The 143,111-nt window shown below is 49.3% G+C and overlaps 2 protein-coding genes across 8 annotated transcripts; one reads left to right on the top strand and one right to left on the bottom strand.

Moving 5' to 3' along the window:
• Window positions 1-24,827: 24,827 nt before the first annotated feature.
• On the bottom strand, window positions 24,828-127,511 carry SLC37A1 (solute carrier family 37 member 1). 6 transcript variants are annotated; one of them, XM_070795364.1, is made up of 21 exons: window positions 127,399-127,511; window positions 117,824-117,881; window positions 96,027-96,215; window positions 84,734-84,815; window positions 74,512-74,644; window positions 73,362-73,440; window positions 69,951-70,086; window positions 68,072-68,148; window positions 66,363-66,529; window positions 61,078-61,115; window positions 53,461-53,541; window positions 46,481-46,612; window positions 43,508-43,598; window positions 40,324-40,386; window positions 39,871-39,956; window positions 38,771-38,819; window positions 37,518-37,591; window positions 35,420-35,498; window positions 30,980-31,077; window positions 26,191-26,255; window positions 24,828-25,749 (listed from the first exon to the last, which is right to left on the bottom strand). In XM_070795364.1, the coding sequence occupies exons 3-21, from the start codon at window positions 96,080-96,082 to the stop codon at window positions 25,734-25,736; spliced, it is 1,602 nt and encodes a 533-aa protein (XP_070651465.1). In that variant the 5' UTR covers window positions 96,083-96,215; window positions 117,824-117,881; window positions 127,399-127,511; the 3' UTR covers window positions 24,828-25,733. The 6 variants fall into 6 exon arrangements, with proteins under 6 accessions (XP_070651465.1, XP_070651454.1, XP_070651480.1 ...); XM_070795353.1 differs by lacking the exon at window positions 127,399-127,511 and adding an exon at window positions 121,402-121,443; XM_070795379.1 differs by lacking the exon at window positions 117,824-117,881 and having other exon boundaries at window positions 127,399-127,506.
• On the top strand, window positions 127,388-140,598 carry RSPH1 (radial spoke head component 1). Of its 2 annotated transcripts, XM_019963017.2 has the most exons (9): window positions 127,388-127,501; window positions 129,261-129,374; window positions 129,477-129,582; window positions 130,941-131,031; window positions 131,508-131,643; window positions 135,538-135,609; window positions 138,323-138,482; window positions 139,447-139,587; window positions 140,388-140,598. In XM_019963017.2, exons 1-9 carry the CDS (start codon window positions 127,448-127,450, stop codon window positions 140,438-140,440), a joined length of 927 nt encoding a protein of 308 aa, XP_019818576.2. In that variant the 5' UTR covers window positions 127,388-127,447; the 3' UTR covers window positions 140,441-140,598. The 2 variants fall into 2 exon arrangements, with proteins under 2 accessions (XP_019818576.2, XP_019818586.2); XM_019963027.2 differs by lacking the exon at window positions 129,261-129,374 and having other exon boundaries at window positions 127,394-127,501.
• The last annotated feature ends 2,513 nt before the right edge of the window (window positions 140,599-143,111 follow it).

Below are 143,111 nucleotides of genomic sequence, written 5' to 3'. Positions count from 1 at the left end.
ACAGGAATCAGAATCTCTGAGGGTGGGCTTGGCACATGTATCTCTAAAACAGCACCTGGGTGGGTGCTGAGAAGCCTTATGTAGCTTCCTGATTGCTGCAAAGTCAGAATCCAACTGTTTGGTGCCAGGAGTTTTGTGTGGGGGCTGGGTGGGCATGACTGGTGAGGAAATGTGGGTCAGCCTCCCAGCCAGGCTCAGTGGGAAGCCCCCATCCTTTTTGCCCAGTGACTGGGGTTACCTGGGGGGCTGAGCACCCATGAAAGGTCGTGTGATGAGTGTACAGGGAGTTGTAAAGAGGACGATGCTCCCATCTCAACTGCTCCTCTAACAGACAAGCCTTCCTCAGTTCCTCTTCTGCGTGAGTCATCTGACTGCCCCCAAATTAGTCCACACATCTCCATGTGCACTGCAGGGAGGCAGAGACTGACAGCCTGTCCCAAAGTGGAAATGCAGGTGACAGACACTCTATCAAAATAGAAGAGGCAGCGCTTTTAAGACCCCACACGCTGAGGCACGGCTGGCACCGGGGACGCCGTCGACGTGGCCTTGAGTCAGTGAGCTGAGGCGGGGGCACGTGACTCAGCGGGGCCAAGGGGGTGGCTTGCAGCTTTGGGACTTCTCCCTGCAGTGCGCCTGACTGATCGTGTCCCACCCCCAGTGGACTGCGCACTCCCCCAGGGCCGGGACGATGTCTTATTCACCTCGATCATCTCCATGGCAGCCAGTGTGATGTCAGACACACAATGGGAATACTTTCTCTGTCTTTTTTTTTTTTTTTTTTTAGGAACGAGTGGATAAAAGCAGTGATGTCTGGGAGGTAGATGATGAAACCAGCCTCCACAAGGTGACGGGAGGCCCATCTTACTGGGGACTGAGGCTCCTGCTGCCTCGGGATGGCCAGGGAGACAGACAGATGCCCGCTGGTGTTTCCAGCAGGGTGGTGACCCATCCCGCTCTGAGTCCAGGTGTTGGAGGGTGACAGGAAAGCATATGGAGGGGAGTCAGGTCTTTAAGTTCATCAGGAGCAGGCGCATCCTGATGACTGAATCCTGCGTCTGAGACATCTGTGCAATGCCCTCGTGAAGGGTGATGGCAAACAGGCCAGGGCACCATCTATGCACCCATGCCTTCATCTTCCAGAGTTGTTTTGAGCATCAGGATGTTCTGGGTGCTGGGCTGGACCCCAGTGACCCGGGCTGAGTGGCCACAACTTGCCCTCATAGAGCTACCATCCAGTGCGGAGACAGACCTGCCGCAAGCAACTCTAACTCCACTCGGGGGATAGAGACAGTGCGTGGGGACCACAGGAGCTCTGGGGCCCCTGCAAGAGGCACACCCACATCCTGCTGCATTTTTGATCCCGAGGAGCCGGGACAAAGACGGGAGAGGGCTTTCTGCTCTCTAGCTCTCTGACCACTTAACATTCCCAGCTAATGGTCATGGTTTTATGACAGTGGGAAGCAGGCCTGGGGTGATGTGTGTGTGTGTGTGTGTGAAGCTTTAGAGCATCTATGCAGAACCCTGAATCACAGAATTGTCAAACGAGAGTACTGGACTCTGAGTTTACGATGAAGTAGGATAAATGCGTACCTTTCACAAAACTACTCAGAATGCCCCTAAATCACTCATCTTCGGTGACAAGAACAAATGGGCTTTCCTCGCTCCTGACGGTCAAGTGTAGAGAAAGCTAGGGATGTTTAGTGGGTCTTTCACAACCAGTTTAGTCATCTCTGCTTCCTAACCTATGTCTTGTTTACATGAAGCTCCCAATAAATTGCTGGAGAGCAATGAATACGTGAGCTCAATACCCACCACCTGCCCACCCTGCACAGGGGCTGATGCATCTCCTTTTTAAATGTCTTTGTGTCTTCGTGGTAGATGTCTTCCTATTTTTAGCTTTTAATTGCATTCATCGCGATGCTGATACAAAAGAGTTGGTTTACATTTTTGGACGTGCTTTCGCTCCACCATCTGGAAGATGGTGTGTTTCAGGGCAGATGTTTACATTCATGCCTGAGCTCTGCTGTTTCTACCCGCTCTCTGCTGCCAGAACCGGTGCCTCATAATCTTTCTGAAGTAGGGATGGAGATCTGATTTTTCATTAGTGTTACATAGAACATGAAAGTCCTGGAATGAGAAATGAGGGTTTGGCTCACAGGGCCCAGATGTGCGCTAGGGTGCCATTTCCTGGGAGGCTGTGAATTAACTCTTGTCAACTCAAGTTGGCAGTTACTCCAGTGAGCATGGCGTAGTCCATCCTCACCTTCAGAGGTGGGGGCTTTCTGGAATACCAGCTTTGCATGAATCCCACTCACAGGTATTTCCACCACAGGCGCCCCGGGACAAGTCAAGTCTCAGCAGGGATGCTAAGACAGCAGTGGACGGGGTATCCTGCTGGTGTGGGGACCAGGCAGGGTCACTCCTCATGTACAAGGGCCAGGACTTTCCAGTATCAGACTCTGAGAGAGAAAATGGGCCTATTCAAGATTTCTGCTTCTGTGCCCGTCTGAGCTCTCCACAAGGTCCTGTCTGGGTACGTGGTCTTGCCATTTGAAGGCAACAACTTAAAATAAGCTGAAGTGTTTCTTTTTATGGACTCACCGTGACAAGGAGGGGACTGAACACACGAGGAGGCTGCTGTCAGATGCGCAGGGTGCCCGGGTCCCTGCGGGAGGGGTCGGCAGCTCAGGGACCCTGCAGAGACACTCAAGGGGTGAAAGCCACCGAAATTAGCCACCAAGTCCTTAAGCCTCCTTCGTGAAAGGTTTTCAAGGGGTAATGCCCATGGCGAAGATGCAAGCCTCAGCCCCAGACAATGGGTGGGGAACTGCAGTGGGTCACGAGCGGAGTGATGGTTTCCGGGTAGAAAGCAGTCTGGGAGGCGGTCTGAGCCTCACCTTTTAACAGACAGTGGCAGCTTCCCTTCTTCTGATGAGAAAGATAATCCCCCACAAGAAGGCACCCGTGTGACAAAAATCTTTTTAATAAATGCACTCCAGGATCAAAGGTACTGACCAAGGTCTTCTGGTTGGGCTGCAGCCTGGAAAGAAAGACAGAGCCAGTCACTTCAGGACGTCAGCAAGAGCACTGTGGTTGTAAAGGCTGTGTGCCGTCGGGGGATACGCCTGGGGTTGCGATGGTGGCTACCAGCCTGGATTCTTGCTTTGAAACAGTAGAAACTAACCCTCCCTGAATAACCAACATGCACAGAATCTAGGAGAAGCTAGAAAAATGGTGTGGAAGGGGGCGGGGACCCTGCAGCCTGCAGCGGGGAGCATGGATGGTGTGCTCCCTGGGGAGAGTCTGTTATGACACCGCTGCCTTCAGACATGGGCCATGATGGCACAGCTGGATACCCTTCTCTCCCCGTCAGTGCCCAGGTATAGGTCACTGGCTCCGTGGAGTCAACCAGAGCCATCCTCAAGGTCACTGTACTCTTTCCAGGCTGTCTGCTGTGCGTGTCTATTGACTAAACTGGACACAGGAGGATGTGAGATGCCCCCAAGGGATCAGATGGGGGTCAGACACAGGCTTGCGTGTCAGCAACCCTACAGGCCCTGGTGGTCAGGGTCCGTTATCCCTGACCACATGGTGATGCGTTTCTCTGCCCACTGGTCTGTTGCTACCCGGCCTGTTCTTCCAGGACCCTCTTTCCTATGATCACCAGGGAGCCTGGGGCTGGAAGCCCAACCCACCATCCGCCCCATCCCATAGAGGCCAGTCACCGCTCACCACGAGTATCCCTCGGGTACATTTTTAGGATACCTAGAAAAAAATCCCCAACAACTATGGCAAAAGCTTACCAGTGATTGCAATGGAGTTAATGTCAAAAGCTTTGCAGATCAGCAGACAAGCTGTACAGAGACGGTTAGGGCAGGAAGGAGGAATCCGCCGAGATACGCAGGCTCTGAGGGACCTGTAAAGATACCTTCCGCCTTACCAAGTGTCCCATCCTTTACCTACCAGACACTCGAGGATTAAGGGGAAGTTGGGGGACTTCTCCGATGGTCTAGTGGCTAAAACTCCACTCCTAATGCAGGGAGCCGGGGTGCGATCCCTGGTCAGGGAACTAAATCCCAGATGCTGTAACTAAAGATCCTGCGTGCCCCAACTAGGACCTAATGCAGCCAAATCTTTTTTCTTTTTTTTTAAAAAGATGTTGGCATGCGGCTTGGAAGGCTTCAAATCTATTTCTCCCAGTCACTGTTCTGAGTCGTGCTTGTTTTATCTCGGTCCCTCTGTTACTGTAACATCAGGTGAGCTCTGCTGCTTCTTGTTCACAAACATCTTCCATGTCACCTGTGCACTCATGGAGCGTGGTGACTCAGGATTTCACCTGTTACGCTGCTGACTGAGATGTCATACCTGGGAGGAGCAAGACGATGTTCCCGGTCAGAGGGACACCTGTTGGTGGAGCTAGAGAGACCTTTACTGACCACTGCAAAGCTGGACTTGGCCAAGGACTGAGTGTACACGCACAGGAGTGTGTGTATGCGTGTGTCCGTGAGGGAGATCCGGGCCACCTTGGGACGTCAAGGCGGCCGTGGGGGCTGGAGGGGAGACCGGAATGGGTAGAGGGAAGTGCTTGGGGTCCTGGGCAAATCAGCATCCTTGGGATCCTGGGCAAATCATTTAAGCATCTGTATCTGAAGCCCTTAAAATCCTCTTCGGTTCAGGTCTCAGGTTCTGCGACCCTCAGGGATGGGTCAGTGCTGGGATAAGCTTTGCTATGGAGGGGCTGATACATACGGACCCGGGGTACCTACAGAGCCTGCCCCCTTGTGGGACCCTGTAGCTCATGCTGGCCAGGCAGACCTCAGATGAGGCCCAGTTCTGAGGCCATGCCCATTAGGAAATGCAGGAACAGTCCCTGGGAATATGGCCTCTGTTCACAAGACGTTGTCCTCTCCCCTGGAGTTTGGCAGGTTGTATTCAAAAACCACACCGTCAGGGAGTAAACTGCCCAGACCGGCAGCGGGTCATGAGTGTCAAATGTCCTTTCATCTCTGAGAAGCCCAGAGAGGTCCGTCTGGGGAAAAAAAAATTTCAAAGTTTTGTTGTCCAAAAACAGCCCCTTGGTGAAGTGGTTTTCTACCACAGGCAGTTTGATCAGACCCCCATAGACCGTGAGAACGGGGTTTGCAGAGAAATGCACAGTGTCATACAGCCGTCGGTAGAGGCCTGGGGCGGCCGTGAGCGGCAGGGACGACCTTCAGGTCGCCTCACTCCTTCACCCGTAAATGGGAAAGGCCAAGCTGATGTGTGGGGTGGGACCAAGCTTGGCCAGCAGACCAAGGGCCGTAAAACTCTCAGGTCCTCCAGTGACCTTCCACTGGCTCACAGCGTGGGCTCCTCTTGAGGCTTCAACAAAACTAGGAAGGTTTTCTGTTTCTAGAAAAATTGAGCACAACTGTCCATTAAAGTAAAGCATAGGCAACTGAGACCTGCCAGGAATGGAAGCTTGACTTTGATTTGTTGTTAAACTGGTAATAAAAGCAAAAACCAAACAAAAAAATAGAGCAACAACACTGTAGAATGTAAACCAAATTTGATTCAGTCAAGACACAAACCTAAAAAATGTGACTGTAAATAATCCCAGCCTGATGGATGCCCTGGTTTAGTAGGACAAGAAGGTCTAGAAGCCTCCGGGCCGGCCCTGCCCTCTCCCCTCCCTCGTCTGTCACTCGCCCCCTTGATACAACACAGACACCATTCTGCCTGGGAGGCACTGAAAAAATACCGAGATTTGGAACTTGGAGAGATCCTAGGATTCAGAACAGGAGGGAGAGAAAGAGCTGGAGAAGTAGGACCTAATTAAGGGAATGAAATAGTTACAGTGGGCTTCCCCAGTGGCTCAGCAGTAAAGAATCTGCCTGCAATGCAGGAGATGCAAGTTCAATCCCTGTCTGGAAGATCCTCTGGAGGAGGGCATGGCAACTCACTACAGTACTCTTGCCTGGAGAATCCCATGGACAGAGAACCCTGGTGGGCTACAGTCCAGGAGTCACAAAGAGTAACGAGTGAAGCAACTCTGCACACACACACACACACACACACACACTAGTTACAGCAGAGGCACCTCGGAGATGGTCTCTCCCATTGTACCCTCCCCCCGATTACTTCACCAAATTTCTCTGCAAGTGTTCTGTCCACTCTGTTACCTCTGCTCCCTGAAATGATAAAGCTGCCTGTTCCAACAGGTGCCTCTTTAAAAACATGAAATTAGTCTGAGCAGAGTCCTCCCTCCGTCAACTATGAGCTGACATGGCCCACAGAGGAGGACTGTGAGGGACAACGCTGGGTGAGGTTCTCCAGCAGGCAGGGGACCCCAGGAAGGCACAAGGTGATGGGGACCCAGGAAGGTACTGGGCACTGGGCACCTGGGAAGGCACAGGACACTGGAGGCCAGGGAAGGTACAGGGTACTTGGGACCCGGGGAGACACAGGGCACTGGGGCCCCGGGGACACTCAGGGCACTGGGGCCCCAGGAAGACGCAGGGCACTGGGCACCTGGGAAGACGCAGGGCTCTGGGGACCGGGAAGGCACAGGGTGCTTGGAAGTGGAGTGCTCAGAACGTGGAGAAGCTCTGCCACAGGCAGAGTGAGCCTATTAAACGTGTTCTCCCGGGGCCTCCTCGTGCCCGGCAGAGGGATGGAGTCCTGTCTCTGCCTCCTGTCATTTTCCTCCCACCCCCACCTCTGAGCCTGTGTCACAGAATTCACGTGGTCTCAGTGGCTCATCCCCACGATGGGGCTCTTGTGGGCGGGCTGTCCTTGTGGGAACACACACTCTGACCTCTAGACAACCCACCGGCAGGCAAGCTTTGAAAAGCAACCTATTCAGGGTTCTGGGTCAGCTTGTACTCAGACTTCTGAACTTTGCAGAAAGTTTGACTGTGTTTTTTTCCCATTTGTATTCAGAGTATAGAATGACGAAGTCAGGCTGCCAAAGTGAGCCAGTTTGAAGCTTTGATCTCTTAGTGTCAAAAGAGTGAATTGCTAAATTTACGGTGAGAACAGCATAAATACCGCTTCCAGTAACAGTGACCTAAGCAATTTGAACCAACCCTCCCTCTGAGGACAAGATATATTTTAACAACATATCTGGAAAAAAGTATTCTTGAATACTGATCCACAAGGCCAATAAAGAGAGGTCAAAATTTGGAAAGATGAGCCCAGCATCTGGGGCAACAGTTCCTTGCTGATCACTGAAGAGGCCGCTGAGAGGCCTTTGCCATCTCAGCAGGGAAGTGCCTTTGCCATCCCACAGCAAAAGGGGGCAACGTCTGGAGTTCAAGAGCCTCCACGTTTGGGGGTCTTAGCAAGCCTTCTTCCTTGGGTTAGGACCCCAGAGTGTTGCACCTAAGGAAATGCGATCCTGTGAACTGTAGCCCACCAAGCTCCTCTGCCCATGGAATTCTCTAGACAAAAATATTGGAATGGGTTGCCATGCCCTCCTCCCGGGGCTCTTCCCAACCCAGGTCTCCCACATTGCAGGTGGATTCTTCACCATCTGAGCCACCAGGGAAGCCCCCAAGGGAAAAAGTGAACTGAAAATAAAGAAACCCTCATAAAAATTTCAATCCAGTTTTCAGACATTACGATGTCTCAGAGAATCTCAATTTATACAATTAGATGAAAATGATTCCAGCTTGCTAATATAGCCAGCCAGGTGCCTGGCAGTCACAAAAAATTCTCGGAGAAAAACATTAGCATCAGTTATTTCTACAAAATATTTTCCCCAGGTGCGATGTCTAGCCCACCATCCAGAACAACTGAACTCTCTGAGAGAAAGGACAGTGTTAATAAGAACCAGCAGAAACAAAGGGCAATAAAATCAGAGAGACCCTCAGGAACTCTAGATCCTGGAATGAGCCAGGCAAAATGCTAAAATCAGTGAGAATTGAAAACTATAAAAAATGACATAACACAAATGAAAACATCCACATACAAATTTGAGAACTACAGTATACAATTATTGACATGAAAACTCAGTGGATTAGTTTAACAGAATGTGAGATTTGCTGATGAGAAAAAGTGTGAATGTGAAACAGGTTCAAAGCAAACACCCAGAATAAAAGCATGGACTGAACATACAAAATAGGGCATAAATACACAAAGGTTACTGTGAGAAGATTTCATAAATAATTATAGGAGTCTGAAAAGGAAAAGGAAAAAAAAGACTTGGCAGGAGCAATATTTGAAAAAAAATTGGCTAAGAATTCTTTTCATTGAAGAAAAGCATTTAAGACCCAAGATGTTTCTCTAGACACAGCTTTGTTGCATTCCACGGTATCGGAAAGGTATTTCCCAGCTGGATCAATGGTAAAGAATCTGCCTACCAGTCCTGGAGACCTAGGAACAATCCCTGGGTTGAGAAGATCCTCTGGAGAAGGAAATGGCAACCTGCTTTAGTATCCTTGCCTGGGAAAGCCCATGGACGGAGGAGCCTGGCGGGCTACAGTTGATGTCGTCACAAAAGAGTCAGACATGACTTAGCGACTAAATAACAAAGGATAAAAATGGCTTAAAATAAAATAATGGAAAAAGAAAACATGGCATGCAAATACTCACAAAAAAGAAACCTAGTGTACATATACTAACAAACAAAATTGACTTCAAGCTTAAAATAGATATTTAAAAGCTTAAAAGAGAGATTCTAGAGAGAAGCACATTTATTAATGACAAAGAGGGATACTTTGATTCACCAGGTGTGTTAGTTGCTCAGTCATGTCTGATGCTTTGTGTCCCCACGGACTGTAGCCTGCCAGACTCCTCTGTCCATGGGATTCTCCAGGCAAGAATACTGGAGTGGATTGCCATTTGGTGCCATGATTCACCAGGAAGGTATAACAATTCTAAATTCATATGCACTTAATAACATAATTGTTGTCACTCAGTCACTCAGTCGTGCCTGACTCTTTGTGACCCCATGGATTGCAGCATGTCAGGCTTCCCTGTCTTTCACCATCTCTTGGAGTTTGCTCAAACCTGTGTTCATTGAGTCGATGATGTCATCCAACCATCTCATCCTCTGTCTCCTTCTTCTCCTCCTGCCCTCAATCTTTCCCAGCATCAGGTAACATAATACCAAAACATATTTTAAAAATTGATGGAATGAAAATAAGTAGAAAGGTCTCCAAATACAATGGGATACCTTGGTGGGCGATGTAACATAGCTTGCTGGAATGGATAAACCGTGTAAGCTCCAAACCCACGAGATGGTTCTATTGGATGGGAAGTCCTGCAGGTCTTGCCGTTGACCAAAGGCACATGAAATGCATTGATGAGATGAGCACTTTAGAAAGAAGTCAGTGGTGGCCTCATCAAGACTCACTGTAAGAGGGGCCATGGAAACCAGAATCATCGAGAGCAACAGAGACAAAGACATAAAACCCACAGGGGCGGGTGTGGGTGCAGACCAGTCAGAATGCACGCAGACAGTGTCTCATTGCAGCTGTCCTTTGCAGCATTTCTTTGCAGCATTTCCTTTCTCATTGCGGCGAACAGAAAGGTCAGTGTGGCAACTTGCAGAGCTGCATGGTTAATACAGCGTAGCATCCTCAGGAGCAAAATGTACCTGCATCCAACAAGGATGTAGATCACGAAATGAAAGCAAGGATGGACATCTGAAGGGCGAAAACAGCTGCCCCATTCAAGAGTCACAATGCTTTGTCCTCTTCTGGACCTGAGAAGCCTGGGTCCCCCGGAGAACTGAACGTGCCACATGTGAGCTTGTTATGAATTGAGCCACTCCCTTGGGTGGTTGTACACTGTGGGAGGATCCAAACATTTTAATGATCACTAGACACAAGCAATGCAGAAGAGTCAGGTCCGATCCCTGGGTTGGGAAGAGCCTCTGGAGAAGGGAATGACTGCCCACTCTAGTGTTCTTGCCTGGAGAATCCCATGGACAGAGGAGCCTGGTGGGCTCCAGTCCGTGATGTCACAAAGAGTCAGACATGACCGAGCGACTAACACTTTCATCTTTACTTTCAGACATAAGTTAAGAGTTTATGTTGGCACCTGAGGATCCCAAGCTTCACGGCAGCCCTCTCTTGAGGTGGGTGTATATACAGCCAAGTGGTCTTCCAGATCTTTGTAGCCAAGGACTGTCTTACAGTAGGTACACTGGGACCCTGACCTGCTATGGTCATGTCCCCAGACCCCAGATTATAATTAGGAGAGACAAACGATGCAATGTGGCTTTGGGTCTTCAGTCTGTGGGGTAGGAACAAGAGGGACATGACAGGTGGAAGTCTTTGGAAATGCCCCCAACCCTGGTCAAGACAATACACACAAAAAATCCACTCTTCCATCTCAGGTGGGGGTGGGGCTGGGATTAGTTCTGCATCCAAGGATCTGAGGGACGCAGGGGTGGAGAGCTCCATCACAGCTCCACGTAACTTACATTTGATTGGCCAATCTGGCCCCTGCAGAAGCAGGAGAATCCTGAAGTGACCAGGAAGCAGCCTCAATGGCAGCTTCCCTCCAGGTGTGGCTCTTTGCCAAACAGATGAGCCCAGCCTCAGGTATGTGGTTACCCCCAAAGTTGGCTTTTCTTTGCTGGTGAGGAAACAGTCTGAGGTCTATGGCCTTGTCACCTCATGCACTCTATGTCCCAAGAGATCCAGGTGACCGGACATTCCAAAGGACATCACCCTGCTCTACTACATTGATGACGTCATGCTACCTGGGTGAGAAGCAACAAGAAGAGGTTCACACCCTGGGAGTCTTGGGGAGGTACCTGAGCTCCAGCAGGTGGAAGAGAAACTCTACGAAGACTCAGAACCCCCACAGCAATACAATTCTTGTTACTGTTGGTTAGTTGCTAAGTCTTGTTTGACTCTTTGCAACTCCACGGACTGGAGCCCACCAAGCTCCTATGTCCATGGGATTCTCCAGGCAAGAATATGGGAATGGGTTGCCATTTATTCCTCCTGGGGATCGAACCTGAGTCTCCTGCATTGGCAGATGGATTCTTAACAGCTGAGCCAACAGGGAAGCCCCAGTACAATTCTAATCCTGGTTAGGGGCCCCTAACCAGGAACTGACCTGGACCTCCCACCAGTTCCTGCACCTTGTATCAGCCCCTAGACAATGCCTGGCCAGGCCCCTGTAGACTCTGGAGGTGGCCTGTTCCACCCCTGGGAAGACTGCACCAGCTGTGAGTCAGCCCAGAGCAGAAAAGGGCTCTGCAGCCGGGCTGTGCAGAGAGCGAGCAGCCCTGAGACTCCAGACGTACAATCAGGCTCACCGTGTGCCATCAGTGGAGTCCCCAGTGGGACAATGCTAATGGCCTTTGTGGCCAGCCCTCATGGCAGAGCCACAGCGCCGGTCCCTGAGACTCTGGAGGAAGGATGTGCCATCTGCAGCAAAGGATCCTGTGCCTTTGAGACACAAATGCTGATGTGCTAAGAGGGCCGGCGGAGATGGGATATCTGGTCACTCATCCGGGGTAAGCTGGGCTCTGTCACCCCCACAAATCGTAAGGTTGTGGGGCTCAGAAATCACCCATCACAGATGGAAGCGAGCATCTGAGACCAGCAGACCTGGGCAGAGGGCCTGCCGGCGGCAAGTCACCCAACACCACCTGGCCCAGCTTACACCCTCGGCTGGAGGGAGGTTCCCTCTCAGTGGGCCCGTGCAGGAGGGGAAGGCCTGCCTGGTTCAGGGATGGGTTTACTCCAGCCCAGATGGCACGGCCGCCACCCTACAGCCTCACTCAGGTTGCTTTCAAAGAATGAGGAAGGGGACTTCCCTGGTGGTCCAGTTTTTAAGACACTGCACTTCCATTGCAGGGGTCACAGGTTTGATTCTTGGTCACAGAACTAAGATCTCCCATGCCATACGTGGGCAAAAAACAGAAAAAAGTAAAAATAAAAAATAAAGGGAGTGAAGAGGGAAAATTCTCCGCATGGTAGAGCTCTGAACCCACCTGGTCCTCTGCTCTGTGTGGATGGAGAAGCAGCCTCAGGTGAGGAGTTTATGGGGGATGGGGAAGGATGGGCCAGCTGAGCAGAGCTAAGGCAGGGGGCAGGGGACCTGAGACGCGGGAACAGGGAAAAGTGAGTGGAGGCATCGGTGGGCAGACGGGCATGAGAAGGAGGCTCTCTGGGCAGCAAGGAGCCTGGAGAGGGCAGCTGGCAGCCCAGCCAGGAGGACAAGCCTGGCCCACTGGGACCTTGGGCGATTCTTGCTCAGACCTATGCCCGGGGACCAAGGCTGTGGTCTGGTCTGCATGGCGACTCCTCGCCTCCCTCCCTCTGCCATGTCCTTTTCCAGCCCTCCTTTTCACGGCCGTCCATTCCAGGGGGACTCCTAACAGTTGTCCCGCCTGCTCAGCTCCATCTTAGGGTCTGCTCCCTGGAATCTGCCTGGACACTGACCACGTCAAGACTGGAGAGAAGCAAGGTCCTTTTGAGCAGTATTGATGCTAACGTGTCCGCCTGCTCCCTTGGGTTTGCCCTCTTCACATTTGGAATACCCCTCCTCCCCTCCCCACACCCCTTTCCTGGTCATTCCTAGACCAAGCTCTCTGGCTCTCTGGGTGGTATGTGTGTGTGGGGTTTCTGCATCAGGGGTGATGCCCAGGAGTCCCCATCATGTCAGGAACTGGAGACTGATGAGAAGACACATTATCCCCCCACATTTACTATAAAATGTTGGAACCGGGTAGGATGACAGCAATCCATGTACCCACTAGAAAGGGGCAGGAGGGTGGGCAGGCGGGAGCCATGGATCTGTGCCATCCCGGAGCCCCAGTGGGGAAGGAAGGGCCCTGTCCATCGAGCTCTGGCCACGACCCTGCCTTTCGGGGGTCTTCCCTTTGCTGTCCCTCTCTTCAGCCATATCTGAACAGGACTGGGGAGTGACCCTCCAGCTCTTCTCCCGGCCTGTCTGCTCCACGAGAACATGGCCAATGGATATGTTCAAGTTCTCAAACAGCCCCAACTACTGCTGTGCCTTGTTACTTGTGAATTCTGTGTTTTTAAATTCATCTACACAAGAAAATTTACTTGTAACCTCAAATCATCACCCAAGGAACTTACGACGTCTTTCTCAGACATGCACCGGGGAGGGGGCAGGGAAGGGCAGAGAATCTGAGTGCCTGGACATGCCCCCAGCCGAGGGCAAAAGGATGACTCCGCCTTCTTGTTTCAGCCTGTGTGGCAAACCAGCCTCCTTTCCTGGCCTATTTAGTGCCAGTTTTTCTACATTTTTGTGCTTTTTGCTGGTGATTTTGCTTTCTAAATGGCCCCGAGCACAGTGGGCTTCCCTGGTGGCTCAGGCACTATAGAATCTGCCCACAGTGCAAGAGACCCAGGTTTGATCCCTGAGTTGGGAAGATCCCCTGGAGAAGGGAATGGCTACCCACTCCAGCATTCTTGCCTGGAGAATCCCATGGACAGAGGAGCCTGGTGGGCTACATTCTACGGGGTCACAAAGAGTCAGACATGACTGAGCAACTAACACTTCCACACTTTCACACGGTGGGAGTGCTGTCTCGTGTCCCAGACGCAGGAGGCTGGGCTGTGCCCTCTGGCGAAAGCGCGGGCGTCAGAGGAGCTTGGTTACAGGAGTGAGCTTTGGAGCTGCTGGCGGGAGCTCAGGGTTAGTGAATCAACATGTATGGAATTAGCTGTCTTTGCACAGAAACACACACCAAACAAGCTCAAACAAGCTCTTTGATGAAATCGTTGTGACCAGAGGCTTGCAGCATCCCGTGTTTGCTGGGAGCCATGGCTTGGACTTCACTGATTCAGAGGGACTTCACGCAGTGTAGCCACAGCAGACAGTGGACACTGGTTGTTTTCTTCCCAGTTTGTAGTTTCTTTGGTGGATGGTCCTCTTACCTCCACAATGAGGAGATATGGCTGTGGTCCCCAAGCCTGTGAGCTGACCTGGGAGACACGGCCTCTTCTCTTCCCACATGTCCACCTGCAGTGACTCTCCAAGAGTCGCCTTGATCCACTGACCTCACCCTGATCTCATCCTCGGTTGTGGCTGAAGTTCCTGCGGCTGCTGCTCCAGGCATTTCTCGGTTTCATCACTTTGCTGTTGGAGTTTGAGAATCAGTGGTGATGGTTCAGTCACTAAGTCATGTCTGACTCTTTGTGACCCCAAAGACTGTAGCCCATCAGGCTCCTCTGTCCATGGAGTTTCCCAGGCAAGAATACTGGAGTGGGTTTTCATTTCCTCCTCTAGGGGATCTTCCCCACTCAGGGACTGAACCCACGTCTCCTGCATTGGCAGGTGGGTTCTTTACCACTATGCCACCTGGGAGGCCAGAAGCTTCTTTCTAATCCTGTGAGCTCCTGAGTTTGAGTCTCTGTCTCGTTCATACCCGCTTATAAACCAGAGGATTATTTTCTGAGCTTGTCTTTCCATATAACATCTTTGCACGAATCCAACAATGACCGATCTCCATACACTAAAATAGAGTTTCCAGCTGTGTCCCCAAGAGCAATGGTGTCCTTAGGTGGAAGATCTGCCTCCGTGGGTTACAGGTGGCAGTTTTACTAAATGAGCAACCAAGCCCACCAAGAAGGACCCTCTTCCTTCTTCTGATGATCTTCTCTTGACCCTCCCGCCAGCCCCTCGGTCGTGTAGGTTTCATTGTGGGGACCCCTGGAGCCATCAAGGGCTCTGCTCACATCTAAGCCAGGTTCACAAAGCAGCCACATCTCAACATCATCAGCCACCATGGCAGAGGGAAAAGTGTTCTGGAGGGTCACACCTGGGCAGTTAAATTCTCCAGCCTGAAGGGACACAGGTCACCCCCCTCACAACACGTTGGCTGAACAGGCAGGGAGCTGGTGGTGCAACAGCTGTGTGTGCTTGGAAGTGAGTGCAGCGTGTGCTGTCGCTCAGTCGTGTCCGACACTTTGTGACTCTGTGGACTGTAGCCCACCAGGCTATCTGGCCGTGGGATTCTCCAGGTCAGAATACTAGAGTGGGTTTTTGTCATTTCCTCCTCCAGGGGATCTTCCTGACCCAGAAACTGAACCTAGGTCTCCTGCATTGCAAGCGGATTCTCTGCCGTCTGAGCCACCAGGATTTTCCTGGTGCTTAGAAGGGGCAAGAATATCTGGTAGAAAACTCAAATTACTGCTGCAGGGGACTAAAGAGATAGGATGACTTTTAGGGACTCCAGGGGAGCAGATGGATCACCAAGCCCAGTGATGTAGCCTCAGGGCTGGGAGGGCGAGCCTCCAAGAGTGGGCTTGTTGAGGGCGTTGAGCTGAGCACTCAGTGTTATGGTTCAGCTCTGGCTTGCACCGTCCACACACAGGACAGTGTCTGAGAGGTGGTGACTAAGCTCTTGGGGTTGAGTAACCCCTGGCACAACCCTGGTCACACACCTGAAAGCCCTTTGGGGTCCCTGCTTGAGTGCCGGCTCAGGGAACAGGCCTGGGCTTTTGTTCCCACTTGATTCGAGGGCCCCAGAAGTACCGAGCTCCACGCTGTGTTGGCTTTGGACGAGAGCTGACCTATCCTCGAGAGTGTCATTAATACCATCAATTTGTCACTGAGTCGGAAGCCCTCCAGCGGGTCCCCGTTCTATCAAATCCCGCTCCCGGGCATCTCTGAGTCATGGGCACTTGGACGGTTTCCTTGCATTTCCTGTGATTTGGAGGCATCGTTTATCATTTCCCCTTACTTGGTATTCTGGAGACATTCATTTTTCATTTCATGCTGCAGTTTCTAAAAATGAACTTAGTGGTAACTTGAGTTTCTTACTCATTTCTCTTCCTTTACAACACCAGGCGATCGGATATGTGAAATCCTGCAGCTGAGGAGGTGAGTGGAAGACCAAGTTACTCAAAACTCATGTTGTCAGCCTCCTGTTTTGCTTCAGTTGTGATCACCTGCAGAAGTGAGACCACTTTGGTACGGGGGTGGGGGGTGGCTTGCTCCTTGCCCTCGGGGTCAGGTCTCAAGCAGGACCTGCATCCCCAGGGCTCCCAGCTCTGATCCTTGGGGTGTGTGCTTGTGTGCTCAGTCACTAAATTATGCCTGACTCTTTGCAACCTCATGGACTGTAGCCCGCCAGTCTCCTCCTCTGTCCATGGGATTCTCCAGGCAAGAATACTGGAGTGGGTTTCCCTGCCCTCCCGCAGGGGATCTTTCTGACTCAGGAATCGAACCCAGGTCTCTTGCATCTCCTGCATTGGCTGGTGGGTTCACCACCAGCGCCATATCCTTGTCACTCTGGCTGGTGCCACTCGGGGTGGCAGTGACTTGTCTAGATGGTGGAGACCAGTGTCTGATCTTTGCTCCTATAGAAGAGAGCTGAGCAAGCCGCTGATGGAGGCAGTGAAGGTGTTTGTGTTCAAGGATGTGATTCTAAAATTTGCCTAAAGATACGTAACATTATTAGAGGAAAATAGAAATGCAGTGGCAGAGAGGAAATGCACAGTGATACTTGTTGAGGCCAGGGGATGGGTGCGTGGAACTTACTATGTCAATTTCATGCAAGCATGAAAATTCCCTGGTAAGAAGTATTAAAAAAAGAAAAAACAATAGTTCTTTGTTGGTTATCCATTTTAAATACAGCAGCTTGTGCATGACCTTCCCCAAATCCCTAGCGCATGGAACTCTGCTGAATGTTATGTGCCGCCTGGTTGGGAAGGGAGTGTGGGGAGAACGGATACATGTACGCCTGTGGCTGATTCTCTTTGCTGTTCACCTGAAACTACCACGATACTGTTAATTGGCTATATCCCAGCACAAAATGTTTTTGGTGTTAGAAAATAGAAAAGTAAAAATTAAAACAAAAACAAAATCACAAGGAAGCCTGAGTTTCTCTGGCCTCCCTGGAGAAGAAGAGATGGACAGTGAGTGAGCTTTGGTCAGATACGTGGATGCTAACCCTGGCTCAGGGGCTCAGGGAGCTTGAGCAGGTGACTGTCTGGACGTCAGCCCCTCTGCTACTTCTTTAAATGGAGGGGAAGATAAGGGCTCACAAGTGTTGGGAGCATGGGTGGTGACTGAATGTGATGGAGCGTCACCCCACTGCAAGGTGGAGCTGAGCTTCACAAAGGTCGGGGTCTCCTAGGCCCCCCATCAGCCCGCCTGGCTGCACAGGGTCCACCCTCCTCCCCTCTGCCCCCAGGCCCGCCCATCCCCTTGCCAGTCTGGCCACCTGACACATGGCGCTGGCTCTTTGGTTCCTTGTACCATATTAAGTGTGACATGGAAGCAAAGGGACCTTCTGACAACCCGGCCAGCGAGGGCAGCTCAGGGGGCAGCTCGGGGGTTGGCTGGGGGCCCAGGGAGCCCCTGCAGATGAGCCCCACCCCCCACCCCAGGGCCCTGGCCATCCTTCCGCAGGTCCCTCTGTGACTCAGCGCGGGGACGCCCTCTAGTGGTAGCAAAGATTTCTGGCTTCTGTTAACAGAGAACTGAAGAAAACAAAACAGGTCTTGCCTCTCAGACCTGCAGGCTTTCAGGTCCCATTACCCCCCAACTCCTTAGCTGTGGGGGAGTCCCTGGTTGTCCACCAGTGACCAGAACCCCTGGAACATGGCTGGTCCCCTGGGTGTGGAGGCATGAGGCACGGTGGCCGGAACGATTGCCATAGAGACAAGGGCATGTCCAGGGCACTCAGTGACCGGAGGTCACCTGAATTCAGCATTTACAGGGGACGGTGGGCAGGGACAGTGGCCAGCACACCTGATGGGTGTCCTCTGCGCCTCTCCTTGGCCCTTGGTGTCCTCTGCTGTCAAGTGACCTCTGGCAGCTCTGAGCTTGTGATTTTGTGGCCAAAATCAAGCCTTCACCCAGGTCCACTTTCCTCTGACCCTTCCATCTCTAATTCATCCTCGATGGCTAACCAGTAACTTCCCAACTTCACCCCTCCCCCACCACATCTATCCCTGTTTCCATGGTCAACCTCAGCCTCTTATCAGCACCATCTCCTGAGTCTTTGCGCCAAAGCCCACTGAGCCCCAGACCACCTACCACCGTTCCTCCAGCAGGTCCCCAGTCCCTAGGACCTCCCATGTCATCCCCGCCAACCACCCCTTCACCCACCAAGGGTCCTGTCCCCTCTCCCCACCTTCCCTGCCCCTCCATCCTGCCTCCCTGGCTCGGCCCATCCTGGTTAAAACGGCAGTCCTCTGTGGCCGGTGCCCACTGACCATCCCGCCCTCTCCCCAGGTCCTTGGATGGTTCGCTCCGTCCTCTCACTGAGTCCTCTGTTCAACGATCCCTTCCCCAAAGACGGTCACGTGATGTAAGGTAACCCCTGCTGTCCTGTCCCCTCCCACAGGTTTGGTTTCTTCCTAGAACTGCCCCACCCCCGCCAGGACACTGCTGGTCTGTCTGCTGTCACAGTTCATGGCCCCACGGAATCGGCCCCATGAAGCAGAGGGTGCTCTCACCCCGAGTGTTACTGCCTTTCTCCACACTCGGCAGTGTGCGTGTTGGATGAAAGAAGGACATCAGCCTACCGATAGGTTTGAAGTCACAATGCTTCTCCACGGGTGCGGCTCCCTGGCTGGGGGTTCTGAAGGCCAAGTTCGAGCAGTTGGTGATGCTGAGGTCCCTGAGGGTGTGGCAGGGCCCCGGGCTCCACAGCCCTGCCTCTGCTGCAGCCCCTGGGAAAATGCGCTGAAACATAAGCCTGCAAGAGTGGACTCTCTTTCTAGTGTTACCCCTGCTTTCAAAATTACCACTTGTGCTGACTATAAAAATAAGAAACATCCCCTTCAAACAAACATGTAGACAATAGAGGAAGGTATTGTACAGGTGAGGGTTCTAACAGAAACAGAACCAGTAGGGGATTAGATGTGCATTCCCCACCTCCCACCTCCCCCCACCCCCCGCCAGACACACATATATACCATACACACATGTAACATAGACACACACCGTACACTCATGGACATATAAGCCACACACAGATGCACACAGGCACACAAATACATACTTGCACACAGACACATAAAGACAGCTCGTGGGGAGCTGCTGTAGAGCACAGGGAGCTCAGCTCAGTGCTCTGTGATGGCCTAGAGGGGTGGGATGGGGGGGTGGGAGGGAGGTCCAAGAGGGAGGGGATTCACAAGCTGATTTACTTCATTGTACAGCAGAAACCGGCACATTGTAAAGCAACACTCCAATTAAGAAAAAACATATATACATATGTATGTATGTGTGTGTGTGTGTGCGTGTGTGTATATACATATATATATAGGGCTTCCCAGATGGCACTAGTGGTAAAGAGCCTGCTTGCCAATGCAAGCGACATAGGAGATGTGGGTTTGATCAGGAAGATCCCTTGGAGGAGAGCATGGCAACCCACTCCAGTATTCTTGCCTGGAGAATCCCATGGATAGAGGAGCCCGGCAGGCTACAGTCCATAGAGTTGTAAAGAGCTGGACACAACTGAAGTGACTTAGCATGCACACATGTGTATATATATAAAAGGATGGCATCACGGACTCAACAGACATTTGTTTGAGCAAACTCTGGGAGATGGTGAAGGACAGGGAAGCCTGGCACGCTGCAGCTCGTAAGGTTGCAAAGAGTCGGACATGACTTAACTACTGAACAACAACAACAAACCACGTCCATAAAGGCCCCTGGCAGCACCTGAATCAGTGGCTGATAAACAAGTGGGCGCTGGCAACCAGCCAAGCGCAAAAGCAACCATCAGAGACATGAACCAACTGCAGAAGCCCTCTGCAAATCAGAAAGAAAAGGCCAGCATTCCAACAGGGCAGTAGACAACAGTTCTTAAGAGGCTTGCACAAGAGCCCAGCGGTGCTGACACACGACAGGACGCTCACCCTCGCTCACCGCCGTGCGGGAAACCAGCGAGGTCAGAACAGCGCTGGCTGTTAAGGCAGGGAGGCCCCAGGCTCTTTCCGGGGTCGGGGTGACATTCTACCTTCTGCCCTGGATACCGGCTACACGACTGTGAAGCGATGATCATTGATTGGTTGGACTTGAAGGGGTGAGGGGCTCCCCCGGGGCTGGGCCGGTTCTGGGTACCGGGGTGGAGGCAAGGCAGTGCTGGTCTCGGCCTTTGGGGTCTGGTGCATTTGTGGAGTGACCGCTGTAGCGCTTGCCCTCTGGAGCTAGCTGCCTGCTTCTCCTACAGGTTTCCTGGCCAAACGCAACCCACACGGGAACCCAGTCACATCGACTTCGACGCAAGAGGCATCTTTTGGCCAGAGTTATCTGCTTTAGGTTGTAAGTTTAGATTGACTCAAAGCAGTAAAAATAATCTAAATTGATCTATTTTAAATGCTGGTAGATCTGTGAACACTTTCACACGTGTGCAATGCGTCCTGGCCAGACGTGAGCCATTTGGTGCTACTGGGAAATAAACAGCAGTAAGTAAAGCTGATGGGAAAAGGCAAGGAAACAATGTTTAGGACACAGGTTCTGAGACCTCCGGAAAGGAGAGGGGTCTGACCCGTAAACACTGGCAAGTCCCTCGCAGCCTGCCTGTCTTCCACCTTCCAAGCTGCGGGCGTCGCCCTGCGATGGCTTAGCAGGGACCCAGCACTTTGTTAAGACATCCAGGTCCTCAGATGAGGTCCTCCCAGTGAGTTTGGAGGTGAGGCTCCTGTCCTGTCACGGGAGCATCTTAGTTGGGCCGGCGACTCACCAGTTTCAGGGTCGGGCTTTGTGTGGGTGCAGGGTGCCAGCTCCTGTGCTGCATTTGGGGCGGGGAGTCTGGCTCTTGGTGGGGAACTTGCTCCCCATGAAAGTGTCACTGCCCTGGAGCCCCGCTGCCAGGGCCTCGGTAAAACACCCCCGTCACTCAGCACCCTCGGCCGTGGCAGGGTGGAGACAGGCTGGGGATACAACACTTACCACGCTTCTTTAGAAAAACATCAGAAGGTCTGGGCCTGCAGGGGCAGAGACACCAGGCTGACCCCTGACATGGTAGCTTGAAAGGGACTGCCTGACTGGAGTTGGCGAGCCAGACCTTCCCAGCTCGTGGAGGATGAGCCGAAACCTGCATCCTGGTGGTAGGGGCATTTTGGACACCCTGGAGGAAGACGCCTGAAGGGGCTGCGTGACCGACGTGCAGGGCAGCTCAGGGTTGCAGGGACATGCCAGGTCCCTCGGCCGACTCTGATCCCGGGTCCTTCAGAGCAGCCAGCCTTCCCTCAGGCTTGTGGGCCCTGTCGTAGCCCGGGGTAAGCAGCGGCTTCACGGGCTGTGATCACTGTAGTCGCCGGGCCCTGCCCTTGGGTTGACTGCTCCGCGAGTGCTGTGTGGAGTACTGGAGGGTGTTCTTTTGGGGTCCATGTTTTATAGCAAAGCTGGTTGTGACAGTGATGTGGGGCTGGGGGCTGGACCCTCGGCTGCCCCAAGGACCCTGCCTCCCACTGCCCCTTCCCCGGGAAGAGGGAAAAAGTCTTATATTTTAGTACCTCGAACAGCACTTGTTTCTGACTTTGAACAAGGGCTCTGGTTTGGAGAAATGGAAGCCTGCCGCCGGGCCAGTCCACAGAGGAATTGTCGGCACTTCCCAGTGTGCCGGGGGGCCCTGGAAGCCAGGCTGCTGAGGCTCCGTGGGACACGTCACGTGACGCCCTGTGTGAGCCACTCACAGCAGCTCCAGCACGCCCACGGCCCGCCTGCAAGCCCTCCACCCTGCCACCCCATCCTGGGGCGAAGCCATACCACGCCGCACAACCCTTACTGGCAAGTTTATCTCCTATCCGAGGTGTGGCTGGTGGGCCACCAGTTACAGTTCATGATAAGAGAAGCAGACTTCAAAAACAAACTTATGGCTACCAAAGGGGAAACCTGTGATGAGGAGAGGGATAAATTAGAAGTTTAGGATTAACATACACACGCCGAGTTGTTGCATGGGTGCTCAATTGTGTCCAACTCTTTGCAACCCCATGGACTGTAGCCCGCCAGGCTCCTCTGTCCATGGGATTCTCCAGGCAAGGATACTGGAGTGGGTTGCCGTGCCCTCCTCCAGGAGATCTTTCTGACCCAGGGATCGAACTTGCATCTCCTGCATTGGCAGGTGTATTCTTTACTGCTGAGCCATCGGGGAAGCCCATACACACTGCTGCTGCTGCTGCTGCTGTTGCTAAGTCGCTTCAGTCGTGTCCGACTCTACCAAATTTAAAATAATTGGAAACTTCCCTCGTGGTTCGGTGGTTATGCAGGGGGTGTGGGTTCAGTCCCTGCAGCTAAGATCCCATATGCCTCACGACCAAAAAAACCAAACATAAAACAGAAATATTGCAAAAAATTCAATAAAGACTTTAAAAATGATCTACATTGAAAAAATCTGTTAAAAAATAATCAACAAGAACCTATTGTATAGCACAGGGAACACTCAGTATTCTGTAGTAACCTATGTGGGAAAAGAATCTGAAAAAGAAAGAATATACGCATAACTGGATCGCTTTACTGGACCCATGAAACTAACACATTACAAATCAACTATACGCCAATGAAATTAAAAAAAAAAAAAAAAGCTAAACAGAGACAGGAGTAAAGCATTCACAAACTTCCACAGCAATTTGGCAGAGTGGTTTTATGTGTACTGAATCTAATGATAAAAAGTTATGACTTGTATTTTTTTTTTCTAGCTCATTTTTTTTCCTGGTAATTTATTTCTACTAGATTTTATAAGCTGGCAATTGGAGGGGGTTCTGGTTTTATGATCTGGGGGGCTCTTTATTATGGCGAATTTCTGGGAGCAGTTTCTCTCTCCTTTGTGATTGAAGGACTTCTCCGGCTCCTTTGCTGCCCCTCTCACAAGCTTGCATTTCAATATGGGGCATTTTTTGTGGATTTGAATAGGAAAATTTCACTGACATAGATATTCATGAAAGGCAGTCTTATTTCCATATGAATGCAAGCAGGCAGGCACCTCGGGCAGGCTGTTTGCAGAAGGATATTATCTCAGCTACTGCTCCGGGTGAAACAATGATGCATTTTTATAGTGAAATCATATACTTTTTTCCTTAAAAGTCAGGACGAACTCTTCCATTCACGGGTAGAGGATGGTTCAGCTAAACTGGTTTAAGAAAGTGTGTGTGCACGTCCTTCTCTAAAGGGGCCGTCAAGGGCGCTGTCTTCTGTCCCTCGGCAGGCTCAGGAGGCCGCCCTCCTGCCTTCATGGGTCATGGAAGATTTTCTTGTAACACCTTAGTCTTCCGAGTTGGGAAAAACAGTGACCGCGTCCTCAAAACTTCCTGTTGCTGAACCATAGCAGAGGATGGCTATTCTTCGGGGAAGGTGCAGAAATGAATTGGGTCATCTGGCTGTCTGACCAGCTCAGGCCCCAGAGAACTGTGCTCTGAGGCGAGGGCAGTGGGTTCCAGATTTGATTAGAAAAGAATTCCCTGGGCATCACTTAACGGCACGATTATATCAGTCTCATCCTGGCCTTGTTTATGCAATTTAGTGTCTAAAGAAGGACAGGAAAAAAAATAATAAATAAAGAAGGACAGGGGCTGTGTGGCAGCAAGGGGGCCTGCAATCTGCAGGGCACAGAAAACTCAGGCAGCTGTGATTCCTGGAGACCAGTCAGGAGGGGAGGGTGTTTATACCCCAGGCCAGGGAGGGAGGACAAGAAGGCTCTGGGCTTGCGGGCCAGAGGTGGAGGAGGAGACAGGATGGGAAGAGCGGAGGAGAGAAGGATGTGCGGAGTGAACTGTGCGCAGAACTGTATGGAATCCACATTTTGTTGCTGTTCAGTCGCTCAGTTGTATCCGACTCTTTACCATGCCATGGACTGCAGCACACCAAGCTCCCCGTCCTTCACTATCTCCCGGAGTTGCCTCAAATTCATGTCCATAGTGTCCGTGAGGCTATCCAACCATCTCATCCTCTGTCATCCCCTTCTCCTCCTGCCTTCAATCTTTCTTGGCAGCAGTGTCTTTCCCAATGAATCAGCTCTTTGCATTAGGTGGCTAAAGTATTGGAGCTTCAGCTTCAGCATCAGTCCTTCCAGTGAACACTCAGGACTGATTTCATTTAGGATTGACTGGTTTGATCACCTTACAGCCCAAGGGACTCTCAAGTCTTCTCTAACATTTTAACAAATGGGAATTTTATCTTTCGTAGGAGGAAACTTTCCAAGTGTGTAAATTTTGTTAATAAAATAGCAAACCTCCTTGTGAGGACCTCTGTGTTCAGAAGAGCCCTCACCTTGCCTGCCCTTCCCAGGAGAGTGGGGACCATGTGCAGACTGGGGGCTGTCCCCGAGCAGGGTTGATACTGACCAGGGTCCTTGGCCTCCCATGATCAATACAGATTGACTAGAGGCCGGACAAGAGCCTCAGGCAAGGCTTTGTTGGAGCCCCTGCTACAGCAGTGGGAAGTGAGAAGAGTAACATGTTACCTGCTTGCTCGCTGCTTTCTTATCTGGGTTGAGGGGAGGGGGGAGGGGAGTGTCTGGGGCTCAGGCTGGAGGGGTGGCTTAGCTGGCTTGCTCACCCCTTAGGTGGTGTTGGGTGCAGGGGCACGCTCAATTCTCCTTTTGCTCCCTGCTCTTCAGGAGTGGCAATTGGGTTTTTTGGTCTTTTTGTATCTTTTGACCAGAATTTGCCCCAACTCTCATGCACACAGTTACTTTTAGTCCCTTGCAGTTTCTCTGTGTTGTTGCTGGAGAAGAGGTTCGCCCAGGTGCAAGCTTTGCAGCAAAGGCTCTCAGGCCCCAGCCTGCCTCGGGGTGACCCCTTGTCTGCTGGAAACGGTCTCCGCTTCTAGCTGCCAAACCACAGTCAGGATCCAACCCTGAGAAAACCCAGGGCACGTGCTCTCCCTGGAAGTTTTCTGTTTTGAATATAATGGCGATGTGAGCAGAAATAACCAACATTCTGTCTCAGTTTTATTTTTTTTAACATTTTATTTCAAAGGGCAACAACTGAGGAAACAAGTGGCCAGAGAACAACCGGAGTTTGTCTTAGTAAATAACAAGGTGCCACTTGCGTCTCCTAAGCTTCTACAACACCTCACACATTTCAATAAATAAATCCACTCCAGTGCCGAGTCTCCGAGGACAGGCCCAGGTCTGCAGTGCTGGGGGGGACAGAGGGCTGGGCGGAGGGCCTGGCCTCACTGTCCTCCTGGCAATCACTCATGGGGCCAGTGGCGTCATGGCCCTTGGGGTTCCAGTGACAGGAACCTCCGGGGTTCCGTGGTGGCCCTCCAGCCTGTCCGAAGGCTTTGATGGTTTCACCGCAGTCCACCCTGGACTGTTTCTGGGTGGGTGAAGAGCAGGAGGAAGCGCTGGGGACGTCCTTGGTCTGAGCTCCGCGTTGCTGTGAACGCAGGTGTCAGCTCTGGCCTTGCAGGGCGTCTCTGCTGCGTGCTCTCCCACCACCTGCAGCGTCCCTACTTTCCCCGGTGCCTTCCTGTCGCCAGAGCTCCACCCGCTCAGACATCAGTGCTGTAATACCTGAGAGACCAGGGCTGGCCTGGGTGCCACACCAGTCCTGCCGCCGTCACTCTGGACGTGGAGGGGCTGCCCAGCGCCCGGGAGCTGTCTGCTTGAGGGGCTCAGTGGGTGGCAGCCAGCACGCCCATGGGCTCCCCTCCCGTGGCCCGAAGCCCACGGGCCGGCTGACTAGGTGCCAGGAATTCTCAAGGTGGCTTGCGTGTCTTTTCCAGGAGAATGTGCAAAAGGCAAGGGCAAAATCATTCTTTTCAACACAGGATCCTTTATTTGAACTTTTTCTTGAAAAACAGTTTGTGAAGGATGGGCCCAGCCCTCCTTCATGGGATTCGAGGACTCAGTGCTCCTTAAACCTGGAAGAGGAAGAAGAAAAAGCAGCTGGTCACCCGGCCAGCGGCACTCAATTCACCGCCAAAGCGCAGAGCCCAGGTGCCCGCTTCTCCCCGTCTGCCAGGGACTCCTGAGGCCTCCTGTTCCCCTGGCCTTGGGGAGAGCGGAGGGGACAGGACAAAGGAAGGGGGGCAGAGCCAGGCAGAGCCCGGGAGCTGCTACTTGTCCGAAAGCTGCAGCCCAAAGGGAACAACTGAATCAGCATTTTTTTTTTCACTCTATTTTGAGAAAAGATTTACCTGGATCGCATCCCCACCTGGTATTCATTAGGAAAGGAGAAATGAGAGTGAGTGAGGTGCAGAGTGCCAGGGACCGTGGGTGAGGTGTGGCCTTTCAGAGAAGCCGGGGCGGCAGTGGACATAAGTGACGGGCACGGGTGGGGTGCGGGCAGGGGAGACACTTACGGAACCTGGTTTCCTGTCGCCGACCCTGGGCAGCTCAGCTCCTTGTGTATGAGGCGAACCAGAAACTGCACGTGCCCAAAGCAAAGAGAAGACCACATTATTGCTGGGAGACCCTGGGCGGGCGCCCTGCTGTCACTGGGGAGGGGCTGGCACAGCCATTCCCCACTCTGCCAGCTCCCCGGCCCAACCAGCTCAGCATTCAAGTTCCAGTTCGTCACGTCTGCGGTTCCCCGTATCACATGATGGGGGTGGGGGGCTGCCCCGTGCCTCTGAATGTAAAATTCTAAAGCAGAGCAGCAGGCGCCCCCGACCCCCAACTTAGGCACAGCTGCCTGCCGGCCTGGTCTCAGGGCAGGGTTGCTGGGCTGCTGGTCACGTAGTCCCATGCATCACAGTGGAGGCCATGCTCCTGGGAATAAGGCCCTTAGGCCAGATTTCATCCAGAAGGACGTCTGTTTAAATGAAACTAGATTAGTCATAAAATATCCAAGGGAAAAAAAGGACAAGGTGACTCACCTTCACAGTGAGACTGGGGGACCTGGGGGGACTCTGAGGCCAGTGCTCACTGGCCGCTGTCACCAGAGGCCCCAGCCACCTCTGGGGAAGCTCCTGGGACAGCTGGGCCCCAGCCCCAGGCCTGTGGTCTACCCCGCGGTCTCAGGGTAGACCCATAACAGCTCTGCCTTCGTCTCCCTCACGGCCCTCACCTGCCAAGACGGCGGAGTCCGTGTACACATCCCGACCTGCGGTGAAGTCTTGCCCTCAGAGGAACCGTCTGCAGCTGCGGACCTAGTCTTTCCCTAAGCGCTGAGAACCCCCACCCCCCGGGAGGAACCCCCACGATGTGAGTTGCTCAGGGCTGCGAGAGGGGCTCCCGAGGAAGTCCTGGCTCTCGTGGCCCCTCCTCTAGGGAAGCCGCAGGCGCCCTGGGCCCAGGAGGCCCTGTCAGTGGGGGTGCTGGAGGAGCTTTCGAGGGGCTCCTTCAATAAAACACAAGCTACCAAGTACCAAGTCTACCGGCAGACTCTGGGAGCAGAAACGTTTGTTTTCTTAGACGCAGAAGATTCAGGAAGGAGCTTAAGTCATGCCTCGTATGGTGGCTGTGCAGGTTGAAGACAACAGGTGTTTCTCCTCGAGGACTGACCTACACGTGGGGCTCCTGGGATCTCGGTGGCTGAGCCAGAGGGTGGGGATTTGACAGATGCTCCGAGCACTGCGGGTGGCTATGTCACACTCTGGCTAAAAACACTGATCCTGTGAACTTGAACCTCTAGACCCCATGGTCTAGCACCGCCTTGCTGAGTTTGAGCTGGAGTCTCCTCAATACGAATGCCGAGTCCCATATGTGCAAATCTGTATCAGGGAGGGCCCGTGACCACAGAAAGCAGATCCTTAAGAGGAAGGAGATGAGGAAGGACCCTCGAGTGTTTCCTCTGGGCCGGGGTGCCCTGTGAGCCACAGCGACAATTCTGAAGGGCAAACACCAGCTTCCCAGACAGGACAAAAGTGGCCTCTGTGTGCAATGCCTGCAGTGAATGGACCTCCCAGGCCCAGAGCCCACCTGGGTGGCCACAGCCCCATGGGACCAAAGTTGGAGACTGAGGAGAAGGCCCGAGGCTTGGGGAGCACAGCCCCCAGGCGTGAGTGCGGCTGGACAGTCCTCAGGCCCCCAGGATGACCTGCCGGGTTCACTGAGGTCCAGGCTCAGACCTGCAAGGAGGGGAAACTGGCCTGTGGACCCACAAAGAGAGGAGGTGCGTCTGGTCTTTAAGGATGAAGACTTGCCCTCGGTGAGCCGCCCAGCCGCCTGCTGAAGCCCTCTCTCTCTCCTGCAGTGACTGTGGCTTTAGTTTCTCATCTAACCTGGCTGGTCCTGTAGCCTCAAAGTTATTATTTGCCTGTTGTGTGTGCGAGTCTTCCCTTTTGTCCTCTCTGTGTTTTGACATTTCAGGTGTGTCTCTTGTAACTGGGGTCCGGGTCTCCAAGCCCGTCTTCTGTCTGCGGGTAGGGGTGCGTCAGCCAGCCTGTGCTTCTGCTTGGATCCTCCCCCAAATTCCCTGCATCCACCCCATGTCTCATCATCGATGGCAGGGGCTGCTTCTGTTCTCAGCTCTTTTCAGAGAGTCCCGGTCTCTGCAGTCTCTTCCTTTAGAGTTCCTCCTGGACAGCACAGGGCCTCCAGTCTCTGTCTGCTCTCCAGTATTTTCCATCTCTTCCTGGGCTGCATTCTGGATGGTCTCCTTATACCTGCATCTCACCAGCTCTGTCTTTTTTAGCTCTTGTTCTTTTCTCATGAATTTGGTTTCTTCTTTGCCATCTTTAGTAATGTTTTCTTGTTTTTTTCTTCTTTTAAAAATTAAGGCATGATCCCTGGATTGGGAAGATCCCCAGGAGGAAGGACTGGCAACTCACTCCAGTATTCTTGCCTGGACAATCCCATGGACAGAGGAGCCTGGAGGGCTAAAGTCGGACACGACTGAAGCAACTGAGCACGCACGCATATAGCTGATCTACAGTGTGGTGCCCGCCTCTGATGTGCAGTACAGGGACTCAGTTTATACACACATATTCTTTTTTTATATTCTTCTCCATTATGGTTTATCCCAGAAGACTGAATACAGTTCCCTGTGGTATACGGTAGGACCTTGTTGCTTATCTGTCTTCTACATAATAGGTTGCCTCTGCTAATCCCGAACTCCCCATCCTTGCCTCCCACCACTCCTCCTGGGCAAACACACGTCTGTGAGTCTGTTTCCATCTCATAGATAGGTCATTTGTGTTGTATTTTAGATTCCACGTATGAGTGACATCAGATGGTATCTGTCTTTCTCTTTCTGACTTACTTCACTGAGTATGATAATCTTGGTGATTTAGTTGCTAAGTCTTGCCCAACTCTGTGCGACCCCGTGGACTGTAACGCACCAGGCTCCTCTATCCATGGGATTTCCCAGGCAAGAATACCGGAGTGGGCTGCCATTCCCTTTACCAGGGGATCTTTCTGACCTAGGGGTTGAACCTCGGTCTCCTGCATTGCAGGCAGATTCTTTGCCAACTGAGCCACCAGGGAAATGCTAAATATGTTTTAGTTTGTCTGGTAACCCTTTTACCTGGGTTTTTTTTTGGGGGTGTCTATCTGTTGTGCCTGTCACCCCATCACAGCAGACTATTTCCTACTGTTTCCTGATTTGGGGTAAGAGCTTGTCTGCAGCGGGGTGACAGCTGCGGGACCCAGTGCCACTGGGGTGAGGACTGTCCCTCTCAGTTGACTTGGGATTTGCTTCTGCTGAAGAACCGGGTATATCAGCATCCTGGGACCAATTTTACTCACTTTTTTGTAATAATCGCTTTTTGAGTATTTTAGTATCATTTTTTACTCATTTTTTTGTAATATTACATACTCATTGTGTGATATTTACAGAATATAAGTTAAAAAGTTGAAGGTTACTGTAGCCCTCAACTGAAGGTTAACTTTTAGCTTCCAGGAAGATTTCTCCCCAGTTTGGTGAGCAGGCTAAGAGGTCGCAGATCCTGCTTCTCTCCTGTGCCAGTACGCACGCGTGTTTATGCCTTCACTGCACCCAGAGCTCCCTGAGGGTCCGGGTTTGAGGAGGGGGGCTCCATTTCCAGCTCCCCGTCCTGGGCCGGTCCAGCACCTGGGGCTGGGGACCGTGGTGGGGGAGGTATAACCGCCCAGCATCAGTTTGGTACATATTTCATGTAGTCTCTACATCTCTGGCTCCTGGGGATGTCCCTTCCTTTCTTACGAGTGTAGTTGTGCAGTAAAAGGAAGTTTAATGTATATATACACGTTATTTCTGAACTAGAAGAATAGTCCATCTTTAAATAGCCGTAATTATGGAAGTTTCACTGCTACCTGGCAGAAATGATCTGAGGGCTTAACTGAGGGGCTGCTTTGCCCACCTCACAGGTTCATAAGCTGAGAGTTGGTATTTGATTGTGTATAAAGTTGGGGAGCTGTGACTTAGGGCTTCTGGGAATGAAAATATAAACTTCCAAGGTGCTCAACTCATTTGTGCTGGGGTAAATGTTCACTTTTCCAGGTGACTTGAGAGGAGACGGTGGCTTTGGGTCTGGGCCTGGTGTGGGTGACTGGTAGGGGAGAGCATGGTGGCCGCTCTCATGGGTGGCCCCTGCAGGACTGTGCTGTGGGGACGGGCCTTCGCCATCCCCAGGAAACCCTCCTCTCTTCTCACGCAGGAGGGGACAGGCCACGGGGCCCAGAGAGCAGATTGCTTAGTGCTGCCTGAGCAGCCCCGGCTCCTCTTCTGACCTCCGGTCCTCTGGATGTGGGAATCAGGAGCTTCCCCAGTGCAGCTGATCGCGGACAGGAGGGGTGTGGGAAAGGTCAGGGCACCAGGTAGGACTCGGCGCATGGTCCCCTTTAATCCCCACAGCAACACAGTAATCATGTTCCTGGTGTCCCCGTGCTGCCCACTTCACAGATGGATGCTTTGGAGCAGAGGGGCTCAGGAACCACCCAAGTCATACACGAACCCAGCCACTCATAGCTGACCGGCTCAGGATCCAAGGCCAGGGAGCCCCTGCTCTTGACCTCTCACCCATCCTGCTGGAAACTGCCTGCTGCTGCTCTGGATGCATCAAAGCCAGAGGGAGAAAGAGCCCCGGCCCAGGAGCCTGAGGGACGCATCACCGGCCCAAAGTCCCCTGGGAGCGGCGGGAGTCCACAGGAACAAGCATCCCCAGCGTTTGACCGTGACAACCACAGAGACACTTGTGAAAGCCTTGGAGGAAAAGTGAGGCGACTCACCAGTAAGGCACAGGCGTCTGCGAACATGAGCATGTAGAACACGTTGTTCCATCCTGATGGGGAGATGAGCCCTGCCAGCAGCGGGCCCAGCGCTGCTCCTGGAATGAGGAAATGGACATACATGGTGTGTGCAGAGGACCCTGGACTGCAACCACCCAAATACCCAGGCCCAGTAAACATAAGGGAGTCCTCAACACCTTATTCATAATTAAAACACACACACACACACATTAAGGGGACTTCCCTGTGGTCCAGTGGTTAAGATTCTGTGCTTCCATTGTAGGGGAACAGGTTTGATCCCTGGTTGGAGAACTAAGATCTTTCACACTGCCCCCTCCCTCACAACAGCAGGAATGCTGGGGCACACCCCCATGGGTACTGGGGGTCCCCTCCTCCAGACCCCACTCAGACCCCATAGACCAACAGTTTACACACTCCCCCATGCCTGCTGCACAGAAAAGCATTTTAATGAGTGATTAAGCCCCGTGTTAAACATGAATATATGAGGGGACAGCCAAGGTTCACTCATATCAGAGGAAAGCCTCGCCCTGAAAGAAAACAATCTGGTTCGAGGGGAACCTGGAGGAAATAAACAAACCAGGGAGAAAAACATTCCTAGGAAAGCGTGTCACACTCACGAGAACCACAGAGAATGAAGTTGAAACGTGTGAAACCCCCGCGTCTATGTCTGAAAACCATCTAACACCAGCAACTGCCCAGGATTCAATCTCATAGCACCGCATCCATGAAGAAAGAACGGGAGGGATTAAAAAGGCAGAACGACACCAACGAAGAGAACACTGTGACGGTGAAGATAAAAAGTCGAGTGCAGAAATGGGAAAGGAAAGCCAAGAGCATCTCAGAAGATGGAGGAAAAGAACAAAGACAGTCAGACAGAAGAGAGAACTGGAGGATGACTCCAGAAAGCTAAACATTGACTGGTAAGTTTTCCAGGAAGACAAACAGTGGAGGAAACTTGTTAAAGAGATAACACAGCACAGTTTCCCAGGGATCAAGGGCATCCGTTTCCAGGCTGGGTGGGTCCTGGGTGTCCAGGGCACAGGGGTGGGAGCAGGGATGCAGAGAGGCTGCACAGGTACAGGGAGCTGGGGACCTCTGAGGGGGAAGACCAGAGGTCAGAGGTGGAGTTCTTGCCGAGGGTGACAAGAGGCTTTCCTGTGGTGATGACGGAGCTAGAAGACACTGACTCTGGAGGAAATTCTGGAGGGGGGCGTGGGCAGGGGGCTGTCATTTTGCATTTAGTACAGTTCCTAAGTTTAGATATTTTCTTACATAGTTTCTCAGTTTAGACTTAGGATGCTTTCTAAGGCTATCTGGTTTCTCAAGTGACATCATGTGTTACTTCGAGAAAATTAAAATGAACTTGAAGAACGTCAGGGCTCTAATGAATTGCATAAACATATAGAAACAACCAGCCTGCAGCCCCTGGGGTGCAGCGCTCAGCACTGTGAACACATCACACACATCAGCTGGAGTCCCTGGAACCGTCAGCTCTGGTGAACTGCAAGAAGGCGTTCCGCTCATTAGGCTTCCCCGACGGCTCAGCGGGTAAAGAGACCGCCAGTGAAGCAGGCGATACAGTGGACCCGGGTTCGATCCCTGGGCTGGGAATATCTCCTGGAGGAGGAGCTGGAAACCCACTCCAGTATTTTTGCCTGGAAAATTCCATGGACAGAGGAGCCTGGTGGCTACAGTCCATGGGGCTGCAAAGAGTCGGACATGACTGAGCAGGCTGGCACTTTCGGCTCATTTATAATCAGTCAATCTCTGCCTCCAAAGGAACCAACATTTATGACATTTAACAAACATATAAAGGCATATGCCCTTGAGAATAAGAATTTTGCTGAAACTGTGTGTTCCCACTTGAGCCTTGCTCGGCTTCGGTGTCCTTGGGCAGCACTTAAGCAGAGAAACAACGAGGCAGACGAAGCGGTGGACAAGCCTGCATGCCATTTCCATGGCGATCACCTCCGGGTCCTCATGCACTGGGGCTGGCACAGCCTGGGGGAGTTCGAGTCCAGCCAGACCCTGTCGCCCGGGTGGGAGTCATGATGCTGGATGGTCAGCACTGAACACAGAGGAGCATAGAGGTCGAGGCGGTCTAAGTCGCCCCCTGCAGTCCTTCCGTGGGGGTGGGAGGAGTTCACAGCTGGGCTTTGGTTTCTCCTGTAGCTCAGAGCTGCCCCCGTGCATAGATGCTGAGTCTCCACCCTGGGCCAAGGACTTCTGCTTCCCTCTTGTTTTGGGAAGGAAATCAAGAAATATGTGGCCTTCCAGCTGCTTCATCATTTCCTCTTCTTCAACTCCTCATCTTCTACTTTAAAATCAGTCAGCACTGCCCGCCAAGCTCTGTTTGCTTTCAGAAAAGGGTGTCACAGTGGCAGCCAGGGATGGACTCAGACAGAGGGCTCTGCAGGCAGGAGGTGGGAGGATGCTACCGGGTTGCTCAGCCCCCGAGCACCGCACTCGGCCCAGGAGTCTCCCAATGACCTCATATCTTCCAGGCTGCAGAAGCTTTTCGTGTGCTGTGAGAGCCGGGATAGCAGGCTGGTGGGCAACGAACATCTGTCACGTGACACGACCCTGCCCCCACAGCCCTTTCCCCGGACTTGTCTCAAAGGCTGCAGGAGGAGCCCCCAAAGGGAACGGTCTCCCTGAAGACACCAGAGTGGTGACCACTGTCATAGTGTGGCAGGAGTAGGAGCTGGGGGGCCCTATCTCCATGAGCTGTGAGGGCTGAGGGGGGCCCCGGCCTCTGTCCCCTGAGCCCTCACTTGCAAACCCAGCAGCCTGGACGGGAGACCTTCTGCCCACCCCCCAGGCCTGTCTGCAATCTCCTGCTTTAGAGCCACCCAGCAATGCCCTCCTTGCCCCCTCACTGAGCACCCGCTCCTGGGCTCTGCCGGGGGGGTTGAGAACACAGCAGAAAACGAAACCAACTCCTGTCCTGGGGCTTCCCACCAGGAGCAGGGAGAGGACAGTACAGAGCAGACAGTGGACGGGGCCCCGGAGGAGGGTAGGCCAGGAGACAGGCCCTGAGTCTGGGTGGGGAGGGGTCTGCAGGCCCCAGACAAGGTGGGCCGAAGAGAGGCCAGCATTTGGTGGAACTCACAGAGCCACCTTCATCCAGCAAACGCTTGGTTTACTGCTAGAGGGTGTTCCAGGCCCCCAGGGCCTGCCCCACCTGGCCTGCCCTCTCTCTCACTGCCCCCCTGGCATCAGGCACCTGTGGTGGGAAGCAACATGCTAGGATGCAACCCGAGACCTCCCGGAGAAGCCGCGAGGGCCACACCATCCCACATCCTGCCTCCAGTTCCAGGGTCTGCAGAGCACAGGCGGCTTCGGGGTCTTGGCAGGAGTGGTCCCAGACTGCGAGCTCCCCAGCTGAGCCTCAGGAAAGTTCAAGGACATCCCTGTAAGCCTCCTGACTCGGATCAGGACAGGCTTGCTGTCACCAGGTCCCATGTGCCCAGCTCACAGGGGCCAGGGGCTTGTTTCGCCCCCTTTCTTTCCTCAGAACACGTTGCCATGTTCTCTCCAAGACCCCTGACGGGGCTGGTGACACACGTCTCATGAGCTTTGGAACCCACAGCTCACCTGTCATTTACCTCTCAGTAAGATTCTATCCGAGCTTCCCAGGTGGCGCTAGTGGTAAAGAACCTGCTTGTCAATGCAGGAGATGTAAGAGAGAGATGCAGGCTTGATTCCTGGGTTGAGAAGACCCCCTAGAGGAGGGCAGGCTAGCCACTCCAGTATTCTTGCTTGGAGAATCCCCATGGACAGAGGAGCCCAGCGGGCCATAGTCCATAGGGTCACAAAGAGTCGGACACAACTGAAGCGACTTAGCCCACATGCACTTATGCAAGAATTCCATCCCCCTTGAAATGACAGTGATAAAGAGTCAGCAGACCAGTGGCCTGTGGGCCAGTTTTCCCACTGCTGGCTTGGAGGAAAACCTGGGGCCATGTCCTCTCACGTTGAAGAAACCTTGACCTGCCAGCCACACACCATGTCTCCTCTGGGAGCCTCCCATCAGAGACGATTGGCAGGGCCAGCTGCTCACTTCCCAGGGCTTGCATGTGCTTTGGATCTGCTCACGTTTTAAGGAGGACTGGGACTTTCCTGGTGGTCCAGTGGTTAAAACTCCACACTCCCAGTGCAGAGGGCCCAAGTTCAATTCCTGGTCAGGGAACCAGATCCCACAACTAGATGCTGTAACTAAAGACCCTGCATGCCACAGCTAACACCTGGCACAGCCAAACAAATAAATATTAAATAAACAAGTACATAAAAGAAGAAGGCCAGCTGATCCTGATAACACAAAAGCAGGTGGAATCCAGGGCGTCTGCTAGCTAGACGTGATGACATGGTTTCCCCTTGGACCATGATGAACCTCTTTGGGCTAAAACATCCACGTACCTACAGATCCGGTTCCGTCGATGATGGCGGTCACGGTGGCCAGGGCATGGGAGTTTCCCTTCAGGCTTTTGTGCGTCCCCTGGAGGAGAAGGAACATCAGTGTGAAACACGCCCCAGCAATGGCAGAGTGAGAAATAAACCTACACCTCCTGCACGACAATCCACCCAAATCACTGTGCAAAGCAAAACGTGGAGTCTTTCCATTAGGAGACTGAAGCTCTACTCCATCCCAGACTCATCTTGGAAAAGCATGCAAAGCTTCAAATGTCTTTAATAGTAAAAAACCATCAGAGATATTAATACTTGTCCAAGTGCATTCTGGTTTCCCTGGTAGCTCAGACAGTAAAGACTCTGTCTGTGATACAGGAGACCCGGGTTTGACCCCTGGGTCATGAAGATGCCCAGAGGAGGGACTGGCAACCCACTCCAGTATTCTTGCCTGGGAATCCCATGGACAGAGGAGCCTGGTGGGCTACAGTCCATGGGGTCACAAAGAGTCGGACGCGACTGACAGACTAATACTTTCAAGTGTATTCTAGTTAAAAGAACACTTGGAATTCTCTTCAGTAAACAAGCCTCTCCTTGGCACCATCACTGAGGCACCGTGTCATCCAGCGTGGAAAATGAAAAGACGCACGGTGCTCGTCCCGTCCCCAAGCTGACCACCGGAGCCGGCAGAAAAGGTCGAGGGCGCTCGGGAGCCGGGGTGGGGACGGCATGCTGGACAGACGCTGAGAAGCCTGGCCTCCCTCCCACAAGTCTGTGCACCACGTGTGGGGGACTGCTTGTGGTTTTAAATAAGCTTTTAATTTAGAACAATCTTAGATTCACAGAAAGTGTGCACAGAGAGGACAGAGCTGGTACAAGCCCTGCACTCGCTTTGCCCTGTGTTCACATCTTGCCCTGCTGGGCTACATTTTTCATGACGAATGACCCAATATTGATGCCTCATCACGAAAATCCATGATTTTTTCAGACCTCTGGCTTTTTATCTAGTGTCTAACTGAATCTGTGTCCCAGGAGCCCACCCAGGTCCATGTGTCTCCTGGGGCTCCTCTTGGCTGTGACAGCTTTGCAGACGTTGCTTCTGGGACTTTCCTTGTTTCCCGTGACTGGATGGGTGTGGGTTCTAGGAGGGAGATCACGGAGGTGAAGGACCGTGGGCATCACCTCTCACCCTGCCTCCATGCATCAGCTTGATGCCTCCCTGCTGGTGTTGACTGTGACCTTGGCGGAGGGCAGGGCTGTTGACTTTCTCCCCTGAGAAGTTACTCGATCCCCCCTCCCCACGCTGTCCTCTGTGCTCAGCCCGCCCCTGAGGACAGGGGAGGTGGGCTCCCTGCCCCTGGGCAGAGGACCTGCCTACACCCTTCTGTACAGGACACTGCCTCTCCTCTCCCAGTTATTCATGACACTAATTCCTATCAGGGGCTTTTACTTCAGTGCAGTGCGTGTATCCTGCCGACGTCCACAAGTGGCTCCCATGTGACATGTCTCGTCTTTCCTGTTGGGTAGATGAGACAGCCCTGCCGCCTCTGGGTCCCTCTGGCCTGGAGTCAAAGGCCACCTGTCAGCAGTGCTTCCTCCTGGAAGAACTGGGCAGGAACCGCCATGGATCCCCAGGCCCGCGTGGAGTTCACCACCCTGTGCAGTAAACGTTTCTTTACCACCCTGGCCTCTGCCTTGGAGCATGTCCTCCCAGGGCCAGGACCCCACCTGGCTTGTCCCTGCAGTCCCCAAGACCAGCAGAGGGCTGGGCACAGAGTGGGACACCCATGGCGGGCCGGACTCTGCTGAGGCCCTAAGGATGGGCTCCAGGGGTCACGGCCACTGGCTTCCAGGGCTGCCAGAGTGGCTCAGAGGAGCGAGCCAGATGCTGGCATCAGGCCTTGGGCTGTTGGTTTACAGGACGGGGCGGCTGTGTCCCCTTATCTGCTTCAGAAGACTCTTAGCATCCTTACTGGCCGTCTGCACAGGAGTGCTCGTTCAAACAGACCATTTTGCTATCAGAGACCACCCATCACAACAGTTGTGATGGAAGAGGTGGCCGCCCCGCCAGCACCTGGCCCCGGCTCTGTGATGAGCTGCGCATACTCACCAGGTCGGCAGACACGGCAGTCGTGATGAGTGCGTACGGCCCGCTGACCAGGGCCCCGCTGAGGAGCAGCATGGCTGCAGGAGACAGAAACCCAGAGAGGGGTCAGCCAGCAGAACAGGCCCCTGGGGGAGCCTCTGCTGTCTAAGCTTCTCCCTGTTGGGCATCCTGGCATTGCATGCTGGCCCTGCCCTGAGCTGGACACGGGCCGGTCCTGGGAAGATGCCCACACCACCAGGGAGTGGCCACAGCTGGAGCAAGCATCATAAACATCTTCCGTTAAACTTGCCCCAAAATGGTTGTAGGTCTAATCACACTTTCCCAAAGACTCAAGCCAAGTTCAGAGAACCTGGCCCCTGTTTTCTTGAACCTGGAGAGCAGAAGCCGTGCTGAGAGGAAGCGAGAACCCCGATGTTCAAGCACAGACGTGACCACAGGCGTGACCACAGGTGTGAGCACCCGATGCGGCCACCACCACAGCCTCGTCTGCAGCGGACAGGACTTCCTCTCTGTGCCCACAGCCGCTGATGGCCACCCCCAGGAGACCTGGGGCTCCAGCACAGCCCAGTCCCCGATGGGCGGGACCACCGTGCCCATTCCTGAAATGCAGTCTCCTAACCTGACCCCAGGTTCACGTTCCCGAACCACCCTCTGGGTCACATTGCTCTGAGTGGAAGCTCCTGGACTAATGGGTCACTTCATGGGCCCCTTGCCTCCAGAATTGGCACTCTGGGTAACTTTTAATGGGATCCCTACCAATCTCCTCTGCTGGGTTGTGAGGCCAAAAGAAGCATTTACTCAGTGTCAGAGCCTTAATTTGATAGAGCTGCTTATGGAAAGTTAAAAATAGAGACTGTGCCCAGAGTGGCAGCTGACAGAGCAGCTCAGAGAGCAGCCGCCCCCGGGCTTGTGATGCTGGGGGTGCGGGACTTGGGGACCACAGCTCCAGCTGCTGCCTTCCAGGGGATGTGGGCTTCTCTGAGTGGCTCCTGCACTGGGCACCCAGGGCTTCTCACAGGCCAGCCCCGGGGCCTGAACTCTCCCACACTGGCTCTTAAACCTGCGGCCTCAGTTCCGCAGGCAGGACCCCCGTGGGCCCCTCTGAAAGTACCCCCTCCAAGGAGGAACACAAGGATGATTTTAGCACAGTGCGCAAGCCGCATCTTTGCTTCTTTGCAGATTTTTCAGTTCATCTCACAAAGCCGTGCGGACCAAAAAAAAAACGGCTGAAGGAAAGAAAGACCTCGTAGACTCACCTATGGTGGCTTCCAGCCCCATTCTGCTGATGGAGGAGAAAGCGTAGAGCTGTGAACGGTGTCAAAACAGGAGAGGAACAAAGGTTTACTATGAGTAGCTGAGAGATTTCCCAGGAATGTGTATTTCTGAAAAGTGACTCTTGGGCTGCAACCAGACAGTGGAAGGAAGGCCATGCTGCCCTGGCAGGCTGTCCAAAGACAGGTGTCCAGACGCTTGCAAACTGTCCCCAGGCTGGACGCAGACATGTAGGGTCTGATCGCCCAGTGAGCTGGAAACCCGGGAACGCCCCACCCTGAGCTCCTGGGGGAAGACCCTGGGTTTGGCGCAGCTCTCCCTGAGCCCCGTGTCTCCTCCTGGGCCATAAGCCCTGAACGCCAGGGCCCGGGTGGTGAGGGGAGCCCAGTCAGTGCTTCTGCATCAAGGTTCTTGGAGAGTCTGTGCTGCGCAATGTCCAGGGCCCCAGGACGACTGAAGATTGGATTCTGTTCAGCTCAGTGGAGCAGCAGATGGGCAAAGGAGTCAGCGCAAGTTGATGAGCAATACTACTACATATGATGTTGAGGAAACAGTGACGGTGTAACCATGTTCCCCTTGGCCCTCGCCTTCACCCTGTGAGGTGGTGCTGCCGGCATCCTCGTTTTTCAGATGAGGAAACGGGCTCAGAGGGAGTCACCCGCCCGAGGTCACACACAACTAAACACTTGAAAAGCAATGGAACCTGGGTTATGAGGGGAGGGGTGGTGCTCCCCAGGGAAGTGGGTAGGGCAGACACAGTGGGGGTTCTACAAATGAGCAGGAGCCTGCTGGGGGGAGGGGAAAGGAGGGGAAGGACACCCCAAAGAGAACAGCCCACAAACGCACACGTGGAGGCAGGGAGGAGGGAGGAGCCACGCTGGTGCGTAGTGTGCAGGGCGCAGGAGGCTGGGGGAGGGGAGGCTGAGTGGGGGGCACTGAGCGGGGTGGAGGCGACACCAGGTCCTGGAAACCAGAGCCCCGAGAGGAGCTGCGCCAGCAGCTGCAGGTGTGCGGGTGGGAGGACAGGGGGGCTGATCCGGAGGTGCGGGGGCCGTGATGAGGCGGGAGGGGCTGCCGGGCCTACCGTGGGGGCCGCGAGCAGCAGCATCAGGCCGCAGGTGGAGGCCCTTTTCTCCAGGCGATCGGAGATCACACCTGCCAGGATCCCACCTGCAAGGCAGAGGGAGGGTCCTGAGGGGTGTACGTGCCCAGTGGGGCCCCATGGAGAGGAAGCAGGACCCTCACTGCCGCAACAGCAAGGAGAGGAGGACCTCTTCCCTGGGCCCTTTCCACCCCTTGAGCAGGTTGGCCCCAAAGCCCCTTTGCCTGGGAGCATCCTAGCATCACTGGTCTGTCGCCCACCAGGTATCCTGGTCCCCAGGGAGCCCAGGATGGGGCGTGACGTGCTATCAGAGGTCAGGCACTGGGGGCCTCCCAGTAGGGAGTCAAGTCAAACAGCGTCCAGGCTGAGGGTGTCCATGCATCACCTCGGTGGTGAAGGCTTTTGTCAAAGCAGGACAAGAGGAAACGAACTCACCAAAGATCCCGCCCACGTCGAACAAGGTGGAGAGCTCCCCCGCCTTCTTGACATCAAGGTGATCTGTTGGAATGACAGCAGAGGGTTTAAAGTGATAACCAAGAAGGACCTATTGTACAGTACAGGGAACTCTGCTCAGTGCCACGTGGCAGCCTGGATAGGAAGAGTTTGGGGGAGAGTGGACATATGTATATGTAGGGCAGAGTCCCCTGGCTGTTCACCTGCAACCATCACAGCATTGTTAATTGGCTACCCTCCAAATCAAAATTAAAAGTTAAAAGAAAAAATGATGGCAGAATGTCACCGTGAGAAGGCCGCAGCAGTGTACAAGCGACACACAACATTCTTTTGTTTCACAAGCACGATTTAAACCAAACAGCAATTATGAGATCCATGATCAGATTAGCGGAGAAGGCAATGGCAACCCACTCCAGTACTCTTGCCTGGAAAAATCCCATGGACGGAGGAGCCTGGTGGGCTGCAGTCCATGGGGTCGCTGGGAGTCCGACACGACTGAGCGACTTCACTTTCAATTTTCACTTTCGTGCATTGGAGAAGGAAACGCAACCCACTCCAGTGTTCTTGCCTGGAGAATCCCAGGGACGGGGGAGCCTGGTGGGCTGCCATCTATGGGATCGCACAGAGTCGGACACGACTGAAGCAACTTAGCAGTGGCAGCAGATCAGATTAGCATTAAAATAGTAATTACCAGAGTAGATGGAAAAAAGGAGTGTGCTTTGTGGGCAGACACACAGAAAGTGTGAAAAATGAACACTCCTAACCGAAAGGTGAGGGTTCACCTGGCTCTGTCTAGGTATCACCCCGCCTTTGCTCTGTGTCCCCTCAGGGCAGCTGTGAGGTCAGACTCAGGGCTGCAGGGCACGGCCTGGGGAAGGGCTGGCCCATGGGAGCCCCCTCGACACAGACTGTATGACCCCCCCGCTTTCAGACCTGGGAGGGGCTGGAACCTTCTCCCCCAGAGAAGGAGGCCGAGGTCTCAGGATGCTCAGCGCAGGACTCTGTGTCTCTAACTCCCACCTAGACTGGGTCTCGGCTGACGCTGGATGGTCCCCTCACTGCCTCCGACTCCCATCCCGAGAAACTCTGCCCTGCTGCCTCGGGCTCACATCCCTCTCTGCTGGTCCTTACAACACTGCTAGTGAAACGGAGCAGGACCTTATGGTCCTTCCCCCAGCCCGTGTCCTCCACCTGCCTTCTGTCTGTGGAAAAGCTTTAGCCAAAGAGTGAGTTTAATCAGAGCAGTGAGAAAACGCAGAAACAAAAGAACACAGTCAAATGAGACCACACAATAATAATGCAGCTATTAAGCAAAGTCAAGGACCTCCTCAAGGACTATAGGTAATATTCGGGGCCATCTCCTGTGAGCTGTCTTACAGACACCGAAACTCCCACCAGGTGAAAGAGATTAATGATGACCAGACTGTAGTTGTGACATAAGCTGCCACAATTCCAAGAACTGGCCTCAAGGAAACAGGAACAAACCGATCCTGGAACTGCAGATTCAGTTCAGTTCAGTCACTCAATCGTGTCCGACTATTTGCAACCCCATGAACCGCAGCACGCCAGGCCTCCCTGTCCATCACCAACTCCCAGAGTTCACCCAAACTCATGTCCATTGAGTCGGTGATGCCATCTAGCCATCTCATCCTTTGTCGTCCCCTTCTCCTCCTGCCCTCAATCTTTCCCAGCATCAGGGGCTTTTCAAATGAGTCAGCTCTTCGCATGAGGTGGCCAGAGTATTGGAGTTTCAGCTTCAACATCAGACCTTCCAATGAACCCAGGACTGATCTCCTTTAGGATGGACTGGTTGGATCACCTTGCAGTCCAAGGGACTCTCAAGAGTCTTCTCCAACACCACAGTTCAAAAGCATCAATTCTTTGGTGCTCAGCTTTCTTTATAATATAACTCTCACATCCACACATGACTACTGGAAAACCATAGCCTTGACTAGACGGACCTTTAACTGAAGATTAACTGCACTGAAAACAAGATGACCCTGGTCAGATCACCAATGATCAGTATCCAGATGACTGTCAGAGCTGACTGTGCTGTTTCTGCATGTAGCCCCTCCTTCTATCTATAAAAGCTCTTGCCCACTGGCTAGCCATCAGTTAGCCTTTGGACAGGCAACCCCACCCCTCCAACCCCTGTTGCCAGCATCCAGAATAGAACAAACTCTCCTTTCCACCAACCTTGCCTCTTTATTAGCTTTTGAGCAGTGAGCAGCTCCACCCCGCTTTCAGTTACACTGGGGACATGTGGTCTGTGCTCTGGAGCTTCCACGTCCCAAATTTCTCCTCTTTTCACATTCACTAGGGCACACACCTCCCTGGTTTCTTTGCTTTGTCCTCGAAATCCCTGACTCTGGGGCCCAGAGGCCCTGCTGACTGTCTGGGTCCCTGTCCAGTTGTGGCTGCAGCCCCTACACAGGACCTCTCCTCCAAGAACTGCTGGTCCTTCTCATCTTCCCTGTGTTCACGCCCAGGACATGGGGTATGTGTTACTACAAATGGGTGTGCTGTGTAGTAACCTACAGCTTTAGCCCCTGCTGGACTTCTGAAATGCAGGACAAGCTGTCTGCTTCCCCGGAGTTAGAGCTCAGCTCCAGGAAGCGATTTCTAGGTCAGTCATGAAGGCTGTATTATCTGAGATCCCCAGGGTCTCTCTCCCTGCTCACCAGCTGCTGTGACCAAGTCAGATGCAGCCTAAATTTAAAAGCAGGCTGCCCCAGATAGGAAGCCCTTTGGGGAACCAGTAGCCACAACTGGAGAACACCATGTCAACCCTTTAAACTCCATCTAGGTTCTCATCATGGCAATAAAACATTCCCGTCTGAATTCTCTTTGCCTGTTGTTGTTCAGTTGCTGAGTTGTGTCTGACTCTTCGCGGCCCCAGGGACTGCAGCATGCCAGGCTCCTCTGTCCTCTGCTTTCTCCCAGAGTTTGCTCAGATTCTTGTCCGCTGAGTTGGTGATGCCATCTAAACCATCTCATTGTCTCCACATCTACCTCTTTGTCTGCACGTTTCTACTAATCATGCTATGTGATTCAAGAGCATCATGCATCTCTCTGCTTTCCAAGTTTATAGACACCGGTGGATAAAAGGGAGTCCTGATCACAGCCCTTGAACAGAACCAGCTGTGCTGCTAGCAATGGTACTCACCTACATTTGTGATGTAGAGTGGAAGCCAGAAAAGGAACGTGTAGCTGACCAGTTTCGCAAACAGCAGACACAGAGAGAACTCTATCACGCCCTGAAAGAGAGGGAAGGACAGAAGACAGACCTTGGCGCATGACCCCATAGCAATGGAGCGATGTTCTGAGAGTGAGGATTTGCGAGCAGCTTTTGGCAGGGAGGAGCTCTCTGCAGGAGGCCCCTTTTGTCTTGTCACTTTAGCAAAGCTATAACGTGTTCTTATTGGTGTTGTTCAGTCCTAAGTCATGTCCAACTCGTTGGACGGTAAACTGCCAGGCTTCCCTGTCCTTCACTATCTCCCAGAGTTTGTTCAAACTCATGTCCATCATGTCGGTGATGCCATGCAACCATCTTATCTTCTGCCGCCCACTTCTGCTCTCAACCTTCCCCAGCATCAGAATCTTTTCCAATGAGTCTGCTCTTAGCATCAGGTGGCCAAAGGATTGGAGCTTCAGCTTCAGCTTCAGCATCAGTCCTTCCAATGAGTATTCAGGCCTGATTTCCTTTAGGGTGGACTGGTCCTTGCAGTCCAAGGGACTCTCAAGAGTCTTCTCCAACACCACAATTCAAAAGCATCAATTCTTTGGCACGCAGACTTCTTTACGGTCCAACTCTCACATCCACACAGGACTACCAGGAAAACCATAGCTTTGACTATATGGACCTTTGTCAGCAAAGCAATGCGTCAGCTTTTTTAACACGCTGTCTAAGTTTGTCATAGCTTTTCTTCCAAGGAGCAAGCGTCTTTTAATTTCATGGCTGCAGTCACTGTCCACTACATTTTAACTGAACTTAAACCAGTCGCTCGCATACTCTATTCATTTCTGGCCGAGGCCAGATCTTTCAAATCTTTTAGCTCACACAATACTTTGCCTAACTGGTCAGTTCTTTCCTAGATCAAAGAAATAAAAATGAAGAATAAATAATTAACAGATGACCAGATCTCCTCCTCGGCTTCCCCTTCAGTACTCTCACGAGCAACCTGTGTGAACAATACAGCATCTGGAGGAAGACCACAAAGAGCCGACAAGCCTGCAGGCAGTGGGGGTGATGATGGCCCTGATCCTTCATCTCAGTGATGAACCGAGATTACTCTTTTTCTCTTTAAGAACTTTTGTGGCCTCCTCGGAGTTGGTTTTGGGGACACAAGTCCTCCTCCCTGATTGCTGGCTACTCTGGTTAAAGCAACTTTCCTTTCTATCAGCATTTGCTTCTTAAGTGTTGAGTTCAAGCAGCGAGCAGCTGGACCTGAGTTCAGTGATACCCAGAAGAGAAATGTAGATTCTGATGAGGAAACTGAGGTTTGGGGTCTCATGGCTATTGAGAAATGCTTATATGTTCCATTTTGTGACTATGTTTAGAAAGAGGTGGCCCTTGTGAGATAGTAAGTCCAGGTATTGCTTGGGAAATGAGCGTGAGAAATCGGGTAAACACTAAGGAACCGACTGCTCAGTTGCCGACACCTCGGTTGCTTCTCCCAGGCTATCACAGTGCATAGCTATGCACGCCCTTCAAATCCAAGCAGAGGACACAGTATGCAATTCATGTCAGTGCTCTGGAAGTTAAACAACGTTTTCACAGTCACACCCAGTATGGGCGGTGTGTATAATGCTTACCAAGTGTGTGGCATTGTGCCTGTTGTGTAGTTAATGATCTCATTTGATCCCGAGAACAGCACTAACTAGTTATACAGCCACTGAGCCTGCACTACAGGTGAGGAAACAGAGGCCTAGAGCGGTTACCACCTGTGCCGGGCGTAACCAGCCCGCCCAGGGCAGGCCAGGCCAGGGCTCTGAAGCCTGTTCTTGCCTCCACCCAACTCCTATTTATGGTGGGCACTTAATTCTAGCAGCAGTATTTGACCCAGCTACACAATAAAGGAACAACAGAAAAGTTACTACTTGTTATTAACAAATTTAAAAAATAACTTTTATTTGGAACTAGCATCTCCTGCAGGCCAAACCCCCATATATCTTTGTTAGGGACCCTGGAAAGTCCAGGCTGGACCTTCAGTAGTCTCTTCTGGCAGGAGAGCAGCTCCTGGGCCCTCGGCAGCCCAGTTTTATCTGGGAGCTGGCAGAACTCTCTGTTTAAAGCAGCAGTTCTGAGTTTCTTCACTGGGTGCCATGATGCTGAGGTTCTGGGTGCACTGTTAGGTTTCTGGCTCAGCATAGTTGCTATGGAGCCTCTGGGTTCCCTCTTCCAATTGTCCCCGAGGCCAGAATGAGGGAAGTGCCCCTGCCTGCATCTGTTCCCCTGAACAGGCACCCAAGGGCAGGAGCCAGGTGTTCTAGAGTGTGGCCCCCAGCGGCCAGTGTGCTCTCCCCCTCCTCCTGTCTCTGCTCTTGGCTCCCTGCCTTTGTACCCCTCCACAGCTCCACGTCAGAGGAACACAGTTGCTCCCAGGCCTTTGCACAGCTCCCAGCATGCTCTGCTCTGGCAGCTCATGGACTTCACATCCATAATATACATATATAATATATTTTATAACTATTAACAGGTGAACAAAACACTGCAGCCTTATTCAGCCCTGAGCTGATCTGCTTGCAATTCTGGTTCATGCTATGGATTTCTATGAGCTTCCCAGGTGGCTCAGTGGTATAGAACCTGCCTGCCAATGCAGGAGGCACAGTTTCGATCCCTGAGTCAGGAAGATTCCGCTGGAGGAGGAAATAGCAACCCACTCCAGTATGCTTGCCTGGAGAATCCCATGGACAGAGGAGCATGGCGGGCTACATTCCATGGGGTCACAAAGAGTTGAACAAAACAGCCATAAGGACAGCACTTGGATTTCTAATGTGTAGATAATATGATCATGGACTTCTCCTTTTAAACTTATCAACAGCCCAGTGTCTGTTCACAGCATTATGTGTAATTTGTAGTAAACAGACACTGTTCACTGTTCACAAATGCCCCCTTTCAAGAGGGTCGTGTACTCACGGGAATCTTCAGGGCCCCTGTGAAGCTGATGGCTGCCATGCCGCCCCCGCCGTCTGCCGGGAGGACGACCACGTGGTTCTGGTGGCCCGAGTGTTTCCCATCCGACAGCAGTAGACGCTGCATCTCTGGGTCCTGGAGATGAACCCCGCAGAAAAAGAGAAAGGAAAAGAAGAAGACGTGTTATCAGGCAGTCGACTTGGGAGGTGGGTATGCCTTGGACAACATCCTCACATGGCCACTGTTTTTATGGCCATCAGCATCCACGTGGTTTTGGGAAACATTAATCAAAGACATGCAGAATCTTTTGACTCAACTCTAGGACTCTATTTGCAAAAAATACTTTTCGATGTGGAAAAATACTTATATGATAAAATTAATGTCACACCATTATTGAGAAAAATTGCTGAAGAACAGCCACATAACCAACATATTCTGCAGTTGTAAAAAAAAGGTTGTGAGATTTGAAGACATGAGAAAGTGCTTATGATACATTAAGCAATAAAACATCATTCAAAAGCATTTTCATTATGATCTCATTGAATGTTTAAATATAAACCTATTTAAGTAGGTTAACTATTGGATTTATTTATAGGGAAAAAGAAGCTAAATTCTAAACTGACAATGGTTATCACTCAGTGGTAGAATTATGTGTGAAAGTGAAAGTTGCTCAGTCATGTCCGACTCTTTGCGAGCCCATGGACTCTACAGTCCATGGAATTCTCCAGGCCAGAATACTGGGGTGGGTGGCCTTTCCCTTCTCCAGGGGATCTTCCCAACCCAGGTCTCCTGCATTGTAGGCGGATTGTTTACTGAGCTACAAGGGAAGCCCAAGAGTACTGGAGTGGGTAGCCTATCCCTTCTCCAGAGGATCTTCCTGACCCAGGAATCAAACTGGGGTGTCCTGCATTACAGGCAGATTCTTTACCAACTGAGCTATCAGGGAAGCCCCAGAATTATGTGTAATTTGTATGAAATGTCAGTTAATTTTCTACACGATCCTGTATTTTTTAAGGAGTTCACAAAGGACGTACATGATCACAAACAATATTATTTTAAACTTCATAAACTAATTCCAATATTTCATAAATTTTGATTCTGGACATCCCTAAAGTTTATCATCATTAAAGCAGAGAACAGTGGTCCCCAACTCAGGGTGGGACATCAAGTCAGAGCAAGGATGATTGGAAAATTTCCTTCATAAAGGCACTATGAAGGTCGAAGACTTAAAAAGAGATGTTTCTATGTATTCCAGACTTTCCACAAAATCAAACAGGTTTTATTGATTTATCTCACCCACTCCAGTATTCTTGCCTGGAGAATTCTGTGGACAAAGGAGCCTGTCAGGCTACAGTCCATTGGGGCACAAAGACTGAGTGATTATCACTCACTCACACTATACTGTGCAAGCAGGATTCAAAATGCAGTTAAATTGAAAAAAAAAAAAAATGACAAAGCATTGCCACATCTCTTTCTTGATATCAGAATTCTCTTCTAGTGAAGAACAGAAATTTGGAAAACAGAGTGGCAGGCTGCAGCACGGGCAGCCCCTCGGGCACTGAGCACCCAGCACCGCCCTCTTGGCTGCGTCGCTGAGAAGCCTGGTTCCCGCCATGCATGGCTCGGACATCGAGAGCTGGCCTCTGGTGAGCATGGCCACAGTGAACCGTGTGCTCTGATGCTCCAGGATGCAGACGACAAGCCCCGGCTTGGAACCAGAGCATCCTCCTGAAGACAAAAAATGCCACAGAGGTATATGAACACAGAGACCCTCTATTTGAGTTTCGAGATAAACTTCTCTCGGGAGAAATACACGGCTGTCCTGTGTGTGTGTTAAGTGTTACTTCAGTCAGTTGACACCCAATGGACTATAGCCCACCAGGCTCCTCTGTCCTTGGGGTTCTCCAGGCAAGAGTACTGGAGTGGGTTGCCATTCCCTCCTCCAGGGATCTTCCCAACCCAGGGGTTCAACCAGCATCTCTTACATCTCCTGCATTAGCAGGTGGGTTCTTTACCACTAGCACCAGCTGTCCTGTGTAGGAAACAAAATCAATTGTTCTCAACCCTGGCATCTCCTAGGCACTCTGAGAGACTCCCAGGCTGTACCCTAGACCCAGTATAGCAATCTTGGGAGCAGGCCCCCAGAGAGCCGTTTGTGTCATTAGGCTGAGAACCGCAGGATAGACTGTTTTTAACCACTAAATGTTTTGACAGGTGAACCATGAAATGCAGCCAGATAACGAGAAAATCACTTCAGATGGTGACTGCAGCCATGAAATTAAAAGATGCTTTAGATAGCATATTGAAAAACAGAGACATTACTTTGCCAACAAAGGTCCGTCTAGACAAGGCTATGGTTTTTCCTGTGGTCATGTATGGATGTGAGAGTTGGACTGTGAAGAAGGCTGAGCGCCGAAGAATTGATGCTTTCGAACTGTGGTGTTGGAGAAGACTCTTGAGAGTCCCTTGGACTGCAAGGAGTTCCAACCAGTCCATTCTGAAGGAGATCAGCCCTGGGTGTTCTTTGGAAGGAATGATGCTAAAGCTGAAACTCCAGTACTTTGGCCACCTCAGGCAAAGAGTTGACTCATTGGAAAAGACTCTGATGCTGGGAGAGACTGGGGGCAGGAGGAAAAGGGGATGACAGAGGATGAGATGGCTGGATGGCATCACTGACTCGATGGACGTGAGTCTGAGTGAACTCCGGGAGTTGGTGATGGACAGGGAGGCCTGGCGTGCTGCGATTCATGGGGTTGCAAAGAGTCGGACATGACTGAGCAACTGAACTGAACTGAACTGAACGAGAAAAAAGGAAGAGAAAAAACTGCTCAACCAGGACGGTAGTAATCACAGGTCCAGCAGAGAAACCCACCTGGTCACAGCCCAGGGCTGGCACTGGCCCTTCCTTGTTTAGAACACTGGGTACAGTATTCTGTATGCTGGGTTCAAAGCCCCAGTCCAGCCTCTCTGCCCTAAGCTGTGAGGAGCCCCTCAGGCCGGTCGGGAAGCCCTGTTTTCATTTAAGACAACCTCCTGCCCACACCTGCTCATCCTCTATGCACAACCTGGGGGAGTGAGGAGGGGGTGATTCCAGCCTCCCAGGTCCCGTATTTCGCAGCGTCTGGACGAGGGATCAGTGAGGTCATGGTGGGGGAGGGGGGTCCCAAAGCGAACCAGGAGAGCAAAGCTGCCTCCTTCCGGGAACCAACAGAGACCCCCTGGGGGAACTAGGTACAGAAAGTGGTGTGCCTGGAGCCCCCAGGGCATCTCCTGGGACAGAGAGCCCTCAGTGGGCTGGGGGCTTGTTCAGCCGAGGATCCACACTCTGAGGTTGACACATTCATAGAGCAAAAGGGCTCAGTGTGATGAAAGCAAACACACGCGGGAGTTTGCATGAGTGACCCAGCCTCAGCCTGTGCTGGCCCCACGTGGAGCTGTTGGGTGGAGTAACCTTTATTTCTGTTTTTATTAAAGAATTTCTTATTGGAGTATAAATGCTTTACAATGTTGTGCTAGTTTCTTCTGTATAACAAAGTGAATCAGTTGTATGTATATGTATATATATCCCTTCCCACTTGGACCTCCTTCCCACCCCACCCCCAATCCCATCGATCTCGGGCATTAACCTTTAGCATCTAAACACCCGCTCAGCACCCTTTAAGTGGTTGCTGAGCCACACCCATCAGAAAGACCCTCAGAGGTGTAGGAGAGAGTTGGGCTGGGAGTTTGGGGTGAGCAGATGGAACTTGGAATATACAGAATGGATAAACAAGGTCCTACCATAGAGCACAGGGAATTATATCCAATATCCTGTGATAAACCATAATGGAAAAGAATATGAAAAAGAATGTGTTAATATACGTGTGTATAACTGAGTCACTTTGCTGTACAGCAGGCAATTAACGCAACATTGTAATTCAACTATACTTCAATAAAAATAAAATTTAAAAAGATAAAAAACAGAAAGTGGAAAGAATTATTAAACAAAAGACCCTTAGAGAAGCCAAAGATGACAAAAAAGACACATAGCTATAAGGAAGACAAATGTCAACCATCCGCAACATGACATCATGAAAACCCACAAAGCTGGATGCAGGTCACCACATGGGAAGTGATCCCAGAGCCTCTTTCTCTGTTCCTGTCCTCACCCTACTCCCTTCTTTATGATTTTTTTTTTCCATGAAGTCATTAAGAACCATGCCTGGGGCAGGAAAGGATTAAGCAGTCCCAGCTGAAAAGCCATCGTGGTCAGGGGCCTGGGTGAGGCTCAGCTCTGAGCTGGTCACTCTGTGAAAGGGGACAGCAGGGTGTGCTGTCAAACCTGTGACTCATCCTGCCTGCTGACCTGAGGGCCACCTAGTGCGTGAGCCCTTCCTACGACAGAAGGGAGGGGACCAGGCCTGATTAGTGCGCCGGGGCCAGCTGAAAGGAGACGCCCTTCCACCGCCGCCGACGCCTGCCTGGTTATGTGCACATCAAGGTCAGCCTGAAACAGGACCTACTGGGGCCTCGGAATATGTCAGTGTCTCTTAGGTGACATGTTGGTACATAGACGTTTGTAGAAGAAAAAGGAAGAGGAAGTCCCATCTAGAAGACAAGGCTAGCTTTCCTGGCCAGTAACTACATTAGAGGGGCTTCCCAGGTGGCTCTAGTGGTAAAGAATCTGCCCGCCAATGCAAAAGATGCAGGTTTGATCCCTGTGGTCAAGACTGGGCACTTTCACTGAAGTTGTCTGGGCTCATTCTCTGGTTGGGGAACTAAGATTCCCCTGAGCCACAAGGCATGGTCAAAAGAAATAAATAAAATAAAAAATAAACATACCAGGGCTTCCTCGGTGACTCAGTGGTAAATAATCTGCCTGACAATACAGGAGACACAGGTTCAATCCCTGGTCTGGGAAGATCCCAGGCTGCAGAGCAACTAAGTCCTTTAACCACAACCCGGTGCTCTAGAGCTTGGGAACTGCAACTGCTGAAACCCTCATGCCCTAGAGCCCATTTCTGCAATAAGAGAAGCCACCACAGTGAGAAGCCCTTGAGCTGCAACTAAAGAGTAGGCCCCACTCTCTGCAACTAGAGAAGGCCCACAAGCCCTGAAGACCAGAACAGTCATAAATAAAATTATCAAAAAAAAAAAAGACATATCAATTAAAGGGGCTTCCCTGGTGGCTCAGATGATAAAGAATCTTGCTGCAATGCAGGAGAGCCAAGTTCAATCCTCCTGGGATCCAGGAAGATCCCCTGGAGGAGAGCATGGAAACCCACTCCAGTATTCTTGCTTGGAGAATCCCATAGACAGAGGAGCCTGATGGGCTACCGTCCGTGGAGTCGTAAAGAGTCAGACACAACTGAGCACACACACAGACACACACACAAAACTACATCAGAACACAGGGCCTGGCTCGCACCTTTAGAAAAGGGTAAGTCTTTGGAACAAATGGAGAGGAATTAGAGCCATCTGGACACTGATTAAGACCCGATGCTTTATACCAGTATTTCTGTTCCCCCCAAATGTGTATGTTGAACTCCTGTCTCTAACATGATGGAATTAGGAGGTGGGGCCTCCTGGAGGTGATTAGGCCACAAAGGTGGAGCTGGGTGAGGAGGTTAGTGCCCATATAGGAAGAGACAGCAGAGAGCTGGCTTCCCTCCCTGCTCCACCATGTGAGGGTTCCTGGGGAAGGGAGCTGCCCACCAGCTGGGAAGCAGGCTCTCTCCAGATGTCGGATCTGCTGGAGCCTGGATCTGGGACTTCCCAGCCTCCAGAAATACACGTTTAAAATGTGAGAAATAAATGCTTATTGTTTTAGTCACCCAGTCTATGATATTTTTGTTACATCAGCCCAATCTGAGATACCTGATTTTGATGGAAACTCAGAAATGAGTAGAGATTTGAAAGCATTTCAGTTGAATTTCACTAAAATCCAAGAACCAAACTGTATGAGACACTATTTTTCCTTTTTCCATTATTTCAACCACCTGAAATAGTTCCCTTGGACAATAAAGAAAAAAAGTGTAGGAGTCTGTTTAGAACACTTTTCCTTTAAGCTAACTGACTTGAAAGGAAAATACCATACACTTTCAAGGATTATAACCAAATATAAAGTGGCCCTGCAGCTGGGTGTGCTCAGCCAGGCAGAAGCGATGCAAGGCATTTCTTGGGAGCACAGTCCTCCCTTGGTACCCGGGATCTGTAGGGGATTGGTATCAGGATTCCCCTTAGAGACTCAAATCCCTCGCATTCGATGGCTAAGAACAGTCGGCCCCCATATGGGCAGGTTTCACAGCCCCCTGGATACGGAGGGCTGACTGCATCCTAAGAGGAGAGGTTCAGGTGAGGCCCAGGCCAGGGAAGAGCCCTGGATTGCATCTAACCTCTTCATTTCTGAGGGGAACCTGGCAGGGAGCTCAGCCCATCTGTGCCTCAACTTCTTCTGTATAATGGACAGGCAGTGAAGGGGCTGGAAGCTGACTTTCTACGTTGTCTCCAGGTCCCCCTCTTATTCCCAGCCCACCTTATGCTCTCCCCACCTGAAACCCCCTTGGGTCAGTATGTGCACACTCAGCCCTCACCTCCTAGACACCTCTGTCCAAGGCCACTGGCTCAGGGAAGCTCCCAAGACCAGGCCTGAACTAGCGCCTGCTCAGTCCTCTCTGGGCAGCTCTGTCTGGTTGGTTTCTCCCTGTACCCCATGTCTGCCCTCTTTCCCCCAGGATGTGAGGTCCACAGGGGTGACAGGATTTTGGGTGAGGGGATGATGCCCCTGGCACAGTCTCACCTGGAGAGGGGCTGCAACCCCAAATGCTGCAGATGGCTGTCCAATGAATGAATCGCTCACAAATTCAAGTCACAAACTTAAAGTAAGCACAGCCCACCATCCAAACAAAATGAACAAAAATGTGAACTGAAGAAATACAACACCCTGGGTGTCTGCAACAGGTGTCACTGAGGCAGGACCCCAACTGCCTGCCTGCGGAACTCACCAGAGGCTTGCTCCTCTCCTCGGCTGGGACTGGCTTCTGCGGCCAGAACCTGTGTGCACCATTCTCGTAGCCTCTCGGATGCTGAGGGAAGAAAGTTAATTAGAGCAATTACTGAATCAACGACCAGAAATGACAGCTACGCTCACTGCAGCAAGGATACTGTCTTCATGAAAATGCTACCAAGGAAAAATAAGGCAAATGTTTAAAACAAAACAAAGCTGCTCAGTTTATTCTCAAGACTCCAGACCCTCAGAATAACAGAGGGTAAAAGTGAAATCCTTTCCTGAAGAGTCATCCAAGACTGAAGAACATTGCTGTTGTTCAATCGCAAATTCACGTCCAACTCTTTGCGACCCCATGGACTGCAGCACACCAGGATCCTCTGTCCATAGGATTACCCAGGCAAGAATACTGGAGTGGGTTGCCATTTCCTTCTCCAGGGGATCTTCCTGGCGAGGGAATGGATCCACGTTTCCTGCATTGGCAGGTCAATTCTTTACCACTGTACCACTTGGGAAGCCCCTAATCAGCTATACTCCAACTGTTGTTGTTCAATCACTCAGTCTTTTTTTTTTTTTGCATTGATTGATTTTATTTTTAAACTTTACATAATTGTATTAGTTTTGCCAAATATCAAAATGAATCCACCACAGGTATACATGTGTTCCCCATCCTGAACCCTCCTCCCTCCTCCCTCCCCATACCATCCCTCTGGGTCGTCCCAGTGCACAAGCCCCAAGCATCCAGTATCGTGCATCGAACCTGGACTGGCAACTCGTTTCTTACATGATATTTTACATGTTTCAATGTCATTCTCCCAAATCTTCCCACCCTCTCCCTCTCCCACAGAGTCCATAAGACTGATCTATACATCGGTGTCTCTTTTGCTGTCTCGTACACAGGGTTATTGTTAGCATCTTTCTAAATTCCATATATATGTGTTAGTATACTGTATTGATGTTTTTCCTTCTGGCTTACTTCACTCTGTATAATAGGCTCCAGTTTCATCCACCTCATTAGAACTGATTCAAATGTATTCTTTTTAATGGCTGAGTAATACTCCATTGTGTATATGTACCACAGCTTTCTTATCCATTCATCTGCTGATGGACATCTAGGTTGCTTCCATGTCCTGGCTATTATAAACAGTGCTGCGATGAACATTGGGGTACACGTGTCTCTTTCCCTTCTGGTTTCCTCAGTGTGTATGCCTAGCAGTGGGATTGCTGGATCATAAGGCAGTTCTATTTCCAGTTTTTTAAGGAATCTCCACACTGTTCTCCATAGTGGCTGTACTAGTTTGCATTCCCACCAACAGTGTAAGAGGGTTCCCTTTTCTCCACACCCTCTCCAGCATTTATTATTTGTAGACTTTTGGATCGCAGCCATTCTGACTCGTGTGAAATGGTACCTCATAGTGGTTTTGATTTGCATTTCTCTGATAATGAGTGATGTTGAGCATCTTTTCATGTGTTTGTTAGCCATCTATATGTCTTCTTTGGAGAAATGTCTATTTAGTTCTTTGGCCCATTTTTTGATTGGGTCATTTATTTTTCTGGAGTTGAGCTGTAGGAGTTGCTTGTATATTTTTGAGATTAGTTGTTTGTCAGTTGCTTCATTTGCTATTATTTTCTCCCATTCTGAAGGCTGTCTTTTCACCTTGCTAATAGTTTCCTTTGATGTGCAGAAGCTTTTAAGGTTAATTAGGTCCCATTTGTTTATTTTTGCTTTTATTTCCAATATTCTGGGAGGTGGGTCATAGAGGATCCTGCTGTGATGTATGTCAGAGAGTCAATCACTCAGTCTTGTCCGACTCTTTGCAGCCCCACAGACTGCAGCACACCAGGCTCCTCTGTCCTTCACTATCTCCCAGAGTCTGTTCAAATTCATGTCCATTGAGTTGGTGATGCCATCCAAGCATCTCACCCTCTGCTGCTCCCTTCTCCTTTTGCCCTCAATCTTTCCCAGCATCACGATCTTTTCCAATGAGCTGGCTCTTCACATCAGGTGGCCAAAGTATTGGAGCTTCAGCATCAGTCTTTCCAATGAATATTCAGGGTTGATTTCCTTTAGGATTGACCAGTTTGATCTCCTTGCAGTCCAAGCGACTCTCAAGAGTCTTCTGAAGCATCATAATTTGAAAACATCAGTTCTTTGGCTCTCAGCCTTCTTTATGGTCCAGTTCTCACATCCATACACGACTACTGGAAAAACCATAGCTTTGATTATTCAGACCTTTGTCAGCAAAGTGACAAGACTGAAGAATAAAAAAACGTAAAGATGCTGGTTAAGGCAACTTAACTTTTATGAATGGCTTTCACATTTTTAAGACTGAAAGGCCTTCAGAAATAATATAGGCCAATGTTTTTCTCTAACAAGTGAAAAGAAAGAGACCTTCTTACACCAGCAGATTCAGAAGGAAGAAAACACCCTCCACATAGGCTTGTCGGACAAGATACAGCTCAGCCACTGGAATTATGGTGTGTATGTGTGTGTGTGCACGCACGCGCATGTGTATTGGTGTGTGTGTGTACAGTAAATACGTTTTAATTTCTCTTGGTTCCCAGGTGGCATCAGTGGTAAAGAATCCACCTGCAATGCAGGAGACCTGGGTTCTATCCCTGGATTGGGAAGATCCTCTGGAGGAGAGCGTGGCAACCCACTCCAGTATTCTTGCCTGGAAAATTCCACAGACAGAGGAGCCTGGGGGGCTACAGTTCATGGGGTCGCAACTGGGCGCACACGCACCACACTGCACTGAATTTCTTTCAGATGCACCCAGGAGTGAAACTGCTGGGTCATCTGGTAACTCCACGCTTAACGTTTTGAGGAACTGCCGGACTGTTTTCCAAAGTGGTTGCACCATTTTAATATCCTCACCAGCAGTGTATGAGTGTTCCAATCTGCTATTATCTTCTTGATTCCAGCCAGTGCAGTGAGTATGAAGTGGTATCTCATTATGGTTTGGATTACATTTCCCTGATGACTCATGACATTAAACAGCTTTTCATGTGTTTATTGGCTATTTACTTATCTGCTTTGGAGAAACACCTCTTCAGATTCTTTTAACCCCTTTAAACTAGGTTGTCTTTCTATTACTGAGTTCTAAGTGTTCTTTATATAGTTCAGTTCAGTTCAGTGACTCAGTCGTGTCCAACTCTGCGACCCCACGGACTGTAGCATTCCAGGCTTCCCTGTCCATCACTAACTCCCAGAGCTTGCTCAAGCTCATGTCCACGAGTCAGTGAGGCCATCCAACCATCTCATCCTCTGTCGTTCCCTTCACCTTCCACCTCCAATCTTTCCCAGCATCAGGGTCTTTTCCAATGAGTCAGTTCTTTGCATCAGGTGGCCAAAGTATTGGAGTTTCAGCATCAGTCCTTCCAATGAACATTCAGAAGTGATTTCCTTTAGGATAGTTCCTGAAGAACTATGGACAGAGGTTTGTACATCGTACAGGAGGCAGTGATTAAGACCATCGCAAAGAAAAGGAAATGCAAAAATGCAAAACGGTTGTATGAGGAGGCCTTACAAATAGCTGAGAAAAGAAAAGCTAAAGGCAAAGGAGAAACAGAAAGATACACCCTTGTGAATGCAGAGTTCTTTACATAATCTAGATATAAGTCTATGATCAGATATATGATTTGTGCATGTTTTCTACCATTCTTTAGGTTGTATTTTCACTTTCTTGATGGTATCCTTTGAAACCTAGAAGTTTTAAATTCAGTGAAGTCCAATTTATCTGTTTTTACCTCCATGCTCTGTAGTTTTGGTGTCATATCCAAGGAGGCTGGCTTAATCCAAGATCATGAAGATTTCCTCCTGTATTTTCTTCTAAGAGTTTTATAGTTTTAGCTCTCACCTTTAGGTCTTTGGGGCTTCCCTGATAACTCAGTTGGTAAAGAATCCGCCTGCAATGCAGGAGACCCTGGTTTGATTCCTGGGTCGGGAAGATCCCCTGGAGAAGGGAAAGGCTACCCTCTCCAGTATGTTTGGATTTCCCTCGTGGCTCAGCTGGTAAAGAATCTGCCTGCAATGTGGGAGACCTGGGTTCGATCCCTGGGTTAGGAAGATCCCCTGGAGAAGGGAAAGGCTACCCACTCCAGTATTCTGGCCTGGAGAATTCCATGGACTGTATAGATCACAAAGAGTTGGATACAACTGAATGACTTTCACTTTAGGTCTTTAATCCATTTTAATTTTGTGTATGGTATGAAGACGTGTTCCAAATTCATTCTTTGAATGTGGCTATCCAGCTGTCTCAGCACCACGTGTTTAAAAGACTATCTTTTTCCCACTGAATGGTCTTGGCACCTTTGTTGAAAAACAGTTGACCACACATGTGAAGGTTTGTTTCTGGACTCAGTTCTAGTCTATTGATCTATATCTAACCTTATGATAGTAACATAGACAGAGCCTTAACTAGAGCAGCTTTGTAGTAAGTTTTGAAATTGGGATGTGTGAGTCCAACTTCACTCTTTTTCAGGATTGTTTTGGCTACTCTAGATTCCTTGAATTTTCATAAGAAATCAAGGATTAACTTATCAATTTTTTCCAAGAAGCCAGCTGGGGTTTTGATATAGATTACACACAATCAGTAGGTCCATTTGGGGAAATACTGCCATCTTGACAATATTCACTGAGGCTTCCTGGCAGTGACTACAGGATGTATTTTCATTTCTTAGGCCTTCAATTTCTTTCAACAATGTTTTGTAGTTGTCAATGTATCAGTCTTGTCCTTCCTTGGTTAAATTTATTTCTGAGTATTTCATTCCTTTTGCTGTTGCTGTCAATAAAATTGCCTTCTTAATTTCATTTTTGGATTGTTCATTGCTAATGTATAGAAATACAACTGACTTTTATATACTGATTTTGTATCTTGCAATCTTGCTAATTTTTTAATTCGTGTGAACAGGTTTTTGGTGGATTCCTTGGGATTTCCTATAGACAAGATCACATCGTCTACAAAGAGGCACTTTTGACTTATTCTTGTCCAATCTGCATGCCTCGAATTTCATTTTCTTGTTCAAATGCTCTGGCTAGAACTTCCTGTACATTAACTAGAAATGGCGAGAGCAGTCATCCTTGTTCTGTTCCTGATGTTACAGGGAAAGCATCCCATCGTTCATCATGAAGTGTGATGTTAGCTGTGGATTTTCATAGATGCCCTTCATCTGGTTGAGGCAAGTCGCTTCTATGTCTAGTCTGCTGAGTGTTTCATCATTCAGGGATGCTGGATTTTGTTGAAGGCTTCCTCTGCTTCTATTGAAATGACCCCAGAGTTTCTGTGCTTTATTCTATCGAGGTAAGTATTACATTAATTGATGTTCAGGTGTTAAACCAGGTGTATACTGGAATAACCCCCATTGAATCATGATGCTTAACCCTTTTTATATGCTGCTGGATTAGTATTTTGTTAAGTTTTGCATCTACACTCATGAGAGAACTTGGTCTGCAGTTTTCTGTTCTTGTGATGTCTTCTATATTGTAGGATAATATAGAATAAGTGGCGAGTTTTCTCTTTTATTTCTTTAGAAGAGTTTGTGAATAGCTGGTATTAATTCTTTGAATGTTTGGTAGAACTCACCAGTGCAGTCATCTAGTCCTGGGGTTATCTTTGTATTAATATCAAAACTTTTCATTAATAATTCAGTTTCTTTCCTTGTTATAGGTCTATTCAGATTCTCTCTCAAGTCAGTTCTGGCAATTTATATTTCTCTAGGAATTCTCCCATTTATTCTAAGCTATCTAACTTGTTAGTATACAGTTGTCCATAGAATTCCTTTATACTTCTTTCTATAAAGTTGGTAGTAACATCCCCTCTCTCATTCCAGATTTTGGTAATGTGAATCTTCTGTATTTTTCCTAATCAGTCTAAAGGAGTCTCTATTTTACAGATCTTTTCAAAGAACCAACTTTTGACTTATGGTCAAAAAATGTTGCCTCCCAGTTTCAGTAAACAAAGAATGTTGCTGCCACCAAGCCATCAGCCACTACAGCCCCCTTCTAAGGGTGCCCTGAGGGGTTTCAGGAATATGAAAAAGGATCCTAGCCATAGAGAGCTAGGATATCTAGAATGCTTATCTAAGGAATAATTTCAATGAGCCCAGTCTCCTGCATCTTACGATACAGACACGAGCAATAAAATCATTTACTTGAGATGTCTGGTTTTTTGTGATTAGCAATAATCTTTTGAAGTATGTGGCTTTTTGTTTCAGCAAAAACTCCTATCCATCCTGGCCCCTCCCTTACCTCTTTGGAACACTTCCTCAGAGCCACTGGGAGGCTTCAGTCCTCAGTGAATTCTCTGAATAAGACATCGCTCACAACTTACAGGTTGTGTGTTTTTTCTGTTGACAAGTTTAATTGATTTTCCCTATTGTTTTTCTATTCTTTTCTGTTGTTGTTTGTTTGTTTTTAATAAAAGAGTCCTTATGGGACTTCCCTGGTGGTCCAGTGGTTAAGAGTCTGCCTTGCAATGCAGGGGACATGAGTTCAATCCCTGGTTGGGGAACTAAGACCCCACATGACAAGAAGCAACTAAGCCTGCAAGCCACAACTTCTGAGACTACATGACTCAAGAAGATTCTGCATGCTGCAACTAAAACTCAGAGCAGCCAAATAAATAAATTTAAAAAAATTAAAAAAAAGAATCCTTATATTTTATAAACATACACTGAAATAGTCAGAGACAAAATGTTACAATATGATGACCAATATTTGCATACAAAATAAACCCTGAGGAGAAGGGGGCGTCTTAGAAGGGGTACTGATAACATGAGATGAGCAGGTAATGGGTACATGCACATTCATGATACTATTCTTTCTACTTTCTTACATGTTTTAAAATTTCTATAACAAAAACTTTAAAGAACTGGAAAAATAAAAACTGCATGCTGAAAAGAAGACCTTTGGATGGGAAATTCCCAGGACGGGGCTGTGCCCAGAAGTCAGCACCTGTGAAAGGCCTTGCAGATGCAGCTTTGCACAGAGCTCTGCTCATGATGAGGGGCATGTGTGAAGGGACAGAGCCGATGGGGAAGCAGCCAAGCTCAGCCTCAGCCCCTGGCCTCTGGGGCCCCTCGGGAAGCCCTCCCTTCCCCTCAACCATGTCTCTCCAGGGCCCTACAGGAAGTGAGCAGAATTCCTGTGGAAAAGAGAACTTTGACACTGTTGTAGAATCTGATGAAACGTCCCCAGAAATCAGTCCAGTCTCTCCCTCTGACCGAATCCCTTTGAGAGTTGGAAAGAGGAAGGGGAGCCCCGATTCCCCATGAGACCTGGAGAAGCTGGCACCCCAGGGGCTCCTCGAGCTGTCAGGAGGACTGAGCAGGGGAAATGACTCAGCTTCAGCCCAGGTCACACACACAAGTGCAGGAACGCCTTCAGCACAGGGATGCTCTTCCATATGTCTGAGCTGTGCACAAGGACAATTACACATGAGGACAATGATGATTGTTATCATTTTAAGTAATCTTTTTTCTAAAACTGCTGATATTTTGAGGGTGGGACTGGTGTGCACATTTGTTACCCACTGACAGGACAGACAGGGTCAGGCTGGTGACAGTAACCAGATACAGTCCTGGAAGACATGAGAAGCAGAGAGCATGTCCTTACCGAGGCCGGGGAGGAAGAGCAGGCGATGTCCTTTGGATCTGAAACACCAAACAGGAACAGTGTGAATCAGGGCTGGGTGCTTCCTCCGACACAAGAAATTAAACCAGAACAAGGCACCATCTGACACTTTTACTAAATTAACAACCATTAAAAAAAAAAAAGACAATGTGCAAGGCAGCATGTCTGGTGGGTGAGGGCAGAGGTTGGCCACCCCTGCACAAACCCACATGCACACACCCCTTCCCTCACTCAGGCCCCGAGACGGCCTGATCCCTGCGCACTGAAGCTGGGAGAACGGGCAACCAGTGCCAGCAAATGCAGGTCATCATGAATCTGAAGCCCGCTTTGCAAAACAGAAAACAGTTTACAAACAAAAATAAGCAGAACATACGTGTACTGTGGAGACCAGCCTTGTCAGATACATTTAAAGGGTAAATGTTAGAAGGAAAGAGAAAACATGACCAGTAGATCTGAGCAGTGGGACTCTGATAACATTTAGGATGAGTCATTTAATGTTATGGGATGAATAAGAAGGAAAGATTAGTGGGCACAAAACACCTATCTTGAAATAGAACAAAATGCCTTTTACTGAAATGCAAGGAGGTGTGAAATAAGTCATATTTTATAGCAAGCAAAGAAAAATTTAAACATGAAGATTCTTCTCTGCCCTTTGGAGACCTCTCCTCCTCACTGTGAATTCTGTATCTGGATTAGGCATGGACCAGACTTTCCCATCAGGGCTTTCCTGGTGGCTCCGCTGGTAAAGAATCTGCCTGCAACGCAGGAGACCAGGCTTTGATCCCTGGGTCAGGAAGATCCCCTGGAGGAGGGAATGGCAACCACTCCAGTATTCCTGCCTGGAGAATCCCATGGACAGAGGACCCTGGTGGGCTATAGTCCATGGGTTCTCAAAGAGTCGGACATGTCTGAGCGACTGACACTTTCACTTTTCAAATCTCCCCATTGGCAGGATCACCTGCTCATCCAGGAAGAACAACATTCTCCCAGCATCCACAGAACAGTCCTTAAAGATCACATCCCTTCTGGGTCTGGTCAGGGGTCACAGGACCCACCACGATGCCGCTCAGACTTGGATTTGTGATCTGTCAATAACATGACATTTGATGTACAGTCTTCTGTCTCAAAAACCTAATCTGTGTCCTGATTTCTGACTGGTGGAACAGTTCTCAGAGCATTCTAAGACACTCTTCCCGGATAATAGTAACGCTCAAATTTGGCTCAAATAAAACTTTCCAATTCTTTCTTAAATATACTGATTAATTTTTCATTGATGGAGGGAAGGACATGAAAAGGAACAAATCCAGAAGCTAGGCATTTTTCATTTTCCTAATTTAAGACCATGTCCATGTGATCTGGGAACGAGAGCTGAGCTTATTGCCCTGAGTAGCCTTGGGAATGGAGGAGGCAATGGCACCCCACTCCAGTACTCTTGCCTGGAAAATCCCATGGATGGAGGAGCCTAGTAGGCTGCAGTCCTTGGGGTCGCGAAGAGTCGGACACGACTGAGCGACTTCACTTTCACTTTTCTCTTTCATGCACTGGAGAAGGAAATGGCAACCCAGTCCAGTGTTCTTGCCTGGAGAATCCCAGGGACAGGGGAGCCTGGTGGGCTGCTGTCTATGGGGTCGCACAGAGTTGGACACGACTGAAGCAACTTAGCAGCAGCAGCAGCAGCCTTGGGAAGCAAACCCCACTTCTTGAGAATCCAGAAAGCCACCTTTCAACAGCTCTGCTCCCCCACCACCACCCAGAACCTGGGTCTTTTTATAAAAAGATGGTGAGATAGTTTCACTGCCTTGAAACACAAACTGAGCCACAGGACTTTAAACTTCCCACAGCGGAGTTCCCTCCTACAAGACACAGAGTGGGATATAGTATAGGGGTCCCTGGACCACATGTGATCCTGGGCTGCAGGCTCCTCTTGGCTCACCCTCTGCTGAGGGTAGGCCCAGGGAGCCCTGGTGGACCTGATGGCTCTGGCGATACGCACTGATATCAGCTCCCCTCAACCCCCAGCTTTCCCGTGCCCATAATGGGAGCCCCTGGGGCAGTCCCAGTGGCTCATCCTTGTGGGCATGGCCAGTCCCCAGGATGTGTTTTTTCCTGGGCTTTCACCTGTAGGACATTGGCACATGTGACCCCTTGGTTGGGATATGTCTGAGGGCACCTTCCCAGGCAGCCCTAGTGGGACCAGAGGACAGGGTGCCCACGGGGTCCTTGGGCCCAGCACTGGGCAGGAAGGATGAGCAGGGATGGCCTGTCCCTCACTGCTGGTCACAAGAAGGGGCACAGCTGCAGCTTTGCCACCCACCCCAGAGTCAGGGATCAGGGACGATGAAGGAGCAGAAATAAATCACCAAGATGCACGTGGACCTGATCTTTCCTCTCTGCAGGTGATCTGCCCTTGGACACAGGATGTGCTTACAGCTGCCTCCTGTCATTCACACAAACGCCATGTCCTTGTTATGGGGAAGAATATAGGACCTATCCCTTTGACAGAAAGGACCCCGTGGTCTTCTGTTCTGCTGCAGACGGCGACCAGCGGCCTGTCAGAGTGACAGTGTGGACAGTGGACTCGGCTCACAGGTGACATCGGAGCCAGGAGGAAAAGACTCATTCGTGAGCACCTGGCTCGGGTCGAGCCTGCCCACCTGTTTCTCTCTTTGTTGTGACTCGTGATCCCAGCGTTGGCGGGGGTGGGCATGGTCAGGGGGCCACAGAAGTGCCTCCTCCCACGAGGCTGGCTACAGGGGCTGCCCAGGGGGAGGTGTCAGGTGCACAACCAACTGGCATCCTGTCAAAGCCGTGTGCATAGAGCAGCGGCTCTAGAGCTTGATCTCAAGAGGAAGATGGTCAGTGGGAAGGTGGGGAAACACCACGCCCAGCAGGCGTGCACAACCCCATGAGCTAGGCCCTGGGGACCTTGGTGGAGGCCAGGTGAGGACAGAGGGAGCCGCCGAGGGTGGTCTCTGGTGGTCTTTAGACAAGCACGGCCAGTCCTGTGGAGAGAGGAGCTGCCCAAGGCAGAGAGGGCAGGACCAGGTGACTGAGTGATGCTCGAGGGGAGGGGGGAACCAGAGTGTGCAGAGACGCCTGCCCCAGCCGGGAGCAGTGCAGGGGAGGGGGCAGGTGTGGGGCAGAGGAGGAGGAGCAGTGAGAGGGCATTTCTGGGGGCCTTGTGAAGAACGGGGATCAGGAACTCAGTGGATGGCCTTGCACAACCTGACCATATTTACCGGTAACGGCGAAAGGCTAAGACTGCATGTAAGGACCCGGCATTGACCACACGAATGTGATGAAAGGAGGGGAGGGGCCTGTGGCTGGGACTTCAGCCCCACAGCACCCTCCCCCCAGCCTGCAGCACCCCAAGACCCCTGTTAGTCTTCAGGGCCCACTGAGGGCCGCCTCCCCCCAGGCCAAGGAGGGGGACACGAGTGCTCAGCGTGCCCCAAGTCGGTGTCAGTACATCTCCCAGCAACACCTTAGGGGGGACCTGGGCAGGTGCATTTCATCCCAGAGTGGGCCGGGGGTGGGGGGCGGGAAGGGATGCAAAGCCCCGGGTCACCACGGAAACAGGAGAGGGGGTGAGAGGATGGTGCATAGGTAGGAAAGTACCTCTGGGAGAACCACCCCCCCGTCACTGCCACACAGACCCTCTCAGCATCGCCCCTCAGCAACCACAGAAGCTGCGGCTCTGGGGAGGATGCTCTCATTTTATCACAAACCATGAAATCAGGACTTCCTTGTTCCTGGAAAACCTGTCCCACCCTGGACGACTGAGCCCCAGCCAGGCCAGAAACAAGCTCCTGTCCACTGCCACACACTCCGTCCCTCATCACCTTGCCTCTTTCCCCAGAACCGACCCTTTGTCAGTTAAGGAGGAGAATAAAAGCCACTGTGGACTCTGGACGCTGGGCAGAGTGACTCACGGAGAGGGTGGGGGTGCCTGTGAGTCACTGTCCAGGTGGCGGAGTGGAAGGAGTCCCGGGAGAGGCCAGGTGACCCAGCACCAGGTGCTGGGGAGACAGCCGGAGGAAAACAGGTGACGTGTGGCCTTCCCGGAACTTCGTGACACGCAAGCTACAGCTGACTCCACAGGTCGGCAAGGAAGCTCCCCTGCCCATAAGCTGTTTAACAATTCACTTGTTCAGGCCATTTCGAGATGCTGCTAAAAGCTTCCTCAGCCCCTTGAGGAAACGGTGAAACTGGGAGGTGAGCAGCGCCCCCACTGTTTGCATGGGGTGGGGGGGCAGCTAGGGTTGGGTGCGGCAGGGCGGTAATTCCTCATCTAACTTTCTGTCCTCACCGACAGGACAACGTTGGCCTGAGAGCCTCCTGTGTGCTCCACTAAATGGGTAGTTATCTTAAAAATGCAAAGCTTACCGTTAGAAACAAGAAAAAAGAAGTGAGAAATGTCATATGCCTTAATCTCTTGGATGATGAAACTGCTCCGAATGCAAAGCTGAGGCTGCAATTAATGTTCCACAGGGATGAAGTCATTTGACTCTGGAGCATCTCTACCTGGGAGCTGACAGTGGGGCGCTGTCTAGTACCATATGATTTTATTTAGCTTTACACCAAATTAAAGATGTAAATGCCAAATACAACCCATCAGAATAGCTTGTGGGATTAGAACACCCTGACATGTAACAGCTAAAGCAGCCCCTGCTTCTCTACGGTTAGTGTAACTGTTAGGATCCTTGTCCTGCCAATCATGATTTTAAAAATTATTTTCACATGCAGTTAAAACAGAAGTCTGGTATTGAGTCCAGGATGGAACAAAGGATTGGATTTTCTGGTAGAACACTCTTGTCTAATTAAGACATATGAGCTTAAGTCAGGCCATGGTTTTAAAACATTGTCAAGGATATTTCTTATCAGAGAGCAGACAACTGGCAAGGACCGTTTCAGTTTGTGGCAGCAAGACTGGGGTGAGCGGGCACAGCCACGTGGGCCAGGCAGTGAGCAACGTGGCCGGTGGAGATAGACCACGTACTCTTGATGCTGCAGAGCAAGGGGACAGGGCAGGAGGAGTTACAACATCAGTTTACTCCAGAAATCAGGAAACAACAGAAAATCCAACCAGACCAGGAGAACAACAGCTCATCAGGGAAGCCTGTACCTAAGAAGGAAGTCTGCCTGGCCTGGGAGAGCCAGGCAACCCCATGCCTGCCCGGGACGAAGCCACAACAGCCTCTTCTGCTAAACTCGTCCCCCAGAAGCCACCACCCACCCCGGGGAGGGGCACCATCCATGGTACTTACGTTCGATGAGAAACAGAAAGCACAGGATCCCCATGGCAGCCACGATGGCCCCGGGCACAATGAAGGACAGGCCCCAGCACGTGGACACCCAGTAGCCAGCGATCAAGGAGCCCAGGATGTTGCCCACGGACGTGTGAGAGTTCCAGACTCCCATAATCAAACCTCGCCTACAACAAAGCAGGAGATGGCACGTGAGGTCTCAGGGATTCAGTGGGTCAGCACGTGAGCTCACAACAGTGCCTGCACAGTGCATGAGGCTGATGTAGAAACAAAAGGGGCTTCCCAGGTGGCACAACGGTAAAGAATCCACCTGCCAATGCAGGAGATGCGGGTTTGATTTCTGGGTCAGAAAGATCCCCTGGAGAAGGGAATGGCAACCCACTCCAGGATTCTTGCCTGGGAAATCCCATGGATAGAGGAGCCTGGATGGCTACTGTCCATGAGGTCACAAAGACAGGCGGTGCACACACCATCTCTGCAAGGCTCAGGACTGGGTGTTTATGAGATGGCTGTTTCCTCACTTACTGTGGCTGTATAATTACATCTCTCTTAGCTTATTCATTTTATGATTAAAAGAGGAAAGCGGCCTTTTCCTGAAATTCTTAGAAAGCCTGAAATTTAAATTTGTGCCTTTGCAATCTAATTACAGGGCTTCCCTTGTGGCTCAGCTGGTAAAGAATCCACCTGCAATGTGCGAGCCCTGGGTTAGGAAGATCCCAGGGTTGGGATCTTCCCTGGGCTGGGAAGATCCCCTACAGAAGGGAAAGGCTACCCACTCCAGTGTTCTGGCCTGGAGAATTCCATGAACTGTATAGTCCATGGGATTGCAAAGAGCTGGACACGACTGAGCGATTTTTACTTCACTTCACTTCACTTCCCCGGTGGTGCTAGTGGTAAAGAACCCCCTTGCAATGCAGGAGACATCAAAGACGTGGGTTAGATCCCTGCATGGCGAAGGTCCCCTGGAATTGGGCATGGCAACCCACTCCAGTATTCTCGCATGGAGAATCCCCATGGACAGAGGAGCCCCGAGGGCTACAGTCCATAAGGTCACAAAGCACTGGACATGACCGAGCAGCTTAGCAAGCATGCAATCTGAATACAATCATCTGATGAAACATCTTGTTAACAAAAGTTCATGCTGATGAACCCGCCAGATGAACATGGCTAAATAAAGCTGGATGAGTGGGTTTCCTGTTTTAGCTTCCCTATGTTGTCCAGCGTCTCCAACCACTTTCTAACCGTGGTCCTGGCTGTGCTGTGTGTCACACGAACTTTAGGATGGCCTCTGACTCCAGTCAGGTCCAGAGGTGAGTACAGCTCTGCTACCAGGTGCTGGGTGACCTCGACAGGACCTGCCAACACTTCCCTGTACCTTCCAGTCTGTGAATATGTAGCTTCTGCTTCCAAAGGCCTGGGGCGAGGCCCTGACTGATTTCTTCCAGGTTCCCAAGGGGCCAGGTAAAGCCCAGGCTGCTGGTGGGCTTGTGAGAGTGACTCAGACTCCTCCTTGCCCACAACGGGGGGCATCTCCTGGGACCAAGGCCCATCTGAATTTCAGACCCCCAAGTCCCAGAGGTTTCAAGCATCTTATCTCATAGAGTAGACTTAGGTGATTTTTCTGTAATCAATCTGAAGAAAAACTAAAAATAAAGTGGTCTAGTTTTCATCAGAAGAATGAAAGCTGCTGGAAAGTCTGCCTTCCTCACCTGCCTTTTCCAAACCAATTCCCCAGGCAGGTGACAACGCTGGGCCAGCCGGTGGTCTGCACAAGTCCATTGATGATCTGCAACAGAGCAAAGGAGAGGACCACTGAGGGGGACACGCACATGGAGGGAGCCCGTGCTCAGGGCTTGGGTGCACAGCAGGGACCTCACAGGAAGAAGGGGCAGAAGCCCATTCAATGGGAGCTTCGATAGCCAAACGTGCATTTTAACTATATATATGTATGTGTGTGCTCAGTTGCTCAATCATGTCCTCATGGACTGTAGTCTGCCAGGCTCCTCTGTCCATGGGATTTCCCAGGCAATAATACTGGAGTGGGTTGACATTTCCTACTCCAGGGGGTCTTCCCAACCTAGGAAATGAACTCAGGTCTCCTGCATTACAGGCACATTCTTTACCACTGAGCCACCAGGGAAGCCCTATATATATGTATATATATATTGGAGAAGGAAATGACAATCCACTCCAGTATTCTTGCCTGGATAATCCCATGAACAGAGGAGCCTGGTGGGCTACAGTCCATAGGGTTGCAAAGAGTCAGACACGACTGAGCTCACACGTATATACCTTATTATGAGAGTAATGTATGCCTACTATGAAAATTTTAGAATAAGCAGAGAGAAGAAAGAAAAGAAAATCTCTTGCTGAGAGATGAACAGCTTGGGGCCAAGCTGTCCAGTGTCTTTCCAACCTAAAACTTTATAAAAAGAGAAAAACCTTCTCTGTTTTATAGAACTGTGATGAAACCACAAACGTGGCTTATAAATTGCACATTTTCCTTCCTTCCACCATCAAGAAGGTACAGTTGCTAAGGCTCCACTGAATTGAGCATAACCTTGACCTGGAAACTGGAGAAACATTCTCCACTTGCCAAGAGCGCCCTGAGCTTTCGTTGGAAGAAGGGACTCAGGAAGTGTATAGGCAACTGGCTTTGCTTTCATCTCAGTGGCCTCAGGGGACAGCTTCAGGAGGAACACAAAGCAAGGCCCAACCTCCAGTCTCTTCCAACCTCCGCAGGGAAGGACTGGCCTCCGGGAGGCAGCCTGGGAGCCGCTGGTCTGGTCTTGGGGGCCAACAGGCTCAGCCTTCCCTCCAGGAACATGCTGCGACTCTGGGGAATTCTAATTTTCTGTATTACTATAAAGTGTACATCACTTTGGTAACAAAAACAGCCAAACTCTTTGAAGTCCTGTGGCGAAAGTTGTAAGAGCAAATTACATATAATTTGCCCCATGATCTTAGAACATCCTCCTGGACTCTCTGGAGAGCCTCAGAAGTTGAGCATCATTGCTTTGAGTCCTTTTCCATGTCCAGTCAGTATTACCCACAGGGCTGCTGGCAGGGGCAGAGCCGAGCGTTCTGGGCAGCGCCGGGCCTGCTAGAAGGGGCCGGCCGCAGGCCCGTCTGGCCCTCGATCCCCTGCAGCTCTGTCAGGCCCTCACTTTTCATCCCCACTGACTGCCCCCAAGGCCCCTCAACCCTCTCCTCCCCCTGCCACACCCACATCCCCCAACTCTGGAGCAGTCAAGTCTGTGACAGGACAGAGCATCTCAAACGCATCCAAACAAAGGCAGAAGGACTCATAGGGATTCATGTTCCAATCCCCCTGCTGGGGTAAAAACAGATAGGATTCTTTAAGTGGCAACTCCTGACACGAAGAAAGACTTCGTGGCTGCTGGCATCTCAGAGCAGAGGAGAGAGAAGGGGCCGTGTGGTCCAGCGCTGATCCTGACTTCAGACAGGACACAGCTCTGCCACCTCTCCCATCCTCCGCCATCTACTCCCTTGGCAGAAGTGACATGAACACCCCATCCAGCTCATGGTGGAAACCCAACGTGTGGTGAGCCATGGACCGGACCTCACCTGAGTTATCACGTAGAACCCGAAACTGTGGATGTTGTAGAAGTACCCTACCCCAAACAGGGCAGTGAAGGCGCCGCTGGCCAGCATCCCGAAGGTTAGGTAACACCGGATGGGGAGGCGCTCCCCTATTATGCCACTGAGGACGAGAAAAAAGAAAGACAAACACAAGAAAATGCACACACCCACGACGTAAACGAGCCGGCCACTGCTTTCCGGATGCTTTCAGGCTGTTCTCTGAGCTTTTAGAACTTGAAAGCACTCCAATTTCCAGGAAGTTTTAATCACAATTATTTCTCAATGGAGCATTTATTCACCAGAAATCAGAGACATCCTTTAAGACTTTCTATTTAGAGTAGAAGGAACTGTCAAATCGTAAAATTGAAACACTCTGACAGAAAGGATGACTGCCAGTGAAAAAAAAGCAAAAAACTTGTCCTGCTGGCTTAATCCTGTTTTATATAAAAACAATAGCCAGGGAATATATAGTGTCTTAAAGTTCTGACTGTTGGATTGTAGACAGGTGGCAGGAAAAGGGACCACCTGTGACCTTGAGCTGTGCGTGAGCAGCGAAAGGGGCTCTGCTGATGACCCTCCTGCCTCAACCACTGTGATCTGGTTTAAAGACCGACAGAGTCTTTTATTTAAGGCAAAGCCTGAAACATGGGGGCAAAGCCTCCATGCTCCATCCTCCTTCTAAACAACAGGATGACTCAATAAAGAGCTAATCTTTCTAGAGAACTGCTTCCTAGAGTTGCCTAGGTGCTCAGACAAGTAAATTTGGTTAAGCACCTGGCAGGTGGTGGGTGTGCAATAAAATAGTTCTGGTGCTTCTGGGGAGGGTGAAAATTTCATACCAGGGCTATATATTTAACAGGTTTTTACCACCATCACACCACGCTGCCCAATGCCATAGGAAACACTCTTTATTACTTCCCTATAGGAGATGTCACCATGGAACAGCCTGATGGTATCACTTACTAAGTGAATAAAAAAGCTGGAGAACAATCATTAACGATTATGAGCCTCTTACACTCAACCCTATGGGTCTCATTTTCCTCCATGCAATCATTCTATGAGTCAGATAAATATGAAATGTAATGAAGAATGACACCTGCCTCCCCTGGGAACAAACTCCAAAATTCTGGTCTTTCATCTCAAGAACCAATACCCTAGAGAGCTCTTCCTTCTGAATTTACCAAAAAAAAAAAAAAAGATCTACCCAGTATCATGTAAGTGACCTTTTAAACACAAAAACAGAGAAAGTGATTTAAAATTATAAACAGCATTCAGGTCAAATTTCAAGCTGAGTAGAAACCTGATCACGTACAAACTCGAGAGCACCCTAGAGTTAAAGGAATTATCTACTTCATCTTGCTCACTTCAGAGAATAGGAGCCATGTCCCTGGGGGGGCTGGCTGAGGTGTCCAAGGTCACAGAGCAAGTGCAGAGTCAGATGGGCCTCCAGAGAGTTACTGCTATTGCTGGGCTTTCAAATGTCCTCCAGTCTTGCTAGATAATACTAAGCCTCAATTTGGTCTCCGTTTAAAAGTATTTAAAGAAAAGACCTAACAGAAGGGGCAGCATTCCACATTTTATCAGGCTCCTACAGGTAATGAAAGCCACACCATTCATGCTTGAAGCTGCCAGCATTGAGCTGGGTCAATGCAGGTGCCACTGTGTCTGATTTATCCACTAAACCAGCACCGTCCACATCACTAGCCATGTGCCATGGGGTCACTGAAAGGCCACACAAGGAAGCAGGTAAACCCTCGAGTCACAAGTTTACTGTGAATTTCACATTGCTACACTATTTCATAATAAAGTAATATTATTTCATAATAGCCTTTGTTGGCGAAGTGCATGAAGAACCATCTTTGCCAATAAATAAGCAATGAAAAAACCACTTTATTCAAACCAGGCTTCTAAGCCTCAGCACCCCTGGCGCCTTGGGTACGTAATTCTTTGCGGTGAGGGGCTGTCCTGGGTCCTGTCCTACACTTAGCAGCACCCGGGTCTCTGCCCACTCAATGCCAGCAGCGCCCCCCTTCTCCAACTGAGAAAACCAGGAATGGCTCCAGTCACTCCCAGCTGAGAACCACATTTAAACACTGCTTTTCAGTAACAGAAAAACACACTCAACCTTTGGGTCTTTTTATATTATTGATTATTGGTGTCCAGGAAAACTGTAGTCTGTAGATCACAAACATTTGACCCCAGGGTAGGATATGGCTGGTTGGCTACGGTTGAGGCCCTCGGGAGCCTGAGGCTTACCCCGTCCTTCTCTGAGGCTGGGCTCGCATTCTGTCCTGCGTCTGCTACTATTTGAGCCGCGCTCAGACAAGCCCTGCTGCTCTACAGATGTGCAAGTTCAACACGGGGTTTCAGCAGAAACTGCCTGTCTGGGCACCAGACACCCAGCCACCCACAGGGTCCTGAGCTGGGGAGGTGGGGCCCAGGGCTGGATAATAACACAGTCCGGGTGGGTCTCAGCAAAGAAGGTAAACATTTATAGGGAAAGCAGAGATCCTCAAAGCTCTAAAATCTCTCTCTCTGAACAAAAGTCTCTTTGGACTAAAGGCCTTGGTCCCTATAAGCCTTTTCTTTTTTTTTTGTTAAACTTGGTTGGACTGACACAATAGCCATTTTTAATTGGCCAATCACATATCCTATACCTGCTAACATTTACCACCTTCTTAGGCCACTTCAGAACTGGATCAAGAATGGGGTAATGATGATCATATGCAACAGATGCTGGGAACACAGATGGGCCCTCTTCTGAGCATCCTATATATACTAACTTATTTAACTCTCATCACACCTCTGTGAGTTAAGAACTACTGGTTTCCCAGTTTTGTAAAAGGGGAAACTGAGGCCCGAGGAGGTGCAGTGACTTGTCCAAAGCCACCTGAGTGAGTAGTCAAAGAAAGCCAGGATCAAATTCCAGCAACGTGTCCCTGGAGTCCACACCCCCAACGGCCAGGCAGGATGGCCTCTGGCAGGCAGGGGAGGCACTGGTCCAGCTAACCTGGGCATCCAGTGGACATGCCAGGCACACCCCGTGTGAACTGCTTGGATGCCAGGCAGGTTAGTAAACAGACAACAGCCCCTGAAACCAGAGGAGAGGGTGCTCTGCTGGGCTTGCTGAGTGGGGAGCTACCAGCACCCTGCTCCAGAGTGACCAGGTCCCTGCAGGGTTCACCGTGCGTCTAACCCCGGGCCAGGATAAGTCATCTGAGGACAGCCTGCCTGGTCAGCAGGACACCTGGGGCGTGCGCTGGCTCCCACCTCACCTCGTGTCTGAGAAGAGACGAGAGGACCACTACCTGTGGACTGGGCCGCATCTTCAGCATGCCTGAGCCTCCCTCTGCACCCAGCGGACCAGCTGGGTCTTGCAGTCCCAGTCAGACCTACCTCAGGTACATGCCGATGGCGTACGCGCACAGGAAGGAGTAGTCCAGGGCTCCAAGCAGCTGTTGATAGTTGTCCTGATCTGCACGGGTCGAGAAGCAATGGGGGAGCCAGAGTGTTGCTTAGCCTTCACTAAATGTCAGCGTACGTCCAGGAGCGGGGCAGTGAAATACTGACTTTTGCTCGCTAGGGCTGGGTGGTGTCCTCAGATGGTAGCACAGAAAACGCAGCAACGGGAAATAAAGTCGCCACGCTGCAAATTATCGCTACATAAATATCCTCCCATCAGGTCAAATCCCAATCGCTGGGGTGAGCCTGCAGTTTATTCGTTCTGTTTCACGGTTACCCTGGCTTTGCTTCAGCACCATCACCCCCAGGTCCTGCCCCGGCCAGCCCCGCAGCACAGCTTTCTTGTTTCCGCCCACAGCTTATGCCCTGTCAGTCCTGACTTCCAGCTTGGACAAATGCAACCTGCAAATGACCTTCAGTAGTGCATGCATGCTAAGCTGCTTCAGTTGTGTCTGACTCTTGGCGACCCTATGGACCGCCAGGCTTCTCTGTCCATGGGATTCTCCAGGCAAGAAAGAATACTGGAGTGGGTAGCCAAGCCCTCCTCCAGGGGATCTTCCCAACCCAGGGATAGATTTCATATCTCGTTATGTCTTCTGCTTTGCAGGAAGGTTCTTTACCACTAGCGCCACCTGGGAAGCCCGACCTTCAGTAGATCTAATCAACAACCCAGCGTTCCCCAACATTTTGGGTAGCTGGGACTGGTTTCATGGAAGATAATTTCCCCATGGACCAGGATGGGGGAATGGTTTCAGGATGATTCAAGCGCATTACATTTATTGTGCCCTTTGTCTCTATTATTATTATACCAGCTCCTCTGATCCTGGAGGCTGGGAATCCCTGCATATGGGCACTGGAGACACAGCAGCAGCTGAAGGCGGGAGGCTGGTTTGCTGGGAGGAGGGACCAGTTTGCAACCGGAGGCGTGGCTGCATCTATCCAAGGGCATCGTTACCGCTGCTAAGATCAGCTGGGCCAGGGGAGCCAGGCCAGCCAGCCAGCTCTGGGGTCTCCACCTGTGGAGGAAGCCTTTGGGGGGAGCACGGGGGTGGAGGTGGTGGCTGGGAACAGACGGAGAACTCACCGAACGGGGCCCAGCCGCAGTCGGTCCCATTGTCTGGGAGCTGGTGAGCAGGGGCATCTCTGGCTTTTTGGCTCCGGCTGCTGAATCCGACTTTCCCATCATTTGAAGCCGTGCAGTAGCTGTGCAATTCACCCTGGGACACCCGTGGGGTGGACAGAAGCCAGAGAGAGAGAGAACTCAGTGGGGTTCAGGGGTGCAGCGTGGGGACAGCCATCCTAGGGTGACTGTGTTCTCAGGGGATAAGGCACCCCTGGGGCAATGTCTCTGCAGGACCCACCGCATGTCTGCTGATGAGGACCTTTCCCGAGCTCCGCAGCGCCCAGCCCCTCCTGAGCACAGACACAGCCAGCATAGCCCGTACGGCCACCTAGAGACCACTGCTCAGAGCAGCCGGGCTGTGCCCAGGACCACGTGCCCAAAGCAGATGCATGGATCCATCTTGCTGTATTTATATCATTGAAACAAGTTTCAGGTCCACATGAGGCTGAATCTCAAAATAAGCCTTCCACAGAGGAGCACACGTGGGACTCTGCTCACGAGCTCAGGAGGAGGAAAAGAATCCAGGTGACACCAAGAGGACTGTGGTCACCTAGCGATGGTGGGGTAACGACGGGGACCAGGCACAGGGCGCCCTCGAGAGCTGGACACTGGCCAGACCTCAAATATTTGCCAGGCCAGACACTGAGGTCTGTGGACTTTACTTTGTGCAAACTGTATCTCAAAAACATGCCTAAAACCAGCTCAGGGTGCTCCTTAGGGAGGAGCATGCATGTTCGAAAAGGGCCATATGGCAGCCCGGGCCATCGTGGTATGGGGACCTGAAACTGGCGACTTGTTCCTTGAAACACAAGGAGTGGCAGACAGGACTGCATGCATCTGCCAGGCAGCCTGGGGGTCACACAGTGTCCCTCCCCAGACGGCCCCCGGCTCCCACTTCTTTCCTGCTGTGGGCTTTCTGGGGTTTTCGCTACACGTGGCTCAGATGAACCAATCAGTCTGGTATGAGTGAGGGTAGAAGGGAGGTGTCCTCAAGGCCAGGGAGATGGCCCTCAGGGGGAGCAGAGGCCTGAAGGGGCCAGGCCTGGGCGGATGTCAGGAAGGGGGCCCCGGCAGGGGCGTCTACCCTGGGGTCAAGACACACAGCAGCAGGACTGCAGTGGACTGGACCCCAGTCTGCCAGGTGGGGGCAGCCAGGAGGCCTGTCCACCACCTGCGCTTTGTGGACACCCTGTCTCTTCAGAAGGGAGTCACCAAAGAGGCTGATGTCCTTTAAGAGGCCACCTGGCCAGGGCCGTGGTTAGCCAGAGCGGACACCTCCTGATTTTACAAGGACACACACCTCTGAGACCTGGCCTGGCACACAGGACCCAGTGACTCTGGTCACATGGCTTTGTCGTCATCACTGGGCTGTCTTGCTATAATATAAACATGGCCCTAAAACTAGCCAAGGTTCTGCTTTCCAAACTCAAGGTAACACTCAGCAAAGAGCTTTTCTTAGCTGAGCTCATCCGCCCGGTCGTGGGGTGGGGCACCACCACCTTGGTATCCTCGGGCCCCCTAGGGCCACTTGAGAAACTGAGGGCGTGACTGTGAACTCAGGACAGGGCCTGGGGAACCTGCAGCCCTGCCCCTCTCCGTGAAGCTGGATTTCAGCACCTCCCCACCCACCTGATGCAAGCATCTCCTGTCTTTGCCCTCAGGAGCTGGGTGTGTTTGCCCACCTTCCCCTGATGCTTCTCTCGGAAGCCATCAGGGCCAGGCCCAGAGGTACCACTGATGCTGTCTATTCACCCTTCACTGAAGGAGCCCCAGGCAGGATGCGAGGACCCTGTAGGCTGTGTATTGGGGGTGGGGCACGGAAACCTGTGAGCAAGGCTGATGTGGGGTTCCTAACACCTGCGTCTCACAGAAGTCTGCGAAGAGGACCATTGTAGATGCCGCTCCCACAGCAGGTCCACACCCTCTTTCACCATCCACAGGGGATGGAAAGGATTAGAAAGCACCCGTTTTTGTTTCATCAACAAGCAGGAGAGGGTTCCTGTTTTGGTTTGCTGTTGCTGGTCAGGGGCACAGCCTCTGAGCCAGGATCTGGGTGCCGCTGTTCCGGCTTCCAGCCTCGGCCGAGTCACGGGAGGTGAGCTCCCACCGTCCGTTATGGAGCCAGCACAGTGCAGCCCACCCCAGCGCTGCTGTAAAGGTGAGCAGGTGGAGGTGTGTGTGGAGAGCTCCTCCTGGGGTGCTCAGTCCTCAGAAGCACTCAGAAACTGGCTAAGCTGTGAGTTTGGGGTCCAGCCACACTGAGGCACCCTGACGCCTCCAGCTGCCCCTCCTCTCATTCAGCCCCTTTCTCCCCCCGCTCTTTCACGTGAGAAATGCAATCTCCACCCCATCCCATGGAAAGGCTGCAGCAAAAGCAATAAAAGATTGAAGATTACTTGAGTATAATGAGTTCTGAGGATATTCCTGAAACTTGGTGTTTGCAGGAAGATAAGGACTAATAAAACTAAGATTATCTTAGTTTGTAAAAACAAAACAAACTCACCAGGTGAACTGATTCTTATCATATTATAAAATCATTTTGGGGGGGGTAGCTAGCCTTCTGTTTTCATAAAGGCAGTCTCCTTTGCAAATTTTTTACACATGAAATTAATCAAAACACAGCAGGCAGTTATTAAAAGTCGATCAATCAGAAGACAATGTGGCAGCTGAGAAATAAGAGTTGTGAGACGCCAAGGGAGGAGGAGCAGAATGGAACGTTCTTGGTACTCGGGGCTCATGACGGTTTAATAAATGTCTGTGTGATACACAATGGAATGGGAACAGTGAAATAAACCACAAAACAAAATGAACTGCCACAGTGATTGGCAGGTGGGGGTTGGGGAGCAAGAGAAGACAGGTTATCAGCATGACGGAAGGAGGCTGAGAACAGCCATGACATCACGCAGCACTGTGTGTGGGGGAGGGGCAGGGACAAGCGTGGGTGCGCACGCACTTGCCCATCAGCCACTTAGGCATAATTGTCTTTTATATAAATGTACATTAATGAAGACCCTATGCTCTAAACTCTGAACCTGAGCAACTACACCCTGAGAAACTCTATTTGCTCATTCATTCCAAAAACATGGGTTTGCTCTTGGGTTTTCTGGCCAAGGCCTCCTCGAAGCTGCTCTTTCTAATGGAGGAGATAACCCAGGGGGAATCAGGAAGGGGTCCAGAAGATGCTGACAGGTGACAATGGGGTGGGGGGGCAGGAATCAAGCCGGGGACTCGGGCCTCATCGGGAGGATGGGGTTGTGTCAGCTTCATTCCACCTTTGGATCACACGTGGAGTTTAGTATGTGCATGTACATAGATGCACACATGTGCACATACAAGTGTGTACATCATCTATACCAAGTGCATATGTTTAGACAACTTTCTAGAGCTCGTTAGGTTGTGTGGGGCCATTTATTCTAACTAGTCCTTCACGCTCCTTTTATAAAGCTCTGGGTTAAGAGAACTCTTGGCAGCAATATGCGAAAACAGTTCTAGAGGAAAAGTAAAAGTTCTGGTACCCGCTGTGCTCTGAGTAGTGGTGTCCCACCAAATTCATATGTCGAAACCTAACCCCTGACGTGATAGTGTTAGGACAGGAGGACTGGAGGAGGTGATTAGGTCATGAGGGTAGAGCCCTCATAAATGGGGTTATAGATAGTGAAGTCCTTCAGTCATGTCCAACTCTCTGCGACCCCATGGACTGTAGCCTACCAGGCTCCTCTGTCCATAGGATTTTCCAGGCAATAGTACTGAAGTGGATTGCCATTTCCTTCTCCAGGGGATCTTTCCAACCCAGGGATCGAACCCTGGTCTCCCACATTGTAGACAGATGCTTTACTGTTAGAGCCACCAGGAAAGTCCATAAACGGGGTTCAGTTCAGTTCAGTCGCTCAGTCATGTCTGACTCTTTGTGACCCCATGAATTGCAGCATGCCAGGCCTCCCTGTCCATCACCAGCTCCCAGAGTTCACTCAAACTCACGTCCATTGAGTTGGTGATGCCATCCAGCCATCTCATCCTCTGTCATCCCCTTCTCCTGCTGCCCCCAATCCCTCCCAGCATCAGGGTCTTTTCCAATGAGTCAACTCTTCGCATGATGTGGCCAAAGTATTGGAGTTTCAGCTTTAGCATCAGTCCTTCCAAAGAACACCCAGGACTGATTTCCTTTAGAATGGATTGGTTTGATCTCCTTGCAGTCCAAGGGACTCTCAAGAGTCTTCTCCAACACCACAGTTCAAAAGCATCAATTCTTTGGCACTCAGCTTTCTTCATAGTCCAACTCTCACATCCATACATGACCACTGGAAAAACCATAGCCTTGACTAGATGGACCTTTGTTGGCAAAGTAATGTTTCTGCTTTTGAATATGCTATCTAGATTGGTCATAACTTTCCTTCCAATGAGTAAGCATCTTTTAATTTCATGGCTGCAATCACCATCTGCGGTGATTTTGGAGCCCCCCAAAATAAAGTCAACCACTGTTTCCACTGTTTCCCCATCTATTTCCCACGAAGTGATGTGACCAGATGCCATGATCTTCGTTTTCTGAATGTTGAGCTTTAAGCCAACTTTTTCACTCTCCTCTTTCACTTTCATCAAGAGGCTCTTTAGTTCTTCTTCACTTTCTGTCATAGGGTGGTGTCATCTGCATATCTGAGGTTATTGATATTTCTCATGGCAATCTTGATTCCAGTTTGTGCTTCTTCCAGCCCAGTGTTTCTCATGATGTACTCTGCATAGAAGTTAAATAAGCAGGGTGACAATATACAGCCTTGACGTACTCCTTTTCCTACTTGGAACCAGTCTGTTGTTCCATGTCCAGTTCTAACTGTTGCTTCCTGACCTGCATACAAATTTCTCAAGAGGCAGGTCAGGTGGTCTGGTATTCCCATCTCTTTCATAATTTCCACAGTTTATTGTGATCCACACAGTCAAAGGTTTTGGTATAGTCAGTAAAGCAGAAATAGATGTTTTTTTGGAACTCTCTTCCTTTCTCAATGATCCAGTGGATGTTGGCGATTTGATCTCTGGTTCCTCTGCCTTTTCAAAAACCAGCTTGAACATCTGGAAGTTCACGGTTCATGTATTGCTGAAGCCTGGCTTGCAGAATTTTGAGCATTACTTTACTAGAATGTGAGATGAGTGCAATTGTGCGTTAGTTTGAGCATTCTTTGGAATTGCCTTTCTTTGGGATTGGAATGAAAACTGACCTTTTCCAGTCCTGTGGCCACTGCTAAGTGCCCTTTTAAAGGGACCCGCATGCTACTCTAGCATGGAAACATATACATTACCTTATGTAAAGTAGACAACCAGTGGGAATTTGCTGTATGACTCATGGAGCTCAAACCAGTGCTCTGTGACAACCTGGAGAGGTGGGATATTGGAGGTGGAGGGAGGTTCAAGAGGGAGGGAACATCTCTGATTCATGTTGATACAGGCAGAAACCAACAAAATATTGTAAAGCAGTTATCTTTCAAGTATAAATAAATAAGATTAAAAAAAAAAAAAGGACCCCAGAGAGCTCCTCAACCTTCTAGCATATGAAGACACGAGGTGGCTGTCTGCAGGCTGGAAGAAACTGATGATGCTGCCACCATGACTGGGGAAGTCCAGACTCCAGGATCATGAGCAAGAACGTCTGCTGTTTACAGCCATCCAGTCCGTGGGGTTTTGTTACAGCGCCAAGAGTGGACAAGATAGCGCTCAGAGCAGGGGGAAGAGGCAAACGGGCCCCACTTACGGCAGCGCCTGCTGGTGGTCAGCTCGTCTGTGCCACAGGCGCCCATGAAGACACACAACTGCGTATGCGGACACACGCCCACTTACACCGGTGTTCAGAAATACACCGGGAGGCCTTGGGGTCACTGTCTATTTTTTAATGGGATCATTCTACATGGACTTACGTACACTTTCACTCTTTTTACTCAAAAATACCTCCGAGGAATTTTTCTGCATCAACTGATTTTGCTCTAATTAATTTTTATGTTGTTGTACATATCAGAATATGAATTTACTATAATTTATTCAAACTTTCACCTGCTGATTAAGTTCACATAATAGCCAGGGTTTTTCCTCTCCCCTTTTCCCTTTTTTTTAATTGCCAATAAGGCTACAATAAAGATGCAATAAGATGTTTATGCGGATATTCCTAAGTGCTTTTATTTTTATGGACAAAGTTCCCAGAAGCAGGAACTGAAGGACAAGCATTTTTAATGTCAACAGGTGTTACCCAGACACTTCCCAAAAGGTTGTAAACCCTTCGCATCTAGCAAGGGCTGTCACTGTCTTATATGCTTTGCCCATTAGTGGGTATAAAGTGGCACACTGTTACTTGAACTTGCACTTACAGATATCAGCAAGCTTGCACACAGTCAGTGCAGCTCGTGAAATTCGGATCCCTTGCCCGTGAACTGCCTCTTCAGCGCCTCCGCCCATCGTTGCTCTGGGTTTCCCCACTTTACACCCCTAAAATGGACATGATCTTGTTCTTGGATTTGTACTTTTCATTCTTCACATTTAAATCTTTAATTCATCCATTTGTTTTATATTACAGAGGTTCAATATTATGAAGCTTCCAGATGAATCACCGCTTATTAGACGAGTTACCCTTTTCCCATCACCTGTCGCCATTCGACTGTGCTTCTACAGTATTTTCTATGCTATTCTACTGACCTCCTTGTTTGCTTTCATGCAATACCATAATCATTTGATTATAGGGGCTTAAAAATGTTATCTTTTTCACAATTTGGTAATTAATTCTTGGACATTCTTTTCATACTGGAGTGGGCTGCTGTGCCTCCTCCAGGGGATCCTCTCACCCCAGGGCTCGAACCCGAGTCTCTTACATCTCCTGCACTGGCAGGCAGGTTTTTTACCACTAGTGCCCCCTGGGAAGTCTATATAAACTCTAAGCTTATTTAATTCAATTAACAAAGACACTCCTGAGATTTTCATTGGAGTTGCATCCTATTTCAATACAAATACTTAGGAAGAGTGGAACTTTCCAGATAGCAAGTTTCCCTCCAAAGCCAAGGTGAGCACTTCCAGTCCCTCAGGCTTTGTTTTCTGTCCGCCTATGGACTTCAGAGCTTTCTTCTCCTGGTCCCTTGTGTGCAGAGAGAGCTGAACATTCACACTCAGATCGGTCTCCGCCCCCCGCAGAACCTGGATCCCAGCAGCTTTCCGGAGAACCCCCTGCTTTCAGGCTTTTGTTCTGGCCCAGCCCAGAGCAGGGGGCGGCAGGGAAGAGTCCCTCACCGAGTGTCCCTCCAGCCTCTAGGTAGGAGGCGGGGCTAGATCTAGAGCAGCTGAAAAGAGAACAAGGTTGTAACCCCACCTCCTCCCAGACCTGTTTTCATCTTTATCACTTATTTTTCCTTTTTGCTATCTACTAAAATCAGAGAAAATGACAGATATTAGCAGCAAGTATAAACAAAGCAGCCTCATGCTGACATGACATGTCAGGTCACTATAAATGGCATGAAAGAATGTGAATCGCTATGTAGGTCACCACCCCTGGTGATCAATTCTAGGGAAGCAAATATATTTTTATTTATTCATAATGTTTTAATAAATATGGGTGAGAGATAATTCAAACTGTCCCGTGGGTCAACAGGAATATACATAAGATGAGCTAAATCAGGCATGTGAAAGCCTTGTAAGGCATTACAAAGGAAGGTATCACATGTAGTGGGACATGTCATCCATCTCAGAAGGCCAAGAAGCCCCTGGGTTCTGATGAGGCTAATCCACAACCAGGCACATTGAAGGCGCTGAGTCAGACCATATGTGTGCTGAGGAAAATCTAGGGGTGATGCTGTGAATGTACTTAGGTACTTAAACCTACCCTAGAGGCCCTGAAACCCTGAATGTTCATTGGAAGGACTGAGGCTGAAAGTGAAGCTCCAATATTTTGGCCACCTGATGGGAAGAACTGACGCTTTGGAAAAGACCCTGATGCTGGGAAAGATTGAGGGCAGGAGGAGAAGGGGGCAACAGAAGATGAAATGGTTGGATGGCATCACCCACTCAATGGACATGAGCTTGAGCAAGCTCTGGGAGATGGTGAAGGACAGGGAAGCCTGGCGTGCTACAGTCCACGGGGTCACAAAAAGTCAGGCAAAACTGAGCAACTGGACAACAGAGACCCTGAGCCAGTGAGGTTAAGGGCAGGGATCCTGAAGTCATGGAATTCACCTGGCATGGTCCCAGCCTTCATGGAGGAATTAGGCTCCAGAGTCTCAATTTCCTCAAAGGGATGCTCTCAGGACAACTGTGATGATGATATTAAACAAAGGACTCGTGCGCCTGGTCAGGCTCGGGGCTCAGCCACAGTTACTGTGATTGATGAAAACTCAGCTAAGCTGCTCACAAGACTGCCTCATCATTAAGCCCCAAGCCCCCATCAGGGAAGCCAGGAGGGTGGCCCTGGCTACAAGGGGATGCGAGTAACCATCAGAAGGAGACCCTCTGGTGTCCAGCCCACCTGTGGGATGCTGCTGCTAAGTCACTTCAGTCGTGTCTGACTCTGTGCGACCCCATAGACGGCAGCCCACCAGGCTCCCCCGTCCCTGGGATTCTCCAGGCAAGAACACTGGAGTGGGTTGCCATCTCCTCCTCCAAAGCATGAAAGTGAAAAGTGAAAGGAAGTCACTCAGTCATGTCCGACTCTTTGTGACCCCACGGACTGCAGCCTACCAGGGTCCTCCGTCCATGGGATTTGCCAGGCAAGAGTACTGGAGTGGGGTGCCACCCCAGTCCAAACACAGGCCCTTCACTCATCAGACTGCTGCTGCAGGGTGACAGCTGCCCTCCACCTATCACGTCGGGTACTGGCCCCAGGATCCAAACCCAGCCTTTTAGGTTGGATCCTGAACCTCAGGAAAGCTCCAGACCTCTCTAGCTCCTTCAGTTCCACAGCACTCACTAAGACCCCTTCAACCGTCTCTCCCATTTTCATAACTTGCCTTTCTTGAGTCATATGTTTATTTCCCTAACCAGGAAGACAGGAAGGAGTTGTATTTAAGTTTCCAGGGGCAGTTGGTCCTTGGTACTGGTTTTAAAGATGCTGGTAGAGTGGATAAAGGCCCACCATCTCTTGCCCTGTCCCTTTCTCTCTTTTGAAAACCACATTTTAAGGTCTGCAAATATTTCCATAGTTATTAAAACTTGGCATATCAAAAAAAGGGAGACTATTAAAAGTGACTTGAAGGGCTGGGGAAATTCCTGCTTACTAGAGCTCAAGGAGGAACTGCAGAATCCTTGGGGTGAATGGACTATGTTTCACATCCAGTGGGAATTGCTAGAGTGCAGGGAGCACAGAATTGTCCAGAGAAGCATCAGCCTTGGCGCTGCTACTGGCCTGCAGACCACAAAGGCAGCTGTCCAGCACTCGGGCCCCTGGGGGAGCAGAGGATGCAGGACCACAAAGGTCAGAGGAATTACAGTCCTGGACCAGCGCCCCGCCAGCAAGGAGAAAGTGGGGGTGGGGAAGCTAGTGGGTTGTGGGGCAGAGAGGGGCAGTTGAGCTGTAAATGAGCTCTCTCTGGCCCTGGATGAGTTCCTCGTCCTTCTATAATAAAGAGTCAAAAGTCATTCAAGCCTGCTGACAGTCTGCAGGCAAAATGATGTCATTCCGATTCCTGCTTTTCCCCCAAGTTATAATTGGCTATTATGTAGGAATGTCTACTTTAATCTCCTTTTCTTCAAGTCGAGTTAAATGCCTGCTTAATAACTCCTGCCCACCCATCATTCACACAGAAATCCAGTGTTCTAAGAATAATGAAGAAGCAGAACCATTGTCAGACTTAGAATGAAAACCTAATGACTGCGGAAGCAATTTGGGGAGCAATTTTAGGTCAGATATATTTAGAGAGAAAATTCATATAAGACAGAATAGATATTTAACTAAGATCTAGAATTCTGGAATGGTCAATGAATATAACGGAAAATATACTACCACTGAAATTATAAATCCTGAAACCAGTTTAGAGATTTTAGATTCAGGAGAAAGAGAAACCAAAAAGCAGAGCAGCAAAATAGCTTGCTTCTCAAACAATCCATTTTCTCCATTTATCTCACGACTCTCCCTCACACTCCCCTCCCCCACAAGTGGCTCTTAAAGTAACTTGTTCCTTATAGAGATTACAGGCAGGAAATGAACCGAGTGCTTTGAATGATTTCTTACCTTAACTATGCTGATAGGCTTTCGAGATAAGTGAAAACTTGCATACAGCAAAAATGTCAAAATAAAAATGAAGGCTCTGTACCTGAAACACAAAACAGTGGCAGGGATGACATAAAATAATATCAGATGCCAGATGAGACAGCAATCCCACTCCTGGGCACGTGCCCAGGCAAAAGTAGCATTCACAAAGGCCCATGCTCCCCTGCGTTCACAGCAGCGCCATTCACAAAAACCAAGGCATGGAAACAACCTACACATCCATCGACAGATGAATGGATAAAGAAGGTGCGGTGTGTGTGTGACACACACACACACACACACACACACACACACGCACAGTGGAGTATTACTCAACCATTAAAAAGAAGGAAATAATGCCATTTGCAGCAACACAGACGGACCCAGAGATATCATACAAAGCAAAAGAGGTCAGAAAGAGGAAGACAAATACTCATAACATCACTTATACATGGAATCTGACACAAATGAGCTCATCTACAAAATGCAGACAGACTCACAGAGAGGACAGAGCTGGGGTTGCCATGGCAGTAACCACAAGGGGGAGAGACAGAGTGGGGGTTTAGGATTACCAGACACAGACTATCACATACAGAATGGATAAACAACAACGTCCCACCGTATAGCACAGGGAACTATACTCAATATCCCATGATAAATCAGAATGGATAAGAACATGAAAATGAACATAAATATGTATATCACTTTGCTGGACAGCAGAAATTAAATGCAACATTGTAAGTCAACTATACTTCAACAACATAATAAAAAATGCATTAAGAATACATTGCAACTGTATTCTTAAATTTCCTTATGCTGTATGCTATTGATTCAGTCCTATATCAAAGATGAATCCTATATATCATATCACTACAATAGAATATTTAAAACATGTGCCATTTTTACTTTGTAAATTGAAATTAAACATCCACGGGAAAAACTAATCAAAGAGGAATCTAGGACCCAGATGTACACATGTGCTTAAAAAGTAGACAAAAAAAAAAAGATTATTTAATTTGTAACAAAATTAACTGCAAGTGACTTACAAGCCTGCTATCCTGGGCATTTAAGATCATATTTATTTTTTTTTACTTTTTAGCTCCTCTGCAACTTTTTAGAAGGACACAAGAAATAAAGAAATATAAATATTTCACTGACCTCAGTGAGAACAACTCAGTGATGCCAACAAGCTATGAATAAGGTCAATGACATAAAAACTATTGGCCGAGAGCCCTGGTTTACGAGAAAAGCAGTTTGAGAGGAAGTGCTGAGCTGTATGGAGCGACAGACAAGATGCTCTAGCAAGAAGATGAAAGTTTATTCTAGTCTGAACGTTTGAACCATGCTATAGAAAAACAACCCTTCAGGGAAGAAAACAGGTCAGGAGGAAAACGTCCTTGGCAAGAGATGACAAGGGGCTGCAGCCAGGAAGGCAGGCCCTCTGCGTCTTGAGGCCCAGCTCCCAACCCTGAAGAATCCATTCTGTTCTGTTCTGGAAATGCCAATGATCTTCAAACTGTGTGCAGGCTTCACTTGGTCATTAACCAAGGTGAAGGCAGAGGCCACAGAACCCAGAGGGGGCCCCTCTCTCTTTCTCTGCAGGGGAGCCACAACCCCAGGAGGGCGGCTCATTCTAAGGCCCTCGATATGGAAGGACCCTTGGGAGAAATGGGTGGCAGAGGAAGAGATGGTTGGATAGCATCACCGACTCAATGGACATGAATCCGAGTAAACCCTGGGAGACTGGCATGCTGTAGTCCATGGGGTCTCAAAGAGTCAGACATGACTTAGCTACTGAACAACAACTTCCTCCTATCTCTACCCACGTTTCCAGTGTTGTGATTTAGTTCTCAAGGTCAGCTTCCTTCACTAACATAAAGACTCCTAGGGGTATCTGCCTCTCTGCCCACCAGAAAAGTAAGTAAGTGAAGTTGCTCAGTCATGTCTGAGACTTCTCGACCCCATGGACTGTAGCATGCCAGGCTCCTCTGTCCATGGGATTCTCCAGGCAAGAATACTGGGGTGGGTTGCCATGTCCTTCTCCAGGGGATTTTCCTGACCCAGGGATCAAACCTGGGTCTCCTGCTTTGCAGGAAGACACTTTACCATCTGAACCACCAGGGAAGCCCTGACTCCAGAAAAGGTATGAGTTGAATATTTCCAGATTAAAAAAAAAGTCATATTTCAGATGGGGGGAAAAAGACTTGGTAGTACAATAGGACTCAAAACTTCATCCTCTGGAACACCTGTGCTCAGTGAGTACGCACCACACCGACTTTGCCAGCTATTCAATAAACACTTGTAAAATGAATGCCCCCAGGCTCTATTCCTCAGCAAGGAAATGCTTGCTGATGAAGTTTCCTAGGCTTCTTTGCTCTTCAAGTCCCTATCAATGAGCAGATAGGAAAAATGTGCAACTATAACAAAATGACTGTGTCATCTACCTCAAAGAATACAGACTGCAAGTTCAGTGGATTGGTGACCAAAATCCAGCCTTTGTCCTTATATTTCTGAAAGTTGTCATCCTGGTAGGAGTGGGGGGGGGGGCCCTCATTTCTTTGCTGGTATCTCTCCATGATCCCACCCACTGCTCCTCTGTGCTAACTTAGGAAGGTTCTGGACCACTGGAACTTTCAACACTTGACTCTCCAACCCACAGCTAGATCCACTGGTCACTCAGATGACCACTTGCTAGGGCTGGTGTAGGCTAGGGGCGACCTCGGTCAGCCCCCATTTGAATGCAGAGTTCCCTTTTCTCACCTCCACAAGGAGTAAGAAAACGTTCTCAGACTGAGTCACCTCCAGCCCCTCCAGAACCAGAGTCTGAGAGAAAGATCTGGAGCCCTCAGGGATGCTATGTAGCACCGGCTTACAGGTGTGCTACCCACCAGGAGAATCTCATAATCACCTAGCCCAGAAGGATGTGGAGTGAGCGGCTCTACTTAAATGGGCCTTGGGCTCATGTTTGCCACACTCTACCCAGAACTTTCCACTTATAAACATTCTAGTTTTATTAAGAATGTTTAAAATATAAATATTAATATTAAAATATATTTAATATATTAAATAGAATAAATAAACCCAGAAACAGAGAGTTTGTCTTGTGTCCAGGTCTAAAGAGCCCTGGGGCCCTAATACACCTGCATTCATATTTAGGCTGTCTCAGCTATACAGGTTACTAAAAACTAGCCAGTCATCCCGGGCCCCTGCTTCCTTCTCCAGGGCCCCTGCCTCCTTCTCTGGGGCCTCTGCCTCCTTCCCTGGGACCCCTTTCTCCTTCCTGGGACCCCTGCTTCCTTCTCCAGGGCCCCTGCCTCCTTCTCTGGGTCCCCTGCCTCCTTCTCTAGGGCCCCTGCCTCCTTCTCCTGGGCCCCTGCTTCCTTCTCTAGAGCCGCTGCCTCCTTCTCTGGGACCCCTATCTCCTTCTCCTGGGGCCCTGTCTCCTTCTCTAGGGCCCCTGCCTCCTTCTCTAGAGTCCCTGCCTCTTTGTTGGGGCCTCTGCTTCCTTCTCTCATGAGTGGTTCTGCAAGTGAAGCTCACTTGCACAGAGCCTGCAGGGTGGATGGAAGTCCCAGGACTGCCCCATGCATGGTGATGTGGACCAGAGCACAGTCATCGGGGACTACAGAGTGGAGAACTTGCCTCTGGATGTTTTCAGTTCAGCTTTGTGTGGAAGTGAAACACCCTAATGAATCAGCCCCTCTGGGAAGAGTACAAGCCGTGCCTGCCATGCTAAGTCACTTCAGTCATATCTGACTTTGCAACTCCATGAACTGTAGCCTGACAGGCTTCTCTGTCCATGGGATTCTCCAGGCAACAATACAGGAGTAGGTTGCCATGCCCTCTCCCAGGGGGTCTTCCTGACCCAGGGATTGAACCTGAGTCTCTTATGTCTCCTGCATTAGCAGATGGGTTCTTTACCACTAGCGCCACCTGGGAAGCCCCAAGAGTACCAGAAAGTGAAAGTGAGAGTCCCTCAGTTGTGTCTGACCCTTTGGGACCCCATGGATTGTAGTCTGTCAGGCTCCTCTGTCTGTGGAATTCTCCAGGCAAGAATACTGGAGTGGGTAGCAGTTCCCTCTTCCAGGGGATCTTCCCAACCCAGGGATCCCAGGTCTCCCGCATTGCAGGCAGTTTCTTTACCACCTGAGGTGGCCCAATATTGTCTAGGAAGATCAGGGGATGCTTGTAAGCCCAGCTGATAGCCCTGGCTCTTAGGAGGCCCATCAGATTCTACCACTTGCTCTGTGACCTTAGCAGCGTACTCAGAGGCAACCCGCCCTGCAGAGTCAGGGCAAAGGTCAACTTACACTGCACACCAGGCATTTCCTAGAGACGGAATAAGTGTCTCCGGAAGAGGAACCTCTATCGTTTATTTAGAAACCATCAGGTCAACTCTATTCCCTCTGTTTCCAAGTCTATCCTTTCTCCCTCTTTCCGCATCTTCTTACGTAGAACCCTGGGGAGATGGGAAAGGCCGGCCACTAGAGGTTGAGTTTTCCCTTCCAGAAGGTCTGAACATGGCCCCACTGATCACTTTTAAATCACAGCAGCCACGCTGTGGGGTTGGTACCTTCCTAGTGGCCATGGCAACACCCTTGTCCTGGAAGGCAAGCAGACTTCTCACTTCTGGGGGTTATCCTGGATTATGGGGATGAAAGGCCTAAATAGCCCTCTGGAAGTTCTTTCCCATTTTGTAATTCTATCCTCACCTACTTTCTTCCTTTGTCATTTACGAAGTAAGGATTTTGGATAATATTTGTTTTATCCATCTTGCAGTGGATTTAATGCTGTTTCCCCAAAACTGAAAGTGAAAGTTGCTCAGTCGTGTCTGATTCTTTGTGACTCCCCAAACTGATGTCCATTATAAATCTTAGAATGTGACCTTATTTTGGAAATCAGGTCTTGCAGAGGTAATTAGCTGAGGTCATACTCAACTCCTATAAAGTTGAGCGCTGAAGAATTGATGCTTATGAACTGTGGTGTTGGAGAAGACTCTTGAGAGTCCTTTGGACTGCAAGAAGATCCAAACAGTCAGTCCTAAAGGAAATCAGTCCTGAATATTCATTGGAAGGACTGATGCTGACGCTGAAGCTCCAATACTTTGGCTACCTGATGTGAAGAACCGACTCACTGGAAAAGATGCTGATGCTGGGAAAGATTGAAGGCGGGAGGAGAACAGGATGGCAGAGGATGAGATGGTTGGATGGCATCACCGACATGATGGACATGAGTTTGAGTAGGCTCTGGGAGTTGGTGATGGACAGGGAAGCCTGGCGTGCTGCAGTCCATGGGGTCAGAAAGTCAGACACCACTGAGCAACTGGACTGAACTGAATACTCAACTCCAGGTGGTGCTAGTGGTAAGAACCCTCTGGCCAAAGCAGGAGACCTAAGAGATGCAGGTTCAGGCCCAGGGTGGGGAAGACCCTCTGAAGGAGGAAATGGCAACCCACTCCAGTATTCTTGCCTGGGAAATCCCACTGACAGAGGAGCCTGGCCAGCCATGGTCCATGGGGTCATAAAGAGACATGACTGAAGCACCTTAGCATGCATATGGCGTCATATAACTCACATATGATGTCAAATCCACTGAGATCCTAAGTCCAGCTATGGGACTTCATAGAAGGCCATGGGGAGACAGAGACAGACAGGGAGGAAAGGTCACGTGGCAATGAGGGCAGAGCAGGACAGATACTGCCATGAACAGCCAGCAGCCACCAGAAATGGGAAGAGGTGAGAAAGTGTTCTTCCCTCAAGCCTTCTGTGAAAGCACAGCCCTGTGACACATGGATCTCAGACTCCTCCTTCCAGATCTATGAGAAATTAATTTCTATTATCTTAAGCCACCCAGCTTGTGGACTTGTTACAGCACCCCCAGGAAACTAATATAATCCAATACTTTGATTCCTGTTTTGTGTTACATTTAGGCTTGTGAATATTAAGCAAATACAATTAAAAGTGAATAATTTGATCCTTAACTTCATTGGTGTTCCACTTACTTTCTGTAGTTATGTCTGACAACAGGTAGCATTCTTTGTATCTAGCAATACTATAAGACTAGCATTTGGGTTCGGAGAAGGCAATGGCACCCCACTCCAGTACTCTTGCCTGGAAAATCCCATGGGCGGAGGAGTCTGGTAGGCTGCAGTCTATGGGGTCGCTAAGAGTCGGACATGACTGAGTGACTTCACTTTTACTTTTCACTTTCATGCATTGGAGAAGGACATGGCAACCCACTCCAGTGTTCTTGCCTGGAGAATCCAGGGACAGGGGAGCCTGGTGGGCTGCCCTGTATGGGATCGCACAGAGTCTGACACGACTGGAGAGACTTAGCAGCAGCAGCAGCAGCATTTGGGTTAAGCTCGAGTTTCTAGCCATGAAAGCCTCTCCCAGCAATGCTCCTTCGAAGCATCCTCAGAAATGTCCTAGATGCTGCCTGCGTTCCCAGATAAATGGAAGCCTGCTCCCAGTTCAGAGACTCAGGGGAGAATACAGCTTCCTTCCTTGAGTGTTATTTATCTAGGTAATAGGCAAATAAGAAGTTAAAAAAAAAATGCTTTAGATGAGAATACCTGAACAGTAATGACCTGGCACAGAAATGAGTGAGAAGACATCTTACTTTAGGAACAAGGAAACCATGCATATCGTGACAGGAGTCCCTCTAGAGCACCCTAAAGGGGGCCATGACGTCAGTGATGTTAAGTACTGACCACCTGGTTTGGGGGCTCTCTGCCTCATTGCCCGTCAGAGAAGATACCATTTTCTCTCTAGTAATTAATAACCAATTTGTGGGAAAACACTCTGAGGTTAGGTAGCTAACCCAGTTGTTTACCCAACTTTCTCCCAATTTTGTGTGTCTACTGATGCTCCTTACCTAATCCAAGCATTCCTGATGGTTTCAAAAGGTGACATTCCAGCTTGGACACTCCTGCTCTGTACTCAGTGGCTGGCATCCCATTATGGGAAAGAGCTTTCCCTCCTCCCATTTATGCTTATTCAGTTATAGGAGCATGGACTTGTTTCTGTCAATGGGCTATAATCCATTACTAGTATTGTTTATTTAAAATATTATCCCAGGGACTTCCCTGGTGGTCCAGTGGTTAAGAATCTACCTGCCAATGCAGGGAATATGGGTTCAATCTCTGGTCTGGGAACTAAGATCCCACATGTCATGGCACAACTCAACCCACTCACCGCAACTACGGAAGCCTGTGTGCTCCGGAGCCCCAAGACAAGAGCAGCTGCAGCAGTGAGAAGCCTGTGAACCACAACTAGAAAGCAACCCCACCCACTACAACCAGAGAAAGGCTGCCTGCAGCCACGGAGAGCCGGCGGGTTGCAAAGAAGACCCAGCACAGCCAAAAAAAAAATCTCATCTCATATTTGGCCAGTGAGAGCCACTTCATTTTTAAGCACTGTCTTATTTTTTGACACCAGATATTCCCGGCTCATCTCACTTTCCCTGCCCAGTGATGACACCATCCCAGTCTCCAAGGATGCCTGCCTGGCTCCTTCAATAGGAAACGGTACACAGAAACCAAGATCGAGCACCAGGGGTGCTCACTGCTGCTGGGATGCTGCTGTTTCCAGGGCCTATCTCCAGCCAAGAGAAGGCATTTTACACACCTGCACCCACAACACATACACACACAGCACACACACATACACACACATCACACACACATACACACACATCACATACATCACACACACATACACACACATCACACACACATACACACATCACACACACATCACATCACACACACATCACACACACATCCACACACATCACACACATCACACACACACATCACACACACATACACACACATTACACACACATACACACATCACACACACATCACACACACATACACACACAGCATACACACACACATCACACACATCACACACACACATCACACACACATACACACACATCACACACATCACACACACATACACACACATCACACACACACACTTCTCTGCTTACCTGCTCTCCAGTTTTTCTTGATATCTTTCATTTCAACCCAGCACCACACAATTCATCCAGTCCCCTCAGCCCCACCAATATCTGTAACTCCATTACCGTTAGGGAGAAGCTGTCTCCTTTCTGTGTTATATCTGAGAACAATGCGTAATTTGAATCTAACCATGAGGAAACAACAGACACATTCAAAAGAAGAAAGTCTATAAAATAAATGGCTTGTACTCTCCAAAAATGACAAGCTTACAGGAGACAAAGAAAGGCCAAGATATGGTTCCAAATGAAAGGAAACTAAACACACAGGATGAGTAAATGCCGAGTGTGCCCACACACTAGATCCTGGCCCAGGGGAAAATCTATAAAAGAAAAAGAAAAATCTATAGAAAGATTTCAAAAGTCTATAGAAAAGTCTATAAAAGCCATTATTGGGCATTTGAACATGGACTGTGGATTAGATAATAGCATTACACCATGTTAAACTTCCTGATCTTGATCTTTGTGTGCAGTTATATGTGCTATGCTTAGTTGCTAAGTTGTGTCTGACTCTTTGCAACCCCATGGACTATAGCCCACCAGGCTCCTCTGTCCATGGGGATTCTCCAGGCAAGAATACTGGGTTGCCATGCCCTCCTCCAGGGGATCTTTATAACCCAGGGATAGAACCCAGCTCTCCCCCACTGAGGGCGGATTTTTTACCATCTGAGCTACCAGGGAAGCAGTTACATGAGAATATCTTATTTACAGGAAATACATACTAACGTATTTAGAAATAAAAGGGTATAATGTCTGCAACTTGCTGTCAAATGGTTCATGAAAAAGTGTGTGTGAGTGTGTGTGTACATACATCTGCACACACACACAGATGAGAGAAGGTGAAGGGAGAAGCAAATGAGGATGAACATTAAGAATCTGCCATTGAGCCTGGCCCCACAGCTGGACTGTGCTGGTGGCTCAGTAGTAAAGAAATCCTCCTGCAATGCAGGCAATTCAACAGGAGATGTGGGTTTGATCTTGGGTTGGGAAGCTCCCCTGGAAAAGTGCATGGCAACCTGCTTCAGTATTCTTGCCTGGAGAATCCCATGGACAGAGGAGCCTGATGGGCTATAGTCCATGGGGTCACAAAAGAATCAGACACGACTTAGCACATGGCAGAGCTAGACCAGACACACCTCACCATTTGCTCTGCCCTAGGCTCACTCTACTTGAGATTCAAAGTCCCAGGACAGAGAGGCTGGTTCGCCCACCTTAGGCCCACTCCTGCCTCCTGCTGGACCTGGGCTACAGCAGAAGGTCAGTGGGACGGAGCCTCAGGGGTCTCTACTGGCTTCTGTAAGGGGACAGAAGATCCTGAGACTCCCCTGCTGGTCACAGCTGCATGCAAGGGAGGGAAGTCAGCCCCCCAAAGATCAGAGTGCTGCTAAAAATATATATTAATAAGTGTCCTTGGCAGGAATGTTGACACTGATTCTCTCACAGCCAAGGAAGCTGAGGTCTAGAAAGGTTAAATAACCTTTCAAGGTCAAAGAGCAAGTCTGAGGTAGAGATGGAACAGAAATGAAGACAAATACACCATCTCTGTGCTACTCAAAGAATGGTCTGTGGACCCACAGTATCACATCACCTGGGAAATGGAGGTTCTCAGGTGCCACCCCAGGTCTGCTGAGTCAGGATCTGCATTTTAACAAGTTTTGAATGATTCCCATGCACATTACAGTGTAAGAAGCAATGTTCTATCTCTAAGGGTTTAACCTAAAAAAAAAAGGCGGGGGCGGGGGGTGGATTTGTGATTATAGGAGTTCTATGTAAATTCTTATCATTTCCTCCTGTGAGTTTGAAAAATTGTATCCAAATAAAGTTACAAAAGAAAACAAAAATAAATACCCACTAAAAAAAGGTACGTGTTGAACTACTTCTGTCTAGACTAGCGCTAGATGGGAAACGAATCGACAAGTGAACTATTCCAGGAAGAGCCAGATGTCTGAAGTCACTTCTGAGACCCCATGGGCACACCAGCCACCAGCCTGGGCCAGAGAAGCTGCAAAGGATGTGTAGGCGGCACATGGCTGGGAGATGGAGCCTAAGGGACCCAGAACACATGTTGTGGCATAAACATTACTGTGAGCAGAAGGTGTTTGAGTTTCTGAAATCTCTCATCTGCCTAAAAACAGAGCCTCCAAAACAACTCAACTGTCATCAATCCTCCCTGCGAGCAACTAGGAGAGACTGAGTCTTAGTACCAGAGGCGGGAAGCACCCACCTCACACCCAAATAAGACTCTGTCCAACTGTATCCTGGCCCCCTGCCAGTCTCCCAAGGGCCCGTTTACCTTTCCAAAAAGTCATTTGCTTTCCCAAACATGCCCTCCTCCTTCTCTTCCCCTACTAAAGTGGTATATACACCCCAAATTCTAAGGCCCCCAGGAGTCACCTTTTTCTGTGAACTCCCACACATATGTGGCTAAATCTGTCTTCTCTCTTGTGCATCTGTCTTTCGTCGATTTAATTCACATGCCCCCAGTCATTCAACCTAACAGGGTAGAGGGAAAACACTTCTCTTCCTGACAGAGATCAGCAGGAGAGAGTGTGGCTTAGGGACGAGACAGCCCAGCTCTAGACTCCGCCCTCACCTTCAGCCTCCTCCAAGGAGTGTGTGTGGGATTCATAAGTCTCCTAGGAGAAGGACTCTCAGAGAGCACATAGGGTGCTCTCGGAACAGAAAGGGGTGTTTTGGTCTGTGTTTAACTTGTTCAGATTTCATTTTCTCTTCCAAAGTCCCAGCTCAGCGAGGCCACTCGTAGAGTTCAGAGTTAATATACTTATTTCACCCACAGCCATTTACTCATCCTGCTGCTGCTGCTGCTAAGTCGATTCAGTCGTGTCCGACTCTGTGCGACCCCATAGACGGCAGCCCACCAGGCTCCCCCGTCCCTGGGATTCTCCAGGCAGGAATACTGGAGTGGGTTGCCATTTCCTTCTCCAGTGCATGAAAGTGAAGTCGCTCAGTCATGTCCGACCCTTAGCGACCCCATGGACTGCAGCCTACTCATCCTACCAAGATGATATTCAGTGGACTAGAAACCACTGAGAACCCCAGAGGTTTTCAGTCTGTCTGTCCCTGCAGAAGCAAGGGTGGACAGCTCAGCAGCGTTCCTGGTCACCACTTCCACCATGGATAAACCACTCAACAGTTATGGGGAGGGCGGGCATCCACATGTGTCTTATCAGGAAACTGGGGGTGGGGGGCCTGCTGGCTGCAGGATGGCACGGTGCCCCCGACTTACCACTGATCCCTGGAGAACGAGATGATGAAGCGAATGCCAGGGGGAAGCTGGGCCATTGACGCCTCCCTGGATGTGGAGCTTCGGTCATAAAATAAGATGCTTCATAAATAAGTTCTTAATCCCAGGAAGCGAGTAAGGATGCTCGTGGGGACTCGCCTCCTCTCTTTCCTCCAGGAGAGGCTCAGCTGTCTACAAGGAGAAGGAGGGGTGGAAAGGTCAGGCGTCGTCAGAGGCCCTGGCGGAAGTAACTACACGCAGTGTGGTCACCCAGCCCAGAGCAGAGCCAGACGCAACAGGGCGCTCCCACCATAACAGCCACCTGGTGGGGGTGGAGTGTGTGCCCTGCGGGGGCAGCTTATTCAACTATCACTGAAAGGAACTTCACATGATGTTCTGAGGGTGCAATGAAGAGAGAACGGCTGAATTTATTTCCATCCGGAAGGCATCCAGAGATCAACCGCTCACTCTTCACCACCACACTCCGCAGAGCTGATGTTCATACTCACAGGAGACAGAGGTCACACCAGGTGCTCAGTCACCAGAGGGCCACCAACCAGCCGGTCCTGATTCCCCCACTGGGGGCCAGGCCACGCCTGAGCTACAGTAACAGAGAGGAACGTAGGCCTGGACCAGGTGGTGGGTCATCAAGCCCATCATTTGACTGTGGCTTTGCAATGGAGTCTAAATACATGTAATGCCATGGGGATGAACACCTCGAATCAGCCCCCTCATTTCTCACTCCTGTGGTCACTGCAGGGGACTTGGAAAATGGCCCCTTTCTGAGCAAGACAGGAAGAAAGCGGCAGGGAGGCCTGGCCGCCCATTCCAAAGCCAACCTCAACACGTGTGCTGTCTTCCAGTTTTTCTCCTATGTTCACTGGGTGAGGAGGAATCTTGGGGACCCATGCATTACATCACAGAGCACATCACGCCCTCGGGAGCATGTATGGTTCCATCTTAGTGCTTATGGAAAAGTCACAGGTTATATGGTGTTTTTAAAGAAGGCTACTTTTGATGGAACACTGATTTTGATTTAAAGCTTAGAAATGTATTTAATGTCTTTAAACAACTTCCTTGAGATAACAGACAAGTAACAGCCAACAGTTCTAAGTTAGAGGATCTAAAATGGGCCTCAGGATCCCCATGTTCACGCCTGCCTTCCCTCTAGGGTGAGCTTTCAAAATGCACCTTGGCAAGCCATCACACAGCTATGAAATTAAAAGATTCTTGCTCCTTAGAAGAAAAGCTATGACAAACCTAGACAGCATATTAGAAAGCAGAGATATCACTTTGCCAACACAGGTATGTGTAGTCAAAGCTACGGTTTTTTTCAGTAGTCACGTACGAATGTGAGAGTTGGACCACAAAGAAGGTTGAGTGCTGAGGAACTGATGCTTTCAGTGCTGAAGAAGACTCTTGAGAGACACTTGGACTGCAAGGAGATCAAACCAGTTAATCCTGAAGGAAATCAGTCCTGAATATTCATTGGAAGGACTGATGCTGAAGCTGAAGCTCCAATACTTTGGCCACCTGATGGGAAGAGCCAACTTGTTGGAAAAGACCCTGATGCTGGGAAAGATAGAGGGCAGGAAAAGGGGGTGACAGAGGACGAGATGATTGGATGGCATCACCAACTCAACGGACATGAGTTTGAGCAAACTCAGGGAGATAGTGAAGGACAAGGAAGTCTGGTGTGCTGCAGTCCATGGGGTTGCAAAGAGTCAGACATGACTGCTGCGATGCTGAACAACAGCAAGCTGTCATACCTGTCCCCTGACCCCCATCTCCTCTCAGAGAGGCAACGAGGCCCCTCCTTCTGCTTCAGCCAGGAGAACTACACCTTTGCTCCTCCCAGCTCATCATCCTGCCTGGAGTGCCACCTGCCCTCATGGCTGGCCCTGCTCTGGGTAATCCCAGGCATGTCACAAACTTCCTGCTCCCTCACTTGCCCCAGCTAAAAACAGGGATGGTAGCATCTACATTTTTGGGTTGCTATTACAAATGAGATGTGCGATCTGTGGACAGCCCTGAGCACAGAGCCTGGTGTGGAGGAGATGCCCAGTCAGGAGGAGCTGGTTCTGTTCTCAGGAGACATCACGAGAGGCATCAAGGGACTGCAGGCGACCACCCAGCCCCCATTCCCTGGTCTAGCACAGAGCCAGCGCCCAGGAGACGTGTGGAATCAAGCTCCACAAGCGTTTCAACACTGTTGTTGCTCATATTTCTAGATTTTAAAAAGATTTTATTAAAATTCTGCTCAAAATGAGTGGGCTCCTACTTGGACCTAAACATACTTTGAGAAGGGGCTTCTCAGGTGGGGCTAGAGGTGAAGAACTCGCCTGCCAATGCAGGAGACATAAGAGACCAGGCCTCCATCCCTGGGTTGGAAAGATCCCCTGGAGAAGGGCATGGCAACCCACTCCAGTATTCTTGCCTGGAGAATCCCATGGACAGAGAAGCCGGGCGGGCTATGGTCCATAGGGTCGCAAAGAGTTGGACACAACTGAAGTACCGCACCCATACGTTGAGAAACAATTTTTGGGTGCTGACTTTAAAGTAAAGGATTTGGTCTGAATTTTACAGCGTCCGGGAATGGATGGTCAGAAGCAAATGTCCTCCTCTGTCCAGACACTGCTTCTCTAGGTACAGCTTATCTGGAAGTATCCAACTGCATCTACTACACCTACTAAGGGACTGCCCTGGTGGCTCAGAGGCAAAGAATCTGCCTGCAGTGCAGGAGACTCGGGTTCAATCCTTGGGTTGGGAAGATCCCCTGAAGGAGGAAATGGCAACTCACTCCAGTATTCTTGCCTGGAGAATCCCATAGACAGAGGAGCTGAGCGGGCTACAGTCCAAAGGGTTGCAAAGAGTCACATATGACTGAGCGACTAAGCACACACGAACACACCAACTCATCAGTCAACCTCAATTCAAGGCTGGTAAAACTTGGAACTTTAAAACAAAATCCAGAAGACACTGGAAAAATCAGCAGGAAAAAAAAATCTTGATTTCCTTTGAAAACTACGGTTCTTCCTCCTCCTATAAAATGGGGTAACTCCAGTGCTATAAATTTTCACCGTTGGTGCAGTTAAGATGTGTAAACACAGTGATTTTACACGTTAGACGTTAAGAGCTCGATTTAATTAGGCCCTTTCCTCCAAAGTCTGACCAGTGACCACTGACCATTCCAGCGAGGGCTGGTCAAGAGCTCCGAGGACAGGGCTGACAACTCTGTGCTCTCCTGCCAGCCCCCGGCTGGCCCAGAGGCTGGCCCGCGGCGCTGGACACCTGGGGCAAATTCAGGTTGGTCCAGTTTCCCTCAGTCCCCTCCCCCACCTCGCTTCCTCTGGGCAGATCCCCTGCAAAGAGAGAACAGCAGAACTGGAGCTGATCACTTGGTTTCAGCCTTGTTTTTGACACATAACCCAAGTACATAAAAAGAACATGCACTTTTTAAAAAATGGCTCTTAATAGACACCTGGAACTCACAGCACCACAGGAGGGAAAAGTGTAAGAATATCCAGTTTCAAAGATAACAACTTCAGAAGCACCCCACAGCAGCATCTCTGTTACAATCCACAAAGCACATTTTTATACCCATCATGCGAAAGAGCCCAACTTAGTCTATAAACTGTAAAACTATGAAATGGAATGACCTGAAGGCAACATGAATTCTGGAGCGCCACCTTTGGCCTCACCACTTGCGGAAGAGTCCTGTGTACTCACTGGAGGTGGAAAAGAGACTCAAAGGCAAGCAATGAAGAGAATAACACAGAAAGGGTCTTCCCACAACTGAAGCTCTGTTGTCAGTAGTCAAAGCAATCCCATGCATACCTTAAATAATCTACCTAAAGGTAAAGCTTTTAAGCTGGGTCTTATTTTAAGGCAAACAAATTTTCATACATTTTTCTTTTATGAGGGAGAGAAAGGTAATGAGTGAGGGAAACTTGCTTTCCAGAGAACACATTTTCTATGGTCTGTGCTTTAGGCAATATTAAAGATTAATGACAAAAGCCAGTATCTCTTTCCTGGGCTTCAATACAAATGCGAACCCTCCATCTCGATCGCTTTCTCCCACCAACAAGCAGCACCCCAGGTGGTGTGCACAACACAGAACCTGCAAAGGCGCTTCCAAAACCCTGTGGTAAGACTCTGGGGGTCTCCAGTCCTGGGTTCTCAAGGTTGATTTTAAAAGGCCTTAAAGAAAGAGCCATGGGGAAATTTAATCTAGTTACCAACTCAGACGTCCTCAGAAGATTGAAATTCAAGGGCAGGTGGGCACTGTCCAGGCGGGCAGCTCAGGGAGAGGAAAGGAAAGACGGGCTAGAGAATTTCAAACCTGACGGTGGGGCGTGGGGCCTCCAGCACTGGGGTCGCAGTCCCGGGTCGCCAGGTCACCGGGATCAGCAGGGTGGCTGCGGAGGCTGGGACGGCAGGAGGGTGGGGACAGGAGGAAAAATAAGCCAGACTGTGGTTGCCCCGAGGCCGGGTGACTTTCCGGGGCTCTGAGTCCTGTAAATCACTCCCGGAGGCTCCGGGCTCTGGGGACCAGCCGCTCAGAGACAAACAACCCGAAGGCCCCGGGTGCGGGCGGCGGCTCCTCCCCGCGGTCGGTCCCGGAGGAGGACAGGCGGGCACGCCCCCGTCTCCGCCGCGCGACGGCCCAGCGCCCTACTCCCCGCGCGACCCCCGGCATAGCTGTCACCGCGGCCCAGCGGCCCGGGAAGGGCCCGGGAGGACTGCTGTGCTCGCCCGCGCCCGGAGCTCCGATGGGCGGGTGCCGGCCCAGCACCGGCTCCGCGCCTCCGCTCCCGGGTCCCGGGGCGCCCGGGTGATCCCGTAGACCCACCCCCGCCCGGCTGCATCCGCCCCCCTGGGCCTGGGGGGCGCCCGGCCCCGGACCAGCACAAAGACGCGCGCCCGGCGCAGGGACCCCGGCTCCCCGCGCGTCGCCAGCGCTGGCAGGTGTCGCTCGGCCCCGGCGCCCTGGTTCCCAGGCCCGGCCGGCGCGGGCGGTGGGCAGGGGTCCGCGCATCGCAAACCCTCTCCCCGCCCCGTCCGGGTCCCCACGCCTCACCTGCGCCCCCGGGCCCGCGCCCCGCCGCCCGGCCCCGCAGCCGCGGGCGCTTCCTGTCGCGACTTCCTGGGGCGGCGCGGAGGCCCCGGCGGCCCTTTCACTTTCAGCGATCGCGGGGCGCCGGCTCGGGCCCCTCCCCTCCGGCTCATCCTCCTCCCGTCCTCCCCCGGCCCCGGAGCCGCCCGGGGGCCCTGACAGCCTGGGGACGGCGGGCGGGGCGCCCCCACGCGGAGCCCGGGGCATCGCCGCGCAGGAGTCCTCCCCGCGGCCCCAGGTCCCGGCGGCACCTGCCTGCGCGCGCCCGGGCTTGAGTTCCCACTGATCGAAGAGGCGTTCCCCAAGGACGCTTAGTCCTCAAGGCAGGTCCTACCCAGAGCGCGGCTTCCGAGAAAGGATGGCACTAAAGGGGCAGCCTTGCCGCTGCCACCTGCCCCCAACATTATTCCTATTGCCTCCTTTCAGGGGTCAGACTTAGACTGACGTTGTATTAAATGAAAATGGGGCCCATGATAGCTGTGTTGACCCATCTTTGATCACACCTGTGTAAGTGTGACACGCGGCTCACCTCACCTGCTCTCAGTCACCTGCTCTAGACCAACCTCCCCTCTCCTAATCCCGACCCTTGGCACCGCCCCCTCCCCTCCAGAGCCTGATTATTCTCCTCGGGACAGCAGAGCACCCAGGGTGGACACATGGCATCCAAACCCAGCCCAGGTGCCTGCTCCCAGGAAAGCAGCTCCCGGGAAGGACCCCATGAGACAGAAAAAAAACTCCAGGAAGGAGTGTCCACAGGATTAAACCAACGCTTGAAGCTAAAACAAATTCAACGCCTGGCTGTAAATGCCCAAGAGGTCTGTAGGAGACAGAGGGCCCTGTGGCCTCTGGGCAGGCACCCACCTGGGTCTCGGGGGCCCTGCTGTGCCTGGGGAACACCGTGCCATTCTTTCCCGCTGGCTGAACTGGGTGTCAAATACCCCACCTCTGTTGGCTTTTGAGACACCTCCTCCATTTGGGAAGGAGAACTGCCACTTCACTGAAGCCAGAGGTCGAGCCACAGGTGAGCTGCTGCTCACCCTGCAAGGGAGGCGGCCCGTCTCCTGATTTCTGTCTCCCCTTGGTAAGGTCTCTTTTTCCCCAGACCTCCTCTCTCAGACAGTTCTCCTCCCTTCCCTAACTCTCCATTCCTGCAGATTCAAGCCTGCCCAGCCTGGCTTCCCTGTCCCTCCAAGTCACCCTGCACTCTCACCTGCCCAGGGCTCTGCTCAGGGCTCCTCAGGCTCCCAGCCTCCAAGCAAGCCCTCCCTCCCCAAATCCACTTCTCCAGCACCTCAAACTGCCCTCCCAAAGCAGACTGGACCTTGGCGTTCCTGAGGAAAACCTTTCAAGACCCCTGCCTTTGGATCAGGAATGAGCCCCAGTCCTTACTAGCTAGAAAGCAAGACCCAAACCCACTCATGACTTCAGGACCAAAGCTCAGACCATTCTCTAGTTTCCAAGACTTTCTCACATGGCAGGTTGCTATTTCTGCCCTGGGCCTCCAGGCCAGCCTTTTCTAGTGAGCTCAAACTTCAAGACCTAGGTCAAGTATTTGTCAGTTTACTGCTTTCCCAGGGCGCTACGGGAACCTCTGGGTCCTGACTTATCTATCACAATGAACTAGTACTGGTTATTTCTAAACCTGTCTCCTAGCCCCTAGCCTGGGACCAAGGGATTCTCTGGGTCCTGCCCAACTCAGAAGGCCTCATCCATGTTTGCCAACAGCATGAAAAGATGCGGGAGAACTCAGCGCAGGGAGCCCCCCGTTTCTACACCATTTCTCACCTAGAAAGAGATGATCCTTGTGTGGCACACCAGGGAAAACCAGAGGAACCTGAGCTGGTCTGCGTAATATTTGCCAAAAATATTCATCTATCAATTTTGCTGTTGTTGTTTTAGTTACTCAGTCGTGTCTAACTCTTGTGACTCCGTGGACCTCTGTCCATGGAATTTCCCAGGCAAAAATACGGGAGCTGGTTGCCATTTTCTTCTCTGGGGGATCTTCCAAACCCAGGGATCGAACCTACAACTCCTGCTTCTCCTGCACTGGCAGGCAGATTCTTACCACTGAGCCACCAGGGAAGCCCCTATTAATTTTACAAAGATTAAAATAGTAATATTTTACAAAATATAGTTTTTACGTTATTATTTTGTATGATTGATTGTAAGAAATATTTGAAAAGTATTAGGGAGACAGTAAATTTGTATGAAATTTCCAAATAAAAGAGTTCACATTTTGAAATGAAAACAAGTAATTGCTCCAGTGGACATACCAGGTCTCATGCTTGACGTGGGTGCATGTAAGCTCAGGATGGGAGACAGCTGGGATGTTACCATGGGGACACTTTCTTGGTTAAAGTAGATGACCACCGGAAAGCCTTTTTTACAATCACAACATTTCCCAAAAGTTGAAATTATATTTAAGAATCTGACACTCTTTTCTTTCAACTTGTTATGTTGACATTTCTTATGCGAATCAACAAATAAATTTCCAGCCCAGTTGACATTTCATATCCAGCATTTCAAGCTCATGATGAAGCATGTCGGTCAGCACAGCAGTGCCTACGGGCTGCTGGTGCCAAAGCCGACTGCCAGGCTTCCAGAGAGATGAGCCCAGGGTGCCCAGACCTGGGGCTGCCCTGAACACATCTTCCTGGGTGGCCCTCGGCTTTAACCTCAAACTTCCATGTCGAGTTCGAATTTATTTTGATTTTATTTCAGAAAAGAGGAACAGACCCAATGAGAGGTACAAACACTCTGATCCAACAGACATGTCTTGGGTGCCTAATGGAGCCAGCCCCAAGCCAGGCACAGAGGCCTCAGTCAACAGGGGCCTTGCTTTCCCAGGATTCATAGAGCAAAGGCGTGTGGCAGGAACAGGCTGGTCCTCTCAGAGGGAAACTGATGTGAACATGAGGGAGGACTCAGGTTCATTTCCTGGGGTGACCATAACAAAGGACCTCAAACTGGGTGACTTAAGATAACAGACATTTACAGTCTCTCGGTTCTGGAGGCCAAGACGCGGGCAGGGGACTTCCCTGGTGGTCCAGTGGTTAAGGCTTCATCTCCCAGTACATGGGTGCAGGCTTGATTCCTGGCCAGGGAGCTAAGATCACACATGCCTCTCAGCCAAAAAAAACTAAAACAAAAACATAAAAACAAAACCAATATTTCAACAAATTCAATAAAGACTTTAAAAATGGCCCACATTAAGAAAAAAAAATCTAATAAAAAGAAAAAAGATGTCGGCAGGGATGTGCTCCCTCCAAAGTCTCCAGGGAAGTTTCTGTTTCACGTCTTTCTCTCAGCTTCTGATGTCACTGGCCATCCCGGGTGTTTTTCACCTTGTCGGGGTGTGTGTGTGTGTGTGTGTGTGTTAGCTGCTCAGTTGTGTCCAACTCTTTGCAACCCCATGGACTGTAGCCTTCCAGATTCCTCTGTCCATGGGATTCTCCAGGCAAGGATACTGGAGTGGGCTGCCATTGCCTTCTTGTAACTACATGGCTCTAATCAGCCTCTGTTTTTACCTTCTCCAGGCTTGTCGGCATTCACATTGTCTTTTCTCCCTCTGTCTGTATCTCTTTTTCCCTCTGATAAGGACACCAGTTATGCTGGATTTATGCTCCCAACTCCAGGAGGAATTCAACTAAACTCATTATATCTGCAGTGATCCCATTTCCACTAAGGCCACATTCAGAGCTTCAGGGAAGAACATGAATTTGTGGGGTGGGGCAGGGCAGGAGGGGAACATTATTTAACGCAGAACAAGGCTGTAAGGTTCTGTATAAGCCTGAACAGTGCTAGGGAGGGCACTCCCAGGTGAGCAGCATCAGGAAGTTGGCACCTGAGGTCCGTGGAAGTCAGGGGAGTGGGCTGTCACTGGGATCCAGGGCGCTAAGGCTACAGAGGGACCTGTTGGACTGACAGGAACTTTAGCAGAGGAGTAGCGGGGGCAAGATTCAGGGAATCCACAGCCCCAGCTCTGCTCCAGACCTCCCACTGCCTGACTAGGAGGGGGTGGAGGCTAGGAGAATCCCCTGGACACAGTGCAGCGCTGGACAGATGTGGTCCTTTCCTTGCCAAGAGCTTCCAGCTAGCAGAGGTGTCAGGTCATCAGCGATCACAATACCAACTTGTTATAATAGGAGACACTGTTGCTGCTGTTTAGTCGCTAAGTCTTGTCTGACTCTTTGTGACCCCGTAGACTGTAGCCCACCAGACTCCTCTGTCCATGGGATCTCCCAGGCAAGAATACTGTAGTGGGTTGCCATTTCCTCCTCCAGGAGATCTTCCTGACCCAGGGATCGAACCTGAGTCTCCTGCATTGGTAGGCAGATTCTTTAACACTGCGCCACCTGAGAAGTCCAATAGTGGACATGGGTGACAAAGAGGGTTGCCTGACCCAGACTTGATGGTCACAGGAGGTGACATGTCAGGAGCACACTAGGAGTTGGCCTAGAGCTTGGAGAAGAGAAGTCTGTGCAGAGGGAGCACTGCAGGTACAAAAGCCTCCAAGACAGGCTGATTGGGGAGTGGGGATGGAGCGGGGTGAGTGAGAGGGCAAGGCTGAGGACTCTGGCAGCAATCTGATGGTTGTCTGGGAGCGCAGATGGAAGGAAGGTCTAAGAGGTGACAGAAAGGAGGCAAATGAGGAGGAGGAGGAGGGTGGACACCCAACTGTTGGACCTGGGCAGTTACGTGGATGGTGGTGTCTTCACAGAGACAGGGAACAAACAGAGGACAAACAGACTCGAGGGGTGGAGGCGGGGACAGGGAATTAGTTTATATTTGTTGAGCAATCGGTTCCTGAAGGACCATTCAGTGGGGATGTTGACTGGAGTTGGACATGTGTGTCTGGAGTCTGTGGAAGAACCCTAGGCTGGTGAGGGATGTGGGTGTAGACGACCAGGAGGGAAGAAAGCTTGCCAACACCTATGGGCCACGCAGGGATACAGGCTGGAAGCTGAGGATGGAGCAGAGGGAAAAGCCAGAAGACTGTGATGTCCAAGAACCCGAGGGAGACACTGGAGGCTGCAAAGAAGTCAGGGTCTACTGACTTCACCTGGAAGGGGATGACTGAAGTTTCCATGGGTGTGGGGTGGGGTGGGTGTGGAAAAGGAGACAGCATGGAGCAGAAAACCATTCCAGGAAGATTGGCTGTACCAAGAAAGGAAAGGCCCAACGTTGGAGAGGGACTTAGGGAGGAGAAGGGATATGTTTTAAATGTGTGGACATTTTCAAGCATAGATGAAAATGGAGATAACATAACAAAGCCCCAGGGACCCAACACCAGCCTTCGTCAATGATCAGTGTATGGCCAGTTTTGTTTCCTGTCTTGACTCACTTCCTGTCCCAGGATTATTTTGCAGAAAATCCCAGACATTATATTTCACCTATACAATTTCACGTGTATTTCTAAAAGATACATTTTTAAGCATAACCACTTTACCATCATCATGGCTCCCCCAAGCAAGAATAATCCCATAGCAGCATCAACTACCCAGCCCATGTTTTCACTCCCCTGAGTGTCCTGTAAGAGGTCTCATGCTCTGAGTTCACTTTCAGGTGGGGACACGAACAGCCCATGTTAGCCTATCGTCTGACATGTCTCCTAGGTCTCTCCATCTGGAGATTCCCTTCTGTCTTTGTCCTGAGCCATTTGTCACTGTCATCACAGAGGCCGGGCCCTTCTTCTTGTGGAGCTTCCTACACTGTGTGCTGTGCTGACTCCTTCTTTATGACATGATCAAACTCATTCTTTGTGCATTTCCTTTGTATTTCCTGAAACTAGCAATGAGGTCTCGAGGTCTGATCATATTCTGGTTGATTCAAGGCAGAGAGGCACCGAGCCTTGGGTCATCCTCTGCGGTATTAGACATGCCTCACCTAAATTCCAGAGACAGCAATGGCACCCCACTCCAGTACTCTTGCCTGGAAAATCCCATGGATGGAGGAGCCTGGTGGGCTGCAGTCCATGGGGTCGCGAAGAGTTGGACACGACTGAGCGACTTCACTTTCACTTTTCACTTTCATGCATTGGAGAAGGCAATGGCAACCCACTCCAGTGTTCTTGCCTGGAGAATCCCAGGGACAGGGGAGCCTGGTGGGCTGCCGTCTATGGGGTCACACAGAGTCAGACACGACTGAAGCAACTTAGCAGCAGCAGCAGCACCTAAATTCATTACTTCATTAGAGATAGAATCCATACTTGTGAGATGCCGCTATCAGAATTCCATTGTTTCTTTTTTATTTGCTAGCATACTTTTATAAAAAGAAACATCCCCTCTGGGGTTTCCCTGGTGGCTCAGTGGTAAATAATCTGACTGCCAATGTAGGAGACATGGGTTCAATCCCTGGTCTAGGAAGATCCCATATACTGTGGAGCAACTAAGCCCATGTGCCAAGACTACTGAGCCCGCACTCTAGAGCCCAGGAACCACAACTAATGAGCCTGTGAGCTACAGCTACTGAAGCCCGTGTGCCCTGGAGCCTGTGCTCTGCAATAAGAGAAGACACTGCAGTAAGCCCATGTACTGCAATGAAGAGTAACCCCTACTAGAGAAAGCCTGGGCAGCAATGAAGACCCAGCACAGTAAACAATACATAAATAAAATTATATAAATATGCTGCTCTCTCTTTCTCTCTCTCTCTCTATATATATATATAAAGAAAAATGTCCCCTCATCAATCATTCAATTATTCAGTTAACTCTGAGGCACAGTTCATATAGGAAAGGCAGGATAAAGGTTCCTTATTCATCAGTTGTCCAAAAAATGAGCTGATTTTCTAGTATTCTTCAAAAGTGAGCCATGAGTTTTTTGTGCTCTCCGTTTTCATGCTCAGCACTAGTGGGTGGAGCCACAGTCGCTGTGTTTGCATCCACTCCCTTTGTTACTCTCCTCCCTGAATCTCACTGGACCACACTGGCCAGTCCTTGGCCAGTGGGAGGCTCTTCTAAGTGACTCCTGGGTCCTTCTGATGTGACCCAGGTACTTTGTCTTCCAGGGTGACACACAGTCATGCATATCCTGCCCAGACTGGAGTCAGCCCCTCCCCCAGGAGGCCAGGTCCTGGAGCAGCCAGAAGGGAAGGTGGGGGTGGGCAGGAAAGGGAGCTCCAAGCTTTAATGACACAAGTCCCACTACAGGAAGAAAGAGCAGGAATCCAGAGTATGTGAGGAGGAATGAGCCTCGGGCTGGAGAAGGGGTGAAGGAAAAGGGCAGGAGCAGAGTGCAGTCCCTTGGCAGGTGAAAAGGCACGAGGGGTGGAGTCTTACCTCTGTTCCCTTTGTCACAGAAAGAAGTCAGCTGTGAAAGTGAAGAGGGAGGCTTTTGGGGGGACATCCAGAGAGTTGAGGGGAACCTCTAGGAACCCTGAGGAGGGGACAGCAGGCGCAGCTGGGAAACCAGAAGGAAGGTCATGAGATGAACGTCTCTTGGTGCTAGTCTGTGAGGCAGTGCAAATGTGTCCGAGAGTCCAGTGGCACTGAGAGAGGACACAGCAGTGGACAGCTCCATGTGGAAGGCTCAGCTTTCACCACCCTCTATTCACAGGGAACATTCACTCCTTTCCCTGGTCTTAAGAAAGAGGCAATTTCAACCCTGCTGGAAGGTGGGGTCATCCATATGAGAGAGTCACCAAAAATGAGCACCTACTATGTACCTGAAGAACTATGGACAGAGGTTCAGGACACTGTACAGGAGGCAGTGATCAAGACCGTCCCCAAGAAAAAGAAATGCAAAAAGGCAAAATGGTTGTCTGAGGCAGTCTTACAAACAGCTTCCCTGTAGGGCTTCCCTTATAGTTCAGTCCGTAAAGAATCTGCCTGCAGTGCAGGAGACCCTGGTTCAATCCCTGGGTCGGAAAGATCCCCTGGAGAAGGAAATGGCAACCCACTCCAGTATCCTTGCCTGGAAAATCTCAGGGACACAGGAGAATGGTGGGCTGCAGTCCATGGGGTCACAAAGAGTCCAGCATGACTGAGCGACTAACACTTACTTACAAACAGCTGAAAAAATAAGAGAAGTGAAAGGCAAAAGAGAAAAGGAAAGATATACCTATCTGAATACAGAGTCCCAAAGAATAGCAAGGAGAGATAAGAAAGCCTTCCTCAGTGATCAATGCAAAGAAATAGAGGAAAACAACAGAATGGGAAAGACTAGCAATCTCTTCAAGAAAATCAGAGATACCAAGGGAACATTTCATGCAAAGATGGGCAAAATAAAGGACAGAAATGATATGGACCTAACAGAAGCAGAAGATATTAAGAAGAGGTGGCAAGAATACACAGAAGAGCTATACAAAAATATCTTAATGACCCAGATAACCAATCACCAAGCCAGACATCCTGGAGTCCAAAGTCAGGTGGGACTTAGGAAGTATCACTATGAACAAAGCTAGTGGAGGTGATAGAATTCCAGCTGAGCTATTTCAAGTCCTAAAAGATGATGCTGTAAAAGTGTTGCACTCAATATGCCAGCAAATTTGGAAAACTCAGCAGTGGCCACAGGACTGGAAAAGGTCAGTTTTCATGCCAATCCCAAAGAAAGGCAATGCCAAAGAATGTTCAAACTACTGCACAATTGCACTCATCTCACACACTAGCAAAGTAACGCTCAAAATTCTCCAAGCCAGGCTTCAACAGTACATGAACAGTGAACTTCCAGATGTTCAAGCTGGATTTGGAAAAGGAAGAGGAACCAGAGATCAAATTGCCAATATCTGTTGGATCATCAAAAAAGAAAGAGAGTTGCAGAAAAAACATTTACTTCTGCTTTATTGACTATGGCAAAGCCCTTAACTGTGTGGATCACAATAAACTGTGGAAAATTCTGAAAGATATGAGAATACCAGACCACCTTACCTGCCTCCTGAGAAATCTGTATGCAGGTCAAGACGCAACAGTTAGAACTGGATGTGGAACAACGGACTGGTTCCAAATTGGGAAAGGAGTATGTCAAGGCTGTATGTTGTTGCCCTGCTTATCTAACTTATATGCAGAGTACGTCATGTGAAATGCCAGAGTGGATGAAGCACAAGCTGGAATCAAGATTGCAGGGAGAAATGTCAAGAACCTCAGATATGTAGTGACACCACCCTTATGGCAGAAAGCAAAGAGGAGCTAAAGAGCCTCTTGATGAAAGTGAAAAGGGAGAGTAGAAAAGTTGGTTTAAAACTCAACATTCAGAAAACGAGGGTCATGGCATCCAGTCCATCACTTCATGGCAAATAGATGGGGAAACAATGGAAACAGTGACAGACTATTTTGGGGAGCTCCAAAATCTCTGCAGATGGTGACTGCAGCCATGAAATTAAAAGATGTTTGCTGCTTGGAAGAAAAGCTATGACCAACCTAGACAGCATATTAAAAAGCAGAGACATTACTTTGCTGACAAAGTCTGTCTAGTCAAAGCTATGGTTTTTACAGTAGTCATGTATGGATGTGAGAGTGGGACCATAAAGAAAGCTGAGTGCAGAAGAATTGATGCTTTTGAACTGTGGTGTTGGAGAAGATTCTTGAGAGTCCCTTGGACTGCAAGGAGATCAAACCATTCAATTCTAAAGGAATTTCTGAAGCTGAAACTCCAATACTTTGGACACCTGATGTGAAGAATTGACTCTTGGAAGAGACCCTGATTCTGGGAAAGATTGAAGGCAGGAACAGAAGGGGGTGACAGAGGATGAGATGGTTGGATGGCACCAATGGCTCAATGGACATGAGTTTGAGCAAGCTCTGGGAGTTGGTGATGAACTGGAAATCCTGGTGTGCTGCAGTCCATGGGGTCGCAAAAAGTTGGACATGACTGAGCTACTGAACTGAACTACGTGCACAATAAGTTCTATGTAGAAGCAGGGGTTGCCATAAGAAATAAGACAAAAAAAAAAAAAAAAGGACCTTCCACCAAGAAGTTCTGTCTCTGCAGGGAAACCATGAGGCATGGCAGGTGCAAACCCAGAGAGGGCAGACATTCCCTGGGGAGGGCAGAGGGGGACAAGGGCCCCAGAGGGAGCCTTGAGGAAGCTGGGCTTCAGAGCACAAGAAAATGCCTCCCGCTTCGAGGCATGGAAAGCATGAAATATTATTGGAGAGATAAGGAAAGGTAACATCAGTACATGTTTACTTACTGTGAAGGCATCTCATTTTATCTCTATTGATCAAACAGCAAAAATTCTAGCAGTATGGGGTGGTCAACCGGTGCACCAGGGAGGTTTTTGGTTCAGTTGCTAATGTTGTTGGTAAAGAACAGAATGAAAAGCCTCCCACTAGAAGCATGTCCTGTATTGCAGGCAGACAAGAGTCCACATGCCAAGGAGTTGTGGTCCCACCAAGGATGGAGAAGCAGGCCTGCTAGGTCCCCGGGGGCCCAGAGAGAAGAAGGCCAGGCCTTCAGGCTTCCCTGGTGGCTCAGTGGTGAAGAATTCACCCGCTAACACAGAAGACACAAATTCAATCCCTGATCCCACAAGACTCAGAGCAACTAAGCCATGGCATCACAATCACTGAGCCTGTGCGCTACAGCCGAGCAGCTGCAACTACTCAAGTCCTTCACTCGGGATCCCGTGCTAGACAACAAAAGAAGATACTGCAGTGAGAAGCCTGCGCACTGCAACTAGAGCAGCCCTCGCTCTCTGCAGCTAGAGAAAGTCTGAGCAGTAACGAAGACCCAGCAAAGACAAAGATAAATAAAGAAAAAGAAGGCCAGGCCTTGGGGTGCTGCAAGCTGCCAAACTCTTGACTCAACCCTAGCTGACTCACTCTGTCCCCACCCAAGGCTCTCGTCTGGATGGGAAGGGTCCAGGCAGCAGGGTTTAACAGTATTTAGAAACATTGTCAGGGAATGTCAGAGACTGAGCTCAGCTCCAAAACAAGAGTGCCGAGAAGTCTAAGCTGGACAGAACAATCTCAGGGAACTCATAGTTTCTTTATAAACAGAGAAAAGGGTCAGAGTGGAGAGTTGCTGCCTCTGGGCTGTGAGAAGAGGCACAAAAAGCACCAAGCCATGTTTTTTCAAATAGAATAATAATAATAATAAAATTAATGTAAAAAACAAAGATAGAAGGCACACACACACATGCTTAGCCTAGGCCATGACTCATTAGTGGTAGGATTTTAGACTTCATGATACTGTGGTTCAGCTGGTAAAGAATCTGCCTGCAATGCGGGAGACCTTGGTTCGATCCCTGGGTTGGGAAGATGCCCTGGAGAAGGGAAAGGCTACCCATTCCAGTAGTCTGGCCTGGAGAATTCCATGGACTGTATCCTCATGGGGTTGCAAAGAGTTGGACATGACTAAGCAACTTTCACATCCTGCGTTAGGACACATTTTGTGGAGAGTAGCTTTGCAAATCCTGTGATAACACCTAACATGAAGGCACCCTCCCATTTGCAAGGGTGTGTGTTTTAGTCACTCAGTCGTGATTGACTCTTTGTGACCCCATGGACTGGAGTCCATGGACTGGAATATTGGAGTAGATGGTTGATCCCTTGTCCAGGGGATCTTCCCACCCCAGGGATCAAATTCGCATCTCCTGCGCTGGCAGGCAGATTCTTTAAAGTCTGAGCTGTCCTGTGATAACATCTAACACTGAGGCACCTGCCCATTTGCAAGGGTGGCCCTCAGCAAACTGCCTGTCTAAGACAGGGTCAAATGTTCCTGCTCCCAGCCCCTGGTGATGTTTCTTGCTTTTTTTCTGTGCTGTAATAAGGGGAGTGGTCCCTGGAAAATGCCTGAGAGCCTTGGGAGTAGCCAGACCCTGGCTCCACGGGGAGCTACTGGATATTTGCACTGACCTATGCTTTCAGCCAGGAACCCCCCAGCCCCACCCCAGGGCTAACTTGTTGCTGGAGTCCATCTGTTGTAATTCCTCCTAGTTTTAAGCCTATAGGTAGTAGGTCAGGGAGAGGAAAACAGGAATCTGGCTCATCAGCAAAGGAGTGGAGTCATACCATGGACCCCCTCCCCCACCTCCAGCTGAGCTAGTGCAGATAAACAGGATAAGAAAGTTGGAATCTTTTTTTTTTTTTAAGATTTTTTGATGTGGATCATCTTAAAGTCTTTATTGAATTTGTTACAGTATTGCTTCTGTTTTTTTTATGTTTTGGTGTTTTGATCCCAAGGCATGGGGGACCTTAGCCCCCAGCCAGGGATTGAACCTGCGACCCTCGCATTGGAAGGTGAAGCCTTAACCACTGGACCACCAGGGAAGTCTGCGAATTGGAATCTTTTTATGAGGTCCTCCACAAAGCTTGACACTTTTCAGTCTAGGTGTGATTTGGTAAATTATGTGTTATAAATCACAGGGTTGTACTTTAAATTTCCCTCTGGGCCTGTATTTGGTGATTTATGAAGAGGGGGTGCTTTTATTTGAAACAATATGTTAACAGCCTGGTGGGAGAATGTGGCTACAGTGGGCCCTGTTCACCTTTGGATTCTGCATCTGTAGATTCAACCAACCAGTGGATGGAAAATATTAAAAATACTTAAAAAAAATTTCAAGAAAGCTCCAAAAAACAAAACTTGGATTTGCTACACACCAACAACTACTGACACAGCATTGACATTGTATTAGGTATTAGAAGTCATCTAGACATAACCTGACTTCAAGCCAGGCTTCAACAGTGTGTGAACCAAGAGCTTCCCAATGTACAAGCTGGGTTCAGAAAAGGCAGAGGAACCAGAGATGAAATGGCCAACATCCATTGGCTCACAGAGAAAACAACAGAACTTCAGAAAAATATCTACTTCTCCTTTATTGACTATGCAAAAGGCTTTGACAGTTGGATCACAACAAACTGAAAAATTCTTTTTTTCTTTTTTTTGAAAATTCTTAAAAAGATGGGACTACCAGACCACCTTACCTGGTTCTTGAGAAACCTGTATTCAGGTAAAGAAGCAACAGTTAGAATTGGACATGGAACAATGGACTAGTTCAAAATTGGGAAAGGACTACACCAAGGATGTATATTGTCACTCTGTTTATTTAACTTATATGCAGAGTACATCATGTGAAATGCCAGACTGGATGAATCAGTCAAGCTGGAATCAACACTGCCGGGAGAAATACCAACAACCTCAGATATGTAGATGATACCACTTTAATGGCAGAAAGTGAAGGGGAACTAAAGAGCCTCTTGAAGAAGGTGAAAGAAGAGAGTGAAAAAGCTGACTTGAAAATCAACATTCAAAAAACTAAGATAATGGCATCTGGCCCCATTACTTCACAGCAAATAGAAGGGGAAAAGTGGAAGCAGTGACAGACTTTATTTTCTTGGGTTCCAAAATCACTGCAGATGGTGACTGTAGCCATGAAATTAGAAGATGCTTGTTCCTTGGAAGGAAAGGTATGACAAACTTAGATAGCGTATTAAAAAGCAGACATGTCACTTTGCCAACAAAGGTCAGTAGAATCAAAGATGTAGTTTTCCCAGTAGTCATGTATGGATGCAGGAGTTGGACCATAAAGAAGGCTGGATGCCAAAGAACTGAAGCTTTTGAACTGTGGTGTTGGAGAAGACTCTTGAGAGTCCCTTGGGCTGCATGGAGATCCAACCAGTCAAACCTAAAGGAAACCAGCCCTGAATATTCATTGGAAGGACTGATGCTGAAGCTGAGGCTTCAATACTTTGGCCACATGATGCGAAGAGCCAACTCATGGGAAAAGACCCTGATGCTAGGAAAGATTGAGAGTAGGAGGAGAAGGGGGAAGCTGAGGATGGGATGGTTAGATAACATCACTGACTCAAGGGACATGAATTTGAGCAAACTATGAGAAGGACAGGGAGGCCCGGGGTGCTGTAGTCCATGGGGTCGCAAAGAGTTGGACAGGACTTAGGACTAAACAGTAGCAACAGAGATAAAGTATATGGGAGGATGAGTGTGGGTTGTACGCAAACAGGATACCATATAAAGAACTTGAGCATACTTAGAGTTTGGTATCTGCTGGAGGTGGGGTTCTAGACCCAACTCCCCACAGAAACCGAGGGGCAATTGTACTCATGTTCTCTCTACCAAGCCCATCTTTTCCCAGCCAACATGGAGCCTGGGAAAGTCTGGCTGTGAACGGGAAGGCTCTCTGCCCAGGCAGCTGAATCCACCTTGCTCACCCAGGGGTGACAGTGCCAGCTCCCACCACAGCTTCCAATGATGACCTCGGCACTCACTTGGTCACTGGAAGGCTTGGCCCTGGGCTCCCCCAGGTGCTACCTTTTCTAGATCACTAGGACATAGCTCACTCTAGTCACCTCCTGACTCTCCTCTTTGGGGAGGGAGAGGGTAATGACTTGTTTATGTCTTCTGATGATTGCATTTGCTTTATGACTGCCTAGAGGCTTGTCCTAGCAGCTAGAACATAAAAAACCAGACCCGGGGAAGAGAGAGAGACGTACAGACAAGCAGGGATGCCAGAACCATAGAGGACAGGCCAGAACCTACAGCTGAGAAAGGGCTTTTGAGGGTCATTCCATAGCCGGGGGAAGCAGGTACCCAGAGAAGACACGTGAAACAGCATTTGCTTAGTAACACACTGGAGTACAGTTTCCTCAAGTACCACCTCTACATCCTTCAAATGTGTATTGAACATTTTCACTCATTCTTTTATATCAAATCTTGATTGAGTCAAAATAATTTTAAGAGGAAAGTGGAAAAAAGTTGGCTTAAATTTCAACATTCAAAAAACTAAGATCCTGGCATCCAGTCCCATCATTTCATGACAAACAGATGGGGAAACAGTGACAGACTTTATTTTCTTGGGCTCCAAAATCACTGCAGATGGTGACCGCAGCCATGAAATTAAAAGATGCTTGTTCCTTGGAAGCAAAGCTATGACTGACCTAGACAGCATATTAAAAAGCAGAGGCATTCTTTTGCCAACAAAGGTTGATCTAGTCAAAGCTATGGTTTTTCCAGTAGTCATGTATGGATGTGAGAGTTGGACAATAAAGAAAGCTGAGCTCTGAAGACTTGATGCTTTTGAACTGTGGTGTTGGAGAAGACTTGAGAGTTCCTTGGACCACAAGGAGATCAAACCAGTCAATCCTAAAAGAAATCAGTCCTGAATATTCATTGGAAGGACTGATGCTGAAGCTGAAACTCCAATACTGTGGCCACCTCATGCAAAGAGCCAACTCATTGGAAAAGACCCTGATGCTGGGAAAGATTGAGGGCAAGAGGAGAAGGGGGCAACAGAAGATGAGATGGTTGGATGGCATCACTGACTCAATGGACAAGAGTGTGAGCAAGCTCTGGGAGTTGGTGATGGACAGGGAAGGCTGGCATACTGCAGTCCATGAGGTCACAAAGAGTTGAACAAGACTGAGTGAATGAACTGAAGAGAACCCTGTAAGTCAGTGGTAAAGAATCTGCCTGCCAATGTAGGAAGCACAGGAGAGGCAGGTTCAGTTCTAGGGTAGGGAAAATCTCCTGGAGGAGGAAATGGCAACCCACTCCAGTATTCCCACCTGGAAAATTCCATTGAAAGAGGAGCCTGGTGGGCTCACAAAGAGTCAGACAGAATTGAGCATGGACACGGACAGGAATTTTTAAGATGAAATACTATTGTTTCTGAAAACACTTTTGAAGACATTTGGGTGCATTACCCCATAATCGTAAGTGAAAAATAAAACAACTCCAATTAAATACAAATACATCCCCATTCAAGAAGGCTGGGAGGATAAGCGGAGGAGGATACGAGAAGTCTTTGGAAGGCAGGGTTAGTGGTCATCTTTACTTACCTCTTTATACTTTACTGTATTTTCCCAATTTTCTGAGAGCATTTAGTAATTTTAATAATCCAAGTCTAGGCTCTGTGCTAGATTGCAGGGGTCAAGGCCCTGGTCCCCCTAGGGAGGTTGACCCAGAAACACAAGTCATAGCTAGGCAGGGGGGGCAACAACCACAGCCAGAGGGGGGTCAGAAGGAGCCAGAGAGGCGTCTCGCCATCAGGAGAGGCGGCCCCCAGAGTGACATCTAGGTAAGTTACAGTAAGTCCCCTATGTATGAATGAGTTCCATTCCAAGTCCAATTTGTTCATAAGTACAACAAATTCAGTCCAGGTACCCAGTGAACACAATCAGCTATATAGTACTCTACTGGGATAGATTTATAATACTTTTCACACAAATAATCCACAAAAGAAACAACCAAAAAATAAAGAAAAACATGTTAGTATTATAGAACAGTATCTTGAAAAGTACAGTAGTCCAGGACAACAGCTGACATACGGGGGCTGGCATTGAGTGAACAGACAAGAACAGTTACTGACTGCAGGAGGGAGAGGAGGTGGGAGATTATAGAGCTGAAGGGTCACCAGCAATAGGAGACGAAGGGCAAGCTGCAGTTTCACTCACGCCTGACGTTGATGGAATGCATGTTTGCATCTTTGAAAGTTCACAACTTGAAGGTTCGTATGTAGGGGAATTACTGTAGTAAAGCTGAAGAACTATTCCCCAGGTAGAGAACATGGGTCTTGTGTTTCAGAGAACAAGCAACAACGTACAAGGATCCATGAGGGTGTCTTGGAGAAATGTGATCTAAATAGTCAGCAATAGCTAACGTAGAGGGAGAAGGAGCCCTGGGGTGGGGGAGGGAGGGTCCTTATCTCCACAAATAATCAGGGAAATACAAAGTAAAGGCACTCTGAGACACTGTTTTGCCCAGAAAATTAGCAGATAAGAGAAATGACTTACAGCAGGCGGGGGAGCAGCAGCGATCAGTCACTCTGTTGGAGTGGGCAGGACTGGAGTTCTAGAAGGCAATGCGGGAGTAGGTGTTTATAGTCTTAAGGTTTCTTCCCACCGCCCAGTAACCCTTCATCCTATACAACTGAATTCTACAGCAGAGTCGGATTTGAGGTGTGGACAGAGACCTGTGCGCTCAGAGGGTTATGATTTTCCTCATTTCTTCATTCATTTCTTTAGCTGGGGGAGAGGTTCCCAGGTGTTCACTGAGTGACTTTGTTACATCACTGACATTTCTGAATATGTATTCTTCTGTATGCATCAAATATTATACAATCAATGACTTCAAAAGATCAGTTAAACATACATGTTACGTTTCCCCAGCATCTGGCGTTTCCAGAGCATTCTCATCCTCAACATCTTATTTGACCCTTATGACCTCCGGCAGGTTGGGCAGCCTGATTCTGGGAAGTGTGTACATGTCACTCAGCTTGCACCCTCCTCCTCTGCTCCTTACTCAGAGAGACTCGTCTGGCCCTGAAAGGTGCAGCCCCTTGTCCCATAGGATCTCCTACCACCATCACTGCGGGTCATAGCAAGGTCACAGGTAATATCAGACGCAGAACCAAGCTTCTTATCTGCAAGTCGGGAAAGTGAAAGTTAAGTCGCTCAGTCATGTCTGACTCTATGCGACCTCATGGACTGTAGCCCACCAGGCTCCTCTGTTCATGGGATTTTCCAGGCAAGAGTACTGGAATGGGCTGCCATTTCCTTCTCCAGGGGATCTTCCCGACCCAGGGATTGAACCCAGGTCTCCTGCATTGCAGACAGATGCTTTACCATCTGAGCCACCAGGGAAGGACATTCATTTTAGAATAAGGCATTAACAGGTCAGTCAGTCAGTCAGTTCAGTCGCTCACTCATGTCCGACTCTTTGCGACCCCATAAATCGCAGCACGCCGGGCCTCCCTGTCCATCACCAACTCCTGGAGTTCACTCAGACTCATGTCCATCGAGTCAGTGATGCCATCCAGCCATCTCATCCTCTGTTGTCCCCTTCTCCTCCTTCCCCCAATCCCTCCCAGCATCAGAGTCTTTTCCAATGAGTCAACTCTTCACATGAGGTGGCCAAAGTACTGGAGTTTCAGCTTTAGCATCATTCCTTCCAAAGAAATCCCAGGGCTGATCTCCTTCACAATGGACTGGTTGGATCTCCTTGCAGTCCAAGGGACTCTCAAGAGTCTTCTCCAACACCACTGTTCAAAAGCATCAATTCTTCAGCGCTCAGCCTTCTTCACAGTCCAACTCTCACATCCATACATGACATCCATACAGGAAAAACCATAGCCTTGACTAGACGGACCTTTGTTGGCAAAGTAATGTCTCTAGGGATGTGTATTTCCTTCTTGTCAACTGCCACGCTTATAAGAGTGATAATCATAGATTATAGCCCGCCAGGCTCCTCTGTCCATGGGATTCTCCAGGCAAGAATCCTGTAGTGGGTAGCCATTCCCTTCTCCAGGGGATCTTCCCGAGCCATGGCTTGAACCCAGGTTTCCAGTATGACAGTCAGATTCTCTACCATCTGAGCCACCAGGAAGCTGTACTCGTATAAGAGACATAACCTCAAACAGTTAAAAGAGCTCCTTACCCATAGAAACCTACTTATCTGTATATTTCCAGAAACTTCTGTCTCTTTCAACCCTTATGGGTATTAGTGGTATTAAATATAAGCATTAAACATCATCTGTTGTTCACAGAGTAACTTCTGACTGTCACAATTACCTGGCTGAACCATCTTTGGCAGTTTGGTCTTCTCCAGGAAGACACAATTGAAAATGACCAAGATAATCTGGAGTCAAAACCTCCCCAAAGACCTGTTGATGAACAGAATGTGCTTGTTTCTATATGAGTAACCAAAGTGCAGTTATTAACAATAATAGTGAACATTTACTATTATTGTTGAGCAACAGCAATGTAATTATTAATAATAATAGCTAGTATTTACCAGGTGCTTTACTATGTGCTGGGCACACACTAAGCTCATTATAAACATCTTATTTAGACCTTACAACAACCCTAAAAGGACAGTGAACTATTACCACCATTTTATTCAGAAAGAAGCAAACAAAGCTAAGATTTCAAATTTGGGTCTGACTCCTACCCACTAAATGCCATAGAAACTCTATTTTTTTTTTTAAAGCAATTGCAGTGCCTGTGTTTTTATATCTATCTGTAGGTACACCTCTAAGTGTGTGTTTGTGCATATATAGGAGTTCAATTTTCTTGGGTTCCAAAATCACAGCAGATGGTGACTGCAGCCATGAAATTAAAAGATGCTTGCTCCTTGGAAGAAAAACTATGACCAACCTAGAGAGCATATTAAAAAGCAGAGACATTATTTTGCCAACAAAGGTCCATCTAGTCAAAGCTATGGTTTTTCCAGTAGTCACGTATGGATGTAAGGTATGGATGTGAGACCATAAAGAAAGCTTAGCACTGACGAGTTGATGCTTTTGAACTGTGGTGTTGGAGAAGACTCTTGAGAGTCCCTTGGACTGCAAGGAGATCAAACCAGTCAATCCTAAAAGAAATCCATCCTGAATGGTCATTGGAAGGACTGATGCTGAAGCTGAAACTCCAATACTGTGGCTACCTGATGGGAAGAACTGACTCATTGGAAAAGACTCTGATTCTGGGAAAGATTGAAGGTAGGAGGAGAAAGGGACCACAGAGGATGAGAGTACCATCACTGATTGGATGGACATGAGTTTGAGCATGCTCTGGGAGTTGGTGATGGACAGGAAAGCCTGGCCTGCTGCAGTCCATGGGGCTGCAGAGTCAGACAAGACTGAGCGGCTGAACTGAACTGAGGAGTTCAATACTCAAGAATATAAGTATTTTAATAAACAACCTTCCATTTCCACAGTGAAGATGGGCCTGAATTCATTATGGTGAAAAGTCTGTGGTTTTTATCTGAGCAGTTTGTAAACAAACAGGGAACCAACCCTATTTGCATCAGTCCTCAGGGACTTGACTTTTCTCAGTCGGTAAGGAATCCGCCCACAATGTGGGAGACTTGGATTTGATCCCTGGGTTGGGAAGATCCCCTGGAGAAGGAAATAGCAACCCAGTGCAGTATTCTTGCCAGGAGAATCCCTTGAACAGAGGAGCCTGGCGGACTGCAGTCCATGGGGTCGCAAAGTCTGACACTACTGAGCGACTTAGCAGAGCACAGCATTCTCAAGTAGGGAAGGGCCTCGACTCAGCCAGTCGCCATGGCAACTGCCTGGCAGCCGGACCCGGCAAGGAGGCGAGTCAGAAAGGTGTGGAAGCTCGGAAGCGGACCCCCAGGAGGCCTCCAGGACACTTTCCTCCCCCGGGGCAGTCCCACCCTATAAGCACAAGGCACCCTCCTCAGCTCCTCAGCGCTGAACCTTCGACGGGTTTCCTTCACTCCTTTTCGCTGGGTGTGGGGGAGGTAGAGAGAGGAGGGTCTCTCATTTATATTTAAGAAAAGCAAAAAGTTAACTTCTGCCTGGGGGAAGGAGCTCGGAGAAACCGTGGTCCCGGCCTTCTCCACTCACCCAAGGGCCCGCCGCCGCCGCGCCCCTCCCTTCTCCCGCGGAGGCTTTATCTGCGCAAGGGTGGGGGAAGGGGAGAGGACGGGAACCCCTTCCCGGGGGGTGATGGGAGGGGCCGGCTGGCTGGGGGATTATGGAAGTGCCTCCGGGGCCAGGGGAGGAAGTAGAAGAGAACTTCCTCCTTTTTCCTGGGAAGAAACTCCTAGTGATGGCCTCGCTGTGTGAGCGCTCTGCAGGCCTCCAGAGTTGGAAAGCTCTGCAGGCCTCCGGAGTTGGAAAACTCTGCTTCTGTGATCACCAAATGATTGCTTATCACCTGGGGGTTAAGGGTCACAGAGGCTGAGGCTGCCTGAGGTCCCATTGACCTAATGATGCCTTTTCTGGTCTCCCTAGGGAGAGGGTGGGTGGGGCTCTCAGCCTGACCTGAGAGACAGCATCCTCTTTCTGGAAGCAATCTCTGGGCTAGTTGCTGCTGCAGGAGGCTGGGGGTCCAGTCCTGAAGTTTACCTTACTTTGCCTTATTTGGACAACTGCTAAACCTGCAGGGTAGTGAAATTACTATAGATTGACTGAAAGATATTTTTGAGGGATGTTGGTGATTTAATCAGTAAGTCATGTCTGACTCTTATTAACCCATGGACTGTAGCCCCGCAAGCTCCTCTGTCCATGGGATTCTCCAAACAATATTGGAGTGAGTTGCCTTTTCCTTCTCCAGGGGGTCTACCCAACCCAGGGATCAAACCTGGGTCTCCTGCATTGCAGGAGAATTCTTTACCAACAGAGCCACAAGGGACTTTGAGGGGCAGGGGGACTCTGACTTATTTGCTTAAGACATAAATCAAATTGTAAGTTTTAGGATCTAATAATTCAATGGCTAGACATCCAGCTGCTTATGGTGTGATCCAGAGCAGGGTATGTTTAAACCACTTTCTGGTTTTTTTAATCAAAGGATCTTTGAGCCAGTGGTTCTCCACTTGGTAGATGGTTAAGGTCACTTCCTCTCTCTTAAGAGCTTCCCTGGTGGCTCAGAGGTTAAAGTGTCTGCCTCCAATTCGGGAGACCTGGGTTCAATCCCTGGGTCGGGAAGATCCCCTGGAGAAGGGAATGGCAACCCACTCCAGTATTCTCACCTGGAGAATCCCATGGACGGAGGAGCCTGGTGGGCTACAGTCCATGGGGTTGCAAAGAGTTGGACATGACTGAGCAACTTCACTTTCTTTAACTTAAGGTCACTTCCAGAAAACCATAGTTATTCCTTTAAATCAGAGATCTGGGGGGAGAGCAGTAGAGTATAGTGATTAACAGTAATAGCTTGAGTCAGATGGCATGGTTTGAATCCCATTGGCTGTGTGATTTTGAGCAATGTCTTTTACCTCTCTGTGGCTTCTTTTCCTTAGCTGTACAATGGGGAAATGACAGTGATTATTTAATAAGACAATTCCTATAAAATTCCTCAAACACTGCCAGCACAGTCAGAACATTATTACTTCCTGGCATTGTGAGAGAAAATTTGAATTTCTGACATTTTTTTTTATGTGCAGAAAAGTTAACATCTAGTTGCATATTCTTGATTGTATTTCCATTTCATTCCAGATTTCTAATATTGAAAATGTTTTGAGGTTTTATTAAAAAAGACATGGTCTACTGAATTAAATGTGGCATCTGTCAAATATAAAGAAGAAAATCACAATCAGTCCTTCTGAAGTCCCCACTTTTTCCCACAAGAAATACTGTTCATTTGGGTGTTTACAGTGTTTTTAACTTTGCAGGTAACAAACAATATAATTGTAGGGTCTTGTGCATTAATTTGCCTGTACATTGTTTTGTTTTTTGAAGAGTGATGGATTTGGGTCTGGGATGTGGTTAAGACTGCAACCTTCCATTATGCAGCTGTTTCAGAGGGAAAGGTTTGTGTGTTCTGGAAGACCTGGGATTATTTGGATATCTGCATCATGGGTTTGGGCTCTGTAATGCTGCCAGTAAGATCAAACTCTGTGTTTCCTCAGTCACTGCTTCCCTCTCCAGCAACATCCCACAACATACCTTTAAGGGGAGGTGGGTATGAGAATTTTCTATTAATGATGTGTGATTCTTTTGTAATATCTTTGTTGATAGCATTATATAGCTAGCATAATAAATAATGTACTAATAAAGTGTCATCTTTGATCCCCAGGGCAACTGTTTGAGTTGGGAAGGGTTTATTCCCTTCAGTTAACAGGATAGGGATGTGAGAGTTGGACCATTAAGAAGGCTTTATGACCCATAAAGAAGGGTCAAAGAATTGATACTTTTGAACTGTGGTGCTGGAGAAGACTCTTGAGAGTCCCTTGGACAGCAATGAGATCAAATCAGTCAATCCTAAAGGAAATCAACCCTGAATGTTCACTGGAAGGACTGATGCTGAAGCTGACACTCCAACACTTTGGCCACCTGATGGGAAGAGCCAACTCATTGGAAAAGACCCTGATGCTGGGAAAGGTTGGGGGCAAGAGGAAAAGGGGGCAACAGAAGATGAGCTGGTTGGATGGCATCAATGACTCAGTGGACATGAGTTTGAGCAAATTCTGGGAGATAGTGAAGGACAGGGAATCCTGGTATGCTGCAGTACATGGGGTCACAAAGAGTCGGACACGACTTAGCAGCTGAACAACAACAGCAGGATAGGAAACTGAGGCTCAGAGGACCGGGGAGTTCCCTGAGGTCACCAAAGCTAATAGGCTGTGCAATCCCAGACTTTAAAGTTGGGCATTTTGGCTCTAGGTGAGTAATGTTTCCACTAAATGAAGATGACTTTAAGACTTGTTTTCCCTCCATTGGAGAGGGCACTAGCAACCCACTCCAGTACTCGTGCCTGGAAAATGCCATGGACGGAGGACCCTGGTGGGCTGCAGTCCCTGGGATCACTGGGAGTCAGACACAACTGAGCAACTTCACTTTCACTTTTCACTTTCATGCATTGGAGAAGGAAATGGCAACCCACTCCAGTGTTCTTGCCTGGAGAATCCCAGGGACGGGGGAGCCTGGTGGGCTGCCGTCTATGGGGTCGCACAGAGTCGGACACGACTGAAGTGACTTAGCAGCAGCAGCAGCAGATCAATTTTTTAAAGTATTAGATTTAAATAATTAAAAATTGGGAATATTATTATTATAAAAGTTATTAAACCTTAAAAGCCACTAAGAATACCATGCAATATTTAGATTTAAGATAAAACACATTATTTGTATAATTTGCAAAAACACATTAAGAATTAGATATACAAATGTACAGTGGCCAAACCATAATTAAAAACTGAATTTTGATCCACAACTTGCAGCAGCAAGCCCAGGAAACCAACCCACTATCTACAGTAACCCTCCCAGGAAACCACCCTACTGTAGGCCAGACTCCCAGGAAGTCAGTCCTTTTCTAACTGATCCAGGAGCAAATAAGAACCCCTTTAACAATAGGCTCCAAATGCGGCTTCCCAGGTGACTCAGTGGTAGAGAATATGCCTGCCAATGCAGGAGACACAGAAGACGATCTCTGGGTAGAGAAGATCCCCTGGAGGAAGAAATGGAAAACCACTCCAGTATTCTTGCCTGGAGAATCCCACAGACAGAGGATCCTGGCGGGCTACAGTCCATGGTGTCACAAAGAGTCAGACACGACTGAGCACACATGCACCACCAAATGGCCAAGACTTGATTAATAGCTGAGAGTTTACCTAATTTTTGCCCCCATTTCCACCTTAGGGCCAATCAGAGAAAGCTGAATTTCTACCCTCACCGATCACATAGGATGCCTGGGTTCTCCTGAGCCCTCCAGCAGCTTCCCCCATACTCTCAGCCTCCGATCAGGATACTAAATTCTTACGTTTTTTCCTCTATAAAGTTTCCCCACTCCTCTGCCTGCTTTTTAGTCTCTTTCAAAATATAAGTGATCATGACTGACCCTCTTGCTAGAACAAGCCCCGAATAAAAGTCTTTGCTTGCTCTCATTGGGTGGTCTTTATTTCCACATGCAAAATAGAGATGCTTTCAAGTATATGTGATAAAGGAAGAACATATTTGCGTCTCACTCGGGGATCTAAAGGCTCACGTGGACTGGATTTCCCTGGCTTGGTTGATCATCCACTGTGTGCAAAACACTTTTCTAGGTGCTGTGGGGAGGCAGAGATGAGGGCAATGTGGCTCCTGAGTGTCCAATAATCAGACAACCACCTGGATGACTGTGACGTGAGACAGAGCTTGTCCTGTGTGTATGATAAAGATGGCTCAAGGTACAATGGGAATTAAGAGAAAGACAGCGAGAACAACTCACTTGAAGGATCAGAAGAAGCTGCAGGTGGAAGGTGTCCAATATTTATTTATTTATTTTTAAAAGCTTCCAGAGAAAGAAGCCAACACAGAGAAAAACAGATGCTGAAAAGGCAGAGGCAGCTTTCTATAACACGGCTCCACAGACTGCAACTCCATGCGTTGCTATCTAACCATCCCACACTCTGCTGCCCTCTTTTCCTTTTTCGGAAGGTGTCCAATATTTAGAGTAAAAAATTAAAAATACAGAGAAATATGGTTAATATATACTAACAAAAACTCACTACTTTAAATTTTGCATATTGTCATGCTCAGACCTTTAAACTAGATAGACAGATGGATAGATAGATAATAGATGATACAGAGAGGTGAAGTCCTTTCCTCTTTCTCCAACCCTGTCCCTCTCTTCCTCCCTGGGGGCATCCTTATCATGAATTTGGAGCTTTTTCTGGAAGTGGTTCCTTAGCCAGTCTTTGAAGAATGGCTCTGACTATAGGCAAGGCCATCAGAAGGAAGACTTCCAGGGGAAGCATTTGGCATAGGCCAAGACACAGACGTGGGGAAGTGAAGGATGTACTGGGGACTGTGCTCATGGTTTGCTTTTATCTGAATCATGTAACAAGTATAGGAAGGTGTTGATGGACCAGGAGGCTGAGAGGATGACTTGGGGTTTGAATATGGAGACAGTGAATACAGTGGTCTGCATGCAGTCTGGTCTGCACGTGGGTTTCCAAATAGAGGAGGAGGGTGAAGTGGTTAAGAGTGCCTAAGTCTGGAGACAAACAGGCTGAATCAGAGCCTATTGCCAGAGTTAACAAGGGGAGACGGCCTGGATCAGGGTGGTGACAAGAGGAACTGGGAAGGAGATCATGAGGGGTCCTTGGCAGACCGAGTGTCAGATAACTGGAGGGAAGCTAGGAAGAGAGGCCCATTTAAGAGTGGGAATGAGTGTGAATGTGTGTGTGTGTGTGTGAGGGAGTGAGCTCCACTGGGAATTCCCAGGAGACTGGTCTCACATCTGGGATGGAGGAGGGGTGTCAAACCCTGACGGGCATCAGGGTAGCCTTGCATCTGCTAATGAGTCGGAGCTGACTCCTTGAGTCAGGAGAAGATGCTTACAAACACAAGAAAAGATATCGAAGAACGCATCTCTGTGGACTACCAACATGGAAGGGTCAGAAGAGTCCAGAAAGGTGATGAGGGGCAGGCAGGGCCTATGGAGAGACCCAAGGAACCAAGGGCCAGGGCTAAGAAAGGTCAGTGTCCACCTCTAGGGGGGGCGAGGCCTTTCCAGAGCTGGCCCTATGAGCTTCCTCCACCCCTTCTCGTTTCAGCATCACCCAGCCGCTGGTTAAAGGGGACAGCCATGTGGTGTCCAGGGAAGAGAGAAGGTGGGTACCCAATACGCCTCAGGCCCCGCCCCCTCCCTCCTCCGTGGGTGACGATTGGCCGAGGCTTTCCTTACGTTGTTATGACAGCACCTGAAGGCAGGCATTGGCTCCTTCCCAAGCCGTCCCGCCCCAGGCCCCGCCCCTCTCCCCAGAAGGCGACTGGCAGTTGCGACCCGTTGCTATGACAGCACCCGAAGGTTAACGGTTACCCTTCCGGTGCTTCCCAGCTTCTCCTCAAGGGCTGGGAGGGAGAGAGCCCGGTCGCGTCTCCATGGCGACGGCGGACGCGGTGGTGCAAGCAGCTGGTACCTACCGACTAGAAAGGCGCAGGCGGCAGCGGACATCCAGACTGGGGCGAAGCCATGTCGGACCTGGGCTCAGAGGAGTTGGAAGAGGAGGGAGAGAATGATCTTGGGGTGAGAGTTCCGGGTAAGGGAGGAGCTCCCAGGGTTGCGTGGACCCTTGGAAACCGGGTTCAGAGAGTGGGACGGCCTGGAGGCCCGCCAAAGTCCCTCCGGGAGGCCCAGCCAAAGACAAGGACCATGCTGGCCACAGCGGGCGCTGCGTCCTGCAAGTTGGCTCTGAAAGGTGAAACGTTATGACGTCCTCTTACCACATCCCTTCTCGCTCCCCCCTCCACCTTTCCTCCTCCCGTTAAAGGCAAAGATTTCCGAATAGAAGGCATTGGAAGCGTCCTGCTGTTACCCTCCACGGAGGCAGTTTCCTTGAATGGCTGGTCATCCCAAGCTGGGCTCTTCCGACCCTTCCATGATGCCCTCTTCTCCTTCTGCCCTCAGTCTTTCCCAGCATCAGGAACTTTTCCAATGCTGTTCACATCAGATGACCAAAATCCTGGAGTTTCAACTTCAGCATCAGTCCTTCCAATGAATATTCAGGATTGATTTCTCTTAAGATTGACTGGTTTGATCTCCTTGTTGTCCAAGGGACTGAGAAAGGTGCCAACCTTGTGGCTCGTTTTGGGTATATTTGGGAGTCTCTGGGTCAGGAAGAGGAGTCTTTTATACATTTTGATTTAGACTAACCCTGAAACAAATTTGTAAGGTTATAAAATTTGCCTTATATTCTGAGCATGAATTTCTGAGCCAAACAGTGCTAGAAAAGAACAAAAAATGCAAAAATGTTTTTTTCCCCAAAGCCCTTGATTTAATGTGTCTGAATTTGTGCTAATGTCTATCCAGATCCAATTCCAGGTCAGATCATTCTCTGTGCCCTTGCTATTTCATTGTTTATTATTTACATGTTACACCCATGTAATTAGGTGCTTGAGAAACATGTCTTTTATGAAGGATAGAGACAATAGGGAAATGAGAAGCTAGTATTGTTTTTTATTGATTTACTTTAAAGATGTGTGTATGTATGTGTGTGTTAGTCACTCAGTCGTGTCCAATTCTTTGCAACCCCATGGACTATAGCTCTCCAGGTTCCTTTGTCCATGGAATTCTCCAGGCAAGAACACTGGAGTGGGTTGCCATTCTCTTCTCCAGAGCATCTTCCCAACCCAGGGATCGAACCCAGGCCTCCTGCATTGCAGGCAGATTCTTTACCGTCTGAGTCACCAGGGAAGCCCACTATAAAGATAGATATGTAATTATTTCCCTATTGGGCTATGAGTGTTTGAACCTTAAGCCTCTTGAGTTTAAAAATCAGTTAAACTGAATTGAGTTTGGAAACTCAAGCTGACCATTGAGCCTGATTCATTCCTCAGCTCCCCCTGTTCCTCTCCTGACATCAGAGCTTTCCTCAAGGTCAAAGCTGTCTTCAGGCCACGGATACCCAGGGATGACTTGTATTTTAAATTATGGATTATTGGAAGAAGGTGGGTTCAGGACTTGCTCCACCTGCAAATGCTATTAATACTTCAAACATGTCCTTGTAAAGAACACAACTTGGACCATCTTGCATTTTCCCCCAAGTGGTTGGTTTTGTTTACAGTGTAAAGGATTGTCATAATAAAGTGGAGGGAGAGAGTGAATGTCCACCATGGACAGGGACCAGCTGTGTGGGCTTGGACTGATGCTCCGTGTCTCCCAGGCCTGGAGCCTGGGAGACAAGGTCAAGGGTTGGAAAAGTTCAGTGGAATACTATTGAATTCACGAAATGCTTAGCACATGGTTAGTGCTTAATAAAGAGTAGCTGTGATTATCTTCTGTCCAGGAGTATGAAGGGGAACGGAATGAGGCAGGTGAACGGCACGGACACGGGAAAGCCAGACTGCCCAATGGGGACATTTATGAAGGGAACTATGAGCATGGTAAAAGACACGGCCAGGTCAGAATCGGTGACTTGAGTGGGTGGTTTTCCCAATTTAATGCTCTATTAGCAATCATTAAATCCAGGAGTGATATAAATTATATCATCACTGTGTTTCAGGGGATCTACAAATTTAAAAATGGTGCTCGGTACATCGGAGAATATGTTAGAAACCAGAAGCACGGCCAAGGCACGTTCATCTACCCAGATGGATCGAGATATGAAGGTGAAGTGTTACCACGAAGCAAACCTTCTTGCTGGGGGGGTAGGGTGTAGGGAAGCTGTGGGTGAGGGTAGACCCGGGGTAGTAGGGTGGACCGAGGCCGTTGGTGCTTGGTGGCATTCTTCTCCTTGGAGTCGTTTTTGCTGTTTTCCGTTTCTGACCAGCCCCTCTTCTGATGAACACGGTGTCGTTTATATGATGATTCTTTCACTGAGGGCTTCTGCTCTGGGAGGCATTCCTACCTCTGCCGTAGTTGTAACCTCTGTGTTACGTGGCAGAGTCATGTCTCAGGAAGATTCTTGCCCCCTAACATGAACCTCACTGTTGCTCCCCCGACCACTGTCACCTGTGTGATGACAAGTGAAAAGTGAAAGTGAAGTCGCTCAGTCGTGTCCAACTGCTTGCGACCCCATGGACTGTAACCTACCAGGCTCCTCCACCCATGGGATTTTCCAGGCAAGAATACTGGAGTGGGTTGCCATTTCCTTCTCCAGGGGATCTTCCCCACCCAGGGATTGAAACTGGGTCTCCCACATTGTAGGCAGACACTTTACTGTCTGAGCCACCAGGGAAGTCAATCCCAACAACAGATGAAGGCAGCTCCGACAGGCAGGGGTGGGTGGTGAGCTTCGCAAACCACGTGCAAAGGTTAGGCTCTGGGCTGCTTTTCTGGGCAGAAATTGTCTAGTTTTCATCAGATTTCCAAAAAGGTCTGTGAGCCCAACCCCGATGCTGGGGTGACAATAGGTGTGACCTTATTCAGGGACGTCATTCCGCCTCGTTTCTGCCTCCTCCTCTTCAGTGTGAGGACCAGATGGATTCACACAGGTGAGATGCTCAGAGCCAGGGCTAACCGATGGTACTTGTTCAGTAAATGCAGGCGAGGGACAATGTCGCTTGTGTGACAGCGGCGTGTCTTAGCTCGGATGCCACCTTCTCAGGGGGCAGGCTGGAGCAGCCTGTTCGCTGGCCACGTGAAACCAGAGCCGAGGCCACCTCGGGACTTCTGCTGGAACCCGAGACCCAAGTGGAGAGTGTCGCTGCTCTTCCTTCTAGCAATGGGATTTCTCTTTTGCTTTGTTTCATGAATCTTAGAAAACTGGCTCCAGACATAGCTCCATCCGCTTTTTAAATCAGCTCAAAGCAATTTAATTTAGGATTTAATTGAATTCTTTTAAATCCTTATGAGCCTAATCTCATTGTGGTCATTTTGATTTCAGTGTAGATGTTAATCTAATTTGAACAACATTTCTATTTATATATGTTATTACGTACGACAAGATATATGTTATGTATGATAAAATATGTGCATATGTGGAGATACATATGTACATACACACACGTGTGTGCGGTCCCTCCAGGGGAGTGGGCAGACGACCTGCGGCACGGCCACGGCGTGTACTACTACATCAACAACGACACCTACACCGGAGAGTGGTTTGCCCACCAAAGGTTCGATTCCCCCTCGGACCCACAGCTTGGTTCACGTCGTGAGCACACGACTGTGACTAAGCAACAGAATCATGACCGGAGCCCACGGGGCAGCGCGGCCTGCGGTTCATAGCTTTAGGGCGAGCCTGTGGGCAATGCCCTGTTGGTCAGGTGCATTCCCCGGGAAACAGGCCCAAGGGCCCCAAGCCATGGAGGACACAGGACAACCTGCTGGGGCTGAGTCACAGCTCCCGGGAGCCCTGCCCCTTGCCTGAGCCAACCAGCTGACAGGCAGGAGGTTGCCACTGCCCAGCAGGGGTGCCCAGCCATGCCTGGACTGTGAACAGGATGTGTTTTGAATGAGCCCAGATATAGAAGCCATTTCGTTTGTGAGCCACATCAGCCTAGGCCCCCTGGATTTAAATTTCTGTCTCATAAACCTGGAAGGGTTTTCACTGCAGCAGAACCAAGTGTGTTGTGCTCCTTGTCTTCACCAGGCATGGGCAGGGCACCTACTTCTATGCAGAGACGGGCAGCAAGTACGTGGGTACCTGGGTGAATGGCCAACAGGAGGGCGCAGCTGAGCTCATCCACCTGAACCACAGGTACCAGGGCAAGTTCTTGAACAAAAACGTAAGTCAATGGGCAGTGACATTTGCCAGTGAAATAAGCAGCACCCTCCATGCCCCACCCCCTGCCCTGCTTGTGAGTATGTGTGAGCAGGAAAGAGGACAAACCCAGGCAAACCGTCCACCCTCTCCAGACCGGGAGACAGAGCTGAGCCTCTCTGCTACCCACAAAGGACAGGGTGGGCGCAGGGGAGGCTTGGCGGGTCTCTGCATCCCTGTAACATTCACACAGCCTCCCAGCAATGGAAATCCTTATAGCATTGGGGCATCTTGACCTTGGTCTCATAAGTAAATTGGATATGAAATACTTACTTGTTTGAATGACTGAGCAGTTGGGCATGTAACGTTTTGACTTTCTTTCTCCTGAGAGGGCCACAGCCTGAGCCTGGGAAGGAAGACCCCATGAATTCCTCCCTTGAGCTCTGTGCCAGCCCACCCACTTCAGGCTGCGGTGGGATTGGAGGGCTGCTCCTGGCTTGGGCCTGGAGGTTTCCAGTTCACAGTCCCCACGACTGATCATCTCTGTCTGGAGGATTCTGTGGCCTTGCTTGTCCTACTTCCCAAGCCCTGGTGGGATGCAGAGAAACCCTGAATCATTTGGAACCTACCTACCACCCTGCATCTGCTATAGCTTTGATCAGGTGTTGAACAGACACTTTCCACAAAAAGAAAGTTTTTGAAGCAAATGAAAGGTGTTAGATGTTGACATAGGGAACATCCAACTGATTTAATAAAGTTGCCCCAGATTCCAGTTTTCATTCCCGTATAATTCACGCCCTTATTACAGATTCTACTTGTAGTCTCTTTAGTGCAGGCAGCTTTTCCTCAAATCTATACATTAAACATGTTTGCTGTTTTAGTCGTTCAGTTGTGTCTGACTCTTTGTGATCCCATGGACTATAGCCTACCAGGCTCCTCTGTCCATGGGATTTCCCAGGCAGCAATACTAGAGTGGGTTGCCAGTTCCTTCTCCACTGAGTATGTCATTCTTGCAAAATTCTCCTTTGATATTTTTTTGGCACAGGGAGGTGGGTGGAGGAAAGAGAATTTAACACAAGTTGGTTGGGAGGAATCAATGAATATGGTGAACCTAAACCAACCTGAGGAATGAGAATGAAAGTGAGACTTCATTCTGCCAGTTAGTAGAAGATTTAAAGTTGCACAGGTAACACACCAGGATGTTCCACTTGTAAAACACTCCTCCTCTGGACTCTTCCCCACCCACCTCAAGCGGCCTGGAGGTACAGACTTATATAGACAGCTCATACAGAAGTGCAGTGTGGGGATTTTAACTATATAAATAGGACCACTCTGTTATCAGGACACAAAAATATGCCCAGAGAAACATCTTCTATCTGTGCACATTTGGAAGTTTTTGTGTTGGTTAGCTAGTGGAATTGGAGAATGTACAAGTATTGATATTTTTTTTCTTACAGATGCTGGTGATTTATTGATGATTAGATGCAGTAAATGTTGTATATAACTTAGTTTCATTCTACCTTAATAATATTGCATCATTTTTTGAGTGATTACTATGTGCCAGGCACTGTTCTAAGTATTTTACATGTATTAACTCATATAATTTAAAATAAGTGTCCCCATTGATGTATAAGTATACCAAAAACAAAGACAGGTTAAACTGAGGCTCCCAAAGTTGTTCTGTTAAGTGGTGGAGCTAGGATTCAAATGCCAGCAGCCTACTGCTGCAGCCTGTGTTCCTAGATTTGGTATTTTTTTCAAACTGTTGATGTTTTAAATGATGCCAGACACTGCCGATTGTCCTGAAAAGCTGAGCTAGTTTATACTCTGATCAACAGAATATGGGCGTCTCTTCATCACATTTTCTCACCAACATTGGATTTTATTAGTCTTTATTTTTTTTTTTCAAACCTAATTGGGTAAAAAATGTTATCTCATAGTTCTAATGTGCAGTTCACTGGTTACTGGTGAGGCTCAGCATCTTCAAACACTTCTCCTGCTAGTTTGACTGTCTTCCTTCAGAGACTTACCTGTTCACATCCTTGCTGGAAAGTTGTGAAATACACTGTAAAGCTTCAATAACGAAAACAGTGTGCTGCTAGGTTATGGATACACATAGTCAGGGACTTAGGTCAAAGAGTAGACAGATTCAAGCATATATAATAATTTAGCACTTGAAAGGATGTCATTTCCAGCTGAAAGAAATGGTGGGGAGAAATCAAGAAATGGTGCTGGGACAGCCTGATGACAACTTGGGAGAAAAAAAACCAGAGTTTGTCCTTCAGCATTTAGGTGAAGACACTGGGTTGGCCAAAAGTTCATTTGGGGTTTTCCATATGATGTCATGGAAAATCCAAGCACATGTTTTGGCCAACCATACTTGCTAGAAGAAATAAAGATTTAAATGTAAACAGAAAGCCACAGACAGAAAAATAGGCTTTTTTTTTTTTTTTTGAGAAATATGGACTTTCTAAACAGAAATATAAAGGAAAAACCAAGAGATCCCACTTGACAAACATAATCCCATATAGATTAGAAAACACAGTAAAGAAAATTTAAAACCTAAAGGACAAATGGGCTTGGGATATTTGTAACATGTAATGTGTAAAGCACTTATGTCAATCAGCATGATTTAAATTTCAAAAATGTTGAAAAAAATTAAACCTTGCTAATAATGTAAAAGATGTGACTTAAAATTCTGAGGTTCTATTTTTTTACATATAAGAATGTAAAGAGAACAAATGTTATGCCCAGAAAAAAATAAGGGTTTGAAGACAAAGGGATCTTAAGTGCTGTTGTGGGAGTGAAAGTTACTAGAGGCTCATTCTGATAAAATCTATCAGATTATCTATCTACCTATACATACTTTTCTCCAGAAATTCAATTTCTATAAACTTACTTTGAGGAAATTATCAAGACTGTACATAAAGATTTAGCTCAGAATATGTTTACACAGTGTTTTTTGTCAAAGTATCAGCATAACAAATATTAACAACAGGGAGTAAAATAGATGATGATTCCTTGATGAAATAGCATACCTATTTCTAAGTATCTCTAAATATGTTCATACTCTCAGTTCAGTTTAGTCGCTCAGTCGTGTCTGACTCTGTGACGCCATAGACTGTAGCACACCAGGCTTCCCTGTCCATCACCAACTCCCAGAGCTTGCGCAAACTCTGGCCATTGAGTCGGTGATGCCATCCAACCATCTCATTCTCTGTTGTCCCCTCCTCCTCCTGCCTTCAACCTTTCCCAGCATCTGGGTCTTTTCCAGTGAGTCAGTTCTTCGCACCATGTAGCCAAAGTATTGGAGCTTCAGCTTCAGCATCAGTCCTTCCAATGAATATTCAGGATGGATTTCCTTTAGGATTGACTGGTCTAATCTCCTTGCAGTCCAAGGGACTCTCAAGAGTCTTCTCTAACACTACAGTTCAAAAGCATCAATTCTTCGGGGCTCAGCTTTCTTTATTGTCCAACTCTCACATCCATACATGACTACTGGGAAAACCGTAGTTTTGACTAGATGGACCTTTGTTGGCAAAGTAATGTCTCTGCTTTTTAAATCAACTATATTTCCATAAATATTTTAAAATTATTTATTAGTAGTCCTTTTCTAGCTAGTTTGACTGTGGGTGTTGACTAAGTAAAATTTCTGTCATAAATACTTTTGTAAAGAAATAAAATGTAGTTTTTTTTTTTTTTAACAAAGGTAAGGGGACCTACACTTTGCATTCCATTAGCCATTAGTTTACAAAGCCATCTTTAATTTGTATTGGATTTCCCCCAGTTCCATGATTCTGGGTAGAGTTTATGCAGGTCACATTTATACTCTATGTACTTTGTATACACATTTACACATTTTGTACTTTCTACCGGGCGTTGACACTCGAGAATGAAGTTGGTTTCTCTTTGCTCATAGCCTGTTGGCCCTGGAAAGTACGTGTTTGATATTGGATGTGAACAGCACGGGGAGTATCGCTTGACTGACGTGGTAAGTTGCAGAGTCTGTATCTTTTTCTACATTCATAGGCAAATAAACTGTTCGATGATACTCGCCTTGTGGATCTGTGTTGGGATCAATTGCCCTGAGGCAGTATAGGAAACGGAGTCGGGCAGAAGGGAAAGTTGGGTTGTGATGGGACCCTGTGGGAGCTCTGAAATGGGATAACCCTTCCAAGTGTCCTGAACAGGGCTTCCCTGGTGGGGAAGCTGCCAGTACAGGAGACAAGGGTTCAATCCCTGATATGGGAAGATTCCACAAGCCCCAGAGCAACCAAGCCCATGCGCCCCAACTCTTGAGCCTTTGCTCTCAAGTCCAGGAGCCACAACCATGGAAACCTGCATGCCCTAGAGCTGGTGCTCTGCAGCAAGAGAAGTGTCCACAGCGAGAAGCCTGCGACCCCAAGGAAGAGTAGCCCCCGCTCACTACAACTAGAGAAAGAGCAGCAAGGAAGACCCAGCACAGCCAAAAATAAATAAAATAATTTTTAAAAATGTTCTGAACAGAGGCCAGGTACCTTAGACTCCCATGTGGACTGGTCACTGGGTGTGGGCTGCCCGTGGACAGAGAGGGGCATGAAACCTAGGCTGTGCGGCTTGCTTTGGCCAAGGGCAGTTCACGGGAGGGACTTTGCTATGAGTGAGCGGCCACCCACCCTCCAGCAGCTGGAAGAAGGAGGGCCTGCATCTTGTGGGGAGAGCACGTGAGCACCTACGAGTGACGAGACAGCAGGCACCCCCTAGACAGTAGTTCTGCAGTGCAGTCCCCGGGCCTGCAGCTTTGGCAACACCTGGCAGTCTGTTCCACATGCAGGTTACTGGACCTCACCCCAGACCTCCTGAATCAGAAACCCTGGGGCTGGGCCAGCGATCTGTACATGAACAACCTCTCCAGGGGATTGTGGCACAACTGAAGTCTGAGCTCCACTGTCCTGGGGTCCTGGCGTCACCCTTCCTGGGGTACACATTTTTAAACCAAGGAGTTCAGTTTATTTCTGAGTGACTCAGGGGAAGTATTAGGCAGGGATCTGTCACTCTGTGTGTTAGATGTTATCATGTTTGTGGCAGTGAAGTTTTCCATATTTATAGGACTGATGTTCAAATCTTTGGAATTTTGTGATAAGTACAAATCTGAGAAAGAAAGTGAAAGTGAAGTCGCTCAGTCGCGTCCAACTCTTTGCGACCCCATGGACTGTAGCCTACCACACTCCTCCATCCATAGAATTTTCCAGGCAAGAGTACTGGAGTGGGTTGTCATTTCCTTCTCCAAGGGATCTTCCCGACCCAGGGATTGAACCCGGGTCTCCCACTTTGCAGGCAGACACTTTACCATCTGAGCCACCTGGTAAGCCCAAAATTCCAACAGTGGTTAACAGCCGCATATGTCGATGTTGCCAAGCATATTGGTCTACTTGGTCTACACATCTGAGAAGTAGACCAATATGCTTGGCAACATCGACATATGCGGCTGTTAACCACTGTTGGAATTATACATCATGGTGGTGAGGGACAGGGAGGCCTGGCTTGGTGCAGTCCATAGGGTTGCGAAGAGTTGGACATGATTTGGCAACTGAACTACAACAAATAAACTATTCCACATTTAGAACTGATGGACTTTGTTTACTTTGACTGTGTTTTATTTATCTCTCCATAATCCTTGAGACTAGAACTTAGGAGTCCATGCCCTTGCATGTCCTTATGTGGATGTCTTTGGGTGTTTTTAGGTTTTTGCTTACAGTGATGATGCTGAATCTTGACCTCTGTCCACTCATGCAGAATTGAATCTCAGAGACAGAGTTTTGGTGAAAAGACTAGCTTTACTGGTTTGCCAGGCAAAGGCAGACATAGCAAGCTAATGCCTTCCATAGTGTGTCCCAAGGCGGGGGGTGGGGATTTGGCGAGGAGTTTCACAGCAGTGGTTCAAGGGCAGGGTTTTGACAAGGATGGGGTGTGTGCGGGTCCTGCGGTCCTTTAACCTGGCCTCAGGTGTTCCCCTGATGAGTTCTGTGGTTCTCCAGGTTATCCAACTATGACCTTCTCTCCAGAATGAAGAATGTTTCATCACGTAGTTAACATCTTCCACTTGTTAGGGTTTCAGTTCTGCAGAAGAGCTCAAAGACACAGTTCTGTGTGTCTCTTGAAGCAGAATTGGGCCCCTTCCCCAAGGCTGCTCTGTTGTTTCTTGGCTGCTCCTCCCTCGTCTCTGCATCCATTAGCTTCCCTGAACCTGCAAGTGCCCGAACCTGCCCTTGGGAACTCAGGGAAGGTCATAAAGGCTGGAGTCTGTTTCCTACAAACAAGAAATGGGGGACACAGAAAGACATCCATGCCCAGGAGCCCCACGGGGTCCTACTTGGTTTCAGTGTTTGTTTCGTTATGTTTGAAGAATCTTAGAGCTGAAATGTAGCTGAATGGTTGCAAAGAGTCATTAGTTCTGGCCATTTCTTAACTGGAAATGTTAGTCTGAAAACCTCTTGCACTGTCACCGAAATGAGTGCGGGAGCTGTACTGATCCCACTTTGATTTCTCATCCTTGTTGTTTTAAGCTCCATTTTCAGCTCTTGAATTATACCATTGACACTGGCAATTACTCTGATCACTGAATCCTGTTATGGAAATGTTAAAGCACCTTTCAAAACCTGTCCCATCTACCCGTACTGTAAACATCCCATGCATGTTGGTCAATTTACATTGTTTTAACTTAGGAAAGAGGAGAAGAGGAGGAGGAGGAGGAGACACTGATAACTGTCATTCCAAAATGGAAAGCCACCAAAATCACAGAGCTGGCCTTGTGGACCCCGACCCTCCCCCAGGAGCAGCCCGCTGCAGACAGACCAGGCCAGGAGGAGGCCCCAGGAGCTGAGGGTATGGAGGTCTAAGGGGGTGAGGGGAATGGGGCTCTCGGGGAGCAGGCTCTGAGTCCTTCTCCTTGGCCTGTGACTGGCTGTGGGCATGACCTGAGCAAGGCTCTGGCTGCAACTGGAGTGACAGGTCCTTCCTGAAGGACAGCACTTCTCTGTGACCATCACAGGGGACTTCCTGGCAAGTCCTCAGAGGGCTGTGGAGGATCAAAGGTTACACTGGGCAGGAGCCCTTCTGTTGCAAGTGATTGAAAGTCCTAGTTGCTCAGTTGTGTCCAACTCTTTGTGACCCCCATGGACTGTAGCCCACCAGGCTCCTCTGTCCATGGGATTCTGCAGGCAAGAACACTGAAGTGAATTGCCAGGCTCTTCTCCAGGAGATCTTCCTGATCCAGGGTCTCCTGCATTGCTGGCAGATTCTTTACCATCTGAGCCACCAAGGAAGCCCTAAGGGATTGAAGATCAACTCCAGTTGGCCTAAGTGGAATAATACTGACACTAATTCATTGGTTCATACCACTGGAGCAGTCGGGTAGGACGACCTCAGGTCTGGCTGGATCAGGCGTCTTCTCTCTGGTCTCCACTTTCCCGTGTACTGGCTCTACTTGGTGGTACCCCCTTCCCTTTGGAGATCAAAGCTCAGTGACTTTATCAGATTGTCACCCAATCTGCTCAAGAACCCTGGAAAACAGAGGGCTTCTTTCTCCATATGCTCATCAAAACCCCTGGGATATATACTGTACACTTAAAACAAAAAACCCTTGGGAATTAGATTATCAGACAAGGGATGCCCATCCCTAAACCTGTCACTGTGATGGGGACCGGGGACCAGGTGTCAGGCCTGGGTGGAGCTGAGACTCTGAGTTGGGGGTGGTCCCCTGATGGAGAGGTGGGCCCTGCTGTCAGCAGGAGGCAGGAGTGGGTGCTGAAAGGCACCTGCTGATACCGTTTCCTTTTGTCCATCTCAGGTGGCGGCGAGATGGTGGAGGAGGTCCAGCCTCTGACCGATGTGTCAGAGGGGGAGTTAGAGTCGACGCGGCCTGGAGACGAGGAGGGAGACGCCAGTAGAGAGGACCGAGAGGAATTCCAATATGACAGCTTAGACCAGGGTGAGCCTGTGCTTCGGTGATCGAGGTGGGCAGAGGGGACGAGGCACTAGCACCCTGGAGCGGGCACAGCATTTTCTCTGCCTTTGCTGGAGGCCGTCCTTGGGTCAGGCCTGGGGAACTGACCCTGGGATCCAGGGTCATTCAGGGGATCCACCCTGGGAATGTCACACCTTCTTAGCTGTCCTGCACAAGGACAGCTGTGTGACATGTGTTCTCTCTGACTCTGTCCTTGCTAGTCTTGGTTTCACCAAATACCGCATGACTTGGGTGTCCTGGTAGATAATGATGTGGCTTTATTTTATGACATGGTTTTCACCTTTATCACACTTTATAATAATGCTCTGTAAAGAAATATATAGCATACACATTCAAAGTGTAAACCCTTTCAACGTTTAATTTTTCATCATTAATTCACATAAACACTATTATGGGGGTGGGGAAGGAGGGTGGGAAGTGTGGATTACAGCCTTTATAGAGACCAGAGTTTCAACAGTGTTGTTTATAAATTATAGTCCGTCAATTTCATTACTGATCAGTGCACATAGGCAAAAGACAATGATGAACCTTACTCTCACTGACATGCATATTCTTATCTTAGCATTTACTCTGAAAATATTTTTTGCCTACTTTATTACTGGTACCAAAACAAAAACTATATAAGTCTGTCTAAGATAAAGTTAACATTCCATGAATTTGCCTGATAATGTGTTTAATATTTGTTACAAAAGATCTGCAAGCAAATCAATAGTTTTTAAATAGAAATAAAGTTAATACACTCACGTTTCCTTTTTTCTTCTCAGGAAACATCAGTTTTGAAGAAGAGGAAGGCAGACAGTCAGAACTGCTAGAATAAGATGAAGCAAAGCCAGGATGGTAGGAGATGGATCAGAAAGATGCTCTGACACCAGCATAGTAATTACTGATGTATCACTAATTTTTCTTACTTAGTTGTTTGTTAAAATGTTTTATCATTGCAAATAAATTTCTTTATTTTCCTTTGTTTATGAAATAGCCTCTGCTTCAAGTTCTCAAGTTCTTTAAAAGTTACCAAGTTATTTTGCCATGATTTTTTAAAAGATTATTTTCTTTTAATGTGGACCATTTTTAAAGTTTTGATTGAATTTGTTACCGTAACCAGCTGGTTACTTGAATTGATGCTTTTGAACTGTGGTGTTGGAGAAGACTCTTGAGAGTCCCTAGGACTGCAAGGAGATCCAACCAGTCCATTCTAAAAGAGATCAGTCCTGGGTGTTCATTGGAAGGACTGATGCTAAAGCTGAAACTCCAATACTTTGGCCACCTCATGCGAAGAGTTGACTCATTGGAAAAGACTCTGATACTGGGAGAGATTGGGGGCAGGAGGAAAAGGGGATGACAGAAGATGAGATGGCTGGATGGCATCACCGACTCGATGGACATAGTTTGAGTGAACTCTGGGAGTTGGTGACGGACAGGGAAGCCTGGCGTGCTTCGATTCATGGGGTCGCAAAGAGTCGGACACAACTGAGCGACTGAACTGAACTGAACTGACTTAAAGTTGAGGCCCTTGCTCATTTACCATTCTGAAAATCCTAGGACCCTTAAGAATTATGCTGTACAAATTACACAAACTGGGTGGCTTTAAACAACTAAAAGGGCTTCCTGGGTTGCGCAGTGGTAAAGAATCCACCTGCCAATGCAGGAAATGCAAGAGACTCGGGTTCAATCCCTGGCTCAGGAAGATCCATCCCCTGGAGGAGGAAATGGCAACCCACTCCAGTGTCCTTGCCTGGAGAATCCCATAGACAGAGGCACCTGGAGGGTTATGAGAGAGCTAATTCTCAGGTAGGTTGATAAGGAGTCTGGGGCCCTCAAGGAGGAAGGGGTCCAGGGCCCTTGAGAGGAAAAAGGGGTCTGGGGCTCTCGAGGAGGAGATAGGGGTCTGGAGTTTTCAAGGAGGAGAAAAGGACAAAGGTTTTTTTCTTTATTGCTTTGTTTTAGTCAATACAGTATCTTCCTTCAGAGAAGGCAATGGCACCCCACTCCAGTACTTTTGCCTGGAAAATCCCATGGATGGAGGAGCCTGGTAGGCTGCAATCCATGGGGTCGCTAAGAGTCAGACACGACTGAGCGACTTCGATTTCACTTTTCACTTTCATGCATTGGAGAAGGAAATGGCAACCCACTCCAATGTTCTTGCCTGGAGAATCCCAGGGACAGGGGAGGCTGGTGGCTGCCGTCTATGGGGTCACACAGAGTCAGACACGACTGAAGTGACTTAGCATAGCAGAGTATCTTCCTTGAGGACATGTTTTTCCTTCTTAAGACCCTTCTGAATAATCCTATCATCTTAAAATGTATATTGTGGGAGTGGGTCTGGTAAGATCTTTCTATTGTAAGTTCTAATTCTGTTATCTTAAAATGTAAATTGTGGGAGTAGGTCTGTTAAGATCTTTACAACCTTGAGACATTCTTTTGACTTATTGTTAATAACCAATTGAAAAAGATGTAGCTCACTTGCTAAGACTAGCAGCAAGGGAGGCACTCTCCGTCCCCCTTCTGATGTCTATGTCAGAAGCTTTCTCACTTTAATAAAACTCTGCTGCACAAAAGCTCTTGGGTGATCAAGCCTGGTCCCTGATCCCGAAGCCAGATCTTCGGAGATCATGAATCCGACATCGTTCACCATAAGCTATCAGCTACAGTCCATGAGGTCCCTAAAAATCAGACATGACTGAGCACATCCTCACTCATAAACGACTAAAATGTATTCTCCCACAGCCCTGGAGGCCAGACATCCCAAACTGAGGTCTCAGCAGGGCTGTGCTCCCTTAGAGGCTCTGGGAGGTGGTGGTAGTGGTGGGGCGCATCTTTCCTGCTGCTTCAGCTCCTGGTGGCTCCCATGTCCTTTGATTCGTGGCCACATCACCATGTTGATGCTGCATCAAACCTTCCTTTGTCTGTCTTACAGGGACACATGTGATTAGATCTGGGGCTCTCAAATTAGATCTGGGATCAGGATCCAGGATCATCTCCCCAGCTCAAAATCTTTAATGACATCTGCAAAGATCCTTGTTCCGAATGAGATACCATTCACAGATTCCAGGGATTGTGTTGTTGTTGTTCAGTTGTGTCTGACTCTTTGTGACCCCATGGACTGCAGCATGCCAGGCTCCCCTGTCCTTCATTATCTCCTGGAGCTTGCTCAAATTCATGTCCATTGTGTCTGTGATACTATCTAACCATCTCATTCTCTGTTGGCCCCTTCTGCTCCTCAGTCTTTTCCAGCACCAAGGTCTTTTTCAATGAATTGGCTCTTCATATCAGGTGGCCAAAGTACTGGAGCTTCAGCTTCAGCATCAGTCCTTCCAATAAACAGTCCTTCCAGGGATTAGGACCTGCTATCTTTGGGGCCACCATTCAGGCCACTCCAGTTAGTTTTAAAAATGGTTTTTCTAACTCAACTGATCCTTCTGCATTTATCAGGCTGTAAAATATGCATTTATTTGGTTTCCAATACAGTCACCCTGGGAAGACAGGGTAAA

The sequence above is a fragment of the Bos indicus genome, chromosome 1 (assembly GCF_029378745.1).
Source record: "Bos indicus isolate NIAB-ARS_2022 breed Sahiwal x Tharparkar chromosome 1, NIAB-ARS_B.indTharparkar_mat_pri_1.0, whole genome shotgun sequence".
NCBI lineage: Eukaryota > Metazoa > Chordata > Mammalia > Artiodactyla > Bovidae > Bos > Bos indicus.
This window is presented reverse-complemented; position numbering and strand designations above follow the sequence as displayed.

Coding starts and splice junctions, on each gene's coding strand:
- SLC37A1 (XM_070795364.1), bottom strand. CDS start 96,082: ATGGCCCAGCTTCCCCCTGGCATTCGCTTCATCATCTCGTTCTCCAGG. Junction 70,087..73,361: donor GCCATCGGCATGTACCTGAG/GTAGGTCTGACT, acceptor TCTCGTCCTCAG/TGGCATAATAGGGGAGCGCC. Junction 40,387..43,507: donor ACTCTACATCACAAATGTAG/GTGAGTACCATT, acceptor TCATTCCAACAG/ATCACCTTGATGTCAAGAAG.
- RSPH1 (XM_019963017.2), top strand. CDS start 127,448: ATGTCGGACCTGGGCTCAGAGGAGTTGGAAGAGGAGGGAGAGAATGAT. Junction 127,502..129,260: donor AGGGAGAGAATGATCTTGGG/GTGAGAGTTCCG, acceptor TCTTCTGTCCAG/GAGTATGAAGGGGAACGGAA. Junction 138,483..139,446: donor GGAGGCCCCAGGAGCTGAGG/GTATGGAGGTCT, acceptor TGTCCATCTCAG/GTGGCGGCGAGATGGTGGAG.